Source organism: Pogoniulus pusillus, chromosome 7, assembly GCF_015220805.1.
Source record: "Pogoniulus pusillus isolate bPogPus1 chromosome 7, bPogPus1.pri, whole genome shotgun sequence".
Classification (NCBI taxonomy): domain Eukaryota; kingdom Metazoa; phylum Chordata; class Aves; order Piciformes; family Lybiidae; genus Pogoniulus; species Pogoniulus pusillus.
This window is the reverse complement of record NC_087270.1, coordinates 4065128-4194921: the sequence shown is the minus strand read 5'-3', so window position 1 is coordinate 4194921 and position 129794 is coordinate 4065128. Positions and strand designations below refer to the sequence as shown.

The 129794-nt window shown below is 53.3% G+C and overlaps 3 protein-coding genes across 3 annotated transcripts; 1 reads left to right on the top strand and 2 right to left on the bottom strand.

Annotated features, from left to right (window-relative positions):
- Nucleotides 1–11361: 11361 nt before the first annotated feature.
- On the bottom strand, nt 11362–73626 carry RNF144A (ring finger protein 144A). Its single transcript, XM_064145732.1, has 8 exons — nt 73325–73626; nt 38134–38279; nt 30256–30360; nt 29997–30057; nt 28034–28241; nt 24491–24644; nt 20810–20899; nt 11362–13912 (listed from the first exon to the last, which is right to left on the bottom strand). Exons 2-8 carry the CDS (start codon nt 38266–38268, stop codon nt 13781–13783), a joined length of 885 nt encoding a protein of 294 aa, XP_064001802.1. The 5' UTR covers nt 38269–38279; nt 73325–73626; the 3' UTR covers nt 11362–13780.
- A 7832-nt stretch (nt 73627–81458) lies between these two features.
- Nucleotides 81459–96733, bottom strand: RSAD2 (radical S-adenosyl methionine domain containing 2). Its single transcript, XM_064146759.1, has 7 exons — nt 96397–96733; nt 95828–95989; nt 93750–93979; nt 88495–88644; nt 86268–86300; nt 84537–84745; nt 81459–82383 (listed from the first exon to the last, which is right to left on the bottom strand). The coding sequence occupies exons 1-6, from the start codon at nt 96731–96733 to the stop codon at nt 84581–84583; spliced, it is 1077 nt and encodes a 358-aa protein (XP_064002829.1). The 3' UTR covers nt 81459–82383; nt 84537–84580.
- Nucleotides 96734–102049: 5316 nt separating this feature from the next.
- CMPK2 (cytidine/uridine monophosphate kinase 2) lies at nt 102050–110502 on the top strand. The gene is made up of 5 exons (XM_064146758.1): nt 102050–102166; nt 103173–103287; nt 105615–105816; nt 108172–108405; nt 110213–110502. Exons 1-5 carry the CDS (start codon nt 102071–102073, stop codon nt 110331–110333), a joined length of 768 nt encoding a protein of 255 aa, XP_064002828.1. The 5' UTR covers nt 102050–102070; the 3' UTR covers nt 110334–110502.
- Nucleotides 110503–129794: the final 19292 nt, after the last annotated feature.

The following is a 129794-nucleotide window of genomic DNA, read 5'->3' as shown; positions in this document are numbered from 1 at the left end:
ATAAATAAAACAAAATAACTACATTAAAAAAACAAAGTCAAATACATAAAAAAATTAACAAACAAAACCCCAAAATAAAATAAGAAATAAACCAAAAATCAATAAAATAAACCAAAATTGCAATAAAACAAAGTAATATCAATAGAAGATAATAAAATAAATCAACAGTCGTAAAGTAAATGAAAGAAAATAATAAAAGAAAGATTAATAAAATAAAACAAAAACTCCAAATTAAAATAAATTAAGAAAATAAACTAAAAAATAATTCAATAAAACAAAATTTAAAGACCCAAAGGAAAATAAATAAAACAAAATAACAAAATAAAAACCCCAAAAATAATTCAATAAAACAAAATTTAAAAACCCAAAGTAAAATAAATAAAACAAAATAAAAAAATAACCCCCCCCAAATAATTAAATAAAACAAAGTAAAAGAATAATTAAAAAAAAACAAAATAAAACAAACAAAAAAACCCCCTGAAGTAAAATAAATAAAAAACTAAAACAAGCAAAAACGCAAAATAAAGTAAAAAATAAAACAAAAAATCAATAAAATAAACCAATAAATAATACAATAAAACAATAAAAAACAAAAGTACATGAAAGAAAATAATAAAATAGAACAAAATATAATAAAATAAAACAATAAAAAACAAAGTAAAATAAATCGAGGAAAATAAACCAAAATAATTAAATAACCCAAATTTATAAAAAACAAAGTAAAATAAATTGAAGAAAATAAACCAAAATAATTAAATAACCCAAAATTTTAAAAAACAAAGTAAAATAAATTGAGGAAAATAAACCAAAATAATTAAATAAAACAAAATTTTAAAAAACAAAGTAAAATAAATGAAACAAACTAATGAAATATAATGAAAATTAGTAAAATAAAACCAAATTAAAAAAACAAAGTAAAATACATGAAAAAATAAAACAAAATTTAAAAGGAAAACAAAATTAAACATAGTAAAATAAATCAAAGTAAATAATAAAACCCCCAAAAATTAATCAAATAAAGCAAAATTTAAAATCGATGTAAAACAAATAAAGGCAAATAAACCAAAACAAAAATAAAACAAAATTTCCAAATCAAAGTAAAATTAATATTAAGAAAAATAAATCAAAAATTATCAAAATAAAACAAAATAAAAACCAAAGTTAAATGAATAAACCAAAATTATAACGTTAAAGAAATTAAAAAAAAACAAAGTAAAATAAATAAAACCTCAATTAAAAAAAAACAAAACCCAAAGAAATAAATAAAGCAAAATAAAAATCAAAGTTAAATAAATAAACCAAAATAACAACTTGAAAGCAATTAAAGGAAAAAAACCCTAAGTAAAATAAATTAAACCTCAATTAAAAAAAAAACAAAACCCAAATAAATAAATAAAACAAAATAAAAATCAAAGTTAAATGAATAAACCAAAATAATAACTTGAAAGAAATTAAAGGAAAAAAAACCAAAGTAAAATAAATAAACTTCAATGAAAAAAATAAAAACAAAACCCAAATAAATAAATAAATAAAACAAAATAAAACCCAAAGTTATATAAATAAACCAAAATAATAACTTGAAAGAAATTAAAGGAAAAAAAAACCAAAGTAAAATAAATAAACCTCAATTAAAAAAAAAACACAAAGAAATAAATAAAACAAAATAAAAACCAAAGTTAAATAAATAAGCTAAAATAATAACTTGAAAGAAATTAAAGGAAAAAAAACCAAAGTAAAATAAATAAACCTCAATGAAAATAAACCAAAACCCAAAGAAATAAATAAAACAAATAAAAAAGAAAGTTAAATAAATAAACCAAAATAATAACTTGAAAGAAATTAAAGGAAAAAAAAAACCAACAAAGTAAAATAAAGAAAACCTCAATAAAAAAAAAAACAGAACCCAAAGAAATAAATAAAACAAAATAAAAATCAAAGTTAAATATATGAACCAAAATAATAACTTGAAAGAAATTAAAGGAAAAAAAAAAACAAAGTAAAATAAATAAACGTCAATGAAAAAAAAAACTAATAAATAAATAAAACAAAATAAAACCCAAAGTTAAATAAATAAAGCAAAATAATAACTTGAAAGAAATTAAAGGAAAAAAAAAACAAAGTAAAATAAACAAACCTCAATTAAAAAAAAACACAAAGAAATAAATAAAACAAAATAAAACCCAAAGTTAAATGAATAAACCAAAATAATAACTTGAAAGAAATTAAAGGAAAAAAAAACCAAAGTAAAATAAACAAACCTCAATTAAAAAAAACCACAAAGAAATAAATAAAACAAAATAAAACCCAAAGTTAAATAAATAAACCAAAATAATAACTTGAAAGAAATTAAAGGGAAAAAAAAAACAAAGCAAAATAAAGAAACCTCAATTAAAAAAAAAAACAAAACCCAAAGAAATAAATAAAACAAAATAAAAATCAAAGTTAAATCAATAAAACAAAACAAAAACACGAAACAAAATGAAAAACAGAGTAAGAGAAATAAAAGGTCATAATAAAATAAGACCAAAATTAATAAAAGAAAATGTAAACACAAAGTAAAATAAATTTAACAATAGTAAAACACAGCAAAAATAGATAAAATAAAGCAAAATGTTAACAAGAAAGCAAATTAAAAGAGCAAAATGGAATAAAACAAAATTAAGAACAGGATAAAATAAAAACAATGAAATGAAGCAAAAGAGAATCAAAGAGAATTAAAAAAAAAAATAAAACAAAATAGAAGGGAAAAAAAATCCAAAGTAAAAATAAATCCAAATAAAATAATAAACCAAAACTGAACAAAAATCGAATTTCAAAAACCAAAGGGAATAATAAAGCAAAGCAAAAAAAAACAACAATGACATAAAACAGAACAATAAAACAACTAAAAATATAACCATAGAAAGAAAAGAGTGAGGAGCTCCTGTTGGGATATGCATTCCCTACGATCCCAAGCATTCCAGAGGCTCAGCAGGAGCACTCCCACAGCTGGGTAGTGAGGAGCTCCTGTTGGGATATGCATTCCCTACGATCCCAAGCATTCCAGAGGCTCAGCAGGAGCACTCCCACAGCTGGGGAGTGAGGAGCTCCTGTTGGGATATGCATTCCCTACGATCCCAAGCATTCCAGAGGCTCAGCAGGAGCACTCCCACAGCTGGGGAGTGAGGAGCTCCTGTTGGGATATGCATTCCCTACGATCCCAAGCATTCCAGAGGCTCAGCAGGAGCACTCCCACAGCTGGGGAGTGAGGAGCTCCTGTTGGGATATGCATTCCCTATGATCCCAAGCATTCCAGAGGCTCAGCAGGAGCACTCCCACAGCTGGGTAGTGAGGAGCTCCGGTTGGGATATGGATTCCCTACGATCCCAAGCATTCCAGAGGCTCAGCAGGGGCACTCCCACAGCTGGGGAGTGAGGAGCTCCTGTTGGGATATGCATTCCCTACGATCCCAAGCATTCCAGAGGCTCAGCAGGAGCACTCCCACAGCTGGGTAGTGAGGAGCTCCTGTTGGGATATGGATTCCCTACGATCCCAAGCATTCCAGAGGCTCAGCAGGAGCACTCCCACAGCTGTGTAGTGAGGAGCTCCTGTTGGGATATGCATTCCCTACGATCCCAAGCATTCCAGAGGCTCAGCAGGAGCACTCCCACAGCTGGGGAGTGAGGAGCTCCTGTTGGGATATGCATTCCCTATGATCCCAAGCATTCCAGAGGCTCAGCAGGAGCACTCCCACAGCTGGGTAGTGAGGAGCTCCGGTTGGGATATGGATTCCCTACGATCCCAAGCATTCCAGAGGCTCAGCAGGGGCACTCCCACAGCTGGGGAGTGAGGAGCTCCTGTTGGGATATGCATTCCCTACGATCCCAAGCATTCCAGAGGCTCAGCAGGAGCACTCCCACAGCTGGGTAGTGAGGAGCTCCTGTTGGGATATGGATTCCCTACGATCCCAAGCATTCCAGAGGCTCAGCAGGAGCACTCCCACAGCTGTGTAGTGAGGAGCTCCTGTTGGGATATGCATTCCCTACGATCCCAAGCATTCCAGAGGCTCAGCAGGGGCACTCCCACAGCTGGGGAGTGAGGAGCTCCTGTTGGGATATGCATTCCCTACGATCCCAAGCATTCCAGAGGCTCAGCAGGAGCACTCCCACAGCTGGGGAGTGAGGAGCTCCTGTTGGGATATGGATTCCCTACGATCCCAAGCATTCCAGAGGCTCAGCAGGAGCCCTCTCACAGATTGCATTAGGCTGGGAGGGAGCCTCAAAGTCTACTTGCCCAAACCCCTCTCCCTCCCCAGCAGCCAGCGAGAGCAGAGTCATTCCCTAGGGATGAATCTTGGATGTATCCCATGGAATCCCAGGCTGGGCTGGGCTAGAAGGGAGCCTCAAAGGTCATCGTGTCTGACCCCCCTGTGGCCAGCAGGGACACCTCCAGCTGGGTCAGGCTGCCCTGATTTACTGCCTGGTAAGAAATCTTGGGGTTTATAGCATAGGATCATAGAATGGATTGGGCTGGAAAGGACTTCCAAAGGTCATCCAGGAGGGATAGAAGCCCTTTCCTTGCATCCAGCTGCTCCTGCTCAAGCTGCTGCTTTCTTGTTGCTAAAGGAGCAGAGAGGTTCTCTGCTTTGGGTGGCTTCAGGAGGTCAGCACTGAAGACAACCTTGGCCTGGGCTGCAGGCAGAGAAGAGAGAATCATAGAATCATAGAATCAAGCAGGTTGGAAGAGAGCTCCAGGCTCATCCAGTCCAACCTAGCACCCAGCCCTGGCCAAGCAACCAGACCATGGCACCAAGTGCCTCAGCCAGGCTTTTCTTGAACACCTCCAGGGATGGTGACTCCACCACCTCCCTGGGCAGCCCATTCCAATGCCAATCACTCTCTCTGCCAACAACTTCCTCCTAACATCCAGCCTAGACCTACCCTGGCACAACTTGAGACTGTGTCCCCTTGTTCTATTGCTGGTTGTCTGGCAGAAGAGACCACCCCCCACCTGGCTACAATGCCCCCTCAGGTAGTTGTAGACAGTAATAAGCTCACCCCTGAGCCTCCTCTTCTCCAGGCTGCACACCCCCAGCTCCCTCAGCCTCTCCTCACAGGGTTTGTGCTCCAGAGAGCAGCAGCACAGGGAGGGGATTCTGCCCCCGCTCTGCTCTGCTCACCCCCACACCTGCAGCACTCCTCTGCTGTCCCCAGCACAAGGTGATGTCTCCCAGCTGGTGGCAAGGGTCCAGAGGAGGCCACTAGAGAACCTCTGCTGCAGGGACAGGCTGAGAGAGTTGGGAGTGTTCATCTTAGAGAAGAGAAGGCTCCAGGGAGACCTCAGAACAGCCTTCCAGTGTCTGAAGGGGCTCCAGGAGACCTGAGGAAGGGCTTCTGACTAAGGGCTGGGAATGACAGGATGAGGGACAATGGCTTAGAGAGTGGAGAGGGGAGATTGAGAGTGGTGATGAGGAAGAAATTGTTGAGGATGAGGGTGGTGAGATACGAGCAGAGGTTGTCCAGGGAGGTTGTGGAGCACAGAAGCACAGAATGTGATCAGCTCCCTCAGCCTCTCCTCACAGGGCTCTGATCCAGACCTCTCCCCAGCCTTGCTGCCCTGCTCTGGACATCTTCCAGCACCTCAACATCTCTCTAGAATTGTGGAGCCCAGAACTGGACACAGCACTCCAGGGGTGGCCTGAGCAGTGCTGAGCACAGGGGCACAAGAACCTCCCTTGTCCTGCTGCCTGCACTGCTCCTAAGCCAGGCTTCAGGCTGGGCTCTCTGACCTCTCCTTTTGCACCTGCAGCCTGAAACACCTGCATGGCTCCCTCAGCTTGCAGGGAGCTCTGAGACTGAGGCTTGCTCCCTTCCAGCACAGGGATTCTATTTAGAGTCACAGTAAAGCAGGAGCAAGAACATCCAAGGACTGGCACAGCCCCAGTAGAAGGTGCAGGCTCAGCCTAACACTTATTTTCAGACATGGCATCACCACAGTGGACCCCGGGGAGGTTTTCAGGCACTGCCTGGAAGGGCTGGAGGCAGGAATGTTGTCAGCAGGGATGCTGTCAGCAGGAGCTTCTCCCACCGCTGGTCCTGCTTTGCCTGTAAGGACGTTCAGAGGCTGCTCCCTGCTGGCTCCCAGGCTTGAAGCAGCCTCTCTGACTGCATCCAAAGAAGCTGAACCCTATTGTAGGTCAGGGCTCCCCCTCCCTTGACCTCCTCCCAGCAGTCTGACCTCGCTGGGATGAAAGTTCAGCAGAAGGAGCACACAGGGAAGTGCTGAAAATGAAAACACAGGCCAAAACTCTGCAGCAGGCTCATCCCTGAGGGGATCTGGCCAGGATATTTGGGACAATCTCCTCCATTCCTCCCATGGCTAAGCCCCAAAAGTATCAGCATCAGGCCTCAAATACAATACAGCCTCAGGATTCTGAGGCAGCTGAAGCATTTCTGCCACCTACCAGAACCCAAACCAGCATGGATGGGCAGAGGACAAGGGAATGAGACTGAACAAGGCCAATGCAGGGTTCTGCACTTTGGCCACAACAAGCCCAAGCAGCACTACAGGCTGGAGCCAGAGTGGCTGAGAGCAGGCAGGCAGAGAGGGAGCTGGGGGTGCTGGGAGAGAGGAGCTGAAGCTGAGGCAGCAGTGCCCAGGTGGGCAGCAGAGCCAATGGCATCCTGGTCTGGCTCAGGAGCAGTGTGGGCAGCAGCACAAGGGAGGTTCTTCTGCCCCTGTGCTCAGCACTGCTCAGGCCACACCTGGAGTGCTGTGTCCAGTTCTGGGCTCCTCAATTCCAGAGAGCTGTTGAGGTGCTGGAAGGTGTTGAGAGCAGGGCAGCAAGGCTGGGGAGGGTCCTGGAGCAGAGCCCTGTGAGGAGAGGCTGAGGGAGCTGGGGGTGTTTGGCCTGCAGCAGAGGAGGCTCAGGGCAGAGCTCATTGCTGTCTGCAGCTGCCTGCAGGGAGGCTGTAGCCAGGTGGGGTTGGGCTCTGCTCCCAGGGAGCCAGCAATGGAACAAGGGGACACAGCCAGGGCCAGCTGAGGCTGGATGTTGTTAGGAAGTTGTTGTCAGAGAGAGTGATTGGCATTGGAATGGGCTGCCCAGGGAGGTGGTGGAGTGACCATGGCTGGAGGTGTTGAAGCCAAGCCTGGATGGGACACTTAGTGCCCTGGTTGATTGGCCAGGGCTGGATAAGCTTGGTTGGATAGGTTGGGCTGGATGAGCTTGGAGGTCTCTTCCAACCTTCTTGATTCTGTGATTCTTTCTCAAGAGAGCAAAGAGGGAATAAAACCCAACCCCCAGAAGTATGGTTGGTTGTAATCATCAAAAGTAGAGCCCAGCAGCATCAGCCCCATCAAGGGCTGAGCTGAAGCCTTCACTTTATACTGGGCTGAGCAGGTCAAGCCTACAGAACCTGTTACATGAGCTGAGTGTGAGAAGAGCTCACCCCTTCCCCTGCCTCCCCCCCCCCCAAAAAAACTCCTCTCAGGGAGCTGCACAGAGCAATGAGCTTTGCCCTCAGCCTCCTCTTCTCCACATCAAACCTTCCCAGCTCCCTCAGCTGCTCCTCCCCAGCCCTGCTCTCCAGACCCTTCCCCACCTTTCATGCTCTTCTCTGCACCTGCTTCAGCCCCTCAGTGTCCTTCTTGCAGTGAGTGCCCCAGAACTGAACCCAGCAGTCAAGCTGTCCCTGCCCTGCTCACGCTGCCCACACCAGTGCTGATCCAGGCCAGGCTCCTGGTGCCCTTCCTGCCCACCTGGGCACCTCCTGGCTCATCTCCAGCTGCTGTCACCCAGCACTCCCCCAGGGCTTTCCCTGCTGGGCAGTTCTCAGCCATTCTACCCCCAGCCTGGAGCCTCCGTGGGGTTGTTGAGATCCAAGGGCAGGACCCAGAACCTTTCCTTGTTGAACATCATCTCACTGACCTCAGCCCATGGCTCCAGCCTGGCCAGGTCCATCTGCAGAGCCTTCCTGCCCTCCAGCAGATCAACACTGCCACCCAACACAGAAGGCAGCCACGTTCTAGGCTGCATCCAAAGCAATATGATCTTCAAGACGAGGGAGAGGATTCTGCTCCTCTCTGCTGAGATCCCCTCCTGTACTGCTTCCAGTTCACTGCCTCCAGTTCTGCTGCCCCCAAGGACATGGAACTGCTAGAGCAGGTTCAGAGGCAGCCACCAAGATGCTCAGAGGGCTGCAGAACCTCCCCTTATAGGCAGAGGCTGAGAGAGTTGGCATGATTCATAGAATCAGTCAGGATTAGAAGGAACCACAAGGGTCATCCAGCTCCAAACCCCCTGCCATGGGCAAGGTCATCCTACCCTAGATCAGGTGAAGAGAAGGCTCCAGGGAGACCTTCCAGTACCTGAAGGAGGCTACAGTAGAGCTGGGGAGGCACTTTTGACAAGGGCTGGCAATGTCAGGATGAGGGAGGGACAATGGCTTTGAGCTGGGAGAGGGGAGACTGAGAGTGAAGAGGAGGAAGAAGTTGTTTGCAGTGAGGGTGGTGAGACACTGGCACAGGTTGCTCAGGGAGGCTGTGGAGCACAGAAGCACAGAAGGTGATCTTTGATCTGTGCTTCTGTGCTCCACAGCCTCCCTGGAGGTATTGAGGACCAGGCTGGATGAGTCCTTGAGTGACCTGTTCTAGTGGGAGTTTCTTTGATCATATTCTGTGCTTCTGACCTCCACAACCTCCCTGAAACTGTTCAAGACCAGGATGGTCCAGCACTGGATGCTCTTGAAGGTCCCTTCCAACCCAAGCCCATTCCATGAAGCAAAGAATCAGAGAAAAGGCAGGGGGTTGGAAAAGAATTCTTGCAGATTCTCAGACTTAGGTTTAGGTTGGGAAGGGCCCTTGAAGATTATCTCATTCCAGAGCAGGTTCACCTAGAAGAGGCTGCAGGCCTGAAGAGCCCCAAAGGAAGGACCACAGCAGACAGGTTTGGATTTAAAATATCTATTGGCATTACAAAGTCAAACTCTTCAGTTATGACCCCAAGTACAAAACACCACATGAAAAAGGCATTCAAGACAGCTCCTTTTTTTATACATCACAGTGTTAAGTGGCACCAAATGGGACTTCAACAGCTCAAAGGACATCAAACAGGACTACTTTGTACACTGCTCTGAGTGATTTATGCACAGGCAGGAGTCCTCCCTTGGCTCAACCTCTGTTACCACTTGGAAATTACACCCAGGAGTAAAGGGATGAAAGGTTCAGTGGTGGACCATGGCCACCTGCACCTGATGTTCTGGCAGCTCTCTGAAGAGAGCTGCACAAAGCAAAGCAAGTCCTGAAGAGCAGAGGGCTCTGAACACCACCAGCAGAGCGCTCCAAGAACAGCTCCACAGATGGCATTGGCTTGGGACCTTCAGGGGGCATTTGTCCAACTGGGTTAGGCTGTTCAGGGCCTCATCCAGCTTGGACTCGAATATCTCCAGGGAGGTTGTGGAGTACAGAAGCACAGAAGGTGATCAAAGATCACCTTCTGTGCTTCTGTGCTCCACAACCTCCCTGGGCAACCTGTGCCAGTGTCTCACCACCCTCACTGCAAACAACTTCTTCCTCCTCTTCACTCTCAGTCTCCCCTCTCCCAGCTCAAAGCCACTGTCCCTCATCCTGTCACTCCCAGCCCTTGTCAGAAGTCCCTGCCCAGCTCTCCTGCAGCTCTTTCAGGTACTGGAAGGCTGCTCCAAGGTCTCTCCCTGGAGTTTTCTCTTTTCCAGGCTGCACAACTCCAAGTCTCTCTGCCTGTCCCCATGGCAGAGCTGCTGCAGCCCTCTGTGTATCTTTGTGGCCTTCTCTGGGATTGCTCCATCAGGTCCACTTCTGTCTTGTGTGGAGGGTGGCATAGCTGGACACAGCCCTCCAGGTGAGGTCTCAGCAGAGGCAGAAGCAGCTCTCTGGCCCTGCTGCTTGCTCCTTCCTTAAGATACAAGCATTAAGCAACTAAGAGCTGATGCAGTATCAGTATCAACAACCTTACCCTGCCTGCTCACTGCAGGACTTTTAGGTTATGGATGAGAAAAGTACAAACTTGGGTTTGGCAGAAAAGAAGCAACACAAAGCCTGATGCACAAACCTTGATGCATGCACAAGGCCTGATGCTCAAAGCTTGATGCATGCACAGAGCCTGATGCTCAAATCCTGATGCACACACAAAACCTGATGCAGAAAGCCTGATGCATGCACCACATTTCATGCACAAAGCTTGATGCATGCACAAGGCCTGATGCACAAAGCCTGAGGCATGCACACAGCCTGATGCACAAAGCTTGATGCATGCACAAGGCCTGATGCACATAGCCTGAGGCATGCACACAGCCTGATGCACAAAGCTTGAGGCATGCACACAGCCTGAGGCATGCACACAGCCTGAGGCATGCACAAAGCCTGATGCATGCACAAAGCCTGATGCATGCACACAGCCTGATGCACAAAGCTTGAGGCATGCACACAGCCTGAGGCATGCACAAGGCCTGATGCACACAGCCTGAGGCATGCACACAGCCTGATGCACAAAGCTTGAGGCATACACACAGCCTGAGGCATGCACAAGGCCTGATGCACACAGCCTGAGGCACGCACACAGCCTGATGCACAAAGCTTGATGCATGCACACAGCCTGATGCACAAAGCTTGATGCATGCACACAGCCTGAGGCACGCACACAGCCTGATGCACAAAGCTTGATGCATGCACAAAGCCTGATGCACAAAGCTTGATGCATGCACACAGCCTGAGGCACGCACACAGCCTGATGCACAAAGCTTGATGCATGCACACAGCCTGAGGCACGCACACAGCCTGATGCACAAAGCTTGATGCATGCACACAGCCTGATGCACAAAGCTTGATGCATGCACACAGCCTGATGCATGCACACAGCCTGATGCACAAAGCTTGATGCATGCACACAGTCTGATGCATGCACACAGCCTGAGGCATGCACACAGCCTGATGCACAAAGCTTGATGCATGCACACAGCCTGAGGCATGCACACAGCCTGATGCACAAAGCTTGATGCATGCACACAGCCTGAGGCATGTACACAGCCTGATGCACAAAGCTTGATGCATGCACACAGCCTGAGGCATGTACACAGCCTGATGCACAAAGCTTGATGCATGCACACAGCCTGAGGCATGCACACAGCCTGAGGCATGTACACAGCCTGATGCACAAAGCTTGATGCATGCACAAGGCCTGAGGCATGTACACAGCCTGAGGCACAAAGCTTGATGCATGCACACAGCCTGAGGCACGCACACAGCCTGATGCACAAAGCCTGATGCATGCTGCACCTCACTGGGCTGAAGAGAGCTTGGCTTAACTGTCTTTCTTTCCACACCCCCAAAGATGAAATGCAGCAGTTGCAGTCAGACAAGAAATACAGCTCAGCTTTATTTCCCTGCCCATGACCAAAGCACTTCATCTGCTGGCTGATCTACCACAACTTCACCCCAGCAGCTCCAGGAGCAAGAGAGGTTTTCACTGAGCAGTCAGCTGTGGGCTTAGGTCTTCCAAGAAGTTCTTCAGTCTGAGGGTGGTGAAACTCTGGCACAGGCTGCCCAGAGAGGTTGTGGATGCTCTTCCTCTGAAGGCTGAGAAGAAACCTGCTGACTGAAAGGGTTCTCAAAGACTGGAAGAGGCTGCCCAGGCAGCTGGCTGAATCCAGATCCCTGAAGGTTGTTGAATCCACATCCCTGGAGGCTGTTGAATTCCCATCCCTGGAGGCTGTTGAATTCCCATCCCTGGAGGCTGTTGAATCTCTATCCCTGGAGGTGACTGAATCATTGTCCCTGAAGGTGGTTGAATCTCCATGCCTGGATGTTGGTATCTTCTCCATACTAACAAGCCATAGGAGGAGAGGGTTTCCTCAAGTTGCCTCAGGGAAGGTTTAGGTTGGAGATGAGCAGAAACTTTTTGAGTGAAAGGGTTCCCAAAGCCTGGCACAGTCTGCCCAGGGAGGTGGTTGAATACCCATCTCCTGGAGGGGTTTGAAAGAGGCAGAGCTGATGCTATGATTCTAGGTTATTCGGCCCCTGTGCTCAGCACTGCTCAGGCTGCCCCTGGAGTCCTGTGTCCAGTTGTGGGCTCCTGAATTGAAGAGAGATGTTGAGGTGCTGGAAGGTGCTGAGAGCAGGGCAGCAAGGCTGGGGAGGGGCCTGGAGCACAGCCCTATGAGGAGAGGCTGAGGGAGCTGGGGGTGTGCAGCCTGCAGAAGAGGAGGCTCACAGGAGCCCTCATTGCTGTCTGCAGCTCCCTGCAGGGAGGCTGTAGCCAGGTGGGGTTGGGCTCTGCTGCCAGGCAACCAGCAACAGAAGAAGGGGACACAGCCTGAAGCTGTGCCACAGCAGATTCAGGCTGGATATCAGGAAGTTGTTGGCAGAGAGAGTGATTGGCATTGGAATGGGCTGCCCAGGGAGGTGGTGGAGTCCCCATGCCTGGAGGTGTTGAAGCCAAGCCTGGCTGGGGCACTTAGTGCCATGGTCTGGTTGACTGGACAGGGCTGAGTGCTAGGTTGGACTGGATGATCCTGGAGGTCTCTTCCAACCTGCTTGATTCTATGATTCTATGGTGCTGGGGGCATGGCTTAAGCCCCAGCCTGGGCAGTTAGAGGATGGTTGGGCTGGATGAGCTGAAGGTTTGTTTCTAACCATTCTATTGAGCCCAAGGCCAGCAGCAGCAAAGCTGCCTGGAAGGGTCCAAAGTATTTCCATGCTGAGCACCTCAAGAGCACAGCTATGTACAGATTTGGTTTAAGTAGGATTCTATCTCTACCTATAGAAAACAAAGATGAAGGTACCTGGATTAGAAGTTACTTTAGCCCTCTAAATGTAGCAGAGCCCTAAACCAACAGCAAAACAAAACCACAACTCAGACCAAAACAACTCAAAAAAACCTCCAATCAACCCAGCAGTGCTCCAAGTGGTAACCAACACCACAGGAGCATTTTGGAATGGACCTTGCTTAGGCAGCAGGTTTGGGTCACCACTCAAGCTCACAGCTTCACCAAACAGCTTTCCATCAGGTCAGTTTCTTCCCAGATTTCCTAAGCTGGAAGGCAACAGGACCAACTTCCTCCCTTCTAAGCCTTCCCAAAGGCATAGGGTGACCTATATGCACCTTATTGATTCTGTTCTACCTGGAAATAATCAGGGGACTGAGAAGGACACTGTGATGGCTTGGGCAGGACAGAAAGGTGACAAACATTGGTCAGGTCACTCCAGGCTGACTTTGATTTCAATGACAGGCAACTGAAAAGATTAAGACAACAGCTCTGACAGTGAGGAGAGATGCAGAAGTTGAGCTTTGTAGGCATCTTCAGCTTGTGTTGTTGCTCAGCACAGTTCCCAGTCCACCAGTAGAGCAGCAGAAACTTCTGGCACTGGTCTCAGCAGTTGATATTCTTCAGCTCAGATGCTTGCCCAGGTCCATGGCCTCTCTTTAGCACCAAACCTGCCTTCCAGGACCCTCTTGCCTACTACTATTCCCAGTCCACCAGTAGAGCAGCAGCAAACCTCGAGCACTGGTCTCAGCAGTTGATACTCTTCAGCTCAGATGCTTACCCAGGTTCATGGCCTCTCTTTAGCACCAAACTTGCCTTCCACAGCCCTCCTTGCCTACTATCAATTGATCCACCCAAGAGCAGTAACAACAGCTCCTGGAACCAAGACTGTGTGTCAATGAAAAGCAGAAGGGGGCAAGTAAGGCTACAGCAAGAGGGAAACACCAACAGCAAGGAGAAAATCAAAGAGTATGCTGGGATGAGTCCAATCTCCTCTCCCTTTAGGTAGGCAGAGGGTCATCATCTCCTTTGTTGCATTTGCACTTGCAGCACAGAACAAATGGTGTGGCAAGGAGAAGGAAAGGGGAGGCCACCAAAAGGAGAAGGCCAAATCCTGCAAAGATTCCAACCACCTGCAAAGGAAAGGAAAAGCAGAGAGTTAGGGGCTGCAACTGTCTAGGTCCTGCTGGTCTGAAGGGAGGTTGTAGCCAGGTGGGGTTGGGCTCTGCTCCCAGGCACCCAGCAACAGAACAAGGGGACACAATCTGAAGCTGTGCCAGGGCAGGTTGAGGCTGGATGTTAGGAGGAAGTTGTTGTCAGAGAGAGTGATTGGCATTGGAATGGGCTGCCCAGGGAGGTGGTGGAGTCCCCATGCCTGGAGGTGTTGAAGCCAAGCCTGGCCGGGGCACTTAGTGCCATGGTCTGGTTGACTGGACAGGGCTGGGTGCTAGGTTGGGCTGGATGAGCTTGGAGGTCTCTCCCAACCTGCTTGATTCTACGACTTTATGACATCAGTGTCCTCCAAAGGACCTCAGTGGCCTTACCAGAGCCAGGTGTGTCCCCCAGGTGCATAGAATTAACAAAGCAGACAATTATTTTGGGTTGGCAAAGCCCTTTCAGCTCATCCAGCTCAACCATCCTCTAACTCTGCCCAGGCTGGGGCTAAGCCAGAGAATCACAGAATGGTTTAGGTTGGAAGGGAGCTCAAAGCTCAGACAGTTCCAACCCCCTGCCATAGGCAGGGACACCTCTCACTAGAACAGGTTGCTCAAGGCCTCATCCAGCCTGGTCCTGAACACCTCCAGGGAGGCTGTGGAGCACACCAAGATCCCATTCTGTGCTTCTGTGCTCCACAGCCTCCCTGGGCAACCTGTTCCAGTCTCTCACCACCCTCACTGCAAACAACTTCTTCCTAGCATCCACTTTCAATCTCCCCTCTGCCACTACAAACCCATTCCTCCTTCTCCTCTCATGACAAGACCTTGTCAATAGTCCCTCACCAGCCCTCCTGCAGCCCCCTTCACATCCTGGAAGGCCATTCCAAGGTCTCCTGGAAGCCTTCTCTTCTCCAAGTTGAAAAGCCTCAACTCTCTCAGCCTGTTCTCATTACCCTCAGCACCACAGCTCTGCCTCTGGGAAACACCCCCAGGGAAGGGCATTCAGCCACCTCCCTGGGCAGTCTGTGCCAGGCTTTGAGAACCCTCCCAGTCAAGGAGTTTCTTCTCATCTCCAACCTAAACCTCCTCTGGGGCAACTTGAGGCCATTTCTTCTCCTGTTCTCCCTCCTAGGGAGCAGAGCCCAACCCCTACCTGACTCCAGCCTCCTCTCAGGGAGCTGCAGAGAGCAATGAGCTCTGCCCTCAGCCTCCTCTTCTCCACACCAAACCCCACAGCTCCCTCAGGCCTGAGGGCACCAAAGCTGGGGCAAGATGTGGAGAACAGGGCTGGGGAGGAGCAGCTGAGAGAACTGGGGGTGGTTAGACTGGAGGAGCCTGAGGGGAGGCCTCACTGCTCTCTACAACTCCTTGCAAGGATGTCTAAACCAGGTGTGGGTTGGGCTCTTCTCCCCAGTATCAGGTGATAGAAGGAGAGGAAATGGCCTGGAATTGTGCCAAGGTGAGGGGAAGGTTGGAGAGGAGGGAAAATTTCATGACTGCAAGAGTGGGCAGGGATTGGCACAGGCTGCCCAGGGAGGTGGTGGAGTCCCCATCCCTGGAGGTGTTCCAGAACCCTGTGGCCGTGGCACTTGGGGCCATGGTTTAGTGGCCATGGTGGGGCTGGGTTAGGGGCTGGAACTGGATGAGCTCAGGAGGCTTTTCCCAGCCTCCTCTATGACATTTATTGATCAGCCTCTTCCCAGCAGATGACCACAGGCCACAGAATGCTTTTGCTTGGAAAAGAGCTTTAAGATCATCAAGTCCAACCCTTCTCTAAGTCATCCTGTCAGGGTGCCAAACTCTAATGCTTTCTACAGAGTTTCAATGTGGGAAATGATGAGAACCACATTCAAGCTGAGGTTGGCTGCCTCAGCAAGCTCCCCCATCTGCCAGAGCTGACTGCAGGGGTCAGGCTGCAGCAATGAGTTCACCAATTAGCTGAGAAATAGTTGGGATTCATTCACAGGAGAGTGGCTGTGAATCATTTTGAGTAGCAAAGGCAAGGCTGAAATGATGCTGCTGTGCTAGCAAAACCTCACCACAGAAGCACAGAACGGTAGGGGCTGGAAGAGACCTCTGGGGATCATCCACTCCTACCTTCCTGGCAAGGCAGAGTCACTTAGAGAACCATAGAAACATGAAATGGTTTAGGTTGGAAGAGACCTCAAAGATCACCCAGCCCAACCCCCCTGGCAAGGCAGAGTCACCTACAGAATGTAGAATCAAGCAGGTGGGAAGAGACCTCCAAGCTCATCCAGCCCAACCTAGCACCCAGCCCTGCCCAATCAACCAGACCATGGCACTAAGTGCCCCAGCCAGGGTTGGCTTCAACGGTCTAGCCTTGGGCACTGTGGTAAAGGGTTGGACTTGATGATCTGTGAGGTCTCTTCCAACCTTGGTGATACTGTGATACCTCCAGGGATGGTGACTCCACCACCTCCCTGGGCAGCCCATTCCAATGCCAATCACTCTCTGTGAGAGAGAGGAGAGGAGCAGGAGGGCAGGGGAGAGGAAAGGAGAAGAGAGGAGGGGAGAGAAAAGGAGGAGAGGAGATTGGGAGGGAATCTGATCAATGGTTACACATCTGAGGGGTGGGGTCCAAGAAGCAGGGGTCAGGCTCTCTGCAGTGGTGTCCTGGGATAGGACAAGGGGCAGTGGACACAAACTGGAACCCAGGAAGTTCCACCCGAAGATAAGGAGAAACTTATTAATGTGAGGGTGCTGGAGGCTTGGAGCAGGCTGCCCAGAGAGGCTGTGGAGTCTCCTTCTCTGGAGAGCTTCCAGACCCACCTGGATGTGTTCCTATGTGCCCTGCCCTGGGTGTCCCTGCCCTGGCAGGGAGGTTGGAATGGATGATGTCTGGAGGTCACTTCCAACCCCTAAGGTTCCGTGGTTCTGTGATGCTGTGGGGGTAAGAGGCAGAGCTGGCAGCAGGAGGTGGCGCTGCAGGACTGCAGTCACCAGCCCCAGGCTGCCTTCCGCTACCTCCAAGCCTTTCCTTTGGCTTCTGGCTGAGAACCTCCAATTTCCTTGCCCTAATAACTGTATTCCTTGCCAAGAGCCATTTCTCCTCCAGCCTCTGAGGTGTGCATGCTTCATGAGTCAACTCTCTTTTGTTTCCTGGAGGTGCTGACAATCTGCTGCAGCTTCCACTGCTTTTGCCTGCTGAATTCTCTGTGAGCTGCAACTGTTCCCAGGCTGCTCTCTGGAGACAGCAACTTCTTGCCCAGCTCTCTGAAGTCCAGGCTGGTCAGACAGCCAAGCTGGACCAATGCAGTGGCTTGGATTCTGGCCCTGAGTAAGGCATCTGACCACTTGACAGCCTGGTCACCATGCTGGAAACACACAGGCTGCAGCAGCTGTGCTGTGAGGAGAGGCTGAGAGAGTTGGGGCTGTGCAGCCTGGAGAAGAGAAGGCTTCCAGGAGACCTTGGAGTGGCCTTGCAGGATCTGAAGGGGGCTGCAGGAGGGCTGGGGAGGGACTATTGACAAGGTCTTGTCATGACAGAATGAGGAGGAGGAATGGGTTTGCAGTGGCAGAGGGCAGAGGGGAGACTGAAACTGGATGTTAGGAAGAAGTTGTTTGCAGTGGGGGTGGTGAGAGACTGGCACAGGTTGCCCAGGGAGGTGTTGAGGACCAGGTTGGATGAGTCCTTGAGCGACCTGTTGTAGTGGGAGGTGTCCCTGCCTATGGCAGGGGGTTGGAACTGGCTGAGCTTTGAGCTCCCTTCCAACCTAAACCATTCTCTGATTCTCTGATTCACTATTGACCATTTCCATGAGATTCACAGCATGCTTCAGGAGAAGGGACCTTCAACATCATCTGGTTCTAACCTCCCCACCTTGGGCTAGGACACCTTCCACTAGACCAGGTAGTTCAAGGTCCTCTTATCTGCTTAACACCTTTGAGTTTAATACAATGTCCAAAACGATGCATCACACAGTTCATAGAGTTAGAACAATCTGGCTTGGAGAAGCTTTCAGCTCACCCAACCCAGCCATGCTCTGACTCTGCCCAGGCTGAGGCTAAGCCATGGCCCTCAGCACCACAGCTCTGCCTCTTGCAAACCCCTCCAGGGATGGGCATTCAGCCACCTCACTGGGCAGCCTGTGCCAGGCTGGGAGAAGCCTTCCAGTCAGTCTCTTACCACAAACAACTTAACTCTCCCGTAGGGCAACTTGAGGTCATTTTTCTCTTGTTCTACCACTAGTGAGTAGAGACAAAGAGCCCAAACCTCCACCTCACTCCAGCCTCCTCTCAGGGAGCTGCAGAGAGCAATAAGCTCTGCCTCTTCTCCACACCAACCCCCCCCTGCCTCCCAGCTTCCTCAGCTGCTTCTCCCCAGCCCTGTTCTCCAGACCCTTCCCCAGCTTTGCTGCCCTTCTCAAGACATGCTTCCAGCCCCTCAGTGTCCTTCTTGGAGTGAGGTGTCCAAACCTGAACTCTTCTTCTCCAGACCAAACCATATCAGCTCCCTCAGCTGCTCCTCCCCAACCCTGTTCTCCAGACCCCTCCCCAGCTTTGCTGCCCTTCTCAGGACCTGCTCCAGCCCCTCAATGTCCTTCTTGGACTGAGGTGTCCAAACCTGAACCACTTCTTCTCCAGACTAACCAAGTTCAGCTCCCCCTCCTCAGCCCTGTCCTCCAGACCCTTCCCCAGCTTTGCTGCCCATCCCTGGACCTCCTCCAGCCCCTCAATGTCCTTCTTGGACTGAGGTGTCCAAACCTGAACCTCTTCTTCTCCAGACTAAACCATCTCAACTCCCTCAGCTGCTCCTCCTCAGCCCTGTTCTCCAGACCCTTCCCCATCTTCGCTGCTCAATGTCCTTCTGGGAGTGAGAGGCCCAAAACTTGTGGGGAGGGGTTTTTTTTGCCCAGTCTGGGTATTTTTGATTGGTTGTTTGTGGCTTTGTTTTTAATCCCAACCTATCTGCTGAACATTTCTCACTCACTTTCTACTGGGTTCTGTTCCTTCTGAAGAAGCTGCTGCCTTGCTCAGCATCAACTCACTCCCTTGAGCCAAAACAAATAACAATTTCTTTTGCAAACCCACAAACCACAACCCAAAAGCTTTACCTCAGTTTGCTTTGGCTAAGCACTCAAAGCAACTTAAAACAGGAGGAAACAATTGCAGTGTTGATTTGGCCTCAGGAGAGGGCTTAGCTGAATTGGATCCTGATTTGTAAGGAGTTAGCCACAGCATCTTGTGCAAATAAAGTTTGATGGACATTTTGTTTGATCTTCTGGGGCTTCTTGAGAAAGAAAGTGCTAAGAACAGACTCCAATTAGCAGATTAACCACCTCACATTACAGGTGTATCAAGAAAGCTTCTGCACACAAACACACTTCCTAAGGTAGCAGTGGCTAAGCCATGGAACAGCCAGTCCAGAGCTCAAGAGGTCTGGGGGAAGAGGAGGGGTGTGTAGGGAGAAGGAGTTTTAGGTTGCATGTGAGAAGAAACCTGTTGACCAAAAGGGTTCCCAAAGGCTGGCACAGGCTGCCCAGGGAGATGGCTGAATGCCCCTCAGTGAGTTTGCAGGTGACTGCAAGTTGGAAGCAAGTGTGGAGCTGTTGGAGGGTAGGAGAGCCCTGCAGAGGGACCTGGCCAGGCTGGATGGGTGGGCAGAGGCCAATGGGATGAATCTGAAGAAGGCCAAGGGCAGGGTTCTACACTTTGGCCACAACAACCACAGGCAGCACCACAGGCTGGGGCCAGAGTGTCTGTGAACAGGCAGGCAGAGAGGGAGCTGGGGGTGCTGGGAGAGAGGAGCTGCAGAGGAGGCAGCAGTGCCCAGGTGGGCAGCAGAGCCAATGGCATCCTGGGCTGGCTCAGGAGCAGTGTGGGCAGCAGGACAAGGGAGGTTCTTCTGCCCCTGTGCTCAGCACTGCTCAGGCCACACCTTGAGTGCTGTGTCCAGTTCTGGGCTCCTGAACTGAAGAGAGATGTTGAGGTGCTGGAAGGTGTCCAGAGCAGGGCAGCAAGGCTGGGGAGGGTCCTGGAGCAGAGCCCTGTGAGGAGAGGCTGAGGGAGCTGGGGGTGTGCAGCCTGCAGAGCTTATTGCTGTCTGCATCTCCCTGCAGGGAGGCTGTAGCCAGGTGGGGTTGGGCTCTGCTCCCAGGCAAGCAGCAACAGAACAAGGGGACACAGCCTCAAGCTGTGCCAGGGCAGGTTGAGGCTGGATGTTAGGAGGAAGTTGTTGTCAGAGAGAGTGATTGGCATTGGAATGGGCTGCCCAGGGAGGTGGTGGAGTCGCCATGCCTGGAGATGTTTAAGAGGAGGCTGCATGAGGCACTTAGTGCCATGGGTTAGTTAATTACAAGGTGTTATGTGATAGGTTGGACTCCGTGATCTGGGAGGTCTTCTCCAACCTGCTTAACTCTGTGATTCTGTGTGTGAAAGAGGCTGAGCTGTGGTGCTGAGGAGTATGGGTCAGCCCCAGCCTTGGTACAGCTGGAAAATGGTTGGGCTGGATGATTGCATGCTTGGCCTTTGTGTTGCATGCACTGAGTTAGAGGATGGTTGGGCTACATGAGCTGAAATGATTCCATGCTTGGCCTTTGTGCTGTGTGCACTGAAGCAGTGCAGAGAGCTCCTTCAGGCTCCTCAGCTGACCCACTCAAGCTTGACATCATCTGCAAACTTGCTGAGTGGCTTTCTCAGTGGCCAAGGAGTGTCCTGTTCCTCCTCTCCCAGCCACTGCCTCCTTCATCATCCTTGAAGTCCTTACAACCTGGCATTCTGTAAATCTCTTTATACCTGCTCCCAGAATCAGTTCCCATTTGGAAGAGGCTTTGAGCCTCAGGGGTTAAAGTGAGTAAGGCAAAGGAAGGAGCAGCAGATCTGCAGAGAGCCCTGCAAGGATGGGAGCTTTACCTGGGTTCTGTGCCAGATAACAGATGCCCTGGAGTGTCCCAGCTTGTTCCTGCAAGGTCCTTTGTCATAGTGTATGAGGAGGAAATCATCCTGTGAAACACAACGTGAAAAGGAATCAATCAAAGGAAAACAACAAACTGCTCATTGAGTTAGAAAAGACCAAACCTTCCAGCCAGGATTTGGTATGGGAAGGGGAAAAAAAGGTTGAGCAGGGTGGATGTGGCCAGGTCCAACCTGTCCAATAGTGCTTTATTTAGAGCTGTCTCCACCAAACAGGTTTGGTCAGCAAATGCTTCTTCATCTTTCTACTGAAGCCTTCTCCCAGAGGCTTCCCCAGCTGCATGCTGAAAAGCTTGGCGTGGAGGTCAGCAAGAGGACCCAAGAAGACAGGCAGAAAATTTCACACACAGAGGGACAGCAAAGGAACATAGTTCTGGGGAACTCTGAACCCTTGGCCTGAAGGCTCCCCAGAGCTGCTCTCTTTACCCACTGGAACAGTAAAAGGACAATACAGATTTGGGGGAAGGCTCAGGTTGGAAAGGACCTCAGAGCTCATCCACTCCAACTTCCCCACCATGCCCAGGGACACCTCTCAGCTAGACCCAGCTGCTCAAGGCCTCATCCAGCCTGGCCTTGAATACCCCCAGGAAGGAGGCAGCCACAGCCTTTCTGGGCAGCCTGTGCTAGAATCTCAGCAGCCTCACAGTGATGAACTTCTTGCTCAGCTCCAGTCTAAGCCTGCTCTGCCTCAGCTCCAAACCATGTGCACTTCTGGAGCCCCCAACTCTTCATCCAAAGCAGAGCAGTGCTGCCCTCTGATTTCCCTTGTCTAGCAGGAAAGAGCCCTCCCAGTCCTCTGTACCAACACACTGGCAGGACTCACAGATCCAGAGTGGTTTGTCTTGAAAGGGACCTTCAAGATGGTAGCCATCAGGGTAAGGGAGGGGATTCTGCCCCTTAGCTCTGCTCTCCTCACACCTCACCTGCACTCCTGGGTGCACTTCTGGAGCCCCCAGCACAAGCAGCACATGGAAGTGTTGGAGCCAGTGCAGAGGAGGCCACCAAGATGCTGAGAGGGCTGCAGCAGCTGTGCTGTGAGGACAGACTGAAAGTTGGGGGACTGCAGCCTGGAGAAGAGAAGGCTTCCAGGAGACCTTGGAGTGGTCTTCCAGAATCTGAAGGGGGCTGCAGAAGGGCTGGAGAGGGACTATTGATAAGGTCTTGTCATGAGAGGATGAGGAGGAATGGGTTTGAAGTGGCAGAGGGGAGGTTGAAAGTGGAAGAAGTGAGAGTGGTGAGAGACTGGCACAGGTTGCCCAGGGAGAATGTGGAGCACAGAAGCACAGAATGAGGTCTTTGATCCCATTCTGTGCTTCTGTGCTCCACAACCTCTCTGAAGGTGTCCAAGGCCAGGTTGGATGAGGCCTTGAGCAACCTGTTCTAGTGGGAGGTGTCCCTGCCTATGGCAGGGGGTTGGAAGTGGCTGAGCTTTGAGCTCCCTTCCAACCGAAACCATTCCATGATTCTATTCCCCCTTGGCCTGTCTCTGACCCCCTCAGCACAAGTCCTTCTGCAGCCCTCCTGCAGGATCCCTTCAGGCACTGGCAGGCAGCTCTGAGGTCCCCCTGGAGCCTTCTCCTCTGCAGGCTGCACCCCCCCAGCTCCCTCAGCCTGTGCTCACAGCAGAGCTGCTCCAGCTCTGGCATCATCTTTGTGGCCTCTTCTGGACTCTCTCCACCAGCTCTGTGTCCTTCTTCTGGTGGGGACAGCAGAGCTGGAGGCAGGATTAGAGATGAGGTCAGAGCAGAGCCGAGGGGCAGAATCTCCTCTCTTGCCCTGCTGCCCACACTCCTCTGGCTGCAGCCTAGACCCTCTCTGTCCTTCCACCCTTTTGGCCTGGCTCCAAGGGAATGCTGCATTCAGCTGGGCAGGTCAGGATTGTTGATGAAGCATTCCAACAGGACCACTCCAGGATCCAAAGAGGAAGAGCAGCTCTCAGGAACCTCTAACATTTCCTTTGCTGCTGTTTACAATGCTGTAAAACAATCCAGACGAGATGGAAGCAGCTGCTGCTGGATATCCTCTGATCCTGGGCCATGATAGGAGGCTGATTTCAAAGGAACCTTCATAAATCTATGGCAGCAGCAGCTTACAGACTGGCAGAGCCCTGCTTGGAGGAGAACACTGTCTCCTTTTGCCTGTCAGAACTATTTTCTTGCCCCACAGAAGACAATGGAAGGTAAACAGACTGGGCTGGGTGGTGACAGACCAGAAGGAGAGTTTATTAAACTTCCCTGGGCTGATGATAGGGCTGAACTTAGCTTGGACCTCACAGCTTCACAGCTGGCATTGGCTTGGAAGGGACCCTCAAAGGGCACCTTGGCCAACTCCCGCAGCAGGCAGCGGGGACACCTCCAACCAGAGCAGGCTGCCTAGGGTCACATCCAGTCTGATCTTGAATGTCTGCAGCTCTGGGCAGCCTGTGCCAGTGTCTCACCACCCTCACCATGCAAAACTTCCTCCTGATGATAGAATCACAGAATGTCAGGGGCTGGAAGGGACCTCCAAAGCTCATCTGGTCCAGCCCCCCTGCCAGAGCAGGATCACCCAGAGCAGAGTGCACAGCAACACATCCAGGCAGGGTTTGAATATCTCCAGAGAGGGAGACTCCACAGCCCCCCTGGGCAGCCTGTGCCAGGGTTCTGGCAGCCTCACAGGATAAAAATTCTTCCTCAAGTTCACATGGAACCTCCTATGGCTCAGCTTCCAGCCAGTGCCCCTTGGCCTGGCACTGGGCATCACCCAGCAGAGCCTGGCTCCAGCCTCCTGCCACTCACCTGCACATCTTGAGAACCATTGCTGAGGTCACCTCTCATGTCCAACCTGAACCTGGTTCCAAACCATTGCCCCTCTCAGCTCTGACTGTTACTAACACAAGAAGAAGGTTCATAGGATTCATGGATCCAACTGCCACAGGCAGGGACAGCTCCTGCCAGCACAGGTTGGTCAAGGTCTCATCCAGGCTGGCCTCGAACACCTCCAGGGAGGTTGTGGAGCATTTGATCACATTCTGTGCTCCACAACCTCCCTGGGCAACCTGTGCCAGTGTCTCACCACCCTCACTGCCAAGAATTTCTTCCTCATCTCCAGTCTCTATCTCCCTTCTTCCACTTCCAAGCCATTGTCCCTCGTCCTGCCACTCCCAACCCTTGCCAAAAGTCCCTCCCCAGCTCTCCTGTAGCCCCTTCAGCCACTAGAAGGCTACTCTAAGTTCTCCCTGGAGCCTTCTCTTCTCCAGACTGAACACCCTCAAGTCATCCTGCCCCTACAGGAGAGCTTCTCCAGCCCTCTGATCATCCTTGTGGCCTCCTCTGGAATCTCTCCAGAAGCTCCAGGTCCTTCAAACGATTTTACAGAGTTTTATTTCAGACATTTTCACTTCTTCCTAATTATTTATTGACTCATAGAGGCAAAACTGCTAACAACACTCAGGTCAGACAAGTCAAACAGGTCACCTGAGTCCTTATCACATCAGCAGTGTCAGCTCTGGCACCTTACAGAGCACCAAGTTGGGCAGAAGGCAGCTCCAATTTAATTGCTTTAATGAACCTGAATGAAAGCGACAGCAAAGCAGTGAGGCTGGGAGGGCTGTGGGAAGCAATGGGCAGGGCTTGTACTCACATCCAGAGATTCCAGGCAGTACCAGCAGAAGGCATGTTTGCAGTTCTTGCACATCATCTGGGCACAGCCCTCATCCCGCTCGATGTAAACTTTGCACTTGGGGCAGCGTTTGATGGGAGCATCATCATCGTCATCTTCCTCCTTCAGAACCGAGCTGGGGGGGAGGGGGGAGAAAGGCAGCGACTGGTTAAGCTATGTGGGCATCAGAGGCACCAAGGCAAAGTGCAAGGTCCTGCATCAAGACAAGCTGGAAGGTCCTGCACCTAGCTGGGGGCAGCGGGGAGAAAGGCAGCAACTGGGTAAGCTGTGTGGGCATCAGAGGCACCAAGGCAAAGTGGAAGGTCCTGCACCTAGCTTGGGGAAATCCTAGAGATCAATCCAGGCTGGAGGATGAGGATGTTGAGAAGAGCCCTGCAGAGCAGGACTTGGGGGTGCTGATGGGGGAGAAGCTGGGCAGGAGCCAGCAATGGGCACTGGCAGCACAGAAGGCCAAGGGCAGCCTGGGCTGCATCCAAAGCAGCGTGGGCAGAGATGGAGAGAGGGGATCCTGCCCCTCTGCAGGGGCCAGATCTGGATCTCAACACCCCTTCCTTTTTCCTCCCCTTCTTCCTCCTCTTCCTCTCCTCCTCCTTTCCCCTTCTCTCCCTCCCCCCTCTTCTTCTCTCCTTCCTCTTCTCCCTCTCCTCCTCCTTCCCCTTCTCCCCCTCCTTCCTCTTCTCCCTCTTCCCCTCCTTTCCTTTCTCCCCCTCCTCCCCCTTCTCCTTCTCTCCCTCCTCCCTTTTCTCCCTCTCCCCTTCCTTCCTCTTCTCCCTCTCCCTCTCCTTCCCCTTCTCCCCCTCCTTCCCCTTCTCCCTCTCTCTCTCCCTCTCTCGTTCCCTCAGGATTCTCTCCCCCCCTCAGGATCTGCCTTCCTGTTCCCTGTGCCTGCTGCACCTTTGCAAGGCTGAGCACAGCTGTGTCTCTTCTGTACTGGTACCAGTTTATCCAATCCATTCCTCTTTCAGCCTGTGGCTCTTCTCCCACTCTCCCTTCTGAGTTTGGATGTGCTCATCAAGTGATGGAGCAACTGCTGCTGCTGGAGCTCAGCCTCAGCTGCAGGCTACCCAGGGACACTAAGAGACAGGACACAGTTTTCTCTTGGAATATCCTGGGATGAGCAAGTCCATCCTCCTGGGATGGGCCTCTGCCCCTATGGCTTTGTTAAGGGAGACCTAAGACTCCTCAAACTACCACAAATAGGTCAGCTCACACTTTTCTCTGGCCAGATCATTCTCCTTGTCCCTACCTTCCTCACTGAGGCAACTCCTTGGTGACATTACCAAGCTCAGATAGGGGCACCAAGGAGAGATTGCTTCTCTCTGCCCTCCCTGAAGGATGCTTCCTAGCAATGCACCTCCAGATGAGGAATGATGAAGTTTTTGGGACATGTTGATCCCTCAGAGTTGATCCAAGAGGGAGGCTGTGGAGTGGGGAGACACTGGCACAGGTTGCCCAGGGAGGCTGTGGAGCACAGAAGCACAGAAGGTGATCAAAGATCACCTTCTGTGCTTCTGTGCTCCACAACCTTCCTGGAGATGTTGAAGGCCAGGTTGAATGAGGCCCTGAGCAACTTGGTCTAGTGGAAGTGTCCCTGTTCATGGCAGGAGGGTTGGAACTGGATGAGCTTTAAGGTCCCTTCCAACCCAACCCATTCCATGAATCTATTGCTCATGAGTTAGAGTCAGCATCATCTCCACTTGTCTTACAACTATGGGATGTCCTTGCAGCTAGCAGGCACCACAGGAATGTAGAAAGGCTGGAAGAGGATTTACTTCAGCAGCTGAAAGGGGCTACAAAAAGCTGGGGAGGGACTTTTTAGGCTGACAGGTAGGGATAAGACTGGGGGTAATGGAACCAAGCTAGAAATGGGGAGATTCAGACTGGATGTGAGGAAGAAGTTGTTCAGAACGAGGCTGGTGAGAACCTTGAAGGGGTTGCCCAGGGAGGTGGTGGAAGCCTCATGCCTGGAGGTGTTTAAGGCCAGGCTGGATGAGGCTGTGGACAGCCTGATCTAGTGTGAGGTGTCCCTGGGCATGGCAGGGGGTTGGGACTGGCTGATCCTTGTGGTTCCTTCCAACCCTGACTGATTCTATGGTTCTGATTCAGTGATTCTGTGATTCTATGAATCAATGATTCTATGATTATGTGATTCTATGACTCAATGATTCTATGATTCAATGATTCTATGACTCAATGATTCTGTGATTCAATGATTCTGTGACTCAATGATTCTATGATTCAATGATTCTATGACTCAATGATTCTGTGATTCAATGATTCTGTGACTCAATGACTATGATTCTGTGATTCAATGACACAATGATTCTATGACTCAATGACTGTGATTCAGTGATTCATGTCTAATCTCAAGGGTCCTGCTGCCACAAGCTGGAGAGGACTACATCTGTATGGGCTTTGTGGAAGTCCAGCAGCAAGAAAGTTCCTCCTCTGTAGGCAGTTCCCTACCACCTGCAGGAAGAAGTGGAGTGCACCTTACCAAAGCCACATTTCAGTGTGCCTTAAACAAAGGCCACTTCCTGAAGCCTCTGTTCCTAGAGATGGGAACAACTGATGAGGAATCAAGAGTTTGCTGGAAACCAGGCCTGACCCTGGATGGATTGACCTGATTGATTTGGCCAAAGGCAGGATAAAAAGGGACACACAAACTCGTTAGTCACACCAGGGGCAACCAGAATTAAAACATCACTTTGAATCCATAATCTGCCTCTGCAGCTCCAAATGGCTGCTGGCAGAAATTGCTCCTGGCAGTTTTCTGCTCCAAAATCATGAATAAAAGAAACCTCAGTGCGAGGAAAAACAAAGAAACAGGAAAGCAAACTAAAAGAAACCAAGCTCAAAAAGGGATAAAAGGTTTCTTGACTTGCTCATGAGGTTCACTGAGCTTCAGTTCTGCTCAAGCAAACATAAAAAGCATCTGTGGCAGTCACCATATTTGATCAGGAGCTCAGCAGGGCAGCAGTCAAGCAAGGGGTGGTAGAGCAAAGTGTGAAAGGAGTTAAAGCCTAACCAGGAGAGGAAATGGCCTCAACTTGCACCAGGGGAGCTTTAAGTTGGAGACGAGGAAAAATAGTCAGGGATTGGCACAGGCTGCCCAGGGAGGTGGTGGAGTCCCCACCCCTGGAGGTGTTCCAGACCTGTGTGGCCATGGTACCTGGGGCCATGGTTTAGTGGTCATGGTGGGGTTGGGTTGAATTGCAGAATCACAGAACCAAGCAGGTTGGAAGAGACCTCCAAGCTCATCCAGTCCAACCTAGCACCCAGCCCCAGACAACCAACCAGACCATGGCACTAAGTGCCCCAGCCAGGCTTGGCTTCAACACCTCCAGGGACGGTGACTCCACCACCTCCCTGTGAAGCCCATTCCAATGCCAATCAGCTCTGATAAAAAGCCTGAGGAAAACACCTCTGTGCTATTCCTACCCCAGGCTGTTTGCAGCTTGAGTGGTTTGTCTCTTAAGTCCTTGATCCTTTCCCCCACTTTACCTTGCTTCTCCTGGCAGGAAGGAGACTGGCACGTTCTCCTGGCAGCCTTGGCCTGGGTGCCAGTTAGATTTGCAAGCAGAGCAGAACTCAATGTCACAGGCTTTGCACTGGACCAGCTGGGGGTCCTGTGGGCTTGGCTCCTGGAGCTGGCAAACTGCCTGGCACGTAGAGGATGGACACCAAGTCCGACAGGGATCCAAAAGCACTTCTGGAAAGGGACATAAGAGAAGAGAATCCCAAGGGGGTTACAAGAGAGGCCTCCCTTCACAACGTGTTTACAGCTGAAGCAGTCTGGCAGGGGGGTGCTGGAGACTCTCATTTTCACATGAAGCCTTTTCATTTACTCCTCCCAATTCAGACATCAGCCTGGGACTGCTCTACAAATGGACACCAAACTGCAGCGAGTGCCTTGGGTCTGAATCCATTCCCTGCTTTCCTTCACTGACCTCAACTTCAGCTGAGGAGGAGATGTCACAGAATCATAGACTGGTTTGGGTTGGAAGGAACCTCCAAAGCTCATCCAGTCCCTGCACTCAGCAGGGACATCCTCCACTAGAGCAGGTTGCTCACAGCCTTGCCCAGCTTCACCTTGAGTAGTATCTCCAGGCCTGGAGCCTTAATAACCTCCCTGGGCAACCTGCTGCAGTGATGCAGCAACCTCCTGGTGCAGAACTTGTTCCTCACATCCAATCTCAATCTGCTCTGCTCTCATTGCCCCTGGTCCTGTCCCTGCAGCCCTTTGGGGAACAGTCCCTCTGCAGCATCACCTTCTTAAGCTGAGGTGAAGCACAGCACCTGCTAAGCAGCCAGAACCCAGCAGAAAGAGTTTGTAGAGTGCCCTGACCAGCAGGACTCTGTTTCAAGTTAGCCTCTGCCCAAATGTAACCAACCATCTGGAGTATTTTTGGTTGGAAAAGCCTTTTCAGCTCACCCAGCCCAACCATTCTCTACCTCTGTTAAGGCTGGGCCTAAACCATGGCATTCTGCACCACATCTTCCTCTAGGGAAGAGGATTCACCCTGGGCAGCCTATGCCAGGCTTTGAGAACCCTTTCACTCAAGTTTCTTCTCACCTCCAACCTGAACTTCTCCTGGGGCAACTTGAGGCCATTTCCTCTCCTCCTATCACTTGCTACTAGAAAGAGGAGCCCAGCTCTCAGCTTCCAGTACCTGAATGGGGCCACATCAAAGCTGGGGAAGGGATTTGGACAAGAGTTTGGAGTGGTAGGATGAGGGACATTGCCTTTTAGCTGGGAGAGATTGAGACTCGAGGTGAGGAAGAAATTCTTGGTAGTGAGGATGGGGAGATAATGGCACAGGTTGTCCAGGGAGGTTGTGGATGTCCCCTCCATGAAGGTGTCCAAAGCCAGGCTGGATGAGGACTTGACCAGCTTGGGCTAATGGAAGGTTGAAGATCATCTAGTTCCAAGCCCATGGCAGAGGGTTGCAATTAGGTGACCTTCAACATCCCTTCTAACCCAACCCATCTTAGGTGATCTCCCTCCTAACCCAACTCATCTTAGGTGACCTTCAACGTCCCTTCTAACTCAATCCATCCTGGGTGACCTCCCTTCTAATCCAACCCATCTTAGGTGACCTTCACCATCCCTTCTAACCCAAACCATCTTAGGTGACCTCCCTTCTAATCCAACCCATCTTAGGTGACCTTCAACATCCCTTCTAACCCAACCCATCCTGGGTGATCTTCAACATCCCTTCTAACCCAACCCATCTTAGGATCTCCCCTCCCTGGAGGTGCTCAAGGCCAGGCTGGATGAGGTCCTGAGCACCTTGGGCTGGTGGGAGGTGTTCCTGCCCATGGCAAGGAGCTGGAACTAGATGAGATTTGAGGTCCCTTCCAACTCAACCCATGCTGTGAATCTCTGTCCCTCAGGATGTCTGGGATTGCTCTGGAATGTCACCATCCCCACAGCCATGCACTGGGTCATGCTCCACCTGTTTACCTCTTTCAAACTGGAGCTTCTTATACCTCTGCATGATTTCTGAAGCCACCATGCACTCAATCTGTGGAAGGAAGAGGGAGAACAAAAAGGAAAGGAGAAGACAAATTGCCAATTAGGGACAGCAAAATGACCTAAAGGCATTTTTTAATGCATGGAGAGAAAAATATTTGACCTCTAGAGGGTCATTAAGAGGCTGTGCTGGCAACAATGGCAGCTGAAAGAGCCCTGGGAAGGCAAGAGGAGAAGCTCTCTTCAGTACCTCATTCTCTTGCAGATGGCCTCGCTTGGGGCAGGCAGCATCAGGGCAGCTGATGGCTGTTTCTAGGCCTTCTTTGATCAGAAGCTCCACATACTGCTTTAGGCACTGCAAGAGTTAAAGGCAGAGTTAACCATCCCCCACCACAAGTCAGCAGGGAGACGGGAAAGGGCATCTAAGATGCCAACCACTCACCCACCCAACACCACCATGGCCACCAAGCCATGGCCTCAAGTGTCATGCCTACATGCCCCTCAAACACCTCCAGGGATGGTGCTGGGCTGCAGCAAGAGCAGTGTGGGCAGCAGGGCAAGGGAGGGGATTCTGCCCCTTGGCTCTGCTCTCCTCACACCCCACCTGCACTCCTGGGTGCACTTCTGGAGCCCCCAGCACAAGCAGGACATGGAAGTGTTGGAGCCAGTGCAGAGGAGACCACAAAGATGCTGAGAGGGCTGCAGCAGCTGTGCTGTGAGGAGAGGCTGAGAGAGTTGGGGGACTGCAGCCTGGAGAAGAGAAGGCTTCCAGGAGACCTTGGAGTGGCCTTGCAGGATGTGAAGGGGGCTGCAGAAGGGCTGTGGAGGGACTATTGACAAGGTCTTGTCATGACAGAAGGAGGAGGAATGGGTTTGCAGTGGCAGAGGGGAGATTGAAACTGGATGTTAGGGAAGAAGTGAGGATGGTGAGACACTAGCATAGGTTGTCCAGGGAGGTTGTGGAGCACAGAAGCACAGAATGTGAGCAAAGACCCCATTCTGTGCTTCTGTGCTCCACATTCTCCCTGGGCAATCTGTGCCAGTGTCTCACCACCCTCACTCTCAAGAATTTCTTCATCCTCTCCATTCTCTATTTCCCCTCTCCCAGCTCCAAACCACTGCCCCTCATCCTAATACTGCCAACTCTTGTGCAAAGCCCCTTCTCAGCCCTCCTGCAGCCCACTTCAGGTGCTCTAAAGCCTCCCCAAGAGCCTTCCCTTCTCCCAGCTGAACAGCCCCAGCTCTCCCAGCCAGAGGGATGAAAAATGTGACAATTGGGATTCTCAGGAGATCTACAGTTTCCATGGAGACCACATCATAAATCTGGGTACCACCAAAGCTCTTCCCCCATAGCAACTGCAGCATTTTACCTGTCACAAGTGAACCCATGGCAGCAAACACAGGGGTGGGCAGCAAGAGCATCAAGAAAGCAGAGCAGAAAGGTGGACTTCACACCAAACCTTGCTGCTGCTGCAGGGCAACCACCTCCCTCCACCTCCACACCTCCCATCTTGGACTGAGAGCTACTGCCTAGGTGTCTGCCAGGGAGGCAAAGGGGAGGGATGGAGGCAGGGAGGACATAGAATCAGTTAGAGTTGGAAGGGACCACAAGGATCATAGAATGGGTTAGGTTGGAAGGGAGCTCAAAGCTCAGACAGTTCCAACCTCCCTGCCACAGGCAGGGACACCTCCCACTAGAACAGGTTGCTCAAGGCCTCATCCAACATGGTCCTGAACACCTCCAAGGAGGCTGTGGAGCACAGAAGCTCTTTGAAGAAGATCTTTGATCACCTTCTGTGCTTCTGTGCTCCACAACCTCCCTGGGCAACCTGTACCAGGGTCTCACCACCCTCACTGCAAAGATCTTCTTTCTAACATCCACTTTCAATCTCCCTTCTGCCACTTCAAACCCATTCCTGCTCCTCCTCTCATGACAAGACCTTGTCAATAGTCCCTCAGCCCTCCTGCAGCCCCCTTCAGACCACTCCAAGGTCTCCTGGAAGTCTTCTCTTCTGCAGGCTGCAGAGCCCCAGCTCTCTCAGCCTGTCCCTCCATGGCAAGGGGCTTGAAACTAGATGATCTTTAACCTTCCACTAGCTCAGGTTGCTCATGGCCTCATCCAGCCTGGTTGGTGGCATCCACAGCCTCTTTGGGCAACCTGTGCCAGTGCCTCCCCACCCTCACTGCCAAGAATTTCTTCCTCATCTCCAGTCTCAATCTCCCCTCTCCCAGCTCTGGACCACTGTCCCTTGGTGCTATCCCTCCAAGCCCTTGTACCAAGTCCCTTGCCTGTGACAGAACTCCAGGGGTGACAGATGCTGTCCCATGGCTTCCTCCTCAGCAGCAGGGCTTTCCTGAAGTCAGCTGCTCCCTTCCTAGCTGTGTGACCTACCTTCCCTTAGAGCTCTGCAGAGTGAGTGCTGCAGCAGGCCAAGAGAACCCCTGGCAGCAGCTGTGCCAGAAGCAGCTCTCAGGCTGAGTGCACTGGCAAGGTGTGAGTGCAGCTGGAGTGAGGTACCAGTGGTGCTCTGACACTGCCAGTCCTTGCTCATGCCCTCCTCATTATGAGGGTGACAGAGCACTGGAACAGGCTGCTCAGAGGGGTTGTGGAGTCTCTTTCTCTGGAGATATTCCAAACTTGCCTAGAAGTGCTCCTGTGTGATCTGCTGTAGGAGATCCTGCTCTGGCAGAGAGGGTTGGAGTGGATAAGCTTTGGAGGTCCCTTCCAGCCCCTGACATTCTGTGATGCTGTCTGATTCTCCCCCTGCAGACAGCAGGAGGAGCAGAAGATGATAGTGCATCCATTTTTAATGCCAGCACTTAGAGAAAGCACTACCCAAGCTGAAGGAGCTTTGCCATCATCCATTATTCATCTGCTTAAATTCTCCTCCTCAACTTCTTCAGGACCTCTGCCAAAACCTGTTCCATTTCCTTCTCTCTCCTCACCATCTTCCAAGCAATGACACACTTCACTCCTATCACCAGCAGTGCCCAGGGAGGGAAGGAGAAATGCTTAGTTGGGAGATAAGGAGGCTGAGGGTGGAGCTCATTGCTCTCTACAGCTTCATGAGGAGGGCACACGGAGAGGGAGTTTGACTGGAATCCAGTGACACAAGAAATCACAGAATCACAGAATCATAGAATCAAGCAGGTTGGAAGAAAGCTCCAAGCTCATCCAGCCCAACCTAGCACCCAGCCCTAGCCAATCAACTAGACCATGGCACTAAGTGCCCCAGCCAGGCTTGGCTTCAACACCTCCAGGGACAGTGACTCCAGCACCTCCCTGGGCAGCCCATTCCAATGCCAATCACTCTCTCTGACAACAACGTCCTAACAACATCCAGCCTCAACCTGCCCTGGCACAGCTTCAGGCTGTGTCCCCTTGTTCTGTTGCTGGTTGCCTGCCAGAAGAGCCCAACCCCACCTGGCTACACCCTCCCTACAGGGAGCTGCAGACAGCAATGAGCTCTGCCCTGAGCCTCCTCTTCTGCAGGCCAAACACCCCCAGCTCCCTCAGCCTCTCCTCACAGGGCTCTGCTCCAGGCCCCTCCCCAGCCTTGCTGCCCTGCTCTGGACACCTTCCAGCCCACCTGGGCACTGCTGCCTCAGCTTCAGCTCCTCTCTCCCAGCACCCCCAGCTCCCTCTCTGCCTGCCTGCTCTCAGCCACTCTGGCCCCAGCCTGTAGTGCTGCTTGGGCTTGTTGTGGCCAAAGTGTAGAACCTTGCACTTGGCCTTCTTCAGCCTATCTCCTTGGCCTCTGCCCACCCATGCAGCCTGGCCAGCTCCCTCTGCAGGGCTCTCCTACCCTCCAACAGCTCCACACCTGCTCCTACCTTGCTGCCATCTGCAAACTCACTGATGCAGGACTCAATGCCCTGCTCCAGATCATCAACAAAGATATTGAACAGGACTGTGCCCAGCACTGATCCCTGGGGCACAGCACCAGTGCCAGCTGCCAGCTGGCTGTGGCACCATTCACCACCACTCTCTGGGCCCAGCCTTCCAGCCACTTCTTGACCCACACCAGAGTGAATCTGTCCAAGCCATGAGCTGCCAGCTGTGCCAGGAGCTGCTTGTGGCAGACAGTGTCAAAGGCTTTGGCAGTAGCTCTAAACACAACTGCTAGGAGCAGCTCCACTGAGCAGACACAGATCTCCTGTTCATTTTGGGGTGGGGTTTTGAGGTTTGGGTTTATTATCAACCCAAACCAAATTCTACCCAGAGCCTATTAAAAGTCTTCTCCAGTCAAAACACTTTTGTGATTCCGTGGAAGAGAGCTGAATCACAACAAGAAAACCTTTCCAAGCAGGATGATTATTGACATGAAGACTTCAAACTGCTGAGGGCTTCCCAAATTCTAGATCATCTGCAAAGCAGCATGAGATGAGCTGCTAAAAATATGCATCCAGATATAGCCATGGGGAGAGGTTTCTGTAAGCTTAGCTCCAAGCACAGCAGAGGCAGGAAATGCTGAGTGGCATTTTAGGATCCACAGAATGGGGTTGGGTTGGAAGGGACATTAAATGCTCAGCCAGTGTCAAGCCCCTTGCCATAGGCAGGGACACCTCTCACCACCACAGGTTGGTCAAGGTCTCATCCAGCCTGGCCTTGAACAACTCCCTGAGCAACCTGTGCCAGTGTCTCACCACCCTCACTGCAAACAACTTCTGCCTAACAGCCACTTTCAATCTCCCCTCTGCCACTACAAACCCATTCCTCCTCCTCCTCCTCTCATGACAAGACCTTGTCAATAGTCTCTCCCCAGCACTCCTGCAGCCTCCTTCACATCCTGCAAGGCCACTCCAAGGTCTCCTGGAAGCCTTCTCTCCTCCAGGCTGCACAGCCCCAACTCTCTCAGCCTGTCCTCACAGCACAGCTGCTGCAGCCCTCTCAGCATCTTGATGGTCTCCTCTGCACTGGCTCCAACACTTCCATGTCCTGCTTGTGCTGGGGGCTCCAGAAGTGCACCCAGGAGTGCAGGTGGGGTCTGAGCATCTTGGTGGCCTCCTCTGGACTTGCTCCAACCCTTCCATGTCCTTCTTGTGTTGGGGGCTCCAGAACTGTACACAGCATTCCAGGTGGGGTCTCCCCACCCCCACTCTCAAGAATTTCTTCCTCATTTCCACTCTCAATCTCCCCTCTCCCAGCTCAAAGCCATTGTCTCCTCATCCTGGCACTGCCAGTCCTTGTCAAAACTTCCCCCTCAGCAATCCTTGAGCCTCTTCAGGCTCTTCTGAGCTCTTCCTTCAGCCTCCTTTTCTCCAGGCTGAACACCCCCAGCTCCCTCAGCTGCTTTTCCCCAACCCTGCTTGCCAGACCCTTCCCCAGCTTTGTTGTCCATCTCTGGACCTGCCCCAGCCCCTCAATGTCCTTCTTGGAGAGAGGGGACAAACTGAAGCCAGCACTCAAGCTGTGGCCCCAACCAGGGCTGAGTCAATGACTTTCTATCCTTTACACATCTGCTTCTCTGGTACCTCGAGTCACCTAACAATGGACACATTCCTAGTGGATGAGGCACAGAAAAACGTGGGAGAGCTGACAGCACATTAAAGACCACGGCAGGAAAAGCCCCACAATGGAGCTCTGCACAAACAGCCACAGCTGGCAAAGGACCAGGGTGGGAAATGAGCTGCTGAGCTTTATCAGCAGAGCACTGGCAGCTCTGTTCAACCCCATGCCCAGCAGAAGGAAACAAAGAGATCTCCTCAGGCTCCCTGCACAGCAGGCTTGTGGTGGTGTACAAGTGTTGGGATGAGGAAATCTTCAGGGGGTCCTTGCCACAGCCACCAGCTACCTCAGAACACGTACATGAAAGCAGGACAGGGCTGACTCTGAAATGGGTCAAGAACTGGCTGGACCCAGAGAGTGGTGGTGAATGGTGCCACAGCCAGCTGGCACTGGTGCTGTGCCCCAGGGATCAGTGCTGGGCACAGTCCTGTGCAATATCTTTATTGATGATCTGGAGCAGGGCATTGAGTCCAGCAGCAGTGAGTTTGCAGATGGCAGCAAGGTAGGAGCAGGTGTGGAGCTGTTGGAGGGTAGGAGAGCCCTGCAGAGGGAGCTGGACAGGCTGGGTGGGTGGGCAGAGGCCAATGGGATGAGACTGAAGAAGGCCAAGTGCAGGGTTCTATGCTTTGGCCACAAGAAGCCCAAGCAGCACCACAGGCTGGGGCCAAAGTGGCTGAGAGCAGGCAGGCAGAGAGGGAGCTATGGGGGCTGGTAGAGAGGAGCTGAAGCTGAGGCAGCAGTGCCCAGGTGGGCAGCAGAGCCAATGGCATCCTGGGCTGGCTCAGGAGCAGTGTGGGCAGCAGGACAAGGAAGGTTCTTCTGCCCCTGAGCTCAGCACTGCTCAGGCCACCCCTGGAGTGCTGTATCCAGTTGTGGGCTCCTGAATTGAAGAGAGATGTTGAGGTGCTGGAAGGTGTTGAGAGCAGGGCAGCAAGGCTGGGGAGGGGCCTGGAGCACAGCCCTATGAGGAGAGGCTGAGGGAGCTGGGGGTGTTTGGCCTGCAGCAGAGGAGGCTCAGGGCAGAGCTCATTGCTGTCTGCAGCTCCCTGCAGGGAGGCTGTAGCCAGGTGGGGTTGGGCTCTGCTGCCAGGCAACCAGCAACAGAAGAAGGGGACACAGCCTGAAGCTGTGCCAGGGCAGGCTGAGGCTGGATGTGTGGAGGAAGTTGTTGTCAGAGAGAGTGATTGGCATTGGAATGGGCTGCCCAGGGAGGTGGTGGAGTCTCCATGCCTTGAAGAGTTGAGGCAAAGCCTGGCTGGGGCACTTAGTGCCATGGTCTGGTTGACTGCCCAGGGCTGGGTGCCAGGTTGGGCTGGATGAGCTTGGAGGTCTCTTCCAACCTGCTTGATTCTGTGAGTCCATGACAACATCATCTGCTGGTCAATTAAGGGTGTAAAAGAGAAGGTCATCAATTTCCCAACTGTGTTTGCACTCAGCATTGGGGAAGCAGAGCATCAGAGAGCTCTGTGGGTTGGACAAGACCTCTAAGATGATCCAGTCAAACCACCAGCCCCACACCACCATGGCCATTAAACCATGGTCTGAGGTGCTATGGCCACATGGTTCTTGAACCCCTGCACCACCTCCCTGGGCAGTCTGTCCCTGACCACTCTTGCAGCAAAGACATTTTTCCTTATCTCCAACCTAAAGCTCCCCTGGTGCAGCTTGAGGCCATCTCCTCTCCTCCTGCCACCTGGTCCTAAGGACAGGAGACCTGGAGCTTGAAGCCAGCTCCTCTCCTCCTGCCACGTGGTCCTAAGGACAGGAGACCTGGAGCCTGAGGCCATCTCCTCTCCTACTGCCACCTGTTGCTTAGGACAGGAGATCTGGAGCCTGAGGCCATCTCCTCTCCTACTGCCACCTGTTGCTTAGGACAGGAGAACTGGAGCCTGAGGCCATCTCCTCTCCTACTGCCACCTGTTGCTTAGGACAGGAGACCTGGAGCCTGAGGTCATCTCCTCTCCTACTGCCACTTGTTCCTAAGGACAGGAGACCTGGAGCTTGAGGTCATCTCCTCTCCTCCTGCCACGTGGTCCTAAGGACAGGAGACATGGAGCTTGAGGCCATCTCCTCTCCTCCTGCCACCTGGTCCTAAGGACAGGAGACCTGGAGCCTGAGGCCATCTCCTCTCCTACTGCCACTTGTTCCTAAGGACAGGAGATCTGGAGCCTGAGGCCATCTTCTCTCCTCCTGCCACCTGGTCCTAAGGACAGGAGGCCTGGAGCCTGAGGGCATCTCCTCTCCTCCTGCCACCTGTTCCTAAGGTTTAAGTTCCATCCCTGGAGTCATTCAAGATCAGGCTTCATGCTTCTTCTCATCTCCAACTAAAGTTCCCCTGGTGCAACCTGAAGCCATTTCCTCTTGTACTGTCACTTGCTGCCAGGGAGAAGAGCTCAACCCTAAGTCTCCAACCTCCTTTCAAGGAGCCAAAACTCTCCCTTCAGCCTTTTCTTCTCCAGCCTGACCAACCCCAGGTCAAGTCTGCAGCAGCCTTTCCTTCCACTGCAGCATCAGTGGAAGGAACCCACCCAGCTCCATCATTTCTGCAGCTAAAGCTGTGTTGGTTTATGGCTTTTAATGCTGATTAAGAAAACAGTCCCCCAGCCCTTCAGGACTCACCAGGGTGCAGAAGATGCACTGACATTGTGCTATGGTTGTCATCTGCTCCACAGGGTATTCACCAAGGCAAAGCTTGCAGGACACTAATGGGTCAAGAACCAAGTCCCAGGTAGGTCTGTATCTTGCTGTAGTCATTGCAGAGCAGTCTGAAAAACAGCACAAAAAGGAAAAGAAAAGCTCTGATTAGCTTAGCTGCAGTTCTGCTGCTGAAAATCTGCTTGGCACCTCCTGCCTGCTTGCTCCCTGGATCAGAGACACCTACAAAGAGGGAATCAGAGGATGGTAGGAGTTGGAGGGAGCCTCTGGAGCTCATTCTGTCCAATCCCCCTGCTAAATAAAGCAGTCACCCAGGGCAGGGCACACAGCAAAGTATCCAGAGAGGTGATGGAGGTGATGGCAGTGCCAGCACCTCCTGCCTGCTTGCTCCCTTGATCAAAAACACCTAAAAAGAGGCAATCAGAGGATGGTAGGAGTTGGAGGGAGCCTCTGGAGCTCCTTCTATCCAATTCCTCCACTAAATAAAGCAGTCACCTAGGGCACATCCAGACAGGTGATGGTTCCCATGGCAGTGTCAGCCTTTGGGGGAGGCTGTTACATCCCCTGCCTGATGGAATGTGGTCATCACCATGCACAGCGCAAGCAGAAAGAAATCCCATCCTGGAAGAGAGTGGCAGAAGAGGAGGTAAAGAGAGGAAACATTCTTAAGGCATAGAATTGTGGAACAGTTTGGGTTGGAAGGGACCTCAAAGTCCAAACAGTTCCAATCCCCTGCCATGGGCAAGGACACCTCCCACTAGAGCAGGTAGCTCTGAAGGGTTGGCAGCACTTAACTGCAGCCTGACTGGACAGTGCCATGAAACTGCTCAAGGATTCTTTGCTGCAAGAGTGGTCAGGGATTGGCACAAGCTGCCCAAGGAAGTGCTCAAGAAAGGGGTGGCCATGGCACCTGGGTCCACAGTTCAGTGTCCACGGTGAGGTTGGGCTAATGAGAAGCACCAAGGCTTGACCCATCAGAGGTCCCCCACATTTCTCTGCTGAGCTGCATGGTTAGCCTACGTTGTCTACCAACAGAGCATTTCCCCCTCCTGAATTGGCAGCCCTTCCCTTTTGTTCCAGCAGGAAACCAATGAAAGAACTTGAGGAGCAAAGTGATGCTGCTGGAGAAACAAAACAAGAGGCAGGAGGAGCCCAGCAGCTGCCTGCTGCCTCTCCAGAAGGGCTTTGAGGTCCTTTCCAAGCCTGAGCCATTCTGCTACTCTTTGATTCACAATAGCACCACAAATAGCCACATCACAAACTCATCTTCTGCCCATGCAGCAACATCTCAGAGGGCAGGATCCAGCCCCAAAATTACAGCCACTGAAGGATGGGAAAGAGCCAAAGGCTGTCCTGACTTTGCACTTCTCCTGTGTTGCTCACCATCTTTTTGTGCCACTGTGGCTTCTGAAAGGCCTGAAATACCCTGGGTGTGGTTGCTGGAAAATACTGCAAAGAGGAGGAAAAAAATCACTTTACTGCATGTGAACAAACTCACCCTTGGGAGGAAGGGAGAGAAGGGGAAGATTGAAAGGTCGGGAGGGAAAAAAACCCACCACAAAATCACTTAATAGCAATGAAAAAGGAGTGAGGGGGAGAGAGAGGACAGGGGAGAAAGAGGAGAGAGGTAAAGATCTACAGGTTGGACTGGACTATCTTGGAGGTCTCTTCCAACCTGGTTGATTCTGTTGGCAGCTGACACTAGTGGTGTACCCCAAGGATCAGTGCTGGGCACAGTCATGTTCAGTGTGGGGCAGGCTGTGGATGGAGTCTACCTGGACTGCAGCAAAGCCTTTGGCACTGTCTGCCACAAGCAGCTCCTGGCCAAGCTGGCAGCTCATGGCTTGGACAGATTCACTCTGGTGTGGGTCAAGAAGTGGCTGGAAGGCTGGGTCCAGAGCGTGGTGGTGAATGGTGCCAAAGCCAGCTGGCAGCTGGCACTGGTGGTGTGCTCCAGGGATCAGTGCTGGGCACAGTCCTGTGCAATATCTTTATTGATGAGCTGGAGAAGGGCATTGAGTCCAGCAGCAGTGAGTTTGCAGATGGCAGCAAGGTAGGAGCAGGTGTGGAGCTTTTGGAGGGTCCAGCTCCCTTTTGCAGATGAAGCTGGCCAGGCTGGATGGGTGGGCAGAGGCCAAGGGGATGAGACTGAAGAAGGCCAAGTGCAGGGTTCTACACTTTGGCCACAAGAAGCTCAAGCAGCATGACAGGCTGGGGCCAGAGTGGCTGAGAGCAGGCAGGCAGAGAGGGAGCTGGGGGTGCTGGGAGAGAGGAGCTGAAGCTGAGGCAGTAGTGCCCAGGTGGGCAGCAGAGCCAATGGCATCCTGGGCTGGCTCAGGAGCAGTGTGGCCAGCAGGACAAGGGAGGTTCTTCTTCTGGACTCCTCAATTCAAGAGAGATGTTGAGGTGCTGGAGGGTGTCCAGAGCAGGGCAGCAAGGCTGGGGAGGGGCCTGGAGCACAGCCCTGTGAGGAGAGGCTGAGGGAGCTGGGGGTGTGCAGCCTGCAGAAGAGGAGGCTCAGGGCAGAGCTCATTGCTGTCTGCAGCTCCCTGTAGGGAGGTTGTAGCCAGGTGGGGTTGGGCTCTGCTCCCAGGCACCCAGCAACAGAACAAGGGGGCACAGCCTGAAGTTGTGCCAGGGCAGGTTGAGGCTGGATGTTAGGAGGAAGTTGTTGTCAGAGAGAGTGATTGGCATTGGAATGGGCTGCCCAGGGAGGTGGTGGAGTTGCCATGCCTGGAGGTGTTGAATCAAAGCCTGGCTGGGGCACTTAGTGCCATGGTCTGGTTGATTGGCTAGGGCTGGGTGCTAGGTTGGGCTGGATGAGCCTGGAGGTCTCTTCCAACCTGCTTGATTCTGTGATTCTATGCCAGAAGAGCTTTCTCCTCGGCTGTGTGTGCTGAAGTTCTTCCAAGGCTTCTGATTTTGGAGCGGCAGTGAGAAGGGAGGAAGAAGCCACTCCAAATTAAACATCTGCCCTTAATTATTGAATGAGAATCTGTCCTGAAGCTCCTTCCCCCATGTGAGCCACAGCTCTGTGCCCAGGCAAGTGCTGTTTGGATGTCACCTCAGGACATGGTTGGAATGTGTCATTTTGTCCTGTGCCAAAAGAAACCTGGGGACAGACAGCACTTTCTTCTCCAGGCTGGCATGGCTGAGACATTGACACAGAGCAGAACATGATGGAGTTTTGGAGCTGAAAAAAGGCAAACCTCCTTCTGAGAGGAGAGAAAAACTCAGCCAGGCTCCTAGCCACGTTCCTAGCAGTGCACCCCAACCTCTTTGGTTGGCAGGGACTGTCCTACCTCAGACACTGTGCATGGAGGTGAGACCCAGGAGCTGGGTTGGGATGCAGAAGATGCTGCTACAAGCAGGAAGGAGTTGACCAGCAGCTCTATGTACAGGAGAGAGAGTTAAGAGGCAGTAAAACATCAAGGAGGATGCAGGGAAGTGGTCAGTTGGATTATCAGTAGGCCTCTAGCTAGTGGTGGTCCCCAAGGGTTACTGCTGGGCCTGGTCTGCTTCTACATCTTCATCAAGGAGGGACCCTCAGACAGTTTGCTGCTGGTACCACACCAAGAGCAGTAGCTGGCACCCATCAGGCTGTGCTGCCCTTTGGTGAGAGCTGGGCAGAGAGAACCACATGAAGGTCAACCAGGGCAAGGGCAGGGTCCTGCACCTGGGGAGGAAGAACCCCCTGCAGCAGCACAGGTATGGGAGAGCCTGCTGGAGGACAGCTCTGTGGAGAAGGACTTGGGAAATGCTGGTGGGGGACAAGTTCCCCAGGAGCCAGCAATGTGCCCTCAGGGACACGAAGGTTTAGGCTGGAAGGGATCTCAGAGCTCAGTCAGTTCCAACCACCTGCCATAGGCAGGGACACCTCCCTCTAGAACAGGTTGCTCAAGGACTCATCCAACCTGGCCTTGAACACCTCCCTGAGCAACCTGTGCCAGTGTCTCACCACCCTCACTGCAAACAACTTCTGCCTAACAGCCACTTCCAATCTCCACTCTGCCTCTTCAAACCCATTCCTCCTCCTCATCCTCTCATCACAAGACCTTGTCAATAGTCTCTCCCCAGTCCTCCTGCAGCTCTCTTCAGATCCTGCAGGGCCACTCCAAGGCCTCCTGGAAGCCTTCTCTTCTCCAGGCTGCACAGCCCCAACTCTCTCAGCCTCTCCTCACAGCACAGCTGCTGCAGCCCTCTCAGCATCCTGGTGGCCTCCTCTGGGCTGGCTCCAACACTTCCATGTCCTGCTTGTGCTGGGGGCTCCAGAAGTGCACCCAGGAGTGCAGGTGGGGTGTGAGGAGAGCAGAGCCAAGGGGCAGAATCCCCTCCCTTGCCCTGCTGCCCACACTGCTCTTGCTGCAGCCCAGCACAGGGTTGTGTCTGGGCTGCACTCACACTGCAGCCTCCTGTTGAGCCTTTCATCAGCCCAGACCCCCAGGGCCTGTTCCTCAGGGCTGCTCTCAGCCATTCCCCACTCAGCCTGCAGTTGGCCTTGGCATTGCACCCACTCAGATGCAGGACCTTACCCTTGGCCTTGTTGAATGCCATGAGGTTGGCCTGGGCACACCTCTGCAGCCTGTCCAGCTCCCTCTGCATGGGTCCCTGCCCTCTAGCAAGTCTCCTGTGCCATACAGCTTGGTGCCAGCTGCACACCTGCTGAGGCTGCACTGCACTGCTCTGTCCATGGCACTGACAGAGCTGTTCAACAGCACTGGTGCCAGCAGTGACCCCTGAGGGAGCCACTTGGCACTGCTCTCCAGGTGGGCATTGTGCCAAAATAGTCTCCTGGGGTGCACTAAGAAGAGTGTGGTCAGCCCTGGTGAGGCCACACCTGGAGCTCCCCAGTTCAAGAGGGGCAGGGAACTACTGGAGAGAGCCCAGTGGAGAGCCACCAAGATGCTGAGAGGCCTGAAGCAGCTCTGTGAGGAGAGGCTGAGGGACCTGGGGCTGAGAACCTGAGAGAAGTGAAGCCTGAGAGCTAAAGGGTGGGGGAGCAAGAGGATGGGGGCTTGGCTCTTTCCAGGCCATCAGTTTGCTAAGCACATTGGGAGTCCAGCACTGCCTCAGGTCTGCCTTTTGCCACAGCTGCACAAAGAAAAAGGCAGTTTGGGTTTTTCTGTTGAGTGGTGGAAATGAGAGACTCTCTCAGCTGAGCTCTGCACGTGGTCCAGGCAGAAGCAGGGTTCCACTCCCTTGCTTCTGTTTGCCTTTCTCCAGTCATTTCACACAGCTTTGGATGTGGTTTGTAGCTGTAAAGCTTCCAAAGCTCTTCTGTCTCCTCCTCAACAAAGCAAATACTCTTAGGGCTGGAGCCTGGTGGTGTTTGCAGAGCTTTGGTTTGGTGCTGTTTGGGTTTTGTGTAAACAGAGCTTGGATCTCTCCAAGAAGGAAAAAGCCTTGTGGTGAGTGAAGGTTTTAAACAGCTCCTCACTGATTTATGGCTGTGGTGGAGAACAGCTCAGGGGGGAGGGGGGCACTGATCCATCAGTTCCTTAGAAGCAGGGAGGAGGAGGGAAAGAATAGGAGGAAGTAAGGAAAGGGGTGGAGGGGGAAGGAGTTGGGTAAAGCGAAAACCAAAGCATAGGGGTGGGAGGAAAGGCTTAGCGAAGCAGCTTGGTTTTGACTGGCTCCCAGATTCCCAGCATGGTGAGGGTTGGAAGGGACCTCTGAAGATTGAGTCCAACTCTGCTGTCGATGACAGGGACACCTTCCACTAGCCCAGGTTGCTTAAGGCCTCTTCCAGCCTGGCCTTGAACACCCCCAGGCAGGAGGCAGCCACAGCCTCCCTGAGCAGCCTATGCCAGAGTCACCCCACCCTGGTACTGAAGAACTTCTTGTTCAGCTCCACTCTAACCCTGCTCTGCCTCAGCTCCAAACCATTCCCCCTTGTCCTGTCTCCATATGCCCTCAGCACAAGTCCCTCTGCAGCCTTCCTGCAGGATCCCTTCAGGCACTGGCAGGCAGCTCTGAGGTTCCCCTGGAGCCTTCTCCTCTGCAGGCTGCACCCCCCCAGCTCCCTCAGCCTGTGCTCACAGCTCAGGGCTGGAAAAGATGGAAGCATCTTAGCTGTCTTGACTGGAAGACAGCTCCATTCTGAGCTACCTCCCTTGTATGACTGGCAAGAATCAGAGCTGGGCTGGCCACCAAGCAACTGCCAGATGCACTCTACCAGCTCCTCACCCTTCCCAAAGTGGGGAGAAAGGGAGAGGGAATGGTCAGGTGTGAAAGAAAACGAAAACTGCTTTGGTGAAAACAACACCAATGCAATAGGTCCAAAGCAATATGCAACCCAACCACCTGCTGGCAAGTGGGCATCATCACCTGGGGGTGCTGGTGGAGGAGAAGCTCAGTCTGAGCTGTCAGTGTGCTCTGGCAGCACAGAGAGCAACCAGAGCCTGGGCTGCAGCAAGAGCAGTGTGGGCAGCAGGGCCAGGGAAGTGATCCTGCCCCTCTGCTGCACACTGCTGAGACTCCACCTGGAGTACTGCATCCAGTGCTGGAGCCCCTGGGACAAGAGGGATCTGGAGGGGCTGGAAGGTGTCCAGAGAAGGGCCACGAGGATGAGTAGAGGGCTGGAGCTGCTCTGCTGTGAGGAGAGGCTGAGGGAGCTGGGGCTGTGCATTCTGGAGAGGAGAAGGCTCCTAGGTGACCTTCTTGTGGCCTTCCATTATGTGAAGGGGGCTACAAGAAAGCTGGGGAGGGACTTTTCAGGCTGTCATGTAGGGATAGGACTGGGGTGAAAGGAACCAAGCTAGAAATGGGGAGATTCAGAGTGGATGTGAGGAAGAAGTTGTTCAGCATGAGGCTGGTGAAAGCCTGGAAGGGGCTGCCCAGGGAGGTGGTGGAAGCCTCATGCCTGGAGGTGTTTAAGGCCAGGCTGGATGAGGCTGTGGGCAGCCTGATCTAGTGTGAGGTGCCCCTGGGCATGGCAGGGGGGTTGGAACTGACTGATCCTTGTGGTAACTTTCAAACCTGACTGATAGAACCAGAGAATGGTTTAGGTTGGAAGGGACCTCAAAGCTCAACCAGTTCCAACACCCAGCCATAAGCAGGGACACCTCCCACTAGAACAGGTTGCTCAAGGACTCATCCAACCTGGTCCTCAACACCTCCAGGAGGGAGCAGCCACAACCTCCCTGGGCAACCTGGGCCAGTGCCCTCACTGCAAACAACTTCTTCCTAACATTCACTTTCAATCCTCCCTCTACTACTTCAAACCCATTCCTTCTTCTCCTCCTCTCAAGACAAGACCTTGTCAAAAGTCCCTCCACAGCCTTCCTGCAGCCCCCTTCACATCCTGCAAGGCCACTCCAAGCTCTCCTGGAAGCCTTCTCTTCTCCAGGCTGCACAGCCCAAACTCTCTCAGCCTCTCCTCACAGCACAGCTGCTGCAGCCCTCTCAGCATCTTGGTGCTCTCCTCTGCACTGGAGTGCAGGTGGGGTGTGAGGAGAGCAGAGCCAAGGGGCAGAATCCCCTCCCTTGCCCTGCTGCCCACACTGCTCTTGCTGCAGCCCAGCACAGGGTTGTGTCTGGGCTGCACTCACACTGCAGCCTCCTGTTGAGCCTTTCATCAGCCCAGACCCCCAGGGCCTGTTCCTCAGGGCTGCTCTCAGCCATTCCCCACTCAGCTGCAGGACCTTACCCTTGGCCTTGTTGAATGCCATGAGGTTGGCCTCGGCACACCTCTGCAGCCTGTCCAGCTCCCTCTGCATGAGTCCCTGCCCTCTAGCAAGTCTCCTGTGCCACACAGCTTGGTGCCAGCTGCACACCTGCTGAGGCTGCACTGCAGTGCTCTGCCCATGGCACTGACAGAGCTGTTCAACAGCACTGGTGCCAGCACTGATTTTATGGTTCTCTGATTCTACACTCACAGCTGCTGCTGTGCCACAAGTCCCAGGCTGGACTCCACAGGAGATGGGAACCAGATTGAGGAGCTGGACTTTGTAACTAGGTTCAGAAATCATGGGTGGAAATCAAAGGCAGAATGGACAGAGGTCCCTTGGGTGCTGGCCAGTGAAGAAGAAAAGGAGCCTGACCCTGGTGCTCCCTGTGCTTCGTGCTGAACAGGATGTTCATGGAATGGAATCCAACAGTAGTCAGCTGAGGGTGAGCTGAAAACCTCCAACCAGGTTAAATGAGTTTGTCTGTTTCTGCTGACAACCAACAAAGCCGAATCATTAAACATCACGTTCTGTGCTCCTGTGCTCCACAACCTCCCTGGAGGTGTTCAGGGCCATGTTGGATGAGGTCTTTTGAGCAGCCTGGGCTGGTGGGAGGTGTCCCCATGGCAGGAACTAGGTTGACAGATTGCATTGGGGTGGAAATGACCCTCAGAGGTCATCTTGTCCACCTCCCCTGCACTCAGCAGGGACACCTCCAACTAGGTCATCTTTGAGGTCCCTTCTAATTCAAACCTTTCTATGAATCATAGAATCAAGCTGGTTGGAAGAGACTCCAAGCTCATCCAGCTCAGCCATATCATGCAGCTCTGTCCAATCAACCTCTGCCCACCCATCCAGCCTGTCCAGCTCCCTCTGTAGGGCTCTGCTACCCTCCAACAGCTCCACACCTGCTCCTAGCTTGCTGCCATCTGCAAACTCACTGAACCCCTGCTCCAGATCATCAATAAAGATACTGAACAGGCTCAGGCCCAGCACTGTCAGCATGAAGCCCTCAGAGTGCACACACAAGGTGGAGGACTCAGTGATGGGAGCACCACCTGAGCTGTAAAACCCTACTGAGGACCTCTTCTTCTTCAAACCTGCTGCAGAACTGAGCAGTTGAGTCATGCCTCAGACACATCAGCTGGTACCTACCACATCCCATGGGCTGGTGGGTGCATGAGAAAAGCTTTAGCTGCCTGAGTGCACATTTTCTTCTCTCTCTGCAGAGTGAGAAGCAGCATCTTCAGGACACTGAGGTGTGAGGTATGAGCTTCAATGTCTGCCCCAGCTCTGCTTAGAGTCACAGAATCACCAAATATGCAGGTAGGACAAGCCCTTTAAGCTCATCCAGCCCTAGCATTCTCTAGCTCTGCCCAGGCTGGGGCTAAGCCCTCAGCACCACAGCTCTGCCCCTTCCAAACACCTCCAGGGATGGGGTTCATTCAACCACCTCCCTGGGCAGCCTGTGCCAGGCTTTCAGGATCCTTTCACTCAACAAGTTTCCTCTAAGGGCCAACCTAAACCTTCTCTGGGGCAATTTGAGGCCATTTCCTCCCAGCCTCAAGTTGGCTTCAGTCTCCTTTCAGGGAGCTGTAGAGGTCCAGAAGGTCTTCCCCTTTCTGTAGACCCCCTTCAGGTACTGGAATGCTGCTTCAAGGTGGGATGAGGTCTCAGACACAGTCCTGGGCAACCTGTTCCAGTGTTTCTCCACTCTCACTCTGCACAACCTCCTCCTGATGTCCAACCTAACTCTGCCCTGCTCCAGTTTCAAACCATTGCCCCTCATCCTACCACCCCAAGCCCTTCTGAACAGCCCCTCCACAGCCTGCCTGGAGGCCCCCTTCAGGTACTGTAATGCAGCTCTGAGGTCTCCCTGAAGCTTTCTCTTCTCCAGGCTGAACAATATCAACTCAGCCACCTCCCTGGGGCAGGCTTTAGAGAACCTTTTCAGTCAACAAGTTTCACAGAGTCACAGAATTATCAGGAAGGGACCTTGAAGATCATCCAGGTCCAACCTCCCTCCCACTCGAGCAGGTTGCCCAGAGCTACATCCAACCTGGCCTTAAAAACATCCAGGTAATGACAAGAGGAGGAGCAACGGGTTTGAACTGGCAGAGGGGAGATTAAAACTGGATCTAAGGAAGGAGTTCTTCATAGTGAGGGTGGTGAGACACTGGCACAGGTTGCTCAGGGAGGTTGTGGAGCACAGAAGCACAGAATGTGATCAAAGATCTCATTCTGTGCTTCTGTGCTCCACAACCTCCCTGGAAGTGTTCAAAGCCAGGTTAGATAAGGCCTTGAGCAACCTGTTCTAGTGGGAGGTGTCCCTGCCTATGGCACAGGGGGTTGGGAACTGTCTGATCTTTGAGATCCCTTCCCACCTAAACCATTCTATGTTTCTATGGGGCACCCTTGAGGCTGCTGGAACACTGCATCAGGTTGCCCAGGGAGGTGGTTGAGTCCTCATCCACGATGATACTCAAAGTCAAGCACAACAAACCCCTGAGCAACTTGCTCTAGTGGGAGATGTCCCTGCTAACATGCAGGGGGGTTGGAGTGGATGAGCTTTGGAGGTCTCTCCCAACCCATTCTGATTCTATGATAAGGCCATGAAGATGCTGAGAGGGCTGGAGCAGCTCTGCTGTGAGCACAGAGTGAAAGAGTTGGGGCTGTGCAGTCTGAAGAGGAGGCTCCCAGGTGACCTTCTTGTGGCCTTCCAGGATCTGAAGGGGACTACAAAACACCTAGGGAGGGACTTTTGAGGCTGTCAGGGAGTGACAGGACTGGGGGGAATGGAGCAAAGCTGGAGGTGGGGAGAGTCAGAGTGGAGGAGAGGAGGAAGTTGTTGAGCATGAGAGTGGTGAGAGGCTGGAATGGGTTGCTCAGGGAGGTGGTTGAGGCCCCATGGCTGGAGGTGTTTAAGGCCAGGCTGGCTGAGGCTGTGGGCAGCCTGCTCTAGGGCAGAGTGTCCCTGGGCATGGTAGGGGGGTTGGAACTGGCTGCTCCTTGTGGTCCCTTCCAACCCTGACTGATTCTATGATTCTAGGTTGGAAAAGACCTCTGAGATCATCCAGTCAAATCTACCACCTAACACCTTCTAATTAACCCATGGCACTAAGTGCCTCATGGCACCTCCTTTTAAACACCTCCAGGGATGAGGACTCCACCACCTCCCTGGGCAGCTCATTCCAATGCCAATCATGAAGCAGCACTTCAGAAGCTCGGCCTCCTGTAGCTTCCCTTCCTTTTTGGACACAGCCTCCAAAAACACCACTCCACTTTACTCCAGTGCTAAAAAGAAATCAAGCAGAACAACAAAAACACAACAACCCAAAACCTCCTGGAGTCACTGGCAGAAGCTCTGCTGAAAAAGACTAAATTAGAAGCTGGAGCTCAGGCTCCGCTTCGCAGAGGTCACAGGTTGGATGCTTTAGATAGTAGGAAGCTTTCCAAGTTCAACTTGTGCTTTCCCAAACCAAACAAGTCAGCAAAGCCACAGAAGCCTGCCTTCTTTCTTTCTTTTTTTCTGGGGAGTGTTGTTTTTTAGCTTCTAGGATGATCTCAGCTGAGGGTTCACAGGATCAGAGGCTCACAGGATGTTAGGGGTTGGAAGGGACCCAAGGAGATCATCGAGTCCAAACCCCTGAGCCAGAGCAGGACAATCCTATCTAACACAGATCACACAGGAACACATCCAGACAGGCCTGGAAAGGCTCCAGAGGAGGAGACTCCACAACCTCTCTGGGCAGCCTGTGCCAGTGCTCTGAGACCCTCACACTAAAGAAGTTCCCCCTTGTGTTGAGGCAGAACCTCTTTTGCTGCAACTTACACCCATTGCTCCTTGTCCTATCCCAGGGAGCAGTGAGCAGAGCCTGTCCCCCCACTCCTGGCAGCCCTCAGACACTAATAAACATTAATCAAATCCCCTCTCAGTCTTCTCTTCTCCAGACTAAGCAGCCCCAGGTCCCTCAGCCTCTCCTCATCAGCCATGCCCTCTTGTCCCACCACCATCCTCATCGCCCTCTGCAGGACCCTCTCCAGCAGATCCCTGTCCCTCTTCAACTGGGGAGCTCAAAACTGAACACAGGATTCAAGATGAAGTCTCAGCAGGGCAGAGTAGAGGGGGAGGAGAACCTGCCATGATCTGCTGGACACACTCCTCCCAGTACACCCCAGGATCCCATTGGCCTTCTTGGCCACAAGGGCACATTGCTGTGCCATGGATAACTTCTTATCCACCAGGACCCCCAGGTCCCTCTCCACAGGGCTGCTCTCCAGCAGTCACTTCCCAGCCTGTGCTGGTGCAGTTTGTTATTCCTCCCCAGGTGCAGGACTCTGCACTTGGCCTTGTTGAACCTCACTGCTGTCTACAACTGTCTACAACAAGGGAGGTTGTAGCCAGGTGGGGGTTGGTCTCTTCTCCCAGGAAACCAGCAACAGAACAAGGGGACACAGTCTCAGGTTGTGCTGGGGTAGGTCTAGGCTGGATGTTAGGAGGAAATGCTTGCCAGAGAGAGTGACTGGCATTGGAATGGGCTGCCCAGGGAGGTGGTGGAGTCACCGTCCCTTGAGGTCTTCAAGAAAAGCCTGGATGAGGCACTTAGTGCCATGGTCTGGTTGACTGGCTAGGGCTGGGTGCTAGGTTGGACTGGATGAGCTTGGAGGTCTCTTCCAACCTGCCTGATTCTATGATTCTATAATTTGGTTCCTCTGTGCCCAGCTCTCTGTCTGTGCAGGTCTCTCTGGATGGCAGCACAGCCCTCAGCTGGATCAGCCAAGCCTCCCAGCTTGGTGTTGTCAGCTGCTGCTGGTCCCAGCCAAGCAGCAGAGCACACACAGCACTCTTGAGACGCTCGCCCACGGTTTAAACAGGATCCACTGTAAAAAATGAAGCTTCTGGGGGGAGGCTCAATTCTATAATATGTATTTTTCCTATTTACCTCAGTGGCCACTGGAGTGTTTCTGTTCAGGAGAGTCTGAAAAAGCAACCACACAGCACTGAAATACCCGTTGGAAACAGAGACTCGCTCCAGAGCTTCTAAACCAAACAACAGATTGCAAACCCACTGCTTGAATTTAGCTTTCTGTGGTTGCTTTGGAGCTATTCCTAGGAACAAACTCAAGCTGATGGCTTTGCCTTGGCTGATTTTATTGTACCCAGCAATCTAGGAGGCAAACAAATAGCAGCTTCCTTTCAAATATGGCTGTTGATCCACAAGACTGCATTGGGTTGGAAGAGTTCTTCAAAGGGCATCATTTTCCAGGCTCTCTGTACATTGAGGCTGAGTGTCTGCAAGGACAGGGCTTCATTCACACCCCTGGACAACCTGTCCCAGTGTGCAGCCACCTTCAGAGTAAAGAACTTCCTCCTGATGGCCAACCTCCCCTGCTTCACTTTCAAACCATTGTCCCTTGTCCTATCCCCACAGGCCCTCCTGAACAGTCCCTTTTCAGCCTTCCTCTAGGTCCCTTTCAGATATCAAAATGCAGCTCTATGGTTCCCCCAGACCCTTCTCTTCTCCAGGCTGATCAGCTTCAACTCCCTCAGTCAGTCCCCACAGGGGATCTGCTCCACTGCCCTGATCTTTGTTGTGGTCCCCCCTCTGGATCTACTCCATCAGGTCCATGTCACAGGCTCACAGGATGTCAGGGGTTGGAAGGGAACCAAAGAGATCATGCAGTCCAACTCCCCTGCCAGAGCAGGACAATCCTATCTAACACAGATCACACAGGAACACATCCAGACAGGCCTAGAAAGTCTCCAGAGAAGGAGACTCCACAACCTCTCTGGGCAGCCTGTGCCAGTGCTCTGGGACCCTTCCAGTCAAGAAGTTCCCCCTTGTGCTGATCTGGAACCTCCTGTGCTGTAGCTTCCATCCACTGCTCCTTGTCCTATCCCAGGGAGCAGTGAGCAGAGCCTATCCCTCCCTTCCTGACCCCCATCCCTTAGATAGTTATAGACATTGATTAAATCACCTCTCAGTCCTCTCTTCTCCAGACTAAGCAGCCCCAGGTCCCTCAGCCTCTCCTCATCAGGCAGTGCTCCAGCCCCCTCATCATCCTTATAGCTTCCCTTGGACCCTCTCCAGCAGATCCCTGTCCCTCTGAAACTTTGGAGCCCAAAACTGAAGGCAGTACTCAAGATGAGGTCTCAGCAGGGCAGAGCTGGATGCAGCAGTCCAGGTGAGATCCCACCAGAGCATAGGGAAGGGTTTGGAGCTGAGGCAGAGCAGGGCTGGACTGGAGCTAAGCAAGAAGTTCTGCAGTACCAAGGCGGGGAGACTGGCACAGGCTGCCCAGGGAGGCTGTGGCTGCCTCCTGCCTGGGGGTGTTCAAGGCCAGGCTGGATGAGGCCTTGGGCAGCTGAGCCTACCTGAGAGGTGTCCCTGGGCACAGCAGGGAGGTTGGAGTGGATGAGCTGTGAGGTCTCTTCCAAGCTGAGCCATTCTGGGGTTCTAGGACTCAGTATCTAGGTTAAGATCTCAGCTAGGAGTTAAGAGCACCACCAAATAGTTTGTCAGTACGAAAAGCAGGCAGGAAGAAACCTTTCAGAAGGGAGAAACTCAACCTAGGACCTCTCTGCATGCCTTATTTAGGCTTAATGTGAAGAACCAAGGCTTGACCCATCAGAGGTCCCCCACATTTCTCTGCTGAACTCCGCGGTTAACCTACATTGTCTACTAATAGAGCATTCTGCCCTCCTTAATTGGCAGCCCTTCCCTTTTGTTCCAGCAGGAAACCAATGAAAGAACTTGAGGAACAAAGTGATGCTGCTGGAGAAACAAAACAAGAGGCAGGAGGAGCCCAGCAGCTGCCTGCTGCCTCTCCAGTAGAGCTGCAAAAAGCCATTTGTGTAGGAACTGGAGACACAAGGAGAGGGAACCTCCTCTGCACAGCACAACAGGGAGCAGGAGCACTGCAGCGTGAACCTTTGTTGTGCTCCGTGGGCTTCAGAAGCCATGTGGTGAGGAAAGGCAGGAGCAGAGCAGTGAAGAAAGACCTCACAATGTGAGGAGAAAGAATCACTTAGGTGGGGAAAGACCTCTAAGATATGGGAGACTCAAAGGTTGTTTCATCCATGCCAAAGTCTGGTCTAAATCATTGTTTCAGCTGCAAAAGCCCTTTCAGGTCACCCAGCCCAACCATTCTCTAGCTCCACCAAGGCTGGGGCTAAGCCATGGCCCTCAGCACCACAGCTCTGCCTCCTTCAAACACCTCCAGGGATGGGCAATCAGCCACTTCCTTGGGCAGCCTGTGCCAGGCTTGGAGAACCTTTTCACTCAACAAGTTTTTTCCCACATCTCACCTTCCCTGGGACAACTTGAGGCCATTTCCTCTCCTATCACCTTAGGGAGCAGAGCCAAATCCTCACCTGGCTGCAGGCAGGCAAGGAGCTGTGCCCTCAGGGTCCTCTTCTCCACACCAAACCCCCCCAGCTCCTTCAGCTGCTCCTCCCCAGCCCTCTTCTCCAGCCCCTTCCCCAGCTTTGGTGCTCTTCTTTGGACCTGCTCCAACCTCTCAATGTCCTTCTGGGAGTGAAAAGCTCAAACATGAATCTAGGACTCAAGCTGTGGCCTCACCAGTGCTGAGTCCAGTGGGACAATCCCTGCCCTGCTCCTGCTGGCCACAACATTGCTGATCCAGGCCAGGATGCTGGTGGCCTTGTTGGGCACCTAGGCACAGCCTGGCTCCTGTTCACTCAGCATCTTTCAGCCCAGTCTGGCTTTGCTACAAAATTGGGAATGGAACCAAGCTAGAAATGGGGAGATTCAGAGTGGATGTGAGGAAGAAGTTGTTCAGCATGAGGCTGGTGAGAGCCTGGAAGGGGCTGCCCAGGGAGGTGGTGGAAGCCTCATGCCTGGAGGTGTTTAAGGCCAGGCTGGATGAGGCTGTGGGCAGCCTGATCTAGTGTGAGGTGTCCCTGGGCATGGCAGAGAGTTTGGAACTGTCTGATCCTTGTGGTCCCTTCCAACCCTGACTGGTTCTATGATTCCGTAAGGCCCTTCCTGGCTTTCCTGTGTCCCAGCACTGCTGTGGGGGTGACCTGCTAGAAAGCAGCTCTGTGGAGAAGTACCTGGCACTGGGTGAGCTTTAGAGTTCCCTTCCAGCCTGAGTGATTCTATGAGTCCATAATTTCCTTCTTTTCACTACCATATACTGGTCCTGCTGATTTCATATTGCAAACCTCTAGCCTCTTACTGGAGGCTTGCTAGAGGCTCACAAGAGAGCTGGGAAGGGACTTTTTAGACTGTCAGGGAGTGACAGGACTGGGGGGAATATTACCAAGCTAGAAATGGGGAGATTCAGACTGGATGTGAGGAAGAAGTTGTTCAGCACAAGGCCGGTGAGAGCCTGGACTGGGTTGTCCAGGGAGGTGGTGGAAGCTTCATGCCTGACGGTGTTTAAGGCCAGGCTGGATGAGGCTGTGGCCAGTCTGATCTAGTGTGAGGTGTCCCTGGGCATGGCAGGGTTGGAACTGGCTGATCCTTGTGGTCCCTTCCAACCCTGACTGATTCTATGGTTCTAATTCGCAGGCTGGCTTGAAAGCATCCTGCAGGAGAAGTGGCACCAGTGTGAATGGAGCTGCCCAAGGGCTCTGCATCTTGGAGAGGACACCTGCCAGCTTCAGCCTTCTGAGAAAAGCTGACTTTAGAGCTTGCCATTATCAGATGACCTTTTCATGTCTCTGGCTGCAATTTGGAGGTCCTGGTTCCCATTTCTGCCCAAGTTAGAGCCCAGGGTTGAGGAGGCAGCAAGTTGGTGGCTGCTCTGTCACAGGCACAAGGGAAGCTTCTCAGAGGTTCTGGAAGGAACTTGTCCAGGAACTTGGAGCCCTCTCAAACCTCACTGGCAGCTGTTCCAAGCACAAGAGCCACTTCTCAGCCAGGCTTTTCTCCAGCCAAAGTGCAAAGTCAATATTCCCAGAAGAAAACATTTCAGTTTTGAGTATTGGTGGTGAAGGCAAGAGAGGAAAGAACAAACTGCCTGTAGCCACAGGAGAACTCTACACACCAGCTCTGCCATCTCCTGCATCTCCAACCCCTGCTGGCACTGCACAAACCCAGGGCTCTTGCTTATTTTAGGGCACTTGCAGGGGTTGGTGCATCCTCCTCAGCTCAACTTAGGTGATTCAAAGCTCTGGTTAGAAACTAAGCCCAGGACTCAGCATGGAAAGTTGTGTCCAAGTGCCTGAGCCTGGCTTGCTGAGCAGTGACTGGGGGGAGAGGTCTCTGCCCAGCAGCAGGAATTGTCATGTCAGGACCATTCATCTCTTGTTCTCTCTAAAGTCTTCATCAGTGATCTGCCTGTGGGGTCCAAGCTGAGGACACCAAGCTGGCTGGAGTGGCTGCCAGAGCAGAGACTTGTGCAGCCATCCAGAGTGACCTGGCTAGGCTGGAGGGCTGGGCAGGGAGATACTCAATGAGGTTCAACAGGGGCAAGTGTAGAGTCATGCACTTGGGAAAGAACAACCCCAGGGAGCAGGATAGGTTGGGGACTGAGCTGTTGGAAGGCAGGGAAGAGGAGGATTTGGGGATCTTGGTAGATGGGAGGTTGAGCATGAGCCAGCAATGTGCTCTGGTGGCCAGGAGGGGCAATGCCAGTCTGGGGTGGAGGGGGCAGGAGGCAGAGAGAGGTTCTCCTGCCCCTCTGCTTTGCCCTGCTGAGGCCACAGCTGAAGGCCTGTGTCCAGTTCTGGGCTCCCCAGTTCAAGAAGGACCTCAGGGAACTGCTGGAAAGAGTCCAGCACAGAGCCACAAAGCTGCTGAAGGCAATGGAACAGCTCTGTTAGGAGGAGAGCCTGAGGGAGCTGGGGCTGTGCTGCTGGGAGAGGAGGAGCTGAGAGGTGACCTCAGCAATGGTTCTCAAGGTGTGCAGGTGAGTGGCAGGAGGCTGGAGCCAGGCTCTGCTGGGTGATGCCCAGTGCCAGGCCAAGGGGCACTGGCTGGAAGCTGAGCCATAGGAAGTTCCATGGAAAGATGAGGAGGAATTTTTTGCCTGTGAGGGTGCCAGAACCCTGGCACAGGCTGCCCAGGGGGTTGTGGAGTCTCCCTCTCTGGAGATATTCCAGAGTTGCCTGGATGTGTTTCTGTGTGATCTGGTCTAGGAGCTCCTGTTCTGGCAGGGGGGTTGGACTGAATGAGCTTTGGAGGTCCCTTCCAGCCCCTGACATTCTGTGACTCTAAGCACCCTCAGGAAGTTTGCAGACAACCAACCAAAAATGATTCCATGACCCTGTGCGAGCAAACTAAGCCAGAACTGAAAACAAAGAACTCCAAACAAACAACAACAAATCCCAACCAAGAGAAAGACAAAGAGTTGCATTTCCAGCTGTTGGTGATGGGCAGAAGATCCAGGAGCACTGAGAGGACAGCACAGACAGCACTGGAGATGCCTGCTGGGATCAACACCCAAAGACCAAAATGCAGAACTGCTCAGAGATTGGAGGCTCCACTGCAGCAGCTGAACTTCAAGGGGGGTCAAGAGAAGTTCTCCAGTCCTGCTGTAATAAATCTATGTAAACTGCATTCCAGAGAAGCATAAACCATGGAAGCTCCTCTTGTGCAAGTTCAGGAACTGCCTCTGCTTTGCAGCACCCAGCCCCTGGTGCACTGAAGGGAGGACTGCTCCAAGCACTGCTGTGCAGTGGTTGCCTAATTCCACTCTGGGAGGGTCAAAATCCACACCAGCAGACACGTGGTGATTCTGTTTAAGGCCTCATCCAACCTGGTCCTGAACACCTCCAGGGAGGCTGTGGAGCACAGAAGCACAGAATGGGATCAAGGATCAAGGATCCCATTCTGTGCTCCACAACCTCCCTGGGCAGCCTGGCCCAGTGTCTCACCACCCTCACTGCAAACAACTTCTGCCTAACATCCACTTCCAATCTCCACTCTGTCACTTTAAAACCATTCCTCCTCCTCCTCTCATGACAAAACCTTGTCAATAGTCTCTCCCCAGCCCTCCTGTAGCCCCCTTCACATCCTGCAAGGCCACTCCAAGGGCTCCTGGAAGCCTTCTCTTCTCCAGGCTGCACAGCCCCAACTCTCTCAGCCTCTCCTCACAGCACAGCTGCTGCAGCCCTCTCAGCATCTTGGTGGCCTCCTCTGCACTGGCTCCAACACTTCACGTCCTGCTTGTGCTGGGGGCTCCAGAAGTGCACCCAGGAGTGCAGGTGGGGTGTGAGGAGAGCAGAGCCAAGGGGCAGAATCCCCCCTGCCTTGCCCTGCTGGCTGCCATCTTAAAGGTCCCTTTCAATCCAAACCACTCTGGATCTGTGAGTCCTGCCACTGTGTTAGCACAGAGGACTGGAAGGGCTCTTTCCTGCTAGGCAAGGAAAATCAGAGGGCAGCACTGCTCTGCTTTGGATGAAGAGCCTGAAGCACACGTGCTGGGGCTGTGCTCACCACACAAATACCTCCTCCTCCTCCTCCTCGTCTCTATGCCACAAATATTTCCTGATACAGATCTCTGCCAGGAGAGGCTTCATGTCAGAAGTGCTTCAGAGCCATCTCATTGATGCACAGAATCAGTTCAGTTGGAAAAGACCTTCCAGCTCATCCAGCCCAACCATTGTCTGACTGTACCAAGGCTGGGGCTAAGTCATGGTCCTCAGCACCACAGCTCTGCCTCCTTCAGACAGCTCCAGGGATGGGCTAACCCAACCCACCTCCAACCACCAACCAACCAACCCTCCTCCACCAACCAACCCTCTCCACCCACCAACCAACCCTCTCCACCAACCCTCCTCCACCAACCAACCCACCCTCTCCACCCAACCAACCACCTCCAACCACCAACCCTCTTCCACCAACCAACCCTCATCCACTCCCCAACCCTCTCCACTCCCCAACTCTCCTCCACCAACCCTCTCCACTCACTAACCCTCTTCACCAACCTTCCTCCACCAACCAACCCTCTCCACCCACCAACTAACCCTCCTCCACTCCCCAACCCTCCTCCACCAACCCTCTCCACTCACTAACCCTCTCCACAAACCTTCCTCCACCAACCCACCCTCTCCACCCACCAACCAACCTTCCTCCACCCACCAACCAACCACCTCCACCCACCAACCCACCTCCACCCATCAACCCTCTCCCCCAACCAGCCCTTTCCCAGCTTAGACCTCTGGAATTAACCCCAAACTCGGCCAGATCCCTTCCTCTGCAGCCCTTTGGCCTCTGTGGGTTTGATTTTCCAGGGGGAACCCAACAGCAATTCCCAAACCTGCAAAATCCATCTCTCAGGCACCATTTTCTTTGTCCCCCTCTCTTTATCCCCACCCCCATCTCCACAGCTCCTCTTGGCACAGGAGTTCTCTGCAAGCCTGCAAACTGCATCTGCCTGTGCCCAAGCCAAGTGTTGTCAAGACAGCAAAGGCCACAACAATCTCTTCTTTGTCACTGCCAGGGCTGGGGGTCAGGATAGGGGGGACAGGCTCTACTCACTGCTCCCTGGGATAGAACAAGGAGTAATGGATGGAAGCTACAGCACAGGAGGTTCCAGCTCAACACAAGGGGGAACTTCTTGACTGGAAGGGTCTCAGAGCAGTGGCACAGGCTGCCCAGAGAGGCTGTGGAGTGTCCTTCTGTGGAGCCTTTCCAGGCCTGTCTGGATGTGTTGCTGTGTGCCCTGAGCTAGATTGTCTGGTCCTGCTCTGGCAGGGGAGTTGGACTGCATGATCTCTTTGGGTCCCTTCCAACCCCTGACATCCTCTGAGCCTGTGAACCTGTATAAAGCACCAACCAGTCTAGGGAATTTGGCTGAAGGTGGAGTCAGCCAAGCCTGAGGAACAACAACCAAGGGTCAGACATTATGGAGATGGATGGTTTCAAACCGGAACTAACAGCTCCAGGCTGCCAAAGGCCTGCTGGAATGGTCTGGTGGCACAAATGGCACTTCCTGAAGCCAGCCCAACATTCCCTGCTCAAGCTTTTACTGCTCCCTGCACTAACTGGCACATGTGGTTCTTAGCAACTTGGGGAGATACAAACATGGAATCAGCCAGGACTGGAAGGGACCACAAGGATCAGCCAGTTCCAACCCCCCTGCCATGCCCAGGGGCACCCTACCCTAGAGCAGGCTGCCCACAGCCTCATCCAGCCTGGCCTTAAACACCTCCAGCCATGGGGCCTCAACCACCTCCCTGGGCAACCCATTCCAGCCTCTCACCACTCTCATGCTCAACAACTTCCTTCTCACATCCAGGCTGAACCTACCCATCTCCAGCTTTGTCCCATTCCCCCCAGTCCTGTCAGAATCCTAGAATGGGTTAGGTTGGAAGAGATCATTAAAGGTCTCTTAGTCCAAGCTCCATCACAAAAGAGATTGATTTTTATTTCTTTCTTAATGCAGTGGAGTTCTTTAAATGCACTTCTGGAGCCCCCAGCACAAGAAGGACATGGAAGTGTTGGAGCCAGTCCAGAGGAGGACCATGAGGATGCTGAGGGGGCTGCAGCAGCTGTGCTGTGAGGACAGGCTGAGAGAGTTGGGGCTGTGCAGTCTGGAGAAGAGAAGGCTTCCAGGAGACCTTGGGGTGGCCTTGAAGGATCTGAATAAGGCTCTAGGAGGGCTGGGGATTGACTATTGACAAGTTCTTGCAATGCCAGGAAGAGGAAGAATGGGTTTGAAGTGGCAGAGGGGAGATTGAAAGTGGCTGTTAGGCAGAAGTTGTTTGCAGTGAGGGTGGTGAGACACTGGCACAGGTTGCCCAGGGAGGTTAAGGATCACAGAATCACAGATCTTTGATCCCATTCTGTGCTTCTGTGCGCCACAGCCTCCCTGGAGGTGTTCAGGACCAGGCTGGATGAGGCCTTGAGCAACCTGTTCTAGTGGGAGGTGTCCCTGCCTATGGCAGGGGGGTGGAACTGGTTGAGCTTTGAGCTCCCTCCCAACCTAAACCATTCTGTGATTCTTTGATTTCCAAGGCTGAAAAAATAAACCCAAGCAAAACTAACTCAAACCAACACCCCCCCCCTCATAAAAAAAATAAGGACCAAAAGCCCAACAGCACCACAATCATTTTCCTATCCTCACACATAGCTGTAGCCCCCCAGGATCCAGAACATGCTCTGCAGGATCACTGATTGTAGCCACCATGAGTTTGAGGGACTGGAGCCAGCCATGTGCCCTTGTGGTCAAGAAGCCAAATGCTCTCTTGGGGTGTTTCTGTGCTCCACAACCTCCCTGGGCAACCTGTGCCAGTGCCCTCACTGCAAACAACTTCTTCCTAACAGCCACTTTCAGTGTTCCCTCTTCCTCTTCAAACCCTTCCTCTTCATCCTCTCATCACAAGACCTTGTCAATAGTCCCTCCACAGCCCTCCTGGAGCCCTCTTCAGATCCTGGAAGGCCACTCCAAGGTCTCCTGGAAGCCTTCTCTTCTCCAGGGTGCACAGCCCAACCCTCTCAGCCTGTCCTCACAGCACAGCTGCTGCAGCCCTCTCAGCATCTTGGTGGCCCTCCAGAAGGACCTGTGGGGATAGGACAAGAGGCAGTGGTTTGAAACCAGAGCAGGGGAAACTGAGTTTGGACATCAGGGGGAAGTTCTGCACAATGAGGGTGGTGAAATAGTGGAACAGGTTGCCCAAGGTTGTGGTTGAGGACCCAGCCCTGGAGGCATTCAAGTTCAGCCTTGATCTAGTTGCAGCTGTCTCTGCTGACTGCAAGGGGGGGTTGGACAAGATGCCCTTTGAGGGTCCCTTCCATCCCCAATGCCAGCTGTGAATGGGAGGTGGAGGAACACAAAAAGAGGCCAATAAAAGGAAGTAAGGATTTGCTGCAAGCAGCTGAGGTGCTTGGTCCCTTCAAGCTCCTTTCCTGCAGCTCTACCACAGATGTTTTCCAGCTCTTCTGCCAGCCCTTCCTGCTCAGCACAGAGCTCATCCTGGCCAACACTTTGAGTCATTGCATCAGCTTCATGCAGCTTCCCTCATCTCCTGACCTCTTTCTTCCTCTGAAAAGCTTCTTGCCAGCAACTCAGTCAGCATTTCACTAAGCGCTCCTCCAGCACTGCCTTCTCCTGAGGGCCTCTTCTTTCTTTTCAAAGCAGCCCAAACCAATCTATCAAACCTTTCTTCTTATCAGCAGTGTTTGGTTCTCCTCTTGCCTGATCCAGCCCCAAACATTCAAGTATCCTCTTCACAGAGGGACCTCACAGGGACAGGGAAATACTGGAAAGAGTACAGTCAAGGGTTACAGAGATGCTAAGGGGTCTGGAACATCTCTGTGAGGAGCAAAGGCTGAGAGCCCTGGGGGTGGTTAGTCTGGAGAGGAGCAGCCTGAGGGGGATCTGATCAATGCTAATCACTATTTCAAGGGTAGGTGTCAGGAGCATGGAACCAGTTCAATGATGCCCAGTGACAGGCAAGGGGTAAGGGGCACTAACTTGAGCATGAGAAGTTCCCTCTACAGATGGGGAGGAACTTCTGACCAGGCTTTGTTCAGTGATGCCCAGTGACAGGGCAAGGGGCACAAACCTGAGCATGAGAAGTTCCATCTACAGATGAGGAGAAGTTCTGACCAGGCTTTGTTCAGTGATGCCCAGGGACAGGCAAGGGGCACAAACCTGAGCATGAGAAGTTCCATCTACAGATGAGGAGAAGTTCTGACCAGGCTTTGTTCAGTGATGCCCAGGGACAGGCAAGGGGTAAAGGGCACAAACTTGAGCATAAGAAGTTCCATCTACAGATGAGGAGGAACTTCTGACCAGGCTTTGTTCAGTGATGCCCAGTGACAGGCAAGAGGTAAGGGGCACAAACTTAAGCATGAGAAGTTCCATCTACAGATGAGGAGGAACTTCTGATATATGAGGATGACAGAGCCCTACAGCAGACTGCCCAAAGAGGTGGTGGAGTCTCCATCTCTGGAGACTCTCAAAACCTGCCTGGATGTATTCCTGTGTGACCTTCTGTAGGTGACCCTGCTCTAGCAGGGCAGGGGTTAGACTTGATGACCTTCAGAGATTACTTCCAAGCCCTACACCACTCTGTGAAATGTCTGGTGCAGATCTAGCCCTGGAGCATCCTGATAGAGAAGAGGAGGCTCAGGGATGACATCATTGGTCTCTACAACTACCTGAAGGGAGGCTGTAGACAGGTGGGGTTGGGCTCTGCTCCCAGGCAACCAGCAACAGAACAAGAGGACACAGCCTCAAACTGTGCAGGGCAGGTTCAGGCTGGATGTTAGGAGGAAGTTGTTGGCAAAGAGAGTGATTGGCATTGGAATGGGCTGCCCAGGGAGGTGGTGGAATTGCTGTCCCTGGAGGTGTTGAAACAAAGCCTGGATGTGGCAATCATTGCCATGGTCTGGTTGATTGGCTAGGGCTGGGTGCTGGTTGGGCTGGATGAGCTTGGAGGCCTCTTCCAACCTGCTTGATTCTATGATTCTATGATCCCTGGCAGGCATCTCCTCGGTTCTGTCCTGCAGTCAGCATCTGCTGACATGCCACAATGGTCTGCCCAATGAGACAGCTCCACTGTGCAGTGCCTGGAGGAGCTAAGAGACACAATTAGGAGACTTGTGACAGCCCCAGCCCAGCAGCAATGACAGCTGCAGCAAGCAAAGCTGTGGGATCTGCTCTCCCATGTGTGCCAGCCCATGGCTCAGCTGGTTTGTGTGTCAGCCAAGAGTAGCTAGGAGGCACAAATGGCCCTGAAACTCATCTCCCTCCACCTCACCCTGTCAGAGCTGATGATGCAGCTCACAGCCAACAGCTACAGCATCCAAGGACAAAAGCTGAAGGACACAGAGAAAAGAAGATGAAGTTTGGCAGGTTCTGTGCACGAGAAGGCATTTGGATTCTCACCTTTCCTCCGGAGGTGACAGGCTGTGATTATGTAAGGCCTTGTGTGTCACCCAGCCTCCTTGGCCCTGACAGGAGCCTGCATTCCTACTCTGCCATCCCTGCAGACAGAGGAAGAACTTCAGGGTGAAATGTCACCTGCTTCAGGGCTCCCACAGCAGCCAAGGAGACTGAGCATCTGGCAGAGGGAATTTAGAATCACAGAATCAAGCAGGTTGGAAGAGACCTCCAAGCTCATCCAGCCCAACCTAGCACCCAGCCCTAGCCAATCAACTAGACCATGGCACTAAGTGCCCCAGCCAGGCTTTGATTCAACACCTCCAGGGACAGCAACTCCACCACCTCCCTGGGCAGCCCATTCCAATGCCAATCACTCTCTCTGACAACAACTTCCTCCTAACAGCCAGCCTGAACCTGCCCTGGCACAGCTTCAGGCTGTGTCCCCTTGTTCTGTTGCTGGGTGCCTGGCAGCAGAGCCCAACCCCACCTGGCTACAGCCTCCCTTCAGGGAGCTGCAGACAGCAGTGAGCTCTGCCCTGAGCCTCCTCTGCTGCAGGCCAAACACCCCCAGCTCCCTCAGCCTCTCCTCACAGGGCTCTGCTCCAGGCCCTTCCCCAGCCTTGCTGCTCTGCTCTCAACACCTTCCAGCACCTCAACAACTCTCTTCACTTCAGGAGCCCACAACTGGACACAGCACTCCAGGGGTGGCCTGAGCAGTGCTGAGCACAGGGGCACAAGAACCTCCCTTGTCCTGCTGCCCACACTGCTCCTGAGCCAGCCCAGGATGCCATTGGCTCTGCTGCCCACCTGGGCACTGCTGCCTCAGCTTCAGCTCCTCTCTGCCAGCACCTCCAGCTCCCTCTCTGCCTGCCTGCTCTCAGCCACTTTGGCCCCAGCCTGTGGTGCTGCTGTGGCACTCCATGTCCAGCCTCTCTGAGCAGCCTTATCCTGGGCTTCCAAGTCCCTCATAGAAAGAGAATTTTCTCCTTCAGTTCAAGACCTCCTGGGTTCCAGTTTGTGTCCACTACCCCTTGTCCTGTCACTGGACACCACTGAAAAGAACCCAGCCTCACAATCTCCACCTTTTAGCTCTTGCTGAGCATTGTTCAGATCTCCTCTGGGGCTGCTCTTCCCCAGGCTTAACAGCCCCAGGGCTCTCAGCCTCTCCTCAGAGATGCTTCAGGCCCCTCAGCAGATTTGTGGCCCTTTGACAGACTCTCACCAGCAGTTCCTTGTTCCTCTTGAACTGGGGAGCCCAGAACTGGCCACAATACTCCACCCATGGCCTCAGCAGGGCAGAGCAGAGGGAGAGGAGAACCTCCCTCAACCTGCTGGTCACACTGAATGCATCCTAGGAGAACACTGACCTTGCACAGGAGGGAACCTTTAAGACACACTATCAGACATCCATTGCTCCTGCTGCCCTGAGGCCACTCTTTTTGCATTTGCCTGCTTTGCTTATGTGACATTTCCCAGGAGAAGGTGACACTTGAAGGGGTTGATACTTAGTGCCATGGTCTGGTCGATTGGCTAGGGCTGGGTGCTAGGTTGGGCTGGATGAGCTTGGAGGTCTCTTCCAACCTGCTTGATTCTATGATTGGCTTGGGCTGGGTGATAGGTTGGTCTGGATGAGCTTGGAGGTCACTTCTAACCTGCTTGATTCTATGATTAAATCCCCATCTCTGGGTGTGTTTGAAAGAGGCAGAGCTGTGGTGCTGAGAGGCATGGGCTGGCACCAGCCTTGGTGGAGACAGAATGGTTGGACTGAAGGATCTCAGAGGGATTTTCCAACTGAAATGATTCTCTGACTCTATGAAAACCAGCAAGCATTTAATTTATGCAGAACACTCCTGTTTCAAAATCTCCTCATTTCCTTCTTTCAGCAGCCTCTGAATGGCTGCTGAGTGGGAAGAAAGAAATGAAAGTGGAGGTGGTTTCTTGTAGCAGGATGAAGAACAGTAGCTGTTGTTTGACAGAAACACAAAAGCAGCCTCTTGAGAAAATAAAGGAGTCCTCAGGAAGATCAGGGAACCTGTTCTGCTCCCTGCACACTTCCCATCACTGAAGTCTGGAGCTGTTCAGTCTGGAGAGAAGGTTCTGAGATGACCTTATTATAACCTTTCACTATCTTAAGGGGGCTACAAGAAAGCTGGGGAGTGACTTTTTAGGCTGTCAGGTATCAATCCTGCCCCTCTGCTCCACACTGCTGAGACCACACCTGGAGTACTGCATCCAGTGCTGAAGCCCCTGGGACCCTGTGGAGGTGCTGGAAGGTGGCCAGAGAGGGGCCACAAGGATGAGCAGAGGGCTGGAGGTGCTCTGCTGTGAGGAGAGGCTGAGGGAGTTAGGGATGTGCAGTCTGGAGAGGAGAAGGCTCCCAGGTGACATTCTTGTGGCCTTGCAGTATCTGAAGGGGGCTACAAGAAAGCTGGGGAGGGACTTTTCAGACTGTCAGGTAGGGATAGGAGTGGGGGAATGGAGCCAAGCTAGAAATGGGGAGATTCAGATTGGACGTGAGGAAGAAGTTGTTCAGCATGAGGGTGGAGAGAGCATGGAAGGGGTTGCCCGGGGAGGTGGTGGAAGCCTCATGCCTGGAGGTGTTTAAGGCCAGGCTGGATGAGGCTGTGGCCAGGCTGATCTAGGGTAGAGTGTCCCTGCCCATGGCAGGAGGGTTGGATGATCCTTGTGGTCCCTTCCAACCCAGACCATTCCACATCTCTGATCTAAGAACCTTAACTTTTCAACCTGGGCAGCCTGCTCTAGGGTAGGGTGTCCCTGGGCATGGCAAGGAGGCTGGAACTGGCTGATCCTTGTGGTCCCTTCCAACCCTGACTGATTCTGTGATTCTGTGGTAGGAGCCACCTCCATTAAAGTCAGTTTGGCATTAAGACTCCCCAGGCACACCATGATGGAATCACAGAGTGGTAGGGGTCGGAAGGGACCTCTGAAGATCATTGAGTCCAACCCCCTGCCACAGCAGGATCATGTAGGGCAAGTCCCACAGGAACTCCTCCTCCCCTCCCCCACACTAAACATCCCCAGGTCTCTCAGCTGCTCCTGTTCTCCAGAGCCTTCCCCACCTATGTCTGGACCTGCCCAGCCCCTCAGTGTCCTCCTTGGAGCGAGGAGTCCAAAGGTGAATGCAGTATGCAAGGCACAAAGCCTACAGGCTGTGCTGCTGCTGTGGGACACCAGGTGAGGGAAGAAAGGAGACAGACATGAGAGGTTCCTTCTAAACACCATCACTGCTGCTGTCCAGCGACAGCCACCACTCAGAGCACAAGCTCCAGCAGCTTTAGCTCAGGCAACCAGCAGAGGTGAGAAACTGTAGTGGAGAGGAGAACAAATTCATGCTGTAGAAAATGGTTCCCCTGGAGCTACAGGGATCCAAAGTACAGGGAACAGCCAAGCAGACAGCCTGGTGCCAACAACAGCATGGACAGGGGCCAGGGTCAGCTCTTCAGTGCAAGCCCTGCACAGCACTCATGATCTTAGCATGACCCTTCCCAAGGCTGGGGACTGTCACATCACAAAGCAAACAAACCAGCCCAGACCCCAGCTTGGCCTTAGGAGCAAGCCAAAGGCCAGCAGGGTCCAAGTCCTAGAATCACAGAATGGCTTGAGTTGGAAGGGACACCTTCAAGATCTAAGCGCAGGGTTCAGCACTCTGACCACAGCAACCCCAAGCAGCACTACAGGCTGGGGCCAGAGGGGCTGAGAGCAGGCAGGCAGAGAGGGAGCTGGGGGTGCTGGGAGAGAGGAGCTGAACAGGAGGCAGCAGTGCCCAGGTGGGCAGCAGAGCCAATGGCATCCTGGGCTGGCTCAGGAGCAGTGTGGGCAGCAGGACAAGGGAGGTTCTTGTGCCCCTGTGCTCAGCACTGCTCAGGCCACCCCTGGAGTGCTGTGTCCAGTTGTGGGCTCCTGAATTGAAAAGAGATGTTGAGGTGCTGGAAGGTGTTGAGAGCAGGGCAGCAAGGCTGGGGAGGGTCCTGGAGCAGAGCCCTGTGAGGAGAGGCTGAGGGAGCTGGGGGTGTTTGGCCTGCAGCAGAGGAGGCTCAGGGCAGAGCTCATTGCTGTCTGCAGCTCCCTGAAGGGAGGTTGTAGCCAGGTGGGGTTGGGCTCTTCTGCCAGGCAACCAACAACAGAACAAGGGGGCACAGCCTCAAGTTTTGCCAGGGCAGGTTCAGGCTGGCTGTTAGGAGGAAGTTGTTGTCAGAGAGAGTGATTGGCATTGGAATGGGCTGCCCAGGGAGGTGGAGTTGCCATGCCTGGAGGTGTTGAAGCCAAGCCTGGCTGGGGCACTTAGTGCCATGGTCTGGTTTTTTTTGACTACGTCTCGGTGCTAGGTTGGGCTGGGTAAGCTTGGAGGTCTTGTCCAACTTGATTCTGTGAATCTGTGATCACAATGGAAGCTGGAAGGAAGCTCAGAGCAGAGCTTTTTAATGCCTGAAGCTGCCACTTGCTGTTCTTTGTGTGAAAAGAAGGGAATGCTGCTGGGAATTAAATCATCAGAGAACGGTTTGGGTTGGCCCTCAAAGATCATCCAGTTCCAACTCCCTGCCATGGACAGGGACACCTCCTATCAGCTACAGTTGCTCAAGGCCCTCTCCAACTTGGCCTTGAGCATCTCCAGGAACAGGACATCCACAGTTTCCCTGGGCAACCTGTTCCAGAGTGTGGCCACCCTAACTGTATATAATTTCTCCCTCCTCTCCAATCTCAATCTCCTCTCCTCCAGCTTCCTTCCATTTCCTCCCATCCTGTCAATGCAAACCCTTGGTCAAAAGTTTCCTCACAGGAGAGACCTTTTAGTCCCCTAATACTTTTGTAGCCCTTTTAAAGGAGACCAAACCAAAAGATCCTCTTGCTAATTTCTGGGTTTCACTTCTGATGGCTGGGAGGGGGCTGCTGAAGATGCCTTTTGTCCGCTGGCTACCTGCTGCAAAAAGGTGGCACCAATTTCTCTGTTTCATCACCCATCAGCTTGGAAATGCTGATAGGTTTTTCTTCCCTGCCTCTGCAGTCAGTGGCTGCTGGAGCTGGCAGTGCTGCTACAAGGTTGGCTTTTCAAACAGCCTGACTGTTTGCTGATGGTGCCATTTCTGGTGGGGACACTCTGCGTGTCCTTTCTCCAAACAGAGAGGAACAGCCAACCCTGTGCTGGGCTGCAGCAAGAGCAGTGTGGGCAGCAGGGCAAGGGAGGGGATTCTGCCCCTTGGCTCTGCTCTCCTCACACCCCACCTGCACTCCTGGGTGCACTTCTGGAGCCCCCAGCACAAGCAGCACATGGAAGTGTTGGAGCCAGTCCAGAGGAGGCCACCAAGATGCTGAGAGGGCTGCAGCAGCTGTGCTGTGAGGAGAGGCTGAGAGAGTTGGGGCTGTGCAGCCTGCAGAAGAGAAGGCCTCCAGGAGACCTTGGAGTGGCCTTCCAGGATCTGGAGAGAGCCGCAGAAGGGCAGGGGAGGGACTATTGACAAGGTCTTGTCGTGACAGAATGAGGAGGAGGAATGGGTTTGAAGTGTCAGAGTGGAGATTGAAAGTGGCTGTCAGGAAGAAGTTGTTTGCAGTGAGGGTGGTGAGACACTGGCACAGGTTGAGGGTGGTGAGACACTGGCACAGGCTGCCCAGCGAGGTTGTGGAGCACAGAAGTACAGAATGTGATCTTTGATCTTTGCTCTTGAACCCTCCACCATAGGCAGGGACACCTTCCACTAGAACAGGCTGCTCAAGGTCTCACCCAACCTGGGCAACCTTTGCCAGTTTCTCACCACCCTCACTGCAAATAACTTCCTAATATCCATTTTCAATCTCCTCTCAGACAGTTCAAACCCATTCCTCCTCCTCATCCTCTCATCACAAGACCTTGTCAATAGTCCCTCCCCAGCACTCCCGCAGCCCCTTTCAGATCCTGCAAGGCCACTCCAAGGGCTCCTGGAAGCCTTCTCTTCTCCAGGCTGCAGAGCCTCAACTCTCTCAGCCTGTCCTCACAGCACAGCTGCTGCAGCCCTCTCAGCATCTTGGTGGCCTCCTCTGGACTGACTCCAACACTTCCATGTCCTTCTTGTGCTGGGGGCTCCAGGACTGCAGGTGGGATCTGAGGAGAGCAGAGCAAAGCATGTGCCCAACTATTAAACTCCCCTCCAAGAAGCATAACGAGAAACAGGAGAGATTCCAAGCCCCTGCTGCAACAGGTGTCTGGGCTAGGCAGGGTCTGTGTGTGCAGGATGAGCACAGAGCTCTTCTTTTTTTTGGGTGGTTTTTTTTTGCCTGAATCAGCAGTGGGGAGGGTAAACATCACTTTTCTGCCAGCCTATGAGAGTGTTCTTGTGAATAGAGCAGATACACAGAAGCCATTCATAACCCTGGGGATGGGCAACTGCAGCCAAAAAACTCTTGGTTGAGACAGCAGCTTTGTGCTTGGCTCCACTGAAAGGAAAAGTTGTCAGAGGCTATAAAAGAAAAAATCAAAAGCAATCAAAAATCCAAACCACACAGAAAATGTGACAGAGATCTGGAATGCAGTACTGGGGGGGGGGTGGGAAGAAATGCTAGAAGCAAAGCAGCTCAACAGATAATATGGTTGAGGGCTTTGCCCTTCAAAATTGTTGCTTTAAGAGTGGAATGTAACAAAATGCAGGCTGCAAGGGAAGGTGCCTCCCAAATCTGTGCTTCAAGGGCAAAAAAGCTGCAGCTGATAAACACATGATTGGATCTAACAGCTCCTGCTAAACACATGATTAGATCCAACAGCTCCTAGAAGAGGAATCAGGGTAATTGAGACAAGAAGGGAAATGAAGCTTTTGTCTTAGCTAAAGGATGTCTCATCCAGGGCATTTATATAAGGCTGCAAACATCCCTCGTTGTATTTTGGTCCCAGATGGTTTTTCTCCTCCTCATGAACAATATAAAGAGGATGCTGAGACATGATGGCCCCAGGAAGGAGTGGTGAAGGAATAAAATCTCATCCTCAGGAGGAAAAAATACATCCAAACTCTGCCTGTTTCAAACAGCTCCTCAGCAAAAGCAAAAGGTTTTCACTACCACTCTTTTCTCACCTGATCTTACTTGTGTGGGGCACAGAAGCACAGAATGGGGATGGTTGGAAGGGACCTCTGCAGCTCATCCAAATCCAATGCCCTTGTTAAAAGGGGGTCACCTACAGCGGGTCCCACAGGAACACATCCAAGTGGGTTTGGGAAGTCTGCAGAGGAGACTCCACAACCTCTCTGGGTAGCCTGCTCCATGGTTCCAGCACCCTCCAAAGGAAGGGATCATAGAATCAGTCAGAGTTGGAAAGGACCACAAGGATCAGCCAGTTCCAACCCCCCTGCCATGCCCAAGGACACCTCACACTAGATCAGGATGCCCACAGCCTCATCCAGCCTGGCCTTAAACACTTCCAGCCTTGGGGCCTCAACCACCTCCCTGGGCAACCCATTCCAGCCTCTCACCACTCTCATGCTCAACAACTTCCTCCTCACCTAAGCCTCTCCTGGTGACACATGGGTTTGATGGGTGGGCCATGAGATGGATAAAGAATTGCTTGATGGCCGCACCCGAAGACTGGCTGTCAATGGCTCCATGGACAAGTGGAGGGCAGTGACAAGCAGAGTCCCTCAGGGATCAGTCCTGGCACCAGTTTTGTTCAACACCTTTGTGGGTGCCATGGACAGAGGCACTGAGTGCAGCCTCAGCAAGTTTGCTGAGCACACCAAGCTGTGTGGTGCAGCAGCCAGGCTGGAGGGCAGGGATCCAGCCAGAGGGAGCTGCACAGGCTGCAGAGGTGGGCACAAGCCAAGCTCAGGAGGTTCAACAAGACCAAGGGCAAGGTCCTGCAGCTGGGCAGAGGCAATGCCAAGCACAAATGCAGGCTGGGCAGTGAGTGGCTGGAGAGCAGCCCTGAGGAGAGGGACTCGGGGGTGCTGCTGGAGGAGAAGCTCAACAGGAGCCAGCAGTGTGCACTTGCAGCCCAGAAAGCCAAGCAGAGCCTGGGCTGCAGCAGCAGAAGTGTGGCCAGCAGGGCCAGGGAGGGGATTCTCCTCCTCTGCTGTGCTCTGCTGAGACCCCACCTGGAGTTCTGAAGCCCCTGGGACAAGAGGGCTGTGGAGATGCTGGAGTGTGTCCAGAGCAGGGCCCCGAGGATGCTGAGAGGGCTGCAGCAGCTCTGCTGTGAGCACAGAGTGAAAGAGTTGGGGCTGTGCAGGCTGCAGCAGAGGAGGCTCCCAGATGACCTCCTTGTGGTATCTGAAGGGGGCTCCAAAAAAGCTGGGGAGGGACTTTTGAGGCTGTCAGGGAGTGCCAGGAGTGGGGGGAATGGAGCAAAGCTGGAGGTGGGGAGAGTCAGCCTGAAGGCGAGGAGGAAGGTGTTGAGCATGAGAGTGGAGAGAGGCTGGAATGGGTTGCCCAGGGAGGTGGTTGAGGCCCCATGGCTGGAGGTGTTTAAGGCCAGGCTGGACGAGTCAAATATCAAGTCAGATTACCTGGATGCTCTAACATTACCAGCAGACAATCATTTAACTTCTTCCACACTAAAGTCCCATTTAAGTATAAAACAGAGCAGTCCTTTTAAGGGCACAAACCTGTCCCTCAGCACAACACCTCCCCACACATCCTTCTCTTACCATTCCCACCTCTCTGCTGCAACTTCATGTCTACAAGAGACTCACAAAACGACTTGCAGGGCACTTTAAAGATCATCTAGCTCAGAATTACAGAATTAAGCAGGTTGGAAAAGACCTTAGAGATCACTGAGTTAAATCTATCAACTAACACCTCCTAATTAACTAACCCATGGCACTATGTGCTTCATGCAGGCTTTTCTTGAACACCTCCAGGGACGGGGACTCCACCACCTCCCTGGGCAGCCCATTCCAATGCAAATCACTCTCTCTGGCAACAACTTCCTCCTAACACCCAGCCTGAACCTGTCCTGGCACAGTTTGAGGCTGTGTCCTCTTGTTCTGTCCCTGGGTGCTTGGCAGAAGAGCCCAACCCCACCTAGCTATGACCTCCCTTCAGGCAGCCATAGAGAGCAATGAGGCCATCTGCTCCAATCTCCCCACCACACCCAGGGGGACACCTCCAAGGATGGGGACTCCACCACCTCCCTGGGCAGCCCATTCCAATGCCAATCACCCTTTGGCAAGAACTTCTTCCTAATGTCCAGCTCCAACCACCCTTACATGGGCACAGACACCTCCCACTTGCCCAGGTTGCCCAAAGCCTCATCCAGCCTGGTTTTAAACACTTCCAGGTAAACAGAAAGGCCAGCAAGCAGGAGTTTGCAAGTCTTGATGTAATCTCTCTGGTAGCACTCAGCTCAAGAGCAGACATAACTTCATCTGGAGCCACTCCTGGGTCAGCACTGATAAGCAAACGTGAAATGAAGCAATCTGTTTCCAGTGTAAACAGATGTTTGGCTAGACTGGGGACGATAGAAACAAACAGATCTCTTTCTAAATCATCATTCAAAACAGAGAAGAAGATGTTCCAGGCTGGAAATACCAATATTTCCAAGAATACAACGACAACTCAAAACAGTCTGTTATCTTCCTCAAGGTCTTTCCCTACCCATCCTATACTTCTCCCAGCAGCCTGCCCCACTGACACTCCCTTCTCCCAGCTCTCCAGAGGCAATAAAAGCAGAGCAATACAGGAACAATCTTCAGGAACAAGATATCCTTGGATTTAAAAGGACACTGAGGCTCTGGGTGTAGGGGAGGCCAACCTCATCATGCAGATGGGTTTCACCTAAAACCTCCCCGAAGTCAAGAGCAGCATCTCTTGGAATTACTAGCAAGTCAACAGCAGCATCACTTGGAATCGTTGTCAAGTCAACAGCAGCATCTCCTGGAATGACTAGCAAGTCACCAGCAGCATCTCTTGGAATCACTAGCAAGTCAACAGCAGCATCACTTGGAATCGTTATCAAGTCAACAGCAGCATCTCCTGGAATCGTCATCAAGTCAACAGCAGCATCTCTTCAGCTCAACCAGGGAACACAAAAAAACCCAAGAAAGGCGAAAGCACAACCCCCACGAATCCCAGGTCTGCCTTTTGCAGCCTGCAACCCAAAGCAGGCAGCAGCTCGCTGTGGCATCCCTGAGCACTATCCACCCGCACACCCTTTTATTGATCGTCTTCTCGTCCTGCCAGAGGGGCTGGTGGCCTCCATGGCACTCAGCTGCTGCAAGAAGCTTTTGTTTTTTAAGCTCGCTTATGGAAAGCCACAGCACAGAAAACACTGGGGCCCGTGGATGGCTTTTCAGCACCTTTTCCTCTCGGCCAACCTGTGCCCCTACCATACCCTCCCTACCCCCAGCTACCAGCGCATGGACTCAGCGCTCCCCTTCCTTGCCTTGCTCACAGACATCCCTACGGGGCACGCAGCGGGGCGGGCTGCAGTGGGGCACCAGAGCCCAGCCTTGCCCTGCTTGCAGCGCTCAGCCCCAAGCGCCATCGCTCCTGCACCGCCAGCACCCCGGGCAGGAGGCCTCGCAGCGCCCCGAGGGAGCTGCCGCCCGGGCTGCGGAGCCGCAGCGCTCAAGCCCTTCACGGCAAGAGCCGCCGGGTGCCGACCCCTCCCTCCCGGCTGGAAGGAGCTCGGCACCGCCTTTTCGCTGCCGCACCTCGGCTCTTATCTCCCGCTCGCAGCTTCTCGCCCAGCTCGCCGCACGCCTTACCCTGGGCTCCAGCCTCTCGCCGGCACAGGGCGGCCCACGCTAGCCCGCGGAGCCGCTGCAGGGCACGGCCGTCGCCTCAAGCATGGTCTTGTGCCCTGCCGCAGAGCCGGTGTGTGGACAGCGGGAGCCGCTCCCGGGCTTTTTCTGCGGCGGGGGGGCGGAGGAGGCGAAGGAGGAGGAGGAGAAGGAGGAAGGTGGGGTGAGGGCGGGCGCGCCCCGCAGTCAGGCAGCCGCCATTAACCGCCGCGCTGCCGCCGCCTGCCCGCCCGCCCGCTTTGAAGCGGCCGCTGCGCCGCGCCAGGCACTAGGGCGCCGCCTGGTGGCGCAGGGAGGAACGTGCCCGGGCGGCGGGAATCCCGGGAATTCCCACTTGGCAGCGGCCCGGAGCCTTCTCGGCACTGCCGCTGCCCTGCCGCCGTTTTCCGCCTTTGTGTTAATCTCAATTCCTTTCAAGGAATCGCGTCTCAGGTTGCCCTGGTGTGGCACTGCGGCCGCCCCTTCTCCCCAGCGTTACCTGGCGGCAGAGACATCCTCAATGGGTTTTGCCTGGCCTGCGAGGGACGGGAGAAGGGAACCCTCGGGAAACCCTGACAGGAATGGCTGCTTTAGTGTCAGGGGACCCTGACAGGAATGGCTGCTTTAGTGTCAGGGGACCCTGACAGGAATGGCTGCTTTAGTGTCGGGAGACCCTGACAGGAATGGCTGCTTTAGTGTCAGGAGACCCTGACAGGAATGGCTGCTTTAGTGACGGGAGACCCTGACAGGAATGGCTGCTTTAGTGTCAGGAGACCCTGACAGGAATGGCTGCTTTAGTGTCAGGAGACCCTGACAGGAATGGCTGCTTTAGTGTCAGGGGACCCTGGCAGGAGATTCGTGGAATCAGAAAAGCATGAAATCACGGAATCATGGAATCACAGAGTCACAGAATCATGGAATCATGGAATCGTACGATCATAGAATCACGGTATCACAGAATCAAGCAGGTTGGAAGAGAGCTCCAAGCTCATCCAGTCCAACCTAGCACCCAGCCCTGGCCAATCAACCAGACCATGGCACTAAGTGCCCCAGCCAGGCTTTGATTCAACACCACCAGGCATGGCAACTCCACCACCTCCCTGGGCAGCCCATTCCAATGCCAATCACTCTCTCTGACAACAACTTCCTCCTAACATCCAGCCTAGGCCTCCCCTGGCACAGCTTCAGGCTGTGTCCCCTTGTTCTGTTGCTGGGTGCATGGGAGCAAAGCCCAACCCCACCTGGCTACAGCCTCCCTGCAGGGAGCTGCAGACAGCAATGAGCTCTGCCCTGAGCCTCCTCTGCTGCAGGCCAAACACCCCCAGCTCCCTCAGCCTCTCCTCACAGGGCTGTGCCCCAGGCCCCTCCCCAGCCTTGCTGCCCTGCTCTCGACACCTTCCAGCACCTCAACATCTCTCTTCAGTGCAGGAGCCCACAACTGGACACAGCACTCCAGGGGTGGCCTGAGCAGTGCTGAGCACAGGGGCACAAGAACCTCCCTTGTCCTGCTGCCCACACTGCTCCTCAGCCAGCCCAGGATGCCATTGGCTCTGCTGCCCACCTGGGCACTGCTGCCTCAGCTTCAGCTCCTCTCTGCCAGCACCCCCAGCTCCCTCTCTGCCTGCCTGCTCTCAGCCACTCTGGCCCCAGCCTGTGGTGCTGCTTGGGGTTGTTGTGGCCAAAGTGCAGAACCCTGCTCTTGGCCTTGTTCAGTCTCATCCCATTGGCCTCTGCCCACCCATCCAGACTGGCCAGCTCCCTCTGCAGGGCTCTCCTACCTTCCAACAGATCCACACCTGCTCCTAGCTTGCTGCCATCTGCACACTATCTGATGCTGGACTCAATCCCCTGGTCCTGTGATCCTGTGTGATTGCCTCCTCACCTGTCTCAAGAGAAACAGGGTTCTGCCGGAGGGAGTGCAGCAGAGAGCTCCCAGGATAATTACAGGATTTGAATATCTCTCATGTGTCAGGATAGGTTGGGGACTGACCTCCTGAAAGGCAGTGAAGGGGAAAAGGATTTGGGGATCCTGGCGGATGGGAGGGTGAGCATGAGCCAGCAATGTGCTCTGCTGGCCAGGAGGGGCAATGCCAGTCTGGGGTGGATTAGAAGTGCTGTGGGTAGGAGGCCAAGAGAGGTTCTCCTGCCCCTCTGCTCTGCCCTTCTGAGGCCACAGCTGAAGGACTGTGTCCAGTTCTGGGCTCCCCAGGTCAAGAAGGACCTCAGGGAACTGCTGGAGAGAGTCCAGCACAGAGCCACAAAGCTGCTGAAAGGAATGGAACAGCTCTGTTAGGAGGAGAGCCTGAGGGAGCTGGGGCTGTGCTGCTGGGAGAGGAGGAGCTGAGAGGTGACCTCAGCAATGGTTCTCAAGATGTGCAGGTGAGTGGCAGGAGGCTGGAGCCAGGCTCTGCTGGGTGATGCCCAGTGCTAGGCCAAGGGGCACTGGCTGGAAGCTGAGCCATAGGAAGTTCCATGGAAAGATGAGGAGGAGTTTTTTGCCTGTGAGTGTGCCAGAACCCTGGCACAGGCTGCCCAGGGGGTTGTGGAGTCTCTCTCTCTGGAGGTATTCCAGAGCTGCCTGGATGTGTTCCTGTGTGATCTGGTGTAGGAGATCCTGCTCTGGCAGGGGAGTTGGGCTGGGAGAGCTTTGGAGGTCCCTTCCAGCCCCTGACATTCTGTGATGCTGCAATTCTGTGATCTCTCCTATGAAAAAAAGGCTGAGAGCCCTGGGGCTGTTTAGTCTGGAAAGCAGAAGATTGAGTGGGGACCTTATTAATGTCTGTTAATATCTGAGGGGTGGGCATCAGGATGAAGGTGCCAGATCTGTTTGGTAGTGCTCAGTGATAGGACAAGGGGCAGTGGACACAAAGTGGAACCCAGGAAGTTCAACCTCAACATGAGGAGGAAAGTTTTTGGGTGTGAGGGTGCTGCAGACCTGGAGCAGGCTACCCAGAGAGGTTGTGGAGTCTCCTTCTCTGGAGGCTATCCGAACCCACTTGGATGCGTTCCTGTGTGACCTGCCTTGGGTGATGCTGCTCTGACAGGGGGGATTGGACTGGATGATCTCTTTAAGTTCTCTCCCAACCCCCACCATTGTATGATTCTGTGATGCTATGACTCCATGACTCTATAATTCCATGATTCTAGGGTAACAAGCTGGTGATGTAAAATCCTTAACATACAACTCAGAACCTTCTGATAAAATCCATCTGCAATGCCTGGATTGATTCTTTTTTTCTTCCTCCACCCCAGGATTTTCATAGAGTCCTAGAATCAGTCAGAGTTGGAAGGCACCACAAGGATCAGCCAGTTCCAACTCCCTTGCCATGCCCAGGGACACCACACACTAGACCAGGCTGGACACAGCCTCATCCAGCCTGGCCTTAAACACTTCCAGGGGTGAGGCTTCATTGCACCTCCCTGGGCAATCCATTCCAGGCTCTCACCACTCTCTTGCTGAACAACTTCTTCCAGGAGAGGAGAGGAGAGGAGTGAGAGGAAAAAGGGAAGGGGAGGGAAAAAGGGAAGGGAAAAAGAAAAGAGAAGAAAACGGAAGAAAACATGGAAAAAAGAAAAGGGAAGGGAAAAAAGAAAAGGGAAGGGAAAAAAGAAAAGGGAAGGGAAAAAGCAAAAAGCAAACTAACAAGAAAGGGAAAGGAAAGGAAAGGAAAGGAAAGGAAAGGAAAGGAAAGGAAAGGAAAGGAAAGGAAAGGAAAGGAAAGGAAAGGAAAGGAAAGGAAAGGAAAGGAAAGGAAAGGAAAGGAAAGGAAAGGAAAGGAAAGGAAAGGAAAGGAAAGGAAAGGAAAGGAAAGGAAAGGAAAGGAAAGGAAAGGAAAGGAAAGGAAAGGAAAGGAAAGGAAAGGAAAGGAAAGGAAAGGAAAGGAAAGGAAAGGAAAGGAAAGGAAAGGAAAGGAAAGGAAAGGAAAGGAAAGGAAAGGAAAGGAACAAGGCAAGGTTGGATGTGGCACTTGGTGCCATGGTCTAGCCTTGGGCACTGTGGTAAAGGGTTGGACTTGATGATCTGTGAGGTCTCTTCCAACCTTGGTGATACTGTGATAGGAAAGGAAAGGAAAGGAAAGGAAAGGAAAGGAAAGGAAAGGAAAGGAAAGGAAAGGAAAGGAAAGGAAAGGAAAGGAAAGGAAAGGAAAGGAAAGGAAAGGAAAGGAAAGGAAAGGAAAGGAAAGGAAAGGAAAGGAAAGGAAAGGAAAGGAAAGGAAAGGAAAGGAAAGGAAAGGAAAGGAAAGGAAAGGAAAGGAAAGGAAAGGAAAGGAAAGGAAAGGAAAGGAAAGGAAAGGAAAGGAAAGGAAAGGAAAGGAAAGGAAAGGAAAGGAAAGGAAAGGAAAGGAAAGGAAAGGAAAGGAAAGGAAAGGAAAGGAGAAAAGAAAAGTGAAAGTGTTTAGGAAGTGCAATGACAAAATACCAAATACAAAGTCACAACCAGGGCCAAAATCATAGAATCATAGAATCAACCAGGTTGGAAGAGACCGCCAAGCTCATCCAGTCCAACCTAGCACCCAGCCCTGGCCAGTCAACTAGACCATGGCACTAAGTGCCTCATCCAGTCTTTTCTTGAAGACCCCCAGGGACGGTGCTTCCACCACCTCCCTGGGCAGCCCATTCCAATGCCAATCACTCTCTCTGACAACAACTTCCTCCTAACAGCCAGTCCAGAGTTCCCCTGGGACAACTTGAGACTGTGTCCCCTTGTTCTATTGCTGGTTGCCTGGCAGAAGAGACCACCCCCCACTTGGCTACAATGCCCCTTCAGGTAGTTGTAGACAGTAATAAGATCACCCCTGAGCCTCCTCTTCTCCAGGCTAAACACCCCCAGCTCCCTCAGCCTCTCCTCATAGGGTTTGTGTTCCAGGCACCTCACCGACTTTGTTGCCCTTCTCTGGACACCTTCCAGCACCTCAACATCTCTCTTGAATTGAGGGGCCCAGAACTAGACAGAGCACTCAAGCTGTGGCCTGACCAGTGTTGAGTACAGGGGCAGAATAACCTCCCTTGTCCTGCTGGCCACACTGTTCCTGATGCAGGCCAGGATGCCATTGGCTCTCTTGGCCACCTGGGCACACTGCTGGCTCATCTTCAGCCTACTATCTACCAGTACCCCCAGGTCCCTTTCCTCCTGGTTGCTTTCCAGCCACTCAGTCCCCAGCCTCTAGTGCTGCTTGGGGTTGTTGAGGCCAAAGTGCAGAACCCTGCACTTGGCCTTGTTAAATCTCATCCCATTGGCCTCTGCCCACCCATCCAGCCTGGCCAGCTCCCTCTGCAGGGCTCTCCTACCTTCCAACAGATCAACACCTGCTCCTAGCTTGGTGTCATCTGCAAACTTACTGATGCTGGACTCAATCCCCTCGTCCAGGTCATCAACAAAGATATTGAACAGGACTGGGCCCAGCACTGATCCTTGGGGCACACCACTAGTGACAGCTGCCAACTGGATGTGGCACCATTCACCACCACACTCTGGGCTCTGCCATCCAGTTCCTGATCCAGCACAGAGTGAATCTGTCCAAGCCATGAGCTGCCAACTTGGCTAGGAGATTCTTGTGGCAGACAGTGTCTAAGGCTTTGCTGAAGTCCAGGTTTTATTTACAATCAGGGCAGCAAAAAGAGAAACCAAAAAGGTCAGGAATGGAGCCCTTTTCACAGTGCTTTCAGAGGTGCATCCTCCTTTACTCACCAGTAGCAGCTCCTACTTAAGGGCTTCCCCCTTCAACCCTGAAGTGCCACAGAGCGGCCCTAAAACCTTTCTGTTGCAAAGCTCTTTGGTGCTATCAGAAGAATGGCAGAAGTTGTAAATTCCTCTACAAGGTACATTTCGTGTCCTCCAGGTTATTTGTGCTACATGGTGTAAGTTCATTTCAGCAGGAACCTTCATCAGGAGCCTGTGTCTGGGGAGAGAAAACCACGTCCAACACACCAGATCTGTGTTTGCAGGGAGAAGGGAAGTGGAGGAAGGTAGGATTACAATGCAAAGGTTGTTTCAGGGGAATAAAAGTCCTCCCAGAAAGGCTTCCCAGGCACTGGAATAGATGCACAAAAGTCATCCTGTCCAACCTGGAAAGGGGTATGTTGTGGAGTGGTATCGTTGCAGGCCGTGCTGCCTGCTATCTCTGCTTGCTGCGGGACCACGGTAATCACACAGTATCACAGTATCACAGTATCACAGTATCACCAAGGTTGGAAGAGACCTCACAGATCATCAAGTCCAACCCTTTACCACAGTGCCCAAGGCTAGACCATGGCACCAAGTGCCACGTCCAACCTTGCCTTGAACTGCCCCAGGGACGACGACTCCACCACCTCCCCAGGCAGCCCATTCCAGTGTCCAATGACTCTCTCAGTGAAGAACTTTCTCCTCACCTCGAGCCGAAATTTCCCCTGGTGCAGCCTGAGGCTGTGTCCTCTCGTTCTGGAGCTGGCCACCTGAGAGAAGAGAGCAACCTCCTCCTGGCCACAACCACCCCTCAGGTAGTTGTAGACAGCAATAAGGTCACCCCTGAGCCTCCTCTTCTCCAGGCTAAACAACCCCAGCTCCCTAAGCCTCTCCTCGTAGGGCTGTGCTCAAGGCCTCTCCCCAGCCTCGTTGCCCTTCTCTGGACACGCTCAAGCATCTCAGTGTCCTTCCTAAACTGGGGGGCCCAGAACTGAACGCAGTACTCGAGGTGTGGTCTGACCAGTGCAGAGTACAGGGGCAGAATGACCTCCCTGCTCCTGCTGACCACACTATTCCTGATGCAGGCCAGGATGCCACTGGCTCTCTTGGCCACCTGGGCACACTGCTGGCTCATGTTCAGGCGGGTATCGATCAGCACCCCCAGATCCCTCTCTGTCTGGCTGCTCTCCAGCCACTCTGACCCCAGCCTGTATCTCTGCATGGGGTTGTTGTGGCCAAAGTGCAGCACCCTGCACTTTGAGCTATTGAACCCCATCCCATTGGCCTCTGCCCATCTGTGCAGGCGGTCAAGGTCCCGCTGCAGAGCCCTTCTGCCCTCCAGCTCAGTCACATCTGCCCCCAGCTTAGTGTCATCTGCAAACTTGCTGATGACTGACTCGATGCCCTCATCCAGATCATCTATGAAGATGTTAAAGAGGATGGGGCCCAGCACTGATCCCTGAGGGACACCACTAGTGACAGCTGCCAGCTGGATGTGGCACCATTCACCACCACTCTCTGGGCTCTGCCATCCAGCCAGTTCCTAACCCAGCACAGAGTGTTACCATCCAAGCCGCGGGCTGACAGCTTAATCAAGCCCATAGACCAATGTGGTGGTGGGCCAGCCGTGAGGGTCTCCAGATGATTCAATGTGAATTATGCAGAAGACAATTTTATTCATGGAACAGCCCAAATATATACACTCAGCCAGGAGAGCACTGGCCTACACATTAGCATAATTAGTCAGGGACAACCCAGCACATCTGCATACATACACACCTTGTTATTCTCGTTAGCTGTGATAGTTTGAAGCAGGGTAGAGTGTTTTGGTGAGAAAAAGTAGATCATAGGCTGTGAAAGGAAAACAGTGGTGATGTTTACTCCCCTCACAGTCTCGCTGAGATGTATGGGAACAAGAAAGAAAAATATTAGATAACACTCTTGCCGTTTTGTCAGCACTCTCTGGCTGGGCTCTGGCTGAGCTGCATCTCCCTAACCTCACCTTCCACTCACCTTTGCTTCTTAACCTCTTGGCTGAACCTTTATTCTTCCTTAGGACTGGGGTTAGGTTGAGAGGAGCAGGGGGAAGGTGCAGGGGTGGTTGAGAGCCCCTCCTGGGGACTCAGGTTTCTGGGAGGGCTGTTGTGTTTCTGTATTACTTTTACCTTGTCCATTTCTGTCTATAACTGTCTATACTGTAAATATCTGCTTGTATATTGTGCTAGCTGTAAATAAATAGCTTCATTTATATTCCCAGAGCTGGCTGAGACTAGTCTGGGTGACTTCTAAAGTGTGGGGGGGCAGGGAACACCCAAACCATCACATTAGTGAAGCCCCCGTTATCTATTCCTTCTGAGATAAGCTGGCCAGGTGCTTGTGAGAACCAAGGTCTGTTACTGTAAGAATCTGCCTGTTATCATTTCTCTTCACTCCCTTCCCACAGCTCTCCTGCATCTGCACCCCACAACTCTTCTGCATTCTGCATTCCCACAGGGTTTTCTGCCACCTACGCCGATTGTGGCGGAGGGGAGAACTTAATTGGTGTGAGATAATAGTCTATAAAAAATATATATTTATTAAACTTCAATATTCTGAACTCTCGCCACCCCCAACCACTGTATTTTAATGTTAAAAGGATCTTAAATGGTTATGAAAGACATTCTAGGATTAATACCACACCATAACCTATTAATTAATAACTAGCAAACAGTTCAAACTATAAACAGAGAGAGGAGTTTCCTCACGGCTTAATGCTGCTTGGGGTCTATATGCTACTTGCCCAGCAGGTGGGCTGAAAGCTCTTTCTGCTCTATGGCAGTTGGCAATAGAAATTACAGAGGCATTACAGCATTTACTTACAAATTCTTATTAATTATCAGTCACCCTCTGGGGCTACAGCACAGCCTATTGCTAGTGTCCAAACTTCAGGGGAGCCTTTGCCCGTGGACTTTGAGGCTGGAATCCTCCTGGCTTGAGGGGAAAGGAAATCTTCCCAGAGAAATGACAGTCTCTGACCTTGTTCTCCTGGCAAAGGATGCAATCTCTGCCCTTGTCTCCTGGCTTCTTCTGGAGGCTCTGTCCAGGGACTCTTGGCAGGACCTCAGGTGCAGGAGTAGGATGCTGTGCAGTCTGAGCAGGGTCTCATGCTGGCCAGCAGGCTGATCACGTGCAGACAAGTGGAGTCTGCTCCTGGTTAACTCGGCGGCAGTGGCGCTTACCAGGCAGTGATAAGGCAGTGGGTGTGCAATAGAGTACACAGCTGCATGGGAGACTGAGCTCCGTAGCTAAAGGCAGCCAATACAGGATCTGGTCCTGATAACTCACCGCAGTGGTGTGCAGGTGTGCACAGCTGGCTGGGAGCCCATGGGAGACAATGTCTCTGTAATAACAGCACAGCAAACAGGCACAAGCAGTGCTGGTGAGTCTAAGCCTGGCAATGCGCGAGTGAGCGAGCAAGGCAGCCTGTGCAAGCGAGTGAGCAATGCGATGTGGGGGAGCCTGAGCACCTTGTGTACCTGTGTGCCTCTATTTGTTAAACAATGACCAATCAGGGTTTGGCAGTCAGCCATACAATCCCATAACAGGCAAAAGCCACAGGCCTGGACTTTGCAAATATGGTAAACACAAAGGCTTAGCACCTGGCAAGCATCAGCTGGGCGCATGGGCTTACACAAACATGTTTACAACCACATTATACAACCTGGACCCTGGGCAGGCCAGACTCCATGGCACCAGGCCTATTGTGTCCCTTTTATCCATTTAATCTGTTTACCTCTGGTTTGGGCAGAAAAATATGTCCAGGCAGGGCAAGGCATAAACAAGCCTATTTGGGGGCCTTTGAGCCCTCCACAACAGGGTAAGAGTCACTTCTGCCCTCCTGGAAAGGGGTAAAAGTCATTCTGCCCTCATGGCCTCAAACTGGGACACCCCTGCACTCATCAGGGACACCTCCAACTAGATCAGGCTGCCCAGAGCCACATCAGTCTGATCTTGAATGTCTTCAGAGATGGGGCCTTGACCTGGGCAACCTGCTGCAATATTTCACCACTCTCCTTGTGCAGAACTTCCTCTTGCTGTCCAAAGCTTCCTCCTGCTGTCCAAAGAATCCCCCTGCTGTCCAAAGTTTCCTCCTGCTGTCCAAAGAATCCCCCTGCTGTCCAAAGTTTCCTCCTGCTGTCCAAAAAATCCCCCTGCTGTCCAAAGCTTCCTCCTGCTGTCCAAACAATCCCCCTGCTGTCCAAAGCTTCCTCCTGAAGGAAGTGGTGGAGTCACCATCCCAGGAGCTGTTTAAAAGCCTCATGGATGTGGTTGCTGAGGGAGGTGGTTTTAGTGGTGGTGGCTTAGGCAGCAGTGGTGGGATTGTGAGCTCTAGGTGAGCAGTTGGACTTGATGGTCTCACAGGTCTCTTCCAACCTCAACAGTTCTAGGACTCACTCTAACCATTTTAAAACTAAAGCTATTGCCAACATGCAGGAAGAAGTTCCTTGTCCCTGGCTAAAATGCACTTGGCTGTTTTAAGACAAATCTAATATTGTCTCATGACTAAAAAAGATGCTTTTTCACAGCAAAAAATAAATGACCTCACCAATTCTGCCAGTGCATGGAGCAGAGGGAGGAGAGCAGCCAGAGGCTGTTAGGGCTGGGTTTGACACAGAATCAGAGTCACAGAATTAGGCAGATTGGGGCTGTTCAGTCTGGAGAAGAGGAGGTTCCCAGGTGACCTTCTTGTGGCCTTCCAGGATCTGAAGGGGCTACAAAAAAGCTGGGGAGGGACTTTTTAGGCTGTCAGGGAGTGACAGGACTGGGGGGAATGAAGCAAAGCTGGAGGTGGAGAATCAGCCTAGACATGAAGAGGAAGTTGTTGAGCATGAGAGTGGTGAGAGGCTGGAACGGGTTGCCCAGGGAGGTGGTTGAGGCCCCATGGCTGGAGGTGTTTAAGGCCAGGCTGGATGAGGCTGTGTGCAGCCTGCTCTAGGGTAGGGTGTCCCTGGGCATGGCAGGGGGTTGGAACTGGCTGATCCTTGTGGTGCCTTCCAGCCCTGACTGATTCCATGATTCTAGATTGGAAAAGACCTCTGAGATCATCCAGTCCAATCTATAACCTAACATCTTCTAATTAACTAACGAATGGCACTAAGTGCCTCATGCAGCCTCCTCTTGAACACTTCCAGGGATGAGGACTCCATCACCTCCCTGGGCAACACATTCCAATGCCAATCACTCAGTCAAGAACTTCCTCCTAACATCCAGCCTGAATCTCCCCTGGCACAACTTGAGGCTGTGCCCCCTCACTTTCCCAAGTGTAGCTGAGGGGTGTCCCTGCCTATGGCAAGGAGGTTTGAGTAGATGATCTGAGGTCCCATTCAGTGATTCTGTGCTCCACAAACTCCCTGGGCAACCTGTTCCAGTGTCTCCCCAACCTCATTGGAAAGATCTATAGATGGGAAAGCTCTGAAGGTCCTTGCTGCTGTTCTCCCACCCCTCCATGCTCTGCAGACACCCAGCAGGTGCACACACATCTATACAAACCACCTCTTCTTTACATATTGCACTTGTAGTCTCTCACTGAGGTTGAGTCACCAGTCCAGCTTCATGTCTGCTTTACTCCAAGCATATTTCCCTCCTCTTTTGAAGAACATCTTCTCATCAAATCCACTGTGTTTGATAGCTGCTTCTACACCAACATCTAGGATGGACCTGGAAGGTTCTTTCCGTCCCTTTGTACAGTTCAGAAAGCGCATCTGGAACAGCAATGGAGAAGATGTTAGAGAGTAAGAGACACACACAGAAGAGGACCTCCAAAAGTCACCTAGTCCAACCACTTTGCAGTGAGCAGGGACATCCTCCACTAGATCAGGTTGCCCAGAGCCCTGTGGAGCCTAACCTTGAGTCTCCTCAAGTCACTTGTTAAAAGCTTCACAGGTTCAGGGGTTGGAAGGGACCCAAAGAGATCATAGAATGATTTAGGTTAGAAGGGACCTCAAAGCTCAGCCAGGTCCAACCCCCTGCCGTAGGCAGGGACACCTCCCACTAGAACAGGTTGCTCAAGGCTTCATCCAACCTGGCCCTGAACACCTCCCTGGACAACCTGTGCCAGTGTCTCACCACCCTCACTGCAAACAACTTCTTCCTAACATCAACTTTAAATCTCCCCTCTACCAGTTTAAACCCATTCCTCCTCCTCCTCTCATGACAAGACCTTGTCAATAGTCCCTCCACAGCCCTCCTGGAGCCCCCTCCAGATCCTGCAAGGCCACTCCAAGGTCTCCTTGAAGCCTTCCATTTTCCCCCAACTCTCTCAGCCTGTCCTCACAGCACAGCTTCTGCAGCCCTATCAGCATCTCCGTGGCCTCCCCTGGACTGGCTCTAACAGTTCCATGTCCTTCTTGTGTTGTGGGCTCCAGAACTGCACACAGTACTCCAGGTGGGGTCATCAGGTCCAACCCCCCTGCCAGAGCAGGACCAGACAATCTAGCTCAGGGCTCACAGCAACACATCCAGACAGGCCTGGAAAGGCTCCACAGAAGGACACTCCACAGCCTCTCTGGGCAGCCTGTGCCAGTGTTCTGGCACCCTTACAGTCAAGAAGTTGCCCCTTGTGTTGAGATGGAACCTCCTGTGCTGCAGCTCCCATCCATTGCTCCTTGTCCTATCCCAGGGAACAGTAAGCAGAGCCTGTTCCCCCCTTCCTGACCCCCATCCCTCAGATAGTTATAGACATTGATTAAATCCCCTCTCAGTCTTCTCTTCTCCAGACTAAGCAGCCCCAGGTCCCTCAGCCTCTCCTCATCAGGCAGTGCTCCAGTCCCCTCAGCATCCTCCCTAGCCCTCTCTTGGACTCTCTCCAGCAGATCCCTGTCCCTCTGAAACTGGGGAGCCCAAAACTGAAGGCAGTACTCAAGATGAGTACATCTTCTAGGCAATGAAACAACTTGCACTGCAACCCCATAAACCCACAGAACCTACAACTGGGGAAGTTGGAAGAGACCTTTGTGATCAGCAGGTCCAACCACTCACCTGGACCTCACAATCCCACCACTGCCATTAAACCACAGCCCTCAGCACCACCTCCAGCAGCATTTTATCACTTCCTCATAAAGCCCACGTGTGGGAAGCTTCACTGGAGACCTCCGAAGGCTCAGAAGCTCACAGCTTGACACAGGGACACATCTTAGCAGGAATAAAGTCTCGTAGCAGGAGCAGGCACTTATCCCTGCTCTGTGCATGCAGGATTGGCACACAAACACCAAGTGTCAGACTTACGTATTCATCCAGAATGAGGTAGGAATCCTTCATCTGAAACAGAGCCAAAGGGACACCTCAGTTAACACAAATTCCCCACCCAGTTAACACAAACTCAGTTAACACAAACTCAGACACCCAAATTCCATCCCAGTAAGGAAGCAAGGGCTGGGCTGCAGCCAGAGGGCAGGAGAGTGGATTCTGTCCCTTGGACTCTGCTCAGACCTCACCTCCAATCCTGCCTCCAGCTTTGCTGTCCCCAGCAGGAGGACACAGAGCTGGTGGAGAGATTAAACCTGGCATAAAAATCCAAAGTTTCCATTCTGCCTTGGTCTTAGATGATTTGAGGGAGGCCTTGAGGAGCCATGGCCACAAAGATGATGCAGGGCTTGGAGCAGCTCTGCTGTGAGCACAGGCTGAGGGAGCTGGGAGCATGCAGCTTGCAGAGGAGAAGGCTCCAGGGGGAACCCCTGAGCTGCCTTCCAAGAGCTGAAGGGATCTTGCAGGCAGGCTGCAGAGGAACTTCTGCTGAGAGTGTCTATGGTCAGGACAAGGAAGAATGGTTTGGAGCTGAGGACAAGGGGGAAGGGTTTGGAGCTGAGGGTTAGATTGGAGTTGAGGAAGAAGTTCTTCAGTACCAGGGAGGGGAGACTCTGGAATAGGCTGCCCAGGGAAGCTTTGGCTGCCTCCTCTCTGGGGGTGTTCAGGGCCAGGTTGCATGAGACCTTGAGCAACCTGGGCTGAGAGGTGCCCCTGCTCATGGCAGGGAGGTTGAAGCAGATGAGCTCTATGCTCCCTTCCAACCTCAGCCATCCTGTGGTTGCATGGAAATAAGCAACTATTGACTGCAAGCCTGATCTAAAGCTTTCAAGTAGGGTCTAAGTGAGATGTGAAAGTCCAAGCTGGATAAAGGTGTTTTAAATAATACCAAAGATTTCAATTAGCTTCTAGACCAGCAGAACATTTAGGATGCTGGAATGTTGATGTCATTTTCCTAACAAACTACATGACCTGGGCTGTTTGGTTATCAGCTCAGCACACAAAGGTGACCTCCCAGATCAAAGGGCACCTCTCAGCTCAAAATGCTCTTAGCTCTGCACCAAAAAATAACCCAACAGCTACAAGCAGAGAATCATAGAAATCTTTGATTTGGAAAAGACCTCTGAGATCATCCAGTTCCAACCCCCAACCCAGCCCCACCATGGCCACTAAACCATGGCCCCAAGTGCCACGGCCACAGGGTTCTGGAACACCTCCAGGTGGCAGCCTCTGCCAATCCCTGCCCACTCTTGCAGTCATGAAATTTTCCCTCCTCTCCAACCTTCCCCTCACCTTGGCACAATTCCAGGCCATTTCCTCTCCTTCTATCACCTGATAGTGGGGAGAAGAGCCCAACCCACACCTGGTTTAGACATCCTTACAAGAAGTTGTAGAGAGCAGTGAGGCCTCCCCTCAGCCTCCTCCAGACTAACCACCCCCAGTTCTCTAAGCTGCTCCTCTCCAGCCCTGTTCTCCAGACTCTTCCCCAGTTTTGGTGCCCTTCTCTGGACATGCTCCAGCCCCTCAATGTCTTTCTGGCAGTGAGGGTCCCAAAACTGAACAACCTAACCCTCCATGGCCTCATTTCAGGCCATCTCTTCTCCTTCTATCACCTGCTACTGGAGAGAAGAAACCACCTTCCCCCTCACTGCATCCTCCCTTCAGGGAGCTGCAGAGAGCAATGAGCTCTGCCCTCAGCCTCCTCTTCTCCACATCAACCCCCCAAAGCTCCCTCAGCTGCTCCTCCCCACCCCTCTTCTCCAGCCCCTTCCCGAGCTTTGGTGCCCTTCTCTGGACCTGCTCCAGCTCCTCAATGTCCTTCTTGGAGGGAGGGCCCCAAAACTGAACACGGTATTTGAGGTGCAGCTTCATCTGTGCCCAGTCCAGGGGCACAATCACTTCTCTGCTCCTCAAAGGGCTCCTGAAGGCCTCTTGCATGCAAAGCAATTCCATGATTCTATGATTCAATGATTCGTGGAGCCCACAGAAGGCTGTGAGAAGACTCCTGCTGCTTTAAGACTTTTGAAGCCTTCACTTTGTGCTCAGTAAAGCTTTAAAGAAAAGAGGAAGCCTTGGCTTCTCCCACAACAAACCAGAGGCTGACAAAGTTGTGTCCTCTCCAAGCCAGTGCTCACAGGAGAAGTGTTCACTGCCACAAAAGCCTCTAGCTCCTGCCCAACTCCATGACCAGGGCCAGGTACAACCTTACCTTCTGATTAGATTCAGGCACTAAACAGGAGATGTCTTTGTGGCGAGTCAGGAACTCTTCAAATTCTTCATCACTGATAACAAATTTCTCTGCTTCTCTCAGGGCATCCTCACCACAGTTCTCCCCTTCGATGAGCAGGCACTGGAAAACCTGAAGGCAGAAGGCACCTTGGTGAGATCTGCTATTGACACTTGCCTTGAGAATATCAAACTGTCCCCATGACAAAACCCTTCAGCAGCCAGGGCCTTAATCCTCCTGTCCCTGGAACCACACTGACAGAGATAGTGACATGAAGAAAGAGACCTGGGGGTGCGGATTGGTGAGAAACTCCTCATGCAGCTCCCCAGCTGTACTCTCATGCAGCCCAGCAGGCAGCTGTGTGTTGGGCTGCAGCCAGAGGAGTGTGGGCAGCAGGGCAAAAGAGGGGATTGTGCCCCTTGACTCTGCTCTGTTCACACCTCATCTCCAATCCTGCCTCCAGCTCTGCTGTCCCCAGCAAAAGGAGGACACAGAGCTGCTAGAAAGAGACCAGAGGAGACCACAAAGATGATACAAGATGTGAGGACAGGCTGAGGGAGCTGGAGGGGTGCAGCTTGCAGAGGAGAAGGTTCCAGGGGGACCTCAGAGGTGCCTGCCAGTGCCTGAAGGGATCCTGCAGAGGGACTTTTGCTGAGAGTGTCTGGAGACAAGCCAAGGGGGAATGGTTTGAAGCTGAGAGAGAGCAGACACAGCTTTGAGGAAAGATGATTTTGATCATGCTCAGCACCAGTTGAGTAAGACTGGATCTTAGGAAGAAGTTTTTCAGTATCAGGCTGGTGAGACTCTAGAACAGGCTGTCCAGGTAGGCTGTGGATGGTTCCTGTCTGGGGTGCAAATAAATGCCAGCAACAGCAACAAGAACAACAAGCACAACAACAACCTGCCTTCAAGAAACCTGTGGCTGTGGCACTTGGGGACGTGGTTTAGTGGCCACAATGGTGTTGTGCAGGTGGTTGGGCTGAATGATCTTAGAGGCCTTTTCCATCCCAACCAGTTTTGTGCTTCTGTGATTGTTAGAATAATAGATTCAAGCAGGTTGGAAGAGACCTCCAAGCTCATCCAGGCCAACCTAGCACCCAGCCCTAGCCAATGTGGGCTTTGCTTCAACACACCTCCAGGGATGGAAACTCCACCGGCTCCCTGAGCAGCCCATTCCAATGCCAATCACTCTCTCTGACAACAACTTCCTAACAACATCCAGCCTAGACCTCCCCTGGCACAACTTGAGACTGTGTCCCCCTGTTCTGTTGCTGGGTGCCTGGCAAAAGAGCCAAACCCCAGCTGGCTACAACCTCCCTTCAGGGAGCTGCAGACAGCAATGAGCTCTGCCCTGAGCCTCCTCTTCTGCAGGCCAAACACCCCCAGCTCCCTCAGCCTCTCCTCACAGGGCTCTGCTCCAGGCCCCTCCCCAGCCTTGCTGCCCTGCTCTCAACACCTTCCAGCACCTCAACATCTCTCTTGAACTGTACACAGCACTCCAGGAGCCCACAACTGTACACAGCATTCCAGGTGTGTCCTGAGCAGTGCTGAGCATGGGGGCAGAAGAACCTCCCTTGTTCTGCTGGCTGTTGGATATAGGAATACCAAATGCAGTGATTTTACAGAACTGTGTGACTGTGGCACAGCTATTGTCCAGCCATGGACAGGAGAGAGTTCAGTGAGTGCTGGCAGAGGGTTGGAATGACCTTAGAGACTGGTGTAGCAAATGTAACCAAGTGTAAGCCTGCAGCCTGTGGTTTTTGCCTATCTCTGCTGACTTAGAATCACCAAACACAACATGTGTGTTGTTGAATGTCTATGCCAAGTGGTGTGTGATCCTAACACAGTCCTAACACAGGTGTGTGTAACCAGTCGGAGTCTGAGATGATTTGTAACCTTCCTGTGTAGCCTTCTGATAAAAGAGTGTAGAACTCTATGCTTGGGGTGCAATAAACAGATGGGATTTGGATTGGCTTCGACCAAGCTCTTTTCCCTGTCTCTCATTACCCCTGATACTATGGTATTGCAGCCTGTGACAAATGGTTTACCCCAACATGAGGGTCAATTTGACTGTCGGATAGAGGTGCCCGGTCGTGGGGCTTCTCTGAGGCTCAGCTGCTGAGAGCAAGCAGAATCGGGCCCGACATCAACACCTGAACCATTTGCTATTTCAGGTGAGCCAGAGGTTGTACCATGGGGAATCAAGGCTGGAGAAGGGCCTAGAACACAAATCCTATATGGAGAGGCTGAGGGAGCTGGGGGTGTGCAGGCTGCAGAAGAGGAGGCTCAGGGCAGAGCTCATTGCTGTCTATAACTACTTGAAGGGAGGCTGTAGCCAGGTGGGGGTTGGTCTCTTCTGCCAGGCAACCAGCAATAGAACAAGGGGACAGAGTCTCAAGTTGTGCCAGGGGAGGTCTAGGCTGGATGTTAGGAGGAAGTTGTTGGCAGAGAGAGTGATTGGCATTGGAATGGGCTGCCCAGGGAGGTGGTGGAGTCACTGTCCCTGGAGGTGCTCAAGCCAAGCCTGGATGAGGCACTCAGTGCCATGGTCTGGTTGATTGGCTAGGGCTGGGTGCTAGTTGGACTGGATGATCTTGGAGGTCTCTTCCAACCTGGTTGATTCTATGATTCTGCAGAAAGAGATGTATTACTTACAAAGAGAGCTCTTTGAGAAGCATGAAAAGTTGCTATTATGAACTGTTTCAGACTTCTAAAAGGACCTTAAGCTAGCTGTTTCAACAACAGGGGTCTGCAAAAAAGCAGAAGATTTATGCCAGGGATAAACATCGGGAAAGCTGCATCAGCTGAGAGTCATAAATCTGCTGAGGTCCGAGGAGGAAGAGGAGCTCTGAACTTTTTCTCTCTGTGAGAGTTATTTTTGCAACGCAAAAAGGCTGCTTTTTAATTCACCTGAGATGTGGTGATGAAAGCTCTAAAGAACAAGTTCCAAAGGCTCATAAATCTGCTGATACGAGAAGATGCAAAAAGAAAACAGAGAAAAGTAACAGAGTGAGCAGCTCCAAGAGGTATTGAGCCAGCAGTGTGCCCAGGTGGCCAAGAGAGCCAGTGGCATCCTGGCCTGCATCAGGAATGGTGTGGCCAGCAGGAGCAGGGAGGTCATTCTGCCCCTGTACTCTGCACTGCTTAGACCACACCTTGAGTGCTGTGTTCAGTTCTGGGCCCCCCAGTTTAGGAAGGACATTTAGATGCTTGAGCGTGTCCAGAGAAGGGCGACGAGGCTGGGGAGAGGCCTTGAGCACAGCCCTACGAGGAGAGGCTGAGGGAGCTGGGATTGGTTAGCCTGGAGAAGAGGAGGCTCAGGGGTGACCTTATTGCTGTCTACAACTACCTGAGGGGAGGTTGTGGCCAGGAGGAGGTTGCTCTCTTCTCTCAGGTGGCCAGCACCAGAACAAGAGGACACAGCCTCAGGCTGTGCCAGGGGAGATTTAGGCTGGAGGTGAGGAGAAAGTTCTTCCCTGAGAGAGTCATTGGACACTGGAATGGGCTGCCCGGGGAGGTGGTGGAGTCGCCGTCCCTGGAGCTGTTCAAGGCAGGACTGGACGTGGCACTTGGTGCCATGGTCTGGCCTTGAGCTCTGTGGTAAAGGGTTGGACTTGATGATCTGTGAGGTCTCTTCCAACCCTGATGATACTGGGATACTGTGATACTGTGATATTTGAAGCCTTTCTGATGAGCTGGAAAGCTGTTAAAGTCCTACGAGATTAACTTCCAACTCCTGTAAGCGTCTGCGGCTCCAAATTTGTCTGCAGAGAAATTGAACTTTCGGCTGCAAGATGGAAGACTGCAAAAGCAACGGAGAGGCAAGGAAAAAGCAGCCAATCTGCTGAGCTCTAGCGACTCTGCTTGGGATGCTGTGGCAGTCCACCGGACCCATGGCAGCGGCGTCCCGCCGGAGGATTCGCTCGCCGCCGCCGCCGCCGCCGCTCGGGTGCTGCCGCAGCACGCAGTAGCCTCCCCCCACATGGGGCCAGGAGGGGCTCACAACGACACGGCAGGAGGGCGAGCCCGGCGCGTACGGAGGGAGAGGGACAGAGAGGGCGAGGAAGAGGGAGAGGGACAGCAAGAACGCAGCAAATCCCCGCCCTTGCCTGCCTGCCTGCCTGCCGGCTGGAGTCGCAGATCCTCACCCTGCCTCCTCCTTGTTTTCTTTCCTTACAGCCGCCGGGAAGAAGCAGCGTCTTTTGTTAAAAGGGACCGGACTGCATTTCTGAGAGCTGCTTTGCAAATCAAAGTCCTGACAATGTTTCTACTTTTGATTGTAATGGATCTTAGAGTGTTAAGAGTTTACTGGCTAAGTTGCTTTGCAAATTAAAATCCTGATAATGTTTCTAATTCTGATTGTAATAGATCTTAGGGTGTTAAGATTTTACTGGATAAGTTGTTGATTGCAATAGGATAAGTCTAGGAATAGTTTTAGCAGAATAATAGTAGAATCATAGAGTCAACCAGCTTGGAAGAGATCTCCAAGACCATCCAGTCCAACCTAGCACCCAGCCCTATCCGGTCAACCAGACCATGGCACTAAGTGCCTCATCCAGGCTTTTCTTGAACACCTCCAGGGATGGGGACTCCACCACCTCCCTGGGCAGCCCATTCCAATGCCAATCTCTCTCTCTGTGAAGAACTTCCTCCTAACATCCAGCCTAGACTTCCCTCAGCATAACTTGAGACTGTGTCCCCTTGTTCTGTTGCTGGTTGTCTGGGAGAAGAGACCAACCCCCACCTGGCTACAGCCTCCCTGCAGGTAGTTGTAGACAGCAATGAGGTCCCCCCTGAGCCTCCTCTTCTGCAGGCTGCACACCCCCAGCTCCCTCAGCCTCTCCTCATAGGGTTTGTGTTCCAGGCCCCTCACCAGCTTTGTCTCCCTTCTCTGGACACCTTCCAGCACCTCAACATCTCTCTTCAAGTCAGGAGCCCACAACTGGACACAGCACTCCAGGGGTGGCCTGAGGAGTGCTGAGCACAGGGGCAGAAGAACCTCCCTTGTCCTGCTGCCCACACTGCTCCTCAGCCAGCCCAGGATGCTATTGGCTCTGCTGCCCACCTGGGCACTGCTGCCTCCTGTTCAGCTCCTCTCTGCCAGCACCCCCAGCTCCCTCTCTGCCTGCCTGCTCTCAGCCACTCTGTCCCCAGCCTCTAGTGCTGCTTGGGGTCATTGTGGCCAAAATGCAGAACCCCTCACTTGACCTTGTTCAATCTCATCCCATCCCTCTTACCTTCCAACGGATGGGGTTGAGGGCCTTGATCTGCTGGTTCATGTCTTCCCCCACATTGAATCTGTTGATGACTGAATTGATTTTGAAAGCCACAGCATACTCCCGGCACCACTGTCTCAGCTTGTGCAGGTTTTCCAAGTGGCTCTTCTTCCCTTGGCCACGGCCAATCAAGGCATTGATCTCCTCTTCAAAACTGTCACAGGAAATTGCCAGAATGTCCAAATATTCACCTGGAAACACAGTGTGAAAGGTGGGTTAATCATCAGCCCCTTGGATAAAAGCTGTTAAGGTTGATGAAAAGCTCAACATGAGCCTGCAGTGTGAGTGCAGCCCAGACAGCAACTGTGTGCTGGGCTGCAGCAAGAGCAGTGTGGGCAGCAGAGCAAGGGAGGGGATTCTGCCCCTTGGCTCTGCTCTCCTCACACCCCACCTGCACTCCTGGGTGCACTTCTGGAGCCCCCAGCACAAGAAGGACATGGAAGTGTTGGAGCCAGTCCAGAGGAGGCCACCAAGATGCTGAGAGGGCTGCAGCAGCTGTGCTGTGAGGACAGGCTGAGAGAGTTGGGGGACTGCAGCCTGGAGAAGAGAAGGCTTCCAGGAGACCTTGGAGTGGCCTTCCTGTATATCAAGGGGGTTGCAGGAGTGCTGGGGAGAGACTATTGACAAGGTCTTGTCATGAGAGGAGGAGGAGGAATGGGTTTGAAGTGGCAGAGGGGAGATTGAAAGTGAATGCTAGGCAGAAGTTGTTTGCAGTGAGGGTGGTGAGACACTGGCACAGGTTGCCCAGAGAGGTGTTCAAGGCCAGGCTGGATGAGGCATTGAGCAACCTGTTCTAGTGGGAGGTGTCCCTGCCTATAGCAGGTAGTTGGAACTGACTGAGCTTTGAGGTCCCTTCCAACCTAACCCTTTCTATGATTCTATGACTCTGCTGCCCACTTCCTTCTGGCTGCTCACCCAGTGCCATGGAAATGCAGCTCTGTAGAACCACAAAAGCCACAGCAGCTACAGCTGCATCACAAAGTGCAGTTTGTGTGGCTCCAGCACTATGGAGGTGGCTGAGCTATCACTTTATTACCCTTTTGTACCAGAGAGGCCACACTGCCTGTGTTCACCACACCAAATTAACCACATTCCCTTGGGATTTCCATTTGGTTTGCATTTAGTGTAAACCAAACACTACCAAAACACCTCCCACTTGCACCAAAACCCATCCTTTGCTGAGGCTGCCCTAAGGAGGCTTCCCAACCCCACCAGTGCTGCTTTCTCCTCACCATACTTATCCATAGGTTCATGGAATGGTTTGGGTTAGAAGGCATCTTCAAGATCACCCAGCTCCAACCCCACTGCCATGAGCAGGGACACCTCTCACCAGCCCAGGTTGCTCAAGGCCTCATTCTACCAACTTGGTTTGTGTTTAGTGTAACTGAACCACTACCAAACTCCTTGTAGAGGGCTCTGTGGTGACCTTATTGTGGTCTTCCAGTATCTTAAGGGGGCCTTCAAGAAAGCTGGGGAGGTACTTGTCAGGCTGTCAAGCAGGGATACTTGCAGTATCTGAAGGGGGCTACAAGAAGGATGGGGAGGGACTTTTTAGGCTGTCAGGTAGGGATAGGACTGGGGGGAATGGAACCAAGCTAGAAGTGGGGAGATTCAGACTGGATGCTAGGAAGAAGTTCTTCAGCATGAGGGTGCTGAGAGCCTAGAAGGGGTTGCCCAAGGATGGAGTGGAAGCCTCATGCCTGGAGGTGTTTAAGGCCAGGCTGGATGAGGCTGTGGCCAGCCTGATGTAGTGTGAGGTGTCCCTGGGCATGGCAGGGGGTTTGGAACTGGCTAATCCTTGTGGTCCCTTCCAACTCTGACTGATTCTATGATTCTATGATGTCCCACTTACACCAAACCCAGGGAGGCTCCCAAACCCCACCAGTGCTGCTATGCACATCACTTTCTGCTCACCATACCTGCTTGAGTGTAAATGAACCATCTCCTACTTGCACCCACCCCCACCTCTTGGGTGAGACAGCCCCAAAGGAGACTCCCCAGCCCCACCAGTGCTGCTGTGCACACCAGTTTCTGCTCACCATACTTCTTGAACCACCGTTCTCTGATCAGGCTGCCGTTGCTGACGATGCTGACGCTTGGCAGCTTCAACTCCTGCTTGCAAAACTGGACCAGTTTGCCTACAAATTCCCCTCTGTCCTGAAGAAAGGGTTCACCTCCTGAGAAATTAATTTTCTCCATCCCTAGAAAAGGGTCAAAGAAGGAAGTCATGAATCTCTGCCTGACTCTTGCCTGCTCCTTCCACATGCTGCGGTGATATGAAGAAGGAACCCCTTGGGATAATTACTTGGACAAGAAGAAATGCCTCAAGTTACACCAGCAGAGCTGTAGGTTGGAGATGAGAAGAAACTTGTTGACTGAAAGGGTTCTCAAAGCCCAGGGAGGTGGCTGAATGCCCATCCTTGGAGGAGTTTGAAAGAGGCAGAGCTGTGGGGCTGAGGGCCATGTAACCGCTGCCTTGGTAGAGTCAGAGAATGGTTGGACTCAATGACCTTAAAGGTCTTCTCCAAGCAAAACGAATCTGTGAGTCCATGACAGCACGGGGACCAGGCCACCCCGTTTCCCACCGAGGGCGTCCTCCTATACTCACCTGCCTCCTTGAGCATCTTCAGTCCCCGCTTGGCCTCTTCCAGCGGCAGCACGAAGGAGGTCTTGGCCGTGTGGAAGCAGAAGCCACACTTGTAGTTGCACTGCCGAGTGAAGTGATAATTAACGCTGGTGGGCGTCGGGGTGGCGGCTTCCCACTCCTTCTCCCATTGGCTGCCCGCTGGGGCGGCGGCGCTGAGGGTCGGGCTCCGGCTCCAGCCGAGCAGGATCAGGGAGAGAGGCTGCAGGCTCCAGCACAGCGCATCCAGCCGCCCGCGCAGCGCCGCCACCAGCGTCCGCACCAGCGCCAGCGCCCGGAGCGCCACCGCCCGCAGCGGCATCGCTCGGATCGGATCGGCTGCGCTCAGCTCAGCTCAGCTTGGATCGGATCGGCTGAGCTCGGCTCGGCTCTACTCAGATCGGATCTGCTGCGTTCGGATCTGCTCTACTTGGATCGGATCGGCTGTGCTCAGTTCAGCTCAACTTGGATCGGATCGGCTGCGCTCGGCTCGGCTCTACTTGGATCGGATCGGTTGCGCTCGGCTCGGCTCTACTTGGATCGGATCGGTTGCGCTCGGCTCGGCTCTACTTGGATCGGATCGGTTGCGCTCGGCTCGGCTCTACTTGGATCGGATCGGTTGCGCTCAGTTCAGCTGAACTTGGATCGGATCGGCTGTGCTCGGCTCAGCTTAACGTGGATCGGATCGGCTGCGCTCGGCTCAGCTTAACGTGGATCGGATCGGTTGCGCTCAGTTCAGCTGAACTTGGATCGGATCGGCTGCTCTCAGTTCAGCTCAACTTGGATCGGATCGGCTGCTCTCAGTTCAGCTCAACTTGGATCGGATCGGCTGCTCTCAGTTCAGCTCAACTTGGATCGGATCGGCTGCTCCCAGTTCAGCTCAACTTGGATCGGATCGGCTGCTCCCAGTTCAGCTCAACTTGGATCGGATCGGCTGCTCTCAGTTCAGCTCAACTTGGATCGGATCAGTTGCGCTCAGTTCAGCTCAACTTGGATCGGATCGGCTGCGCTCGGCTCGGCTGGGCTCAGCTCCGCAGCGCTCGCCTGGGCTCAGTTCTGCTAGAATCGACTCGGCTCGCCTTAGCACAGCTCAGGGCGGTTCGACTCGGCTTGATTTAGCCTGGTTGGACCTGGCTCGGCTCGGCTCGGCTCGCACGCTCCGCTTTTAAGAGCGCGGCAGCGCCGTCCCTGCCCACTTGTGCCGTGACGTGGCAAGAGGAAGCGCCAGTTTCGTTTTCCTTTCTCGCGGAAGGGAAACTTGGCCAAACTTGGCCCCGAGCCACGAGAGCCGATTCCCTGTTTTCTTTCTCCTGCTCCAAACCTTGGACTTGTTCCTGCTCCTGCACAGTCATCACCAAACCCACTGGCTGCCCAGGGCTATGAGTTGCTGGTGTGAGCCCCTCTGGGTGTCAGCATCTCTGGATGTGAGCATCTGTAGGTGTGAGCATCTCTAGGTGTCAGTATCTCTGAGTGTCAGCATCTCTGGGTGTCAGCATCTCTGAGTGTCAGCATCTCTAGGTGTGAGCCCCTCTAGGTGTGAGCATCTCTGGGTGTCAGCATCTCTAGGTGTCAGCATCTCTGGGTGTCAGCATCTCTAGGTGTGAGCATCTCTAGGTGTCAGCATATTTAGGTGTGAGCCCCTCTAGGTGTGAGCATGTCTGAGTGTCAGCATCTTTAGGTGTGAGCCCCTCTAGGTGTGAGCATCTCTGGGTGTGAGCATCTCTGGGTGTCAGCATCCCTAGGTGTCAGCATCTCTGGGTGTCAGCATCTCTAGGTGTCAGCATCTTTAGGTGTGAGCCCCTCTAGATGTGAGCATCTCTAGGTGTGAGCATCTCTGGGTGTCAGCATCTCTAGGTAAGAACCTCTCTGGGTGTCAGCATCTCTAGGTGTTAGCATCTCTGGGTGTTACCATCTCTAAGAACGAACTTCTCTGGGTGTGAGCATCTCTAGGTGTGAGCATCTCTGGGTGTCAGCATCTCTAGGTAAGAACCTCTCTGGGTGTGAGCATCTCTAGGTGTGAGCATCTCTGGGTGTCAGCATCTCTAGGTAAGAACCTCTCTGGGTGTGAGCATCTCTAGGTGTGAGCATCTCTGGGTGTCAGCATCTCTAGGTAAGAACCTCTCTGGGTGTCAGCATCTCTAGGTGTTAGCATCTCTGGGTGTTAGCATCTCTAAGAACGAACTTCTCTGGGTGTGAGCATCTCTGGGTGTGAGCATCTCTAGGTGTGAGCATCTCTGGGTGTCAGCATCTCTAGGTAAGAACCTCTCTGGGTGTCAGCATCTCTAGGTGTTTGCCTCTCTGGGTGTTACCATCTCTAGGTGTCAGCATCTCTAGATATGAACCACTCTGGGTGTTAGCATCTCTAGCACCTGAGGACCGATTTTGATCTGTGTGTACTCAGTGGCTTTAGTTCTCCTGCTCAAACCCCTGTATGATTCATGAAGCAGAGAAGAAGTTGAGCTTGTGTAGCTGTGCTGCAGCCTTCTTGGGAGACAGGCAGGAGCTCTTGGAAGTTTAAACGGGTTTGCATGGCAGAGCACTCCAGGTTAGGGAGCCTGAAGACTTCTAAGTGATGAAAATATCTAAAAGGTGAGAGTTAGGAGGATGGAGCCAGCCTTCCTGTAGGTCCCCTTCAGATACTGGAAGGCCATTCCAAGGTCTCCTGGAAGCCTTCTCTTCTACAGGCTTCAGAGCCCAAAATCTTGTAGCCTGTACTCATAGCAGAGCTGTTCCCAGCCCTCTGATCATCCTCGTGGCCTCCTCTGGACTCATTCTAACATTTACATTTGCTTCTTGTGTAGATTTCAATTCTTCTTTCCTATCTGCATTGCCTTACATTTATGTACACTGAATCTTATCAAAGAACCATAGAATGGCTCAGGTTGGAAGGGACCTCAGAGCTCATCTGCTCCAACCCACTTAAAGGATCATAGAATCATGGAATGGTTTCGGTTGGAAGGGGACTCAAAGATCATCTAGTTCCAGCACCCTGCCATGGGCAGGGACACCTCTCAGCTACACTCAGCTGCACAAGGCCTCATCCAACCTGGCCTGGGGCAGAAGGCAGCCACAGCCTCCCTGGGCAGCCTGTTCCAGAGTTTTCCCACCCTGGTACTGAAGAACTTCTTGCTCAGCTCCAGTCTAACCCTGCTCTGCCTCAGCTCCAAACCATTCCCCCTTAGCCTGTCTCCAGACCCCCTCAGCACAAGTCCTTCTGCAGCCTTCCTGCAGGATCCCTTCAGGCAGCTCTGAGGTCCCCCTGGAGCCTTCCCCTCTGCAGGCTGCACAGCCCCAGCTCCCTCAGATTGTGCTCACAGCAGAGCTGCTCCAAGCCCTAGCATCATCTCTGTGGCCTCCTCTGGACTGTGTCCATCTTTAGAAGGTGGAGCTTTCAAAATCTCTTTGTGTTCTGTTTGTCTCCAGGAGGACAGACTGGGAGGGGTTGGAAGGGACCTCTGGATCAGCATTCCCAGATCTCATCGCTCTGCAAGGGACCCTTGGAGCTCAGTGTGTCCACCCTCCTCTTTCAGACTTGATGTGGCCCTGGGCAGCATGCTGTAGTTGGAGGTGTCCCTGCTGAGTGCAGGGGAGTTGGACAAGATGCCCTTTGGGGGTCCCTTGCAATCCTTTCTTCCTCAGCTCCACTCTAACCCTGCTCTGCCTCAGCTCCAAACCATTCCCCCTTGGCCTGTCTCCAGACCCCCTCAGCACAAGTCCTTCTGCAGCCTTCTTGCAGGATCCCTTCAGGCAGTTCTGAGGTGCCCCTGGAGCCTTCTCTGCAGGCTGCACAGCCCCAGCTCCCCCAGCCCGTCCTGGCACCAGGGGTGCTGCAGCTACCTTTCTGCTGAGTCATTTATTTACTATCGCGGGGTCAGACTGACTTTCAGCCAAGTTTCGTTTCCAAAGTACTTGGAAAGCTGGCTGTGCTCCCCACGGAGCTGTCTGGCTCTTCCTTCTCTCCTGCTGCTGCCCCTCCCTGGTGACTAATTGCCAAGAACTTCACTTTCGTTTTCCGTTTCCCCCTCCCACAGCCTCGATAAAAGTCTTGTTTGCAAACATTCCTGAGCCAAAGCGCCTGATGTTTCCTTTCTCATTTGTCAGGCGCCTCTGAAAACATTCGTAGCAGGCATCTGATGTCTGGCATGGAACTCTCAGAGAAATGGTAGGAAAGGACCTCTGGAAATCAGACAGTCCAACCTCCCCCCCCCCTTCGCCAGAGTAGGGTCACCTGGGGCAGGTCGCACAGGAACACATCCAGATGGGTTTGGAAAGCCTTCAAAGAAGGAGAGTCCACAGTCTCTCTGGACAGCTTGCTCCAGGCCTCCAGCACTCTCACAGTAAAGGAGTGTGCACTTGCAGCCCAGAAAGCCAAGCAGAGCCTGGGCTGCAGCAGCAGAAGTGTGGCCAGCAGGGCCAGGGAGGGGATTCTCCTCTACTGCGCTCTGCTGAGACCCCACCTGGAGTACTGCATCCAGTGCTGGAGTCCCTGGGACAAGAAGGATGTGGAGATGCTGGAGCATATCCAGACAAGAGCCACTGGGTTGATCAGAGGGTTGCAGCAGCTCTGCTGTGAGGACAGACTGAAAGAGTTGGAGCTGTGCAGGCTGGAGAAGAGGAGGCTCCCAGGTGACCTTCTTGTGGCCTGCCAGGATCTGAAAGGGCCAGCAGGACAAGGGAGGTTCTTCTGCCCCTGTGCTCAACACTGGTCAGGCCACCCCTGGAGTGCTGTGTCCAGTTGTGGGCTCCTGAATTGAAGAGAGATGTTGAGGTGCTGGAAGGTGTTGAGAGCAGGGCAGCAAGGCTGGGGAGGGGCCTGGAGCAGAGCCCTGTGAGGAGAGGCTGAGGGAGCTGGGGGTGTTTGGCCTGCAGCAGAGGAGGCTCAGGGCAGAGCTCATTGCTGTCTGCAGCTGCCTGCAGGGAGGTTGCAGCCAGGTGGGGTTGGGCTCTGCTGCCAGGTGACTAGGAACAGAACAAGGGGACACAGCCTGAAGCTGTGCCAGGGGAAGTCTAGGCTGGATGTTATGAGGAAGTTGTTGGCAGAGAGAGTGATTGGCATTGGAATGGGCTGCCCAGGGAGGTGGTGGAGTCACCATCCCTGGAGGTGTTGAAGCCAAGCCTGGCTGGGGCACTTAGTGCCATGGTCTGGTTGATTGGCCAGGGCTGGGTGCTGGGTTGGGCTGGATGAGCTTGGAGGTCTATTCCAACCTGCTCGATTCTGTGATGCTTTGGGTCCCTCCCAACCCCTGACATCCTGTGAGCCTGTGCCACTCTTCCCATTGGGTTGTGCCCGGTGCAGCGGGGAAGCTGCAGGGCTCCCGTCCGGGGCCGTGTGCGACTTTGTTTGCTTTCGCAAGCCACCGGGATGGCAGCGCCGGAGCCGAGCCGCTGCGACTGCCGGGGGCGGGATAGCTCGGATCCCGACGCTTTACGTTCTCGTTCCCATCCCGTTCGCTGCAGCGGGCCGGGGCGGGAGAGGGGCGGGTAGAAGGCAGCAAACCTCCCCCTGCCAGCATCGCCGCTCTCCCGCGGCGCTGTCCCCCGCAGCCCTGCGCTCCGCCAGCCGCCGCCGCCGGTTTCGTTTCTCGCTGGCCGCTCCGCTCCGCTCCGCCCCTCCCCGCGCTGCCGCCGCCGCCGCCGCCGCCCGCGGCTCCCAGCCGCCATGCTGCGGAGCTGCGCCCCGGGCTCGCCGGGACACCGCCGCCTCCGCCGCGCCCTGCCGCCGGCCGCCTCCGCCGTCCGAGCTCGCCTGCGGGAGGTGAGCGACCGCCCGGGGGGCTGCGGGGCGCTGAGCTCAGACTGCGCCGGGGCCTCTGCGGCTGCGCAGGCAGCGGGGCAGGCAGCGGCCGTGAGCCGGGGGGCTGGGAAGGGTCTGTTTTCCCTGCGCTTCCTCTCCCCGTCCTCTCCTGTCTTCCTCGTCCCTTGCTCCGCTCCTCTCCTCTCCTCTCCTCTCCTCCCCTCTCCTCTCCTCTCCTCTCCTCTCCTCTCCTCTCCTCTCCATTCTCCTTCACTGCTCCTTTCTCATCTCTCCTCCTCTTCACTCCTCCCTTTATTTCTCCTCTCTCCTTTCCTTTTCTTCACTCCTCTCCTTTCAAATTTCTCCTCTTTCGTCTCTTCTCCTCTCTCCTGTCTCCTCTCCTCCATTCCTTTCCTTCTTTCTCTTTATCTTCTCCTTCACTCCTCTCCTTCACTCCTCTCCTTCTTTTTCCTGTCCCCTCTCCTTCTCACCTCTCCTCTCTAATCTCTCCACTCCTTCACTCCTCTTCTTCTTTCTTCTCTCACCTCTCCTTTTCTCTCCACTCCTTCTCTCCTCTCCTTCTTTCTCCTCTCTCCACTCTTTCACTCCTCTCCTTTCTCTCACCTCTCTTTCTTTATCCTGTCTATCCTTCACTCCTCCTTTCTCCTCTCTTCTCTTTCCTTCACTCCTGTCCTCTCTCCTTTCCTTCTCTCCTCTCCTTTCCTCCTTCTTTCTCCTCTCTCCTGTCTCCTCTCCTTCTCTCCTCTCCTTCTTTCTCCTCTCTCCACTCCTTCACTTCTCTCCTTCCTCTCACCTCTCCTTCTTTCTCCTCTCCCCACTGCTTCACTCCTCTCCTTCCTCCTCTCACCTCTCCTTCTTTGTCCTGTCTCCTCTCCTTCACTCCTTTCCTCCATTCTTCTCTCTCCTCCACTCCTCTCCTTCTTTCTCCTCTCTCCTCTTTCCTCTCCCTCTCTTCTCTCCTTCACTGCACTCCTTTCTCCTCTCGCTCATTTCCCTCCTCTTTCAGTGCGCACCACGGATCCCAGAGGCTGGAGCACTCCTCGACCTGCTGGGCAAATGTCCTGAGCACCAGAAGAAAGGAGGCTTTCCCGTGGTGGTTTTCGAGGGGCTGGATGCCACAGGTAAGTGGAAGGGATGGTTGAAGGGCTGCAGGTGAGAAGCTCTTGGGAGAGAAGAGTAACTGTAGCCTTCAGCCCTGCGTGTGGCTTGGAAACTGGTGACAGATTTCAGCTGCTTGGACCTGATGATCTCAGAGGTCCCTTCCAACCTCAACCCTAAGATCTGCCTATGCTCATTGAGTGCTTGGATTCCTTATCATGGGATCCTTTTGGTCAGGCAAGACCTTTGAAGTCACCAACCATTCTCCAACCCTGGTGAGGCTGGTGCTAAACCGTAGCCCTCAGCACCACCTCTCTGCAGGTCAACCCCTAACTGGTCCTGGTGCAGGGAGTTTATTGTTCCTCCCCAGCTGTGTGACTGTAGAATCACAGGATCTTGGAATGGTTTAGGTTGGGAGAGGGCTCAAAGCTCAGCTAGTTCCAACCCTCGGCCATAGGCAGGGACAGCTCCCACTAGAACAGGTTGCTCAAGGCCTCATCCAGCCTGGTCCTGAAGATCTCCAGGGAGGTTGTGGAGCACAGAAGTACAGAATGGGATCAAAGATCAAAGATCACATTCTGTGCTTCTGTGCTCCACAACCTCCCTGGGCAACCTGTGCCAATGTCTCACCACTCTCCACCTGTGCCAGTGTCTCACCACCCTATCACTGCCAACAACTTCTTCCTAACATCCACTTCCAATCTCCCCTCTGACACTTCAAACCCATTCCTCCCCCTCATCCTCTCATGACAAGCCCTTGTCAATAGTCTCTCCCCAGTCCTCCTGCAGCCCTCTTCACATACTGGAAGGCCACCCCAAGGTTTCCTGGAAGCCTTCTCTTCTCCAGCCTGCACAGCCCCAACTCTCTCAGCCTCTCCTCACAGCACAGCTGCTGCAGCCCTCTCAGCATCTTGGTGGCCTCCTCTGGACTGGCTCCAACACTTCCATGTCCTGCTTGTGCTGGGGGCTCCAGAAGTGCCCCCAGGAGTGCAGGTGGGGTGTGAGGAGAGCAGAGCCAAGGGGCAGAATCCCCTCCCTTGCCCTGCTGCCCACACTGCTCTTGCTGCAGCCCAGCACCATCCCTGGAGGTGTTTGAGGAACACATGGGCATGGCACTTGGGGGCATGGCTTGGTGCCCATGGTGGTGTTGGTCTTCTGCAGCCCTCTGAGCATCTTGATGGCCTCCTCTGGACTGGCTTCAACACTTCCATTGTGTTGGGGGCTCCAGAACTGTAGAGTTGCCCTTGTTAAACCCCATGAGGTTCCCCCTCTGCCCAGCTCTCCAGTTTGCCCAGGTCTCACTGAATGGCAGCACAGCCTGGTGAGGTGTCAGCCACTCCTCCCAGATTGGTGTCACCATCAGACTGGCTGAGGGTCCCCTCTATGCCCTCACCCAGGTTGTTGATGAAGATACTGAGTAAGACTGGACCCAATACTGACCTGTGGGGGAACACCTCTACTTACAGGTCTTCCAAATGGGCTCTTCATCATTGATCATGACCCTCTGAGCTCTGCTGTGGAGCAGCAACTCCTGCAACCAGACAGTCATTTCCCACTGAAAACCTAGAAAGGTTGGAGCAGGTGATGTGGGGGAGCCCTTCCAACCTGACATTCTGTCACTCTATGGTGATCCCAGGGTTGCACAGTCAAGGTAGAACATGGCACCCTGGGCTGGCTCAGGAGCAGTGTGGGCAGCAGGACAAGGGAGGTTCTTGTGCCTCTGTGCTCAGCACTGCTCAGGCCACCCCTGGAGTGCTGTGTCCAGTTGTGGGCTCCTGAATTGAAGAGAGATGTTGAGGTGCTGGAAAGTGTTTGGAGCAGGGCAGCAAGGCTGGGGAGGGTCCTGGAGCAGAGCCCTGTGAGGAGAGGCTGAGGGAGCTGGGGGTGTTTGGCCTGCAGCAGAGGAGGCTCAGGGCAGAGCTCATTGCTGTCTGCAGCTCCCTGAAGGGAGGCTGTAGCCAGGTGGGGTTGGGCTCTTCTGCCAGGCAAGGGGACACAGCCTCAAGCTGTGCCAGGGCAGGTTGAGGCTGGATGTTAGGAGGAAGTTGTTGTCAGAGAGAGTGATTGGCATTGGAATGGGCTGCCCAGGGAGGTGGTGGAGTTGCCATCCCTGGAGGTGTTGAAGCCAAGCCTGGCTGGGGCACTTAGTGCCATGGTCTGGTTGATTGGCCAGGGCTGGGTGCTAGGTTGGGCTGGATGAGCTTGGAGCTCTCTTCCAACCTGCTTGATTCTGTGTTTCTATGTGCTGCTGCAGACCAGATTTGGAGCACTGTCCAGTTTTTTAAGGCTCAGGTTGTATCTGCTGTGTAAAATAACACATCTTTTGTTTTCCTCCCTTCTCTAAAACCAGGCAAGACCACTCTCACCCAGTCTGTTAAGGACACCCTCAACGGCGTTCTCCTGAGGTCCCCACCAGCCTGCATCAGCCAGTGGAGGACCATATTTGATGAGGAGCCAGCACCTTTTAAAAGAGCTTTTTATGCTGCAGGCAACTACATTCTGGCATCAGAAATAGCAAAGGCATCCACTCAGGCACCTGTCATCGTGGACAGGTTTGTGTCTTTCAGGAGCATTCTTCTGTTGGTGCCATTATGAAGCCGTTCAGGGCTACCAGGAGAAGTCCTCAGGGACAGTCTCTGGGATTCCTCTGGTTTGGAAGTGCTGCTTGTAGTCATCAAGCAAATTAGAATCATAGAATTAGTCAGAGTTGGACCACAAGGATCAGCCAGTTCCAACCTCCCTGCCATGCCCAGGGACACCTCACACTAGATCAGGCTGGTCACAGCCTCATCCAGCCTGGCCTTAAACATTCCAGAGATGAGGCTTCCACCACCTTCCTGGGCAGCCCCTTCCAGGCTCTCACCAGCCTCATGCTGAACAACTTCTTCCTCACATCCAGTCTGAATCTCCCCATTTCTAGCTTGGTTCCATTCCCTCCACTCCTGTCCCTACCTGACAGCCTTAAAAGTCCCTCCCCAGCTTTCTTGTAGCCCCCTTCAGATACTGAAGGGCCACAACTGAGCTGTCTTTATAGGCTGCAGAGTAGCACAGGGTGTTAGAGCAAAAGATGGAATCAGAGAATAGTTTTGGTTGGGAATAGACCTTCCAGGTCACTGAATCCAACCATTCTCTAACTCTGCCCAGGTTGGGGCTAATCTATGGCCCTCATGAGGCACCACAGCTCTGCCACTCTGTAACCCCTCTGTAATAGGCATTCAGCCACCTCCCTGGCTCAGCTTCCTCTCAGGGAGTTGCAAGGAGCCAGAAGGTGTGAGCACTGCACACTTGCTGGGTGAGTTTACCTTGATCTGCTTTGCATTGACATTAATGAAAGTGCCAAATCAACACCAAATCCATTTTCATTCCAACCTGGGGGGCTTCTTCTTAATCAGGTGGGGTTGGGCTCTTCTCCCAGGCAACCAGCAACAGAACAAGGGGATACAGCCTCAAGAGGTGCCAGGGGAGGTTGAGGCTGGATGTTAAGAGAAAGTTCTTCCCAGAGAGTGATTGGCTCTGGTTACAAGGTAGAGTTTAAAGAGTGATGATCAATGGTGCCAGGTCCAGATGGAGAGCTGTAACCAGTGGAGTCCCTCAGGCATCAGTGCTGGGTCCAGTCCTGTTCAACTTCTTCATCAATGTCATTGATGAGGATACATACAGACAGACAGAGTCTGCTCAGCAAGTTTGCTGACGACACCAAGCTGGGAGGCTTGGCTGATCCAGCTGAAGGCTGTGCTGCCATCCAGAGAGACCTGCACAGACTGGAGAGCTGGGCACAGAGAAGCCAGATGAGGTTCAACAAGGACAAGTGCAGAGTCCTGCACCTGGGGAGCAAGAATAAACTGCACCAGTACAGACTGGGAGGTGACTGCTGGAGAGCAGCCCTGTGGAGAGGCACCTGGGGGTGCTGGTGGAGAACATCCATGGCACAGCAATGTGCCCTTGTGGCCAAGAGGGCCAGTGGGGTCCTGGAGGGCATTAAGTGGAGTGTGTCCAGCAGATCAAGGCAGGTTCTCCTCCCCCTCTACTCTGTCCTGCTGAGACCTCATCTCGAGTACTTGAGCTTGGGGCTCCCCAGTTTCAGAAGGACAGGGATCTGCTGGAGAGAGCCCAGTGGAGAGCTATGAGGATGATGAGGGGGCTGGAGCACTGCCTGATGACGAGAGGCTGAGGGACCTGGGGCTGCTTAGTCTGGAGAAGAGAAGACTGAGAGTGAATTTAATCAATGTCTATAACTATCTGAGGGCTGGGGGTCAGGAGAGGGGGTGACAGGCTCTGCTCCCTGGGATAGGACAAGGAGCAATGGATGGAATCTGCAGCACAGGAGGCTCCAGCTCAACACAAGGGGCAACTTCTTGACTGGAAGGGTCCCAGAGCACTGGCACAGGCTGTCCAGAGAGGTTGTGGAGTCTCCTTCTGTGGAGCCTTTCCAGGCTTGTATGATGTGTTCCTCTGCCAGATTGTGTGGTCCAGCTCTGGCAGGGGTGTTGGACTGGATGATCTCCTTGGGTCCCTTCCAACCCCTAATATACTGTGATCCTGTGATTGCCATTGGAATGGGCTGCCCAGGGAGGTGGTGGAGTCTCCATCCCTGGAGGTGTTGAAGCAAAGCCGGACTGGGGCACTTAGTGCCATGGTCTGGTTGATTGGCCAGGGCTGGGTGCTAGGTTGGGCTGGCTGAGCTTGGAGGTCTCTTCCAACCTACTTGATTCTATGATTCTAAGGTCTCCTCTCAGCCTCCTCCTCTCCAGACTAAACAACCTCAGTTACTCATTGCATTTCCCTTCTAAAATCAGTGCCCCCCACCTCACCTTTGCTGCCCTTGTCATGGGTGAACCTTCATCTCTCCCAGCATTACTGAGCAATTCCTGTCCTCTTTAAGATGCCTCTCTGCATTCTCCTGGCAGATACTGGCACAGCACAGCTGCCTACACCATTGCCACTGAGATCAATGGGCAAGTCCAGGATCTGCCACCAGCACAGGATGTGGTGTACCAATGGCCTGAGGATCTCCTCAGACCAGATCTTGTTCTCCTTCTGACTGTCGACCCCGAGGAGCGCGTCCGGAGGCTTCGGCATCGAGGGCTGGAGAAGACCAAGGAAGAAGCAGAGCTGGAAGCTAACAGCTTGTTCCGTCAGAGGTAGGCAGGGAAGCACAGAACCATGGAAACACAGAGTGGTTTAGGTTGGAAAGGAGCTCAAAGGTCAGCCAGTTCCAGCTCCTCAGTCATAGGCAGGGACACCTCTCATTAGAACAGGTCGCTCGAGGCCTCATCCAGTCTGGTCCTCAACACCTCCAGGGAGGTTGTGGAGCACAGAAGCACAGAATGTGATCTTTGATCACATTCTGTGCTTCTGTGCTCCACAACCTCCCTGGGCAACCTGTGCCAGTGTCTCACCACTCTCCACCTGTGCCAAGGTCTCACCACCCTCACTGCAAACAACTTCTTCCTCCTCTCCACTCTCAATCTCCCCTCTGACACTTTAAACCCATTCCTCCTCCTCCTGTCATGACAAGACCTTGTCAATAGTCCCTCCCCAGCCCTCTTGGAGACCCCTCTAGGTACATCAGGGAGGGATAAGAGGATGCAGGCAACCTGGGCTCCTGTGGGATCAGTGACAATGTCCCACTGATGTTGCTGGGACCAGGATTGCCTGTTAGAGCTTTTGGGTTGGGTTCAGGGCAGGTTCTGGCTGGATGTTAGGAGAAAGTTCTTCACAGCAAGAGTGATTGGCATGGGAATGGGCTGCCCAGGGAGGTGGTGGCGGTGTCCTCATCCCTGGAGGTGTTTAAAAGGAGGCTGGATGAGGCATTTAGTGCCATGGTGAATGGTGCCACAGCCAGCTGGCACTGGTGCTGTGCCCCAGGGATCAGTGCTGGGCACAGTCCTGTGCAATATCTTTATTGATGATCTGGAGCAGGGCATTGAGTCCTGCATCAGTGAGTTTGCAGATGGCAGCAAGCTAGGAGCAGGTGTGGAACAGCTGGAGGGTAGGAGAGCCCTGCAGAGGGAGCTGGCCAGGCTGGATGGGTGGGCAGAGGCCATGAGATGAGATTGAAGAAGGCCAAGTGCAGGGTTCTACACTTTGGCCACAACAACCCCAAGCAGCACTAGAGGCTGGGGCCAGAGTGGTTGAGAGCAGGCAGGCAGAGAGGGAGCTGGGGGTGCTGGGAGAGAGGAGCTGAAGCTGAGGCAGCAGTGCCCAGGTGGGCAGCAGAGCCAATGGCATCCTGGGCTGGCTGAGGAGCAGTGTGGGCAGCAGGACAAGGGAGGTTCTTGTGCCCCTGTGCTCAGCACTGCTCAGGCCACCCCTGGAGTGCTGTGTCCAGTTGTGGGCTCCTGCATTGAAGAGAGATGTTGAGGTGCTGGAAGGTGTTGAGAGCAGGGCAGCAAGGCTGGGGAGGGTCCTGGAGCAGAGCCCTGTGAGGAGAGGCTGAGGGAGCTGGGGGTGTTTGGCCTGCAGCAGAGGAGGCTCAGGGCAGAGCTCATTGCTGTCTGCAGCTGCCTGAAGGGAGGCTGTAGCCAGGTGGGGTTGGGCTCTGCTCCTAGGCAATTAGGGACAGAACAAGGGGCCACAGCCTTAAGTTGTGGCAGGGGAGGTCTAGTCGGGGAGTTAGGAGGAAGTTGTTGTCAGAGAGAGTGATTGGCATTGGAATGGGCTGCCCAGGGAGGTGGTGGAATTGCCATGCCTGGAGGTGTTGATGCCAAGCCTGGCTGGGGCACTTAGTGCCATGGTCTGGCTGATTGGCTAGGGCTGGGTGCTAGGTTGGGCTGGATGAGCTTGGAGGTCTCTTCCAACCTGCTTGATCCTATGATGATTCTGTGGGTTAAATAATTAGCAGGTGATAGCTTGGACTGGATGGTCCTAGAGGCCTTTTCCTACTAGCTTCATTCTGTGATTCTGTGATAACTTCTCCTTAATTTTTCTCCTTTTGTTTTTGCCTAGAGTTGAGGAGTCCTACAGGAGGATGCTGAATCCTGCCTGCCAAGAGATTGATGCCAGCCCCTGCAAGGAGGAGGTTCTCAAGACAGTGCTGCAGGTCATTAGGAAACAGTGTGCTTGGTGAAAGAATCTTCTGGCAAACAGCAGCTGAAAGAGACTTTTTTACTGCACTTTAAAAGGTTGTTTTTATTCTCCTTCTGGTTTGGGTACCATAAAAATGCACTTTGATGCCTTCTGTCCAGCCACCACTCTTCTCTTTCTTCTATCAACAAGAATCTCACTTCTGTGCTTCACCCTTGCCTCCTGAACCTTTGTGTGCAAGGCAAAATCCTCCTCACATGTTCCTTAGTGTTCTTAGTGAAGGGCTTAAACACACTGGAGTTAGGTATGAAATACCCAGAGTGCTCCCTGCCACTGGGACATTCCAAGGTCCCATCTGGCTGTGTCTTCATCACCAAGAGAACCTGTTCTGTGCTGGCTGTGTAACACAACTCACTACACTGCACAGGGAGGACATGGGCCTGATGTCTCCATCAGGAGGCTACAAATACGATCAGGGGGCTGGAGAACCTCTGCTGTGGGTGCAGGCTGAGGGAGCTCAGGGTGTTCAGCCTGGAGAAGGCTCCAGGGAGACCTAATAGCAGCCTTTGAGTGCCTGAAGCGGCAACAAGAAGGCTGCAGAGGGACTGTTTGCAAAGGCCTGCAGGGCCAGGATGAGGGCAGTGGTTTGAAATGAGAGCAAAGCAGATTGAGATTGGATGTGAGGAACAAGTTCTGCACCAGGAGGCTGCTGCAACACTGCAACAGGCTGCCCAGGGAGATGGTTGAGGCTTCATGCCTGGAGATATTCAAGGTGAGGCTGGGCAAGGCTGTGAGCAGCCTACTCTGGTGGAGGATATCCCTGCTGAGTGCAGGGGGTTGGGCTGGATGAGCTTTAGAGGTCCCATCTCAGACCTATGATTTTATGATTCTAGACTGTAATTCTATGATTCTATGACCCAAACCACCCAGCTTTAGAAGAGCTTCAGCAGCAGATATCACAGTATCACAGTATCACAGTATCATCAGGGTTGGAAGAGACCTCACAGATCATCAAGTCCAACCCTTTACCACAGAGCTCCTGTTAGACACAAGGGCATTAGCAGGAGGAAGAGAAGAGGAACTGAAAAGGATGCAGCATCCTAATGGATTTGGGTAGGGAAAGAGAATGAGGTGGGAGGCACTCATCCTCCTTTGATTTAGTTTGTGGTGTGGTGGCTTTTGAGCTCAAGGTGCTCACAACACCCATTGTGCATCTGCTCCCTGTGTGGGGAAATCTGAGCAGGCAGCTGGAAAATCCCTCAGGTTCCCTCAACTCAACAAGGCTTTAGAGCAGGTTTGTGCTGGCAGGTGGCAGCCACCCTGCAGATAAAGCCTCAGGCCCTGGAGATACCTGAGGGAGCCTGTCAAAGCCCAGAGACACCTCTTTGTTAGAATCACAGAACCAAGCAGGTTGGAAGAGAGCTCCAAGCTCATCCAGCCCAACCTAGCATCCAGCCCTAGCCAATCAACCAGACCATGGCACCAAGTGCCCCAGCCAGGCTTGGCTTCAACACCTCCAGGGAGAAGAGAAGGCTCCAGGGAGACCGTAAAGCATCCTCCCAGTACCTGAAGAAGCTGCTGGAGAGCTGGGGAGGGAGTTTCAACAAGGGCTGGCAGTGGCAGAAGGAGGGGCAGTGGCTTTGAGCTGGACAAAGGCAGACTGAGACTGGAGATGAGGAAGGAATGGTTTGGGTTGGAAGAGATTTGGTGCAGAACTTGTTCCTCACATCCAAATCTCTCATTTCACACCACTGCCTCTCATTCTATCACTGCAGACCTTTGCAAACAGTCCTTCTGCAGCCTCCTTGCAGGACCCCTTCAGGCAGTAGAAGTCCTCTAGTGTCAGGGCAAGGGGTGATGGTGTGAACTAAACAGAGAGAGATTCAGACTGGAGAGAAGGGAGAAATGTCGGACACTGAGGCTGAGGAGAGCCTGGCCCAGGTTGTCCAGAGAAGTGGTAGAAACCTCATCCCTGGAACCATTCCAGCTGAGGTTGTTTGGGGCTCTGAGCAACCTGCTTCAGCTGAGGATGTCCCTGCTGGACTGCAGGGGTTGGACTGATGAGCTTTGGAGGTCACTTCCAACCCAAACCAAAGGTCTTCCAATCTAAAGCATTCTGTGATCCTCTGCTTCAGACCAAAGCTGGCTGGAAATGGATCTCTGAAATGCATGGAGGGCCCAGGCTGGCTCCTCTCTGCCACTGATCTGCCCTGCTCGTTCCAGGCCACCTGCTAACAACACACTGACAGCCCCCAAGAGGCTGCTCTGCTGCTTTCCAAGCCCTCTCCCTGCTGAAATGGGTGAATTGTGCCACTTTTGGCACCATCTGGCAGCCCTGCAGGCCTCCAGCTGTCACTCTGCAGATCCAACAGCTCAACCAAATGGCTCCTGTCAGACCTGGCAGCCCCACCAGGGCAGCTCATGTACCGCGGGGAGATGAACTGCCTGTGCATGGCTGCCTTCAGGCAACTGAATCCTGGGGGATTGTAGGGTCTGTTCCACCTCCTGGGTGAGGGAATGGAACAAGGAAGGCTGGAAATGAGAGGAAAAGGGGAAGGGAAAAGGGGAGGGGGAAGGGGAAGGGGGAGGAGAAGGGAAAAGGAGAAGAGGAAAGGGAAAGATGGAGGGGAAGGGCAAGGGGAAGAGGGAGGGGAAGGGAAAGAGGGAGTGGGAGGGGAGAAGGAGATGGGGAGGGGGAGGGGAAGGGAAAGAGGAAGGGGAAAGGGGAGGGAAAGGGAAAGAGGAAGGGGAAGGAGAAGGGGAAAGGGAAAGGGAAGAGGAAGAGGGAGGGGAAGGGAAAGGGAGAAGAAGAGGGAGAAGGGGAGGGGAAGCAGAAGGAAAAGGGGAAGGGAAAGGGAAACCCTGCAAAGCTCATCCAATCCAACCCCCTGCACTCAGCAGGGGCATCCTCCACCAGAGCAGGTTGCTCACAGCCTTGCCCAGCCTCACCTTGAGTATCTTCAGGCATGGAGCCTCAACCACCTCCCTGGGCAGCCTGTTGCAGTGATGCAGCAGCCTCCTGGTGCAAAACTTGTTCCTCACATCCAATTTCAATCTGCTCTGCTCTCATCTCAAACGTGGGAGCTGCTGGGCAGAGCAGAGGTGCTGCAAACCACCCCCAGGAGCTGCTGGGCAGAGCAGAGATGCTGCAAACCACCTCCAGGAGCTGCTGGGCAGAGCAGAGATGCTGCAAACCATCCCTGGGAGCTGCTGGGCAGGGCAGAGATGCTGCAAACCACCTCCAGGAGCTGCTGGGCAGAGCAGAGATGCTGCAAACCACCCCCAGGATCTGCTGGGCAGAACAGAGATGCTGCAAACCACCCCCAGGAGCTGCTGGGCAGAGCAGAGATGCTGCAAACCATCCCTGGGAGCTGCTGGGCAGGACAGAGATGCTGCAAACCACCCCCAGGAGCTGCTGGGCAGGACAGAGATGCTGCAAACCATCCCTGGGAGCTGCTGGGCAGGGCAGAGATGCTGCAAACCATCCCTGGGAGCTGCTGGGCAGGACAGAGATGCTGCAAACCACCCCCAGGACCTGCTGGGCAGGACAGAGATGCTGCAAACCATCCCTGGGAGCTGCTGGGCAGGACAGAGATGCTGCAAACCATCCCTGGGAGCTGCCGTGCGGTGGTGCAGAGCCACGAGAGGGAGCGAGAGCGCTGAGGAAGCAGCTTTGGGTGTGCTGGAGGGTGACAGACCTGGAGCTATGGAATCACTTCGGTTGGAAAAGGCTGTGAAGGTCACCGAATGCAACCATTCCCTGACTCAGCCCTAGGCTGAGGCTGAGCTGCGCCCCTCAGTGCCACATCCCTGCTGGGTCCTTGCCTTCAGAGCTGCTTTCTGGCAAGCAGTGTGTCCAGAGAAGGGCAACGAGGATGAGCAGAGGGCTGGAGCTGCTCTGCTGTGAGAAGAGACTGAGGGAGTTGGGGCTGTGCAGTCTGGAGAGGAGAAGGCTCCCAGGTGGCCTTCTTGTGGTCTTGCAGTATCTGAAGGGGGCTACAAGAAAGCTGGGGAGGGACTTTTTAGGCTGTCAGGTAGAGATAGGACTGGGGGGAATGGAACCAAGCTAGAAATGGGGAGATTCAGATTGGATGTGAGGAAGAAGTTGTTCAGCATGATGCTGCTTGCCTGATAGAAGAGACCAACCAGGGAGTGTGCAGCCTGGAGAAGAGGAGGCTCAGGGTAGACCTCATTGCTGTCTGCAGCTCCCTGAAGGGAGGCTGTAGCCAGGTGGGGTTGGGCTCTGCTCTCAGGCACCCAGCAACAGAACAAGTGGACACAGCCTGAAGTTGTACCAGGAGAGGTTGAGGTTGGATGTTAGGAGGAAGTTGTTGTCAGAGAGAGTGATTGGCATTGGAATGGGCTGCCCAGGGAGGTGGTGGAGTTGCCATCCCTGGAGGTGTTGAAGCCAAGCCTGGCTGGGGCACTTAGTGCCATGGTCTGGTTGATTGGCCAGGGCTGGGTGCTAGGTTGGGCTGGATGAGCTTGGAGCTCTCTTCCAACCTGCTTGATTCTATGATTCTATGACCCTATGTTCCTAGAAGAGCTTTCCCAGCTGAGCTAGCTGTGTGATCCTGTGATTTCCCAACTTACTCCTCCTCAACTGCACCACAGACTTCTCCACCACTCTGCCAGCAGCTGCAATGCTGGGGCTGGCCTTGGGAAAGAACATCAAGCGAGCATCGATGCCCTGCTGCACTCTTCAGAGGTCCTATTTCACATCTGCTTGGCCATTCCATGAAGCAGCAGCACCACCAGGCAGCTGCCAGAGCTCATTACTGGCAGTGCCAGCAGGACAGGATGATGCTGATTTATTGTGTAAAGATCAGGCTGTGGCTTTGCTGTGAGAGCCCTACAAAGGGCTTGGATCATCTTACATGGCTCCCAGCAGCAGGCTGCAAGGGGAGCTGAGTCACTCTGCTCTTAGCAGCCAGGATGGTTTTTGTTATGGGCTGGATGAGTCTTGTGGTTCCTTTGAGTGGCTCTGGAAGTTGCTCCACAGCTTTGGCCCCAAGGAATTAGATGTATTTGAAGGAACAGAATTGCTGGAATGGCCTCTGCAATGGAAGGAGCAGTTGGATGAAGTTCAAGGGCAGTTCTCACTCTGACATGGGTCAAGAAGTGGCTGGAGGGCTGGGCCCAGAGAGTGGTGGTGAATGGTGCCACAGCCAGCTGGCAGCTGGCACTGGTGCTGTGCCCCAGGGATCAGTGCTGGGCACAGTCCTGTGCAATGTCTTTATTGATGATCTGGAGCAGGGCATTGAGTCCAGCAGCAGTGAGTTTGCAGATGGCAGCAAGCTAGGAGCAGGTGTGGAGCTTTTGGAGGGTAGGAGAGCCCTGCAGAGGGACCTGGCCAGGCTGGATGGGTGGGCAGAGGCCAATGGGGATGAGATTGAAGAAGGCCAAGTGCAGGGTTCTACACTTTGGCCACAACAAGCCCAAGCAGCACTACAGGCTGGGGCCAGAGTGGCTGAGGGCAGGCAGGCAGAGAGGGAGCTGGGGGTGCTGGGAGAGAGGACCTGAACAGGAGGCAGCAGTGCCCAGGTGGGCAGCAGAGCCAATGGCATCCTGGGCTGGCTGAGGAGCAGTGTGGGCAGCAGGACAAGGGAGGTTCTTGTGCCCCTGTGCTCAGCACTGCTCAGGCCACCCCTGGAGTGCTGTGTCCAGTTGTGGGCTCCTGACTTGAAGAGAGATGTTGAGGTGCTGGAAGGTGTTGAGAGCAGAGCAGCAAGGCTGGGGAGGGTCCTGGAGCAGAGCCCTGTGAGGAGAGGCTGAGGGAGCTGGGGGTGTTTGGCCTGCAGCAGAGGAGGCTCAGGGCAGAGCTCATTGCTGTCTGCAGCTGCCTGAAGGGAGGCTGTAGCCAGGTGGGGTTGGGCTCTACTGCCAGGCACCCAGCAACAGAACAAGGGGACACAGCCTCAAGCTGTGCCAGGGCAGGTTCAGGCTGGATGTTGTTAGGAAGTTGTTGTCAGAGAGAGTGATTGGCATTGGAATGGGCTGCCCAGGGAGGTGGTGGAGTTGCCATCCCTGGAGGTGTTTAAAAGGAGGCTGCATGAGGGGCTGGACTGAGCTGCTCTGTGTTACCATCTGCATTGTGCTGAGCACCTGCTAAAGAGCTGCCAAAACAGCCACAGGTCTCAGCCTCTCCTCCTCACAGAGATGCTCCAGGCTCCTCAGAATCTTCATGGCCCTCATTGGACTCTCTCCAGTAGTTCCTTGTCCCTCTCAAACTGGGGAGCCCAGAATCATAGAGTCAGTCAGGGTTGGAAGGCACCACAAGGATCAGCCTATTCCAACCCCCCTGCCATGCCCAGGGACACCTCACACTAGAGCAGGCTGCCCACAGCCTCATCCAGCCTGGCCTGAAGCACCTCCAGGCATGAGGCTTCCACCACCTCCCTGGGCAACCCCTTCAAGATTCTCACCACCCTCATGCTGAACAACTTCTGCCTCACATCCAGTCTGAATCTTCACATTTCCAGCTTGGTTCCATTCCCCCCACTCCTATCCCTACCCGAACTGGCCACAGCACTCCAGGTGAAGCCTGACCAGGGCAGACTAGAGGGAGAGGAGAGACTCCCTGGAGCTGCTGGCCACACTCTTCTTGTTGCACCCTCTGAGTCCTGGAAGGTCCTTCTGGGCCCTGCCAGAAGAGCTCTTTGGCTTCCCATCAGAAGATGCTTTCCATCCAGCTTTTACTTTTGGAAGCTGCCTCTCAGGGCTGCAGTTTGCAGACAGTGCCAGCAGTGGTGCTGATGACATCAGCAGCTGTCTCTATCCCGCAGACCACAGCAGCTCTCTAATTCCATCAAGAGGAAGGCTCCAGGGCTTGGCTGATGTCACCAGAAACCCTCAATGGAATTAAAGGAAGAGTTGTGAGGGTCTGGAGTACTTCACTGGCTGCAGGACAGGGCAGCAGGAGGAGCACCTACCCCTTCCCTCCCCTCTCACAGAACCAACTCTCTGAGGCTAGAGGTGCCCAAGGCAAGGCAGACCCTGAGGCTAGAGGTGCCCAAGGCAAGGCAGGCTCTGAGGCTAGAGGTGCCCAAGGCAAGGCAGGCTCTGAGGCTAGAGGTGCCCAAGGCAAGGCAGGCCCTGAGGCTAGAGGTGCCCAAGGCAAGGCAGGCTCTGAGGCTAGAGGTGCCCAAGGCAAGGCAGACCCTGAGGCTAGAGGTGCCCAAGGCAAGGCAGGCTCTGAGGCTAGAGGTGCCCAAGGCAAGGCAGGCTCTGAGGCTAGAGGTGCCCAAGGCAAGGCAGGCCCTGAGGCTAGAGGTGCCCAGGCCAAGGCAGGCTCTGAGGCTAGAGGTGCCCAAGGCAAGGCAGGCCCTGAGGCTAGAGGTGCCCAAGCCAAGGCAGGCTCTGAGGCTAGAGGTGCCCAAGCCAAGGCAGGCCCTGAGGCTAGAGGTGCCCAAGCCAAGGCAGGCTCTGAGGCTAGAGGTGCCCAAGCCAAGGCAGGCCCTGAGGCTAGAGGTGCCCAAGCCAAGGCAGGCTCTGAGGCTAGAGGTGCCCAAGCCAAGGCAGGCTCTGAGGCTAGAGGTGCCCAAGGCAAGGCAGACCCTGAGGCTAGAGGTGCCCAAGCCAAGGCAGACCCTGAGGCTAGAGGTGCCCAAGGCAAGGCAGACCCTGAGGCTAGAGGTGCCCAAGGCAAGGCAGGCTCTGAGGCTAGAGGTGCCCAAGGCAAGCAGACCCTGAGGCTAGAGGTGCCCAAGCCAAGGCAGGCCCTGAGGCTAGAGGTGCCCAAGGCAAGGCAGACCCTGAGGCTAGAGGTGCCCAAGGCAAGCAGACCCTGAGGCTAGAGGTGCCCAATGCAAGGCAGACCCTGAGTCTAGAGGTGCCCAAGCCAAGGCAGGCTCTGAGGCTAGAGGTGCCCAAGCCAAGGCAGGCCCTGAGGCTAGAGGTGCCCAAGGCAAGGCAGGCTCTGAGGCTAGAGGTGCCCAAGGCAAGGCAGGCTCTGAGTCTAGAGGTGCCCAAGCCAAGGCAGGCTCTGAGGCTAGAGGTGCCCAAGCCAAGGCAGACCCTGAGGCTAGAGGTGCCCAAGCCAAGGCAGGCTCTGAGGCTAGAGGTGCCCAAGCCAAGGCAGGCTCTGAGACTAGAGGTGCCCAAGGCAAGGCAGGCTCTGAGGCTAGAGGTGCCCAATGCAAGGCAGGCCCTGAGGCTAGAGGTGCCCAGGCCAAGGCAGGCTCTGAGGCTAGAGGTGCCCAAGCCAAGGCAGGCCCTGAGGCTAGAGGTGCCCAAGCCAAGGCAGGCTCTGAGGCTAGAGGTGCCCAGGCCAAGGCAGGCTCTGAGGCTAGAGGTGCCCAAGCCAAGGCAGGCTGTGAGGCTAGAGGTGCCCAAGGCAAGGCAGACCCTGAGGCTAGAGGTGCCCAAGCCAAGGCAGGCCCTGAGGCTAGAGGTGCCCAATGCAAGGCAGACCCTGAGGCTAGAGGTGCCCAATGCAAGGCAGACCCTGAGGCTAGAGGTGCCCAAGCCAAGGCAGGCTCTGAGGCTAGAGGTGCCCAAGGCAAGGCAGGCCCTGAGGCTAGAGGTGCCCAAGGCAAGGCAGACCCTGAGTCTAGAGGTGCCCAAGCCAAGGCAGGCTCTGAGGCTAGAGGTGCCCAATCCAAGGCAGGCCCTGAGGCTAGAGGTGCCCAAGCCAAGGCAGGCCCTGAGGCTAGAGGTGCCCAAGCCAAGGCAGGCTCTGAGGCTAGAGGTGCCCAAGGCAAGGCAGACCCTGAGGCTAGAGGTGCCCAAGCCAAGGCAGGCTCTGAGGCTAGAGGTGCCCAAGCCAAGGCAGTCCCTGAGGCTAGAGGTGCCCAAGGCAAGGCAGGCTCTGAGGCTAGAGGTGCCCAAGGCAAGGCAGACCCTGAGGCAAGAGGTGCCCAAGCCAAGGCAGGCTCTGAGGCTAGAGGTGCCCAAGGCAAGGCAGACCCTGAGGCTAGAGGTGCCCAAGGCAAGGCAGACCCTGAGGCTAGAGGTGCCCAAGCCAAGGCAGACCCTGAGGCTAGAGGTGCCCAAGCCAAGGCAGGCTCTGAGGCTAGAGGTGCCCAAGCCAAGGCAGGCTCTGAGGCTAGAGGTGCCCAAGGCAAGGCAGACCCTGAGGCTAGAGGTGCCCAAGCCAAGGCAGGCTCTGAGGCTAGAGGTGCCCAAGGCAAGGCAGACCCTGAGGCTAGAGGTGCCCAAGGCAAGGCAGACCCTGAGGCTAGAGGTGCCCAAGCCAAGGCAGGCTCTGAGGCTAGAGGTGCCCAAGCCAAGGCAGACCCTGAGGCTAGAGGTGCCCAGGCCAAGGCAGACCCTGAGGCTAGAGGTGCCCAAGCCAAGGCAGACCCTGAGGCTAGAGGTGCCCAGGCCAAGGCAGGCTCTGAGGCTAGAGGTGCCCAAGCCAAGGCAGACCCTGAGGCTAGAGGTGCCCAGGCCAAGGCAGGCCCTGAGGCTAGAGGTGCCCAAGGCAAGGCAGACCCTGAGGCTAGAGGTGCCCAAGCCAAGGCAGGCTCTGAGGCTAGAGGTGCCCAAGGCAAGGCAGGCTCTGAGGCTAGAGGTGCCCAGGCCAAGGCAGGCTCTGAGGCTAGAGGTGCCCAAGCCAAGGCAGGCTGTGAGGCTAGAGGTGCCCAAGCCAAGGCAGGCCCTGAGGCTAGAGGTGCCCAAGGCAAGGCAGACCCTGAGGCTAGAGGTGCCCAAGCCAAGGCAGGCTCTGAGGCTAGAGGTGCCCAAGCCAAGGCAGACCCTGAGGCTAGAGGTGCCCAAGGCAAGGCAGACCCTGAGGCTAGAGGTGCCCAAGGCAAGGCAGGCTCTGAGGCTAGAGGTGCCCAAGCCAAGGCAGGCTGTGAGGCTAGAGGTGCCCAAGGCAAGGCAGACCCTGAGGCTAGAGGTGCCCAAGCCAAGGCAGGCCCTGAGGCTAGAGGTGCCCAATGCAAGGCAGACCCTGAGGCTAGAGGTGCCCAATGCAAGGCAGACCCTGAGGCTAGAGGTGCCCAAGCCAAGGCAGGCTCTGAGGCTAGAGGTGCCCAAGGCAAGGCAGGCCCTGAGGCTAGAGGTGCCCAAGGCAAGGCAGACCCTGAGGCTAGAGGTGCCCAAGCCAAGGCAGGCTCTGAGGCTAGAGGTGCCCAAGCCAAGGCAGGCCCTGAGGCTAGAGGTGCCCAAGCCAAGGCAGGCCCTGAGGCTAGAGGTGCCCAAGCCAAGGCAGGCTCTGAGGCTAGAGGTGCCCAAGGCAAGGCAGACCCTGAGGCTAGAGGTGCCCAAGCCAAGGCAGGCTCTGAGGCTAGAGGTGCCCAAGCCAAGGCAGACCCTGAGGCTAGAGGTGCCCAAGGCAAGGCAGGCTCTGAGGCTAGAGGTGCCCAAGGCAAGGCAGACCCTGAGGCAAGAGGTGCCCAAGCCAAGGCAGGCTCTGAGGCTAGAGGTGCCCAAGGCAAGGCAGACCCTGAGGCTAGAGGTGCCCAAGGCAAGGCAGACCCTGAGGCTAGAGGTGCCCAAGCCAAGGCAGACCCTGAGGCTAGAGGTGCCCAAGCCAAGGCAGGCTCTGAGGCTAGAGGTGCCCAAGCCAAGGCAGGCTCTGAGGCTAGAGGTGCCCAAGGCAAGGCAGACCCTGAGGCTAGAGGTGCCCAAGCCAAGGCAGGCTCTGAGGCTAGAGGTGCCCAAGGCAAGGCAGACCCTGAGGCTAGAGGTGCCCAAGGCAAGGCAGACCCTGAGGCTAGAGGTGCCCAAGCCAAGGCAGGCTCTGAGGCTAGAGGTGCCCAAGCCAAGGCAGACCCTGAGGCTAGAGGTGCCCAGGCCAAGGCAGACCCTGAGGCTAGAGGTGCCCAAGCCAAGGCAGACCCTGAGGCTAGAGGTGCCCAGGCCAAGGCAGGCTCTGAGGCTAGAGGTGCCCAAGCCAAGGCAGGCCCTGAGGCTAGAGGTGCCCAGGCCAAGGCAGGCCCTGAGGCTAGAGGTGCCCAAGGCAAGGCAGCCCCTGAGGCTAGAGGTGCCCAAGCCAAGGCAGGCTCTGAGGCTAGAGGTGCCCAAGGCAAGGCAGGCTCTGAGGCTAGAGGTGCCCAGGCCAAGGCAGGCTCTGAGGCTAGAGGTGCCCAAGCCAAGGCAGGCTGTGAGGCTAGAGGTGCCCAAGCCAAGGCAGGCCCTGAGGCTAGAGGTGCCCAATGCAAGGCAGACCCTGAGGCTAGAGGTGCCCAAGCCAAGGCAGGCTCTGAGGCTAGAGGTGCCCAAGCCAAGGCAGACCCTGAGGCTAGAGGTGCCCAAGCCAAGGCAGACCCTGAGGCTAGAGGTGCCCAAGCCAAGGCAGACCCTGAGGCTAGAGGTGCCCAATGCAAGGCAGACCCTGAGGCTAGAGGTGCCCAAGCCAAGGCAGGCCCTGAGGCTAGAGGTGCCCAAGCCAAGGCAGGCTCTGAGGCTAGAGGTGCCCAAGGCAAGGCAGACCCTGAGGCTAGAGGTGCCCAAGGCAAGGCAGGCTCTGAGGCTAGAGGTGCCCAAGGCAAGGCAGGCTCTGAGGCTAGAGGTGCCCAAGCCAAGGCAGACCCTGAGGCTAGAGGTGCCCAAGCCAAGGCAGGCTCTGAGGCTAGAGGTGCCCAAGGCAAGGCAGGCTCTGAGGCTAGAGGTGCCCAAGGCAAGGCAGGCTCTGAGGCTCTATGGCATCCTCCCTTCTCCACAGCTCTGCTGTCCTCATTGGAGTGGACTGCACTGTTGCACCCAATGTGCTGTTGGCATTTTGCTGCTTGGCTGCTGAGCTCTTAAGGGAGAAGATGCTTCAAGGCTTTGTCCTCTTTGTCTCCACTCATCTTTGTTTTTTGTGGTGAGCCTTGGGAGCAGAGGCAGGGCCAGTTGAAAAGACAACTGACTTCCTTCCAGCTCTGTCTGGCCTCCTTCAAGCTAATTTCAAGAAGCAGTCCTGGCAGGTTGCACAAATGAGGCTACAAATGGGCAGGGCCTGGCTGGGGAAGGCTTCTAAATGCACCCAGCAGGCTGAAAAGCACAGAGCTAATTGTACCTAAGTCACTTATGGCCCTCTGGAAAATTCCTTATCTGCAGCACTCTGCTGCAGGAAAGCAGAGAGGGTGCAGGGAGCAAAGGATGGAGAAGGGCTCTTGGGCTGCCAGGCTGTGGAATTCCTTTTAAAGGGAAAGGAAAATGAAGGGAAAGGAAATTGAAGGGAAAGGAAATGATGGGAAAGGACATTCAAGAGAAAGGAAAATGAAGGGAAAGGAAATTTAAAGGAAAGGAAATAAAGGGAAAGGAAATAAAGGGAAAGGAAACTTAAAGGAAAGGAAATAAAGGGACAGAAAATTTAAGGGAAAGGAAATAAAGGGAAAGGAAATAAAGGGAAAGGAAATAAAGGGAAAGGAAACTTAAGGGAAAGGAAATAAAGGGAAAGGAAACTTAAGGGAAAGGAAATTTAAGGGAAAGGAAATTAAGGGAAAGGAAATAAAGGGAAAGGAAATTAAGGGCAAGGAAATTAAGGGAAAGGAAACTTAAGAGAAAGGAAACTTAAGGGAATGGAAATAAAGGGAAAAGGCATTTAAGGGCAAGTGAAATCAGAGGAAAGGAAACTTAAGAGAAAGGAAACTTAAGGGAAATGAAATAAAGGAAAAGGACATTTAAAGGAAAGGAAAATTAAGGGACAGGAAACTTAAGGAAAAAGAAACTGAAGGGAAAAGAAACTGAAGGGAAAAGAAGATTAAGGGAAAGGAGAATCAGGCCTTGAAAAAGGAAATGTAAGGGAAAGGAAATCAAGCCTTTTCCAATGGAATGCCATAGATTCCTGGAATGGTTTGGGCTGGAAGGGACCTTGAATGTCATTGACTTGTAGTCACAGAGTGGCTCAGGTGGGAAGGGAGCTCAGAGCTCATCTGCTCCAAGCTCCCCACCACACCCAGGGACACCTCTCACAGAAGCACAGAACTAATCAGGTGGGAAGAGAGCTCCAAGCTCATCCAGTCCAACCTAGCACCCAGCCCTGGCCAATCAACCAGACCATGGCACTAAGTGCCCCAGCCAGGCTTGGCTTCAACACCTCCAGGCATGGGGACTCCACCACCTCCCTGGGCAGCCCATTCCAGTGCCAATCACTCTCTCTGACAACAACTTCCTCCTAACATCCAGCCTCAACCTCCCCTGGCACAGCTTAAGGCTGTGTCCCCTTGTTCTATTGCTGGTTGTCTGGGAGAAGAGAACAACCTCTACCTGGCTACAGCCTCCCTTCAGGCAGCTGCAGACAGCAATGAGCTCTGCCCTGAGTCTCCTCTTCTGCAGGCTGCACACCCCCAGCTCCCTCAGCCTCTCCTCACAGGGCTCTGCTCCAGGACCCTCCCCAGCCTCTCAACTGGACTCAGCTGCTCAAGGCCTTGAACACCCCCAGGCAGGAGGCAGCCACAGCCTCCCTGGGCAGCCTGTGCCAGACTCTCACCACCCTCACACTCAACAACTTCTGCCTCAGCTCCACTCTAACTCTGCTCTGCCTCAGCTTCAAACCATTCTCCCTTGGGCTGTCTCAGACCCCCTCAGCACAAGTCCCTCTGTAGCCTTCCTGCAGGATCCCTTCAGGCACTGGCAGGCAGCTCTGGGGTTCCCCTGGAGCCTTCCCCTCTGCAGGCTGCACCCCCCCAGCTCCCTCAGCCTGTGCTCACTGCAGAGCTGCTCCAGCCCTGCCATCATCTTTGTGGCCTCCTCTGGACTCTCTCCAGCAGCTCTGTGTCCTCCTTCTGTTGGGAACAGCAGCGCTGGAGGCAGGATTGGAGGTAAGGTCTGAGCAGAGTCCAAGGGACAGAATAGCCTCTCCTGCCCTGCTACCCATACTCCTCTAGCTGCAGCCTTCTTCTCTGCAGGCTGTACCCCCCCAGCTCCCTCAGCCTATGCTCACAGCAGAGCTTCTTCAAGCCCTGGCATCATCTTTGTGGCCATGGCTGCTCAAATCCTCCTCCAAATCATCTAAAGACTAAGGCAGAATGGAAACTTTGTTTTTTTTATGCCAGATTCAATCTTTCCTTATTGTTATTTATGATGTAGACTGGATGAGGCACTTAGTCCCATGGTCTAGTTGACTGGATGAGGCTGGAGAGCCAATGGCATCCTGGGCTGGCTCAGGAGCAGTGTGGGCAGCAGGACAAGGGAGGTTCTTGTGCCCCTGTGCTCAGCACTGCTCAGGCCACCCCTGGAGTGCTGTGTCCAGCTGTGGGCTCCAGAATTGAAGAGAGATGTTGAGGTGCTGGAAGGTGTTGAGAGCAGGGCAGCAAGGCTGGGGAGGGTCCTGGAGCAGAGCCCTGTGAGGAGAGGCTGAGGGAGCTGGGGGTGTTTGGCCTGCAGCAGAGGAGGCTCAGGGCAGAGCTCATTGCTGTCTGCAGCTGCCTGCAGGGAGGCTGTAGCCAGGTGGGGTTGGGCTCTGCTCCCAGGCAGCCAGCAACAGAACAAGGGGACACATCCTCAAGCTGTGGCAGGGCAGGTTGAGGCTGGATGTTGTTAGGAAGTTGTTGTCAGAGAGAGTGATTGGCATTGGAATGGGCTGCCCAGGGAGGTGGTGGAGTTGCCATGGCTGGAGGTGTTGAAGCCAAGCCTGGCTGGGGCACTTAGTGCCATGGTCTGGTTGACTGGCTAGGGCTGGGTGCTAGGTTGGGCTGGCTGAGCTTGGAGGTGTCTTCCAACCTGCTTGATTCTGTGATTCCTGGGTGCTAGGTTGGACTGGGTGAGCTTGGAGGTCTCATCCAGCCTGGTTGATTCTATGATCTAATATGGTATGTCCCCAAGTTTGCAAACATCCTCTCTTGTATTTCTTTGGCCAATTTCAGGCAGTTCAAGTCCCTGTGATATGAAGAGATTTCATTTGGAGCATGGCAAATCACAGCATGAAATATTAACTGCTGCAGATAGGCTCTATAGAGAGAGAAGGGCATTAATATTTAATCCTTCAGGTCAGAGGAGAATGCATGAAAACAATAAAGCCAAATCAATTTCTTTTAATACTCCTGAAGACTTTGGGATGAAAACAAAGCTCTGGTATTAATTTTGACTCTTTTATTGAAAGTGAGTTCCAGCTTTGCCAAAAAAAACCCAAACCCAAACCATTCCAGCTTTCATCTCTGCTCTTCACATTGCAGTCCTGTCTCTCTTGGCTCAAAGAAAAATAGATATTGTAGGTCTGGGAAGGGCAAAGAGGATCATGGAGGTGGAGTGGTGGAGGTCTGGTGGATGGAAAAGGAAAAGTGGCTAAGGGAAGGTCTGGCAGCAGATGATCATGGAATTGTCTCAGCTGGAAAAGACCTCCAAGCTCGTAGGTTCGTAAAATAGAATCAGAGAATCAGTCAGGGTTGGAAGGGACCACAAGGATCAGCCAGTCCCAACCTCTCTGCCCTGCCCAGGGATACCCTACTCTAGAGCAGGCTGCCCACAGCCACATCCAGCCTGGCCTCAAACACCTCTAGGGATGAGGCTCATCCAGCCCAACCTAGCACCCAGCCCTGGCCAATCAACCAGACCATGGCACTAAGTGCCCCAGCCAGGTTTGGCTTCAACACCTCCAGGCATGGCGACTCCACCACCTCCCTGGGCAGCCCATTCCAATGCCAATCACTCTCTCTGACAACAACTTCCTAACAACATCCAGCCTAGACCTACCCTGCCACAGCTTGAGGATGTGTCCCCTTGTTCTGTTGCTGGGTGCCTGGGAGCAGAGCCCAACCCCACCTGGCTACAGCCTCCCTTCAGGGAGCTGCAGACAGCAATGAGCTCTGCCCTGAGCCTCCTCTCCTGCAGGCTGCACACCTGTGCTGGTTTGAAGCAGGGTAGAATGTTTTGGTGAGAAGAACTAGATCATAGGCTGTGAAAGGAAAACAATGGTGCTGTTTACTCCCCTCAGAGTCTTGCTGAAGAAGAAAGGAAAACATCAGATAACACTCTTGCCTTTTTGTGGCACTCTGGCTGGGCTGCTGACTGAGCAACATCACTCTAACACCACCTTCCACTCACCTTTGCTTCTTAACCTCTTGACTGAACCTCCATTCTTCCTTAGGACTGGGGTAAGGTTGAGAGGGGTAGGGGGAAGGTGCAGGGGTAGTTGAGAGCCCCTCCTGGGGACTCAGGTTTCTGGGAGGGCTGTTGTGTTTCTGTATTACTTTTACCTTGTCTATTTCTGTCTATGACTGTATAGACTGTAACTATCTGCTTGTATATTGTGCCAGCTGTAAATAAATAGTTTCATTTATATTCCCAGGGCTGGCTGAGCCTACTCTGGGTGAGTTCTAAAGTGTGGGGGGGCAGGGAACACCCAAACCATCACAACACCCCCAGCTCCCTCAGCCTCTCCTCACAGGGCTGTGCTCCAGGCCCCTCTCCAGCTTTGCTGCCCTGCTCTCAACACCTTCCAGCATCTCAACATCTCTCTTCAATTGAGGAGCCCAGATCTAGATGCAAACACCTCCAGGGATAGGACTCCACCACCTCCTTGGGCAGCCCCCCCCAAGCCCTGCAGGGAAGAAAACTTCCTAATATCCAACCTGACCCTTCCCTGGGACCATTTCCTTGGAGAAGACAATATCTGAAGTCCCTTTCAACCTAAGCCATGCTGTGAGTCTCTGATTTGCTATCACAGTGGGTGGGATAATCAAGGGTCAGGATGGACAATGGATTTCCTTGGCCAGCATAAGAAGGAGCAAGTGGTGGAGGCAACTCAGAAGCTGTTTCCATGTCCTTCTTGTGCTGGAGGCTCCAGAACTGCACCCAGGACTGCAGGTGGGGTCTGAGGAGAACAAAGGGGCAGAATCCCCTCCCCTGCCCTGCTAATCCACTCCCCACCTTTATCTTGCACCTCCTTTGATCCTTCCACACACCAGGAACCTCATGGCTGATTTGCCCTTGTGCAGGGAAACAGCTTCTGAGTTGGCTCCACCACTTGCTCCTTCTTATGCTGGGCAAGGAAATCCTTTGTCCATCCTGACCCTTGTTTATGCCACCCACTGTGGTATGAAAGCAGAGACTCATAGCATGGCTTAGGTTGAAAGGCTTGAAACTAGATCATCTTGTGATAGGTTGGACTGGATGATCTTGGAGGTCTCTTCCAACCTGGTTGATTCTATGATTCTATGTGATTCTATCTTCAACCTTCCATCAGCCCAAGTTGCTCAAGACCTCATCTAGCCTGGCCTTGAACACCTCCAGGCAGGGAGCATCCACAGCCTCCCTGGGCAACCTGTGCCAGTGTTCTCCCCACCCTCACTCTCAAGAGTTTCTTCCTCCTCTCCAATCTCAGCCTCCTCTCTCCCAGCCCAAAGCCATCTGCCCTCACCCTGTCACTACCAACAGTTGCTCCTGGCAGCTTCTTTTCCAGCTGCCCACCAGAGAGGGCTGCAGGCTGTGGCTGACCTGGAGGGGCAGAGCAGTGTGTGGTTAACCAACTAACCACTGGATGCCACTCTCGTTCCACACAGCTTCAGCTGGAAGGGCTCCGCCTGGCACTGCCTGTGTGCCTTGTGCCAGAAGAGGAGCAGATGTGTGTGTATGTGGGGGTGGGTTCGAGGGTTTTGGTCTCTTCTGTGTCAGAGTGGGGGTGGGGGCTTGAGGAACTGCTTGCCTTTTGTGTCCTCCCCATTAAAAGGTTTGCTTCCATTCCTTGCTGCTGAGGTCCCAACAGCCTGCCTCAATCTGGGCTCAGCCACAGCAGCAAGGGGAAGGGGGGAAACAACCCCCCAAGCTCCAAACAAACCAACCCAACAACCCCCAAAAACCAACCCAAAGCCAGCAAGGGGAACTTCAGCTATCACCCAGGGAGGCTTGGACCTTACAACATCACTTAGAAGATTAAAACTAAATTGAAGCACATGGCACTTCAAAGGGGGCGGCAAAAGGACATCTGCATCATTTGCTGCATTTAATGGGAACGTTCTGCTGTGGCTTGAGCCCAACTGCATGGGAAAGGAGGAGGCTTGGGTGGGGAGGAGGAGGAGGGGGAGGTAAATGGGCTTCAAATGGAATTGGTTCTGAAGGCTTGGGGTGGGGAGTTGAAGCTGGGTTTGAAAGGATGGTTGGGTTCAAGGAGTGTACTTTAGGCTTTGCCTTCTGACAGTCTGGGGGGTTAAGTGGAGCTTTTCTTTGCTTTGGTCTTTTTTAACCTGAGGAGTTTGCAATAAGAAGGAATATATATATATATATATATATATATATATATATATATATATATATACACATATACATATATGTAATAGAATCATAGAATCAGGCAGGGTTGGAAGGCACCACAAGAATCAGGCAGTCCCAACCCCCCTGCCATGCCCAGGGACACCCTACCCTAGAGCAGGCTGCACACAGCCTCATCCATCCTGGCCATAAACACCTCCAGCCATGGGGCCTCAACCCCCTCCCTGGGCAACCCATTCCAGCCTCTCACCACTCTCATGCTCAACAACTTCCCCATATATATATACATATATATATACAGGGGCAAACTAAAAATCAAAGCAATTTAGCTACAGATATCCCAAGCTGCATTTCAGTGGAATAAGCAAGAGCAGCTCCCCTGCCTGAGGCAAATCTGATCAGCCACTGCCATCTGTGCAGCTACAAACAGCCTCTCCGGGGCTGCCTGGCTCTGCAGGGATGTGGGCTGGCAAACTGACACCCACCCACCCATCCTCAGCCATATGGCTTAAGCTGGAAGGGACCTTCAAGGTCATCCAGTGCCAAACCCCCATCCTGCCAAGGGCAGCGACACCTCCCACCAGCCCAGGTTGGTGCAGGACCTCTGATGGGTCAAGATTTGGCACTTCAACCCTAAATTAGGCATGCAGAGAGGTTCTAAGGTTGAGTTTCTCCCTTCTGAAAGGAGACCAAGGGCACCAAGGCTGGTGAGAGGCCTGGAACACAAAGACTATGGAGAGAGAGCAACCCTGTGCTGGACTGCAGCAAGAGCAGTGTGGGCAGCAGCAGGGCAAGGGAGGGGATTGTGCCCCTTGGCTCTGCTCTCCTCACACCCCACCTGCACTCCTGGGTGCACTTCTGGAGCCCCCAGCACAAGCAGCACATGGAAGTGTTGGAGCCAGTGCAGAGGAGGCCACCAAGATGCTGAGAGGGCTGCAGCAGCTGTGCTGTGAGGAGAGGCTGAGAGAGTTGGGGGACTGCAGCCTGGAGAAGAGAAGGCTCCAGGAGACCTTGGAGTGGCCTTGCAGGATGTGAAGGGGGCTGCAGGAGGACTGGGGAGGGACTATTGACAAGGTCTTGTCATGAGAGGAGGAGGAGGAATGGGTTTGCAGTGGCAGAGGGGAGATGGAAAGTGGCTGTTAGGAAGAAGTTGTTTGCAGTGAGGGTGGTGAGACACTGGCACAGGTTGCCCATTGAATTCCTTTTGAAGAGAGCTTTGCAACATTTGGGAAGAGAGGATAAAAACAAAAAGAGTAAGGAAGAAATAAACTAAAAAAAGAGAGCTTTTAATGGACTTTTTTTTTTTTTTAATTTATCCTTTTTGAAGATACTCTCAAAAGTTTCAAAGCTACAGGAGAAAACATCTTGGTTGGACTGGATGATCTTGGAGGTCTCTTCCAACCTGGTTGATTCTGTGATTCTA

What these genes read in the sequence shown, in the direction of transcription:
- RNF144A (XM_064145732.1), bottom strand. Translation starts at nt 38,268, where the DNA reads ATGACTACAGCAAGATACAGACCTACCTGGGACTTGGTTCTTGACCCA. An exon ending in AGTGCATCTTCTGCACCCTG is followed by an intron (nt 30,361 to 38,133) that starts GTGAGTCCTGAA and finishes TAACTCTTGCAG; the next exon opens with TGCCTAAAGCAGTATGTGGA. An exon ending in GAAGCTCCAGTTTGAAAGAG is followed by an intron (nt 28,242 to 29,996) that starts GTAAACAGGTGG and finishes GTCCCTTTCCAG; the next exon opens with AAGTGCTTTTGGATCCCTGT.
- RSAD2 (XM_064146759.1), bottom strand. Translation starts at nt 96,733, where the DNA reads ATGCCGCTGCGGGCGGTGGCGCTCCGGGCGCTGGCGCTGGTGCGGACG. An exon ending in ACGGTGGTTCAAGAAGTATG is followed by an intron (nt 93,980 to 95,827) that starts GTGAGCAGAAAC and finishes CTGTGTTTCCAG; the next exon opens with GTGAATATTTGGACATTCTG. An exon ending in TGCCTGAATCTAATCAGAAG is followed by an intron (nt 86,301 to 88,494) that starts GTAAGGTTGTAC and finishes GCTCTGTTTCAG; the next exon opens with ATGAAGGATTCCTACCTCAT.
- CMPK2 (XM_064146758.1), top strand. Translation starts at nt 102,071, where the DNA reads ATGCTGCGGAGCTGCGCCCCGGGCTCGCCGGGACACCGCCGCCTCCGC. An exon ending in TCCGAGCTCGCCTGCGGGAG is followed by an intron (nt 102,167 to 103,172) that starts GTGAGCGACCGC and finishes CTCCTCTTTCAG; the next exon opens with TGCGCACCACGGATCCCAGA. An exon ending in CGAGGGGCTGGATGCCACAG is followed by an intron (nt 103,288 to 105,614) that starts GTAAGTGGAAGG and finishes CTCTAAAACCAG; the next exon opens with GCAAGACCACTCTCACCCAG.